Source organism: Meles meles, chromosome 10 (genome assembly GCF_922984935.1).
Source record: "Meles meles chromosome 10, mMelMel3.1 paternal haplotype, whole genome shotgun sequence".
NCBI classification, from domain to species: Eukaryota; Metazoa; Chordata; class Mammalia; order Carnivora; family Mustelidae; genus Meles; species Meles meles.
Genome location: NC_060075.1, coordinates 35,289,668 through 35,433,846, shown reverse-complemented (window position 1 = coordinate 35,433,846; position 144,179 = coordinate 35,289,668). Strand labels below are relative to the sequence as shown.

Here is a 144,179-nt window from a genome sequence, read left to right as displayed (position 1 = left end):
AATATTTCAAGGTGTCTGCAAACAGGGATTAATGGATATTATATTTCAGGAAACCAGAAAGGTATCAACCTGAAGAATTAAATAAAACACTCGTGTTTGATGCTCATATAAACTGTAACTTAAAATAAAATGTGTATAAACTTCCTTTTCCTTTTGTTTCATTTTCCTGTCAAAAGATAGTACAGAATAAAATGAAATAAGACCAAAATGAAAGGAGACCCAAAAAAAAATCTAAATTTGACCTTCACTCTGAAAAGTAATGCCTTTCCTCAGTCATCAGTGTTAATAGTCAGTGATGGGGCCTGCATGCAATTAAAACATCTGGATGAAAAATGCATGTTTTGAAGTCTAGGTGGTGTGTTTCACTGGTGCGCTGTAGATCGGGGCACTTGGAAGAATCTGGATGGGAGGGGACAAAACTTTGAAGTCTTTCAACTGAAATTTTGGGTGTAGTAGGTATTCAAACATTTAGTCATATTTAAACGATTGGATTCTGTGGAAAAACATTTTATTTGTGCCATGACTGGAAAACAGTTTGTACGTCTTAAATTGGATCTTCATTCAAGCCTTGTAGTTAATGGAATCATTGGTGATCTTTTTTTTTTTTATTTTTTAAAGATTTTATCCATTTGACAGAGAGAGTGATCACAAGTAGGCAGAGAGGCAGACAGAGAGAGAGGAGGAAGCAGGCTCCCTGCTGAGTGGAGAGCCCGATGTGGGGCTCGATCCCAGGACCCTGAGATCACGACCGGAGCTGAAGGCAGAGGCTTTAACCCACTGAGCCACCCAGGCGCCCATCATTGGTGATCTTAAATAGCTTTCTCATCTGCTGCAAAACTCCACAGAGCATAGCTGAATGCCCCATCCCCTTGTTTCTATCCCCCTGTTTGTGTTCCGGAAAATTCTGTAAATAGGGCAGCTACTACTGCCTAGAGCATTCTACAGTAGTTTAAGAGGTCTTTTCTCCTGATATTAACCACATTCATTTTTTAAAAATTTTTAGAGAACTAGCTCTCCTTCTTGAAGTGTAACCTAGATCTTCAACAGAGGGGAAAAATAAATGTATGACCTAGAATCTCCTCTAAGTGTTATTTTTATTGTTTTTCCTTCCTAGAAGAGTCGTGTTTTTTCAAATAATCCAAGTGACATTGTAAGCTAGGGTTAAGAGCTCCAGGGAGAACTTGATCCTGACTAATTCCTCTTTGTATTTATATTTTATTTTTCACCTCGAGGTGGGTTTTTTTTTAATTGAGATATAATCGACACAAATCAGTTCATTAGTTTTAAGTATACAACATAATGATTCAATATTTGTATATATTGCAAAAAGATCATCACAGTTAGTTTAGTCAACATTTATCCGATTGATTTTTTTTTTTTAAGAGTTTATTTATTTATTTGATAGAGAGCACAAGTAGTCAGGCAGGCATAGAGAGAGAGGAAGGGAAGCAGACTCCCCACCGAGCAGAAAACCCAATGTGGGGCTCAATCCCAGGACCCTGGGATCATGACCTGAGCCAAAGGCAGAGGCTTTAACCCACTGAGCCACCCAGGCGTCCCCCAATTGATTTTTATTCACGTTAGAGCTTTAGAAGCTAGAGAGGCCCAAACTTCCAACTAGGATCATGTGCAGAGGATCATGTGCCCTCCCCCACGGGTTCTGTCAGTTGGTCTGGGTGAGACTAGCAATGTTGTTTTAATTAGGTCCTCCAGGTGATTCTAAGGTGAGGGATCCCGAGTATATTTGTGAGAGTTGAGTCGAGGTTTTGTCCTCGGGCTCAGGTAACAGGGTGTGTTCTGCATGAGTTTGGTAAGGCGGGTCAGTGTAGCACGCGGTGTCTGTTCTATGGCAGAATTTTGTGGCATCTGTGGGAGGAGAGTGCTTTTGAAGACTAGGAAGGAGAAGTTTCAAGTTTGGTCTCCATGTAGGAGCTCTTTGCTTCTGAATCTCTCCTGAGACAAAGGACAGGAATGGGTAGACATTTCTGTAATTCATGTCTCTTCTGTCCTCGGGAATGGTGGTTGTAGGTGAAGGGTCCGTGCCGAAGCCTTTCAGGGTGTTTTTAAAGATGCATGTGTGACCTCTCCCATGGTCGCCCCTGAGGAAGAAACCCAGTGAAGATAGAGGAAGGTTCTCAGGTAAATGTCATGTTCTGTATCAGGGGCTGTGTCCTTTTTTTCTCCTGAAAGCCTGTGGTTTTAAAACGTATAAACCTTTCATTCTTTATCTTAACCAGTTTGATTTCAACTACGTTTTTTCCCCTTCTGTAACAGCCACTGTTAGCTCTTTAGGACATTCTCTCCTATATCCCCAGACCTTCTCCCCATTTCTCCATTCAGGCTTCCAATATGCCCTGAGCAATCCCCACTTTTAATTATGGACTTGAAACTACTGAAGTTGTTCCTTTGTGAGAGAGCAACTTGGGAAGGTGATGCTGTCCCAGATTCTTGTATGAGATGAGGTGGGTCCTGGAATATCAGTTAAAAAGGCAAATATGTCTGTCGTCTTCAGTCCCATCTGGGTGCTCCATCATCTCTCTGTAAGCCAGGCTTAAGAAAATGCGTATCTAAATAGGATGCCATTAATGGCTCAGAATGACTGAGAAATGTCTGAAAAAGAAGAGTAATTAGAAGGGACAGGCTCTCTAGGATGCCGAGCCAGGACTACTTAAATGCAGTAAAACTTACGGAATATGGGTGCTCCACGTGGCTTGACATTTGAATAAAACTGATGGTTTTCATGATTAGATTTAGGTCGTGATTTACTTGTTTTTCTGACCAATAATGCAGCAGCGACTCTGTGTCCTTTGAGAAACAGGAGGTGCCTGATGGCGGTTGGTACCGTTGCAGCTGATGCTAACTTCATTTGCTTGGCTCAGGTGCTCCAGCAGATTCTTCCACTACTCCTTTTTGTACTTAAAAGTATATTTGTGTATTTAAAAAATGTGTATTTAAACCAGACCAGGATCTCCCACACACACCTCCAGAGAGTCGAGGCAATACTTTTTACAGAGTCTATGGGAACTAACTTGGCACTGAAGTGACCGTGCCGGAAAAATACTTCACATTATTTGTCATTTTGGCAGGTTGGTAAGAAACAAGAAGACAAAGCGAGTAAGTTTGAATTTGGTAAAGAATTATAGTCACCTGGAATCTGATACTTTGCTTTCCATTTCCTATTCCTTGAAAGCAGAGTTGGTATTTTGGGGCTAATAGGTTCCATTTATAGTTCACACAGGAATATTTAGAATTATCACCCTGAAATAGTAGTGGTGAGAAAATCAGCAAGATTAACTTTCTCCATGCATATCCAGGGACTTGACTCCGAGTCTTTTTTTTTTTTTTTAAAGACTTTATTTATTTGACAGAGACCACAAGCAGGTAGAGAAGCGGTGGGGCGGGGGGTGGGGGGAAGCAGGCTCCCCACTGAGCAGAGAGTGGGATGCCATGACCTGAGGTGAAGGCAGAGGCCTTAACCCACTGAGCCACCCAGGCGCCCCTTGACTTGGAGTCTTACCAGTCCGTTTCTCCCACCAATTACAGCCTAACCTACTGCAGTAGAATTTTAACCTTCTGGGGAGGAAATTGTTATTTCTTGATAATCTTCTCCCCTTTTTCTATAGTGATAAAGTGTGTGTGTGTGTGTGTGTGTGTGTGTGTGTGTGTGTGTGTGTGTTAACTGGGCAGATGCCAGGAGTAATCTAGTCCATTTAAGTTCTGACAAGGGGAGTGAAAGGCAAAGTGGTAGGTACAATTTTTCTTATAGAGAGGGGGCTGTCTTCTGTCCTCTGGCTAGAGTATGTCCATGCCGACCAGAGCTGGCACAGTCACTTTGGACCTTGAGTTGATCTGGATAGTGTAGGTCATCATGAGCAACAAGGTAAAAGGAGTTAGGGTCCCTGCGATCCTGAAGTCCCATACTGAACCTGGGCCACTGACCTCTGAACTTACTTGAGCCTTCTGTGTGAATCCGGCTCCCCCTAGATGAGTGGTTCTCAACCCTGAGTGCACTTAGAACCACCTGGGAAACTTTTAAAATTAGAATTTCCACTTCAGACAGCATCTTTGAGAGTGGGATTTGCGTATTAGTATTTTTTTGAGATGTAATTGACCTTTTATTGTCAGGTATACAACAGAATGATTCAATATTTATATATATTGTGAAATGATCATCACAACAAGTCTAGTTAACCTCCATTACCACACATAGTTTCTTTGTGATAAGAACTTTTCAGATATACTGTCTTAATAACTTTCAAATATACGGAACTTATTGTTAACTGCAGTCACCATGCTGTACGTTATATCTCCATGACTTCTTTTATAATTTAAGTTTGAACCTTTTGATCCCATTACCTGGTCCCCACCCCCACCTCTGACAACCACGAGTCTGTTTTGTCTCTGTAAGTTTGGTTGGTTGGTTGTATAGATTCCACTTACATGTCAGATTATATGGTATTTGCCCTTTTTCTGTTTGGCTTACTTAGCATAATGCCCTCAGTGTCCATCCAAATTGTCACAGTGGGCAAGATCTCATTTTCTTTATGGTTGTATGATATTCCACTAATATATATGTCACTTTTTTTAACCCATTCATCCATCAGTGGACCCTTAGGTTGCTTCCGTATCTTGGTTATGGTAAATAATGCTTCAGTGAACATGGGGGTGCATATATCTTTTCAAGCGAATGTGTGTGTTTTCTTAGAATAAATACCCAGAAGTGGAATTGCTGGATCATATGGTAGTTCTATTTTTAATTCTTTAAGAAACCTCCATACTGTTTTCCATAATGGCTGTACTAATTTAGGTTTCCACCAACCATTGATGAGGATTCCCTTCTCTCCTTCACCAACACTTGTTACTTCTTGTCTTTTTGATAATAACCTTTATAACAGGAATGAAGTATTACCTAATTGTGGTTTTGGTTTGCATTTCCCTAATTAGTGATGATGAATACCGTTTCATGAATGTGTTAGCCTTCTGTATATCCTCTTCGGAGAAATACCTGTTAGACCATCTGCCCATTTTTTAATGCAATTGTTTGCTCTAGAGTTGTATGAATTCTTTATATTTTTGGATGTGAACCCCTTAACAGATACATGATTTGCAGGTATTTTCTCCTATTTGATGAGTTGCCTTTTCGTTTGTTGACAGAATCATTTTTAGGTACTACTTATCCAAGTGTTGGTAACTAACTATAATATATGCAATGGAAAAAAACAACATTTTTTTCCAGTTATTGAGGAATGAAATTCAATTTAACAAATTCTATTTAAACAGATATTAATAAAATGGAAAAATAGTTATTTCCATGTAGAAACATGGAATAGATAATTATATAAAGAAAGAAAATCAGACTCAGTCACTTCCTTCATGACCTTCTCAGTATTTCAAATTATTCTCAACATAGAATTCCAAACATCCCACTTCAGGGGCACCTGGTTGGCTCAGTGGGTTAAGCCTCTGCCTTCAGCTCAGGTCATGATCTCACGATCTTGGGATCGAGCCCTGAGTGGGGCTCTCTGCTCAGCAGGGAGCCTGCTTCCCTCTCTCTCTGCCTGCGTCTTTGCCTACTGGTGATCTCTCTTTCAAATAAATAAAATCTTAAAAAAAAAATCCCACTTAAGAACTTCTGTAAAAGACAACCACTTTCTCAAGTACATGAGTTATATTCTAAAAGTTCTTAGTCAGTCTAGAACTACTTTCAGCTATAATACGGAAAAGCAGTTGGAATTCTATCCCTTCTATTTTGTTTGTTAAGCTTCTTGGAATTTTTAGATTTAGCTAACATCATAATAGAATTCTCAAAAGTCTAATTTTCAAAGTTTTAGTTAAAAAAATTCCAACCTAAAAAAAAATTCCAACCTATATGTCTTAGTTATATTGTTTTTTGGAAGTTGGTACCACTGTTCTGGTTTTGAATTATAAATATATTTCAGTAAATTATTTGTATACCTTACCATTTTGAGGAATCAGATGTCTGAGTTTTGAAAATTGGTGCATTTCAACTTAAAAAAAAAATTAATCAGAGTGTTATTGTGACTACATACAAAAGACCTACATTTAAGAAAACAGACCAGAAGGATAGACTATAATGTTAATAGAACAAAAAAGCCCAGCTAAAATAACATATATGGAAGAGCTTTTAGTCAAACATAATGGTTACCAAACCTGTTCTTTAATTAGGATTACTGAAGAGTTTTGACTTTTTATCTCTTTAAAAGAATTTACTTATTTGAGAGAGAGAGAGAGAGAGAGAGAGAGAGAGAAAGCATGTGCTCAAGCAGGGGGAGGAACAGGGAGAAAATCTCAAGCAGATTCCATGGGGAGTGCAGTGCCCAATGCAGGGGTTGATCCCACAACCCCAAGATCATGACCTGACCCGAAATCAAGAGTTGAACACTTAACGGAGCCACCTAGGCACCCCTGAAGAGTTTTTAAAAACAGTTGCCTGATCTTCATCTCCTATCTATTGAATTAAAATTCCTCTTGGTAGTGCCTGGTAATCTGTCATTTTTTTGTTTTTTGTTTTTTGTTTTTTTAAGAAAGTTTTCAAGGGTCTTCTTATTCATGGTTTTGTGTTTGTGATTTGTTAATCTAACGAATACAGGGGTTTTTTTTGTTTGTTTGTTTGTTTTTGTTTTGAGAGAGAGCATGAGCTGGAGGAGAGGCAGAGGCAAAAGGAGAAGGTGAAGCAGGTTCACTGCTGAACAGGGAGCCTGATACGGGGCTTGATCCCAGAACCCTGAAATCAGGACCTGAGCTGAAGGTAGACACTTAACCAACTGAGCTCCCCAGGCAGTATCTATTCATTTCTCTAGAATACTCTGATTTGTAGAATTTCTTTAGTAGAGCCAAAACTTAACATTTTCTTTACTTTTATTGAGAATGGCTAAAAGAAGGCAACATTGGGAGCATTTCTGAGTATTTCACAAAACTGTGGAGACTATCAGTGGATGTGCATAGGCTTGATAAGTGGAGTGAGATTATGTGCTCCACACATTTTTGGGGGCCTAACTTGAAAGGTAAAGATCGACATGAATGAAGGTCATCAAACTTAGACTTTTGATACTTTTATTTCAACATATACATGTGGTTTATGTATGTGCTAAAAGGGTTAATTAGTTAGATATAAATATTTAAAATATGTCACAATTTTTGTAATCCAGATTTTCCCTTCCATTTTTGAAATCTATTAGGGACCTAAAAAAAAAAACAACAACAACAACAACAAAAAACCTGTTGTGACTGGATGTTTCTTAACTTTGAACGACCCTACCTAATACCTTTCATTCAAAAAGTCTCACGAAAAGAGTTTCAAATGAAAATCAGAGATAATGAAAAATCTGCCTATCTTGAAGAATTATGAGGTTGAGAGAGAACAAAAACTCTGATGCAAATTGTGAGATTGACAAGAATAACAGGGACTTGGATAGGATAAGGTTTCTTTCTCCTTGATTTCTGTCACTGATCCAGCAAACCAGCAGGGGAGGTATTCTAGGAGCTCAGGGAGCCATGGGAGTGGATCTACATCTCCTTGCTGCCTACCTGGCTCTCACAAAGACCTGCATGGCAGCGGTCACTTGTGCAGAGGGAGGGGTCAGGATCACAGGGCCAGGCATATTCGCCTTTTATATTCTGGCCTCAGTGAGGAGGCCGTTGGCATTCGGGGTCTCCCTGGAGTTCTCCTGACGCCACAGTCCAGGACTTTGGAACTCTGCCTTACTTCATAGCCAGGCCTAGAATGGGTCTGCGCAAACCTACCCCAAGGAGGTAACCCATCATGTCATTATGTTGCCCTTGTTCTTGGCTTCTGGGATCTTCAGTACTATTTTTGTGTTTAATCTCAGTGTGCATACTCCATGAAAGCAAAAACTTCGTTTTGTTCATCATTGAATCTCTAGTGCCTTCAACCATGCTCAGCCCAGATAAGTGTTCAATCATTATCTGTTAAATGAATGGATAAATTCAGGAGCTTTTCTCTCTCTCTCTTTTTGGTAGTTGAATATCTTACTGTGACTGTGTTTTTATTTTTTATTTAAATTCTAGTTAGTTGACAGAGTATATTAATTTCAGGTGTACAATTTAGTGATTCAACACTAACATACAACAACCAGTGCTCATCACTATAAGCACACACCTTATTAACCCTCATCAGGAGATTCTTAATCTTAAAAATTAACTTTTAAGATTCATAAGTTTTTTTAATTGTTCCTTTTCAAGATATTATTTATTTATTTATTTATTTATTTATTTATTTATTTGACAGGCATAGATCACAAGTAGGCAGGAGGCAGGCAGAGAGAGAGGAGGAAGCAGGCTCCCCACGGAGCAGAGAGCTCGATGTGGGGCTTGATCCCAGGACCCTGGGATCATGATCCAAATCGAAGGCAGAGGCTTTAACCCACTGAGCCACCCAGGCACCCCTAATTGTTCCTTTTAAAAAGCCTCCTCACATTTTTGTTTTCAGAACACAGTAGCCAATTTATTTTCAGAAAATTAAATTGTACCAAGACATGTACCATAGTTTAGTTACTTTTTACTTTCAATTTTTGCTAGTCAATCAATAGTCTTCTCTTTATATAGAACATAACTGGGGGAAAACAAAATATGTAGAAGACATAGCCTATAATGAAATTTTTTAAAACCATTTACTCATCTGCATATTTCTTGGAGAAACTAAACTTTATAAAATGTTAGAATCTTTTATAAAAATTTCCATACAATGATGTACTCATAGATAAATATATAAGGAGATAATTTTGTGGTTAAAGCTTGATAGTGACTAAAAGTTGCCATAATTACCTAAATCCTAAGAGAATAAAATTTTGATGTGAATTATATAATACAATGCAAAAACAAAAACTTCAGGGTAAGCTTTCTATCCCCAACTTCTATTTCTAATCATTTTCCCTGAGATAACCACAGAAACATGGGAGTATTTCATCCATCATATTTTCTTTGCACTTATATTTCCACATATGTGTGGTTTTCTACATCTTGCTCTCCTTCAGCAATTTGCCTTGGAGACCTTTCAAAGTTAGCAAAAAGATTTATCCCATTCTGACAAGGTTAAATTATTTGGCACTAACCATTTGTTTGACTTAACCTAGTTCCATATTTTGTAGGTAGGACTATATGTGCCATGTTTTATTTTCTTCTTTTTTTTTTAAGATTTTATTTATTTATTTGACAGGCAGAGATCACAAGCAGGCAGAGAGGCAGGCAGAAAGAGAGAGGAGGAAGCAGGCTCCCTGCTGAGCAGAGAGCCCGACGAGGGGCTCGATCCTAGGACCCTGGGATCATGACCTGAGTCGAAGGCAGAGGCTTCAACCCACTGAGCCACCCAGGCGCCCCATTCCATGTTTTATTTTCTAAGCCAAGTTATTTTTTGTTATTTTACCATATTTCACCTTATTGGCAAGGTACTGGAATGACCTCATTTGAGAATACTTAGCTCTTGAGATACTGGTTGCTGAGAAGTTTGCTTTATCTGTAGTATATGTCTCTAATAAAACAGCAAGTAACATTTTCAAAATGTCAGTTGTTTAAGTTTCAAAATGAATAATGGGTCCTGTTTTTCTAATTCTATGGCAGAGTCAGCCTTTCGTGACATGGTTCATGTCTTCTGGTACAACTCCACCACTCTGTGTCTTATGCTATTTGAAAATTGAATTTTTCTGGGCACGGTTAAAAAAGAAAGTAGTCCTTAGATGATCACTGCCCTCATAATGAAAACAAGAAAGATTACCAAGAATAATTGTTAGAAAAAGAACATTTCTGATTGTTGACTCCCATTCTTTCCTCTCACTTTATTTGGATGAGCTGCATCCAATCTAACTAGGTGTTGTTTTAACTGAAATTAAGCATTTAAAATTCAGACAGTGTATGGCTTTATATATATGCTCTTAGTACACAGGAATTTTTTTCATTTAAGAAGTACATTGCTATAATGTGTCCAGAAAGATCCATCAAAATTTGTAATTTCTTAATGTAACTAATGTCACAAGGAATAAGAAGCATACTTGAACTCTTAGATGGAATTTTTTATGCCAAAAGTACATAATCTGATTGCTAATGGCCAAAGAATAAAAATATACCAAACTGTAATGTTCAAGGAGATGGCTCAAGAAGGTCACCAGTCATAGAAATAAAAGGGAAAGGCACAACTAAATCTCATTTACAAAGTGCAAGCATAACATGCCCACCGATCTAGATTTGGATCCAGGCTAGAAAGTATTGTATGTGAAGAATTTATTAAATTTGCACATTAGCCTACTTTTGAGTCATTATGTTTCTTTAGCAAAAAAATGTCCTAAGAGTGAGAGAGGGATTCCTGCTTTGCCCCAGAGAGCAACGTAGCGATTAATTCCACCACCTGGAGCAAAAGAGCTCAGAGCAGATCTGCCTTCACAGTGACAATCCCGACTGAGAAAAATAGTTTCTCTAAGTGTTCTTTCATATATTTTTGTTTCTCATAGAAGATTTCTAATCTCCACGTTGTTGAAGCCTACATGTTAGAAGCGTTATCTGTTATATTTAGGGTACTTTTAATCCTAGCAAATATCCACTGAAGCTCTTTGATTCTCTATTTAATTCACTATTATTTGGTCTACTAAAGTAATTTTTTAAAAAATTTTATTTATTCTGTGCAGAAGTTACTCCTGGGCCATAAGTTTTTGTTTCTTCAGTTTCTTCTGGGATATCTTTTTCTTCTGAGCAACCTCCTCTTCTGGTTTAGGAATAATCTGCTCTTTTTCAGTAAGGATCATCTCAATGTGGCAGGGAGAGCTCATGTATGGGTTAATCCAACCATGAGCCCTGTAAGTTCTACGCCGCATCTTGGGAGTTTTGTTCAATAACCAGAGAATTGACATCTAAACCCTTAAGTTTAGCATTACTCTCTGCATTTTTAAGCATGTGCAGTAAAAATTCAGCACTCTTCTTGGGCCACCGACCCTGTGTCCAGCCCCACTATTTGGCCTGGGCACACCTACCAAATCTACTATGGAATGGCACACACTGCTTCTGCAAAGTGACATCTTACAGATACTTGGTGGCTCTTCGGATATGCATAGCTTTGGTAGCCTGGGCAGTTTCCCGTGTGTTCTTAAAGTGAACAAGAAGATTTGAATCTCTTGATTTGCATGATTTTGTAGGGTTTCCTGGGTCAAGCGAATAGTGAACCATTTTCAGAGGTCACCCCAGACCGCTGAGTGGAAGAGCTACTAAAGTAATTTTTAGAGATGTTGTGGGTTCCAAGAATGTATGTGTACCATATATAAGCTTTATATTGAGTACCTTACTTCTTAAGGAAAAATAGATGTTACTTTTTAAGTCAGAACTGCTTTTCTAGTTACAGAACTGAATAGTTAGGCTAAATTTCTTACGTAGCTCATACTTTCATTAACTTCAAATTAGATGGGTTATAATACTGGGAATTTAGGGGGTTTTTGTGAACAAAAGATAGCGAAATTCTGTTGAGGGGAATGATAAAAATAAAGTTTCTAAAAATTAATCTAGTTCTATAGGTTTAGTAAATCACCAGAAAACCAGATTTTATCTTCTTTAGTAAAATGAAATTACACTTGGAGAGATCACTGGTAAAGATGAAAGTCAAAAGACTGTCTTTTTTTTCAATCTCTTGACTTCTTTTTTGATTACCCTCACTTTACAATAAGATATGTAACACCTCTGGTGATTGTTTATTATATTAACCATGATGTTTGTCATAGGTGACCAAAAAAAAAAAACCCAACTCAAACTTGATTTAGCAAAAAGAATATATTGGCTCCTAGAACTACGAAGAACAAGAATGTGTCCATGATTGGTTTAAGCTGAATCCATAAACTAATAGAAATCTTGTCATCTCCCCATCTCTCCTATCAGCTTCTTTCTGTGTATCAAGCTTTTTCTCTCTTAGTAGAAAGGGATGCTCTCCATTTGGCAGGGAATATAGGTATTCACAGCCTGAGTCATACACTTAAATTAGTGAATCATAGGGAATTAGAATTTCTCCTTTCCAATAACTGCAAATCCTGGGAAGGATTCTCTTTGGGATCAGCTTTGGCACAGCATGACTGCCCAGGCCATGGCTCATATCCATCCCTGTGACCACAGGCAGTGTATAGTGATGGAAGTCCCAGCAGAACCATGTGGAGTTGGGGAGGGGGCTGTAAGGCCCCAAAGGATTTAGGGGAGAGAAAAAGGGAAGGGTCTAATTAAACATCTCATTGTTCCTAGTGGCCCTTTGATATTGCTGATTTTTTGCCCCCTACTAGTTTTGCCAACTACTATCTTGGATTTTCACCCTCTTCATACCTCCTATCTCTCATTTAGACATTGTCTAACATTCTATTCTTTTAGAACTATATATTCTGTCCCACAAATAACTCCTCTTAACACACATTTTCAACTAGTATGTCTATGCAGAAGCACTGTGAGTTTATACCTTTTTAAAAAAATTTTTATGCCATTTCTTCTTTTAAAAAAGACTATTTATTTTAGAGAGTGAGTGAGCAGAAGTGTCGGGAAGGGCAGAGAAAGAGAAGCAGACTCCCTGCTGAATAGGGAGCCCTACATGGGGCTTGATCCCAGGATCCCGGGATCATGACCTGAACTGACAGCAGATGCTTAACATTAACCAACTGAGCCACCAGGTGTCCCATGAGTTTATGTCTTTATACACCAGTACCATCACTTCCAATTTGTCATATAAGAGCATAGGTGTGAGTTATAGGTTTACCCATCATCAAAAAGTTTAGCTGCTATAGAAGAAATACGAACATGGAACACGGCTAATTTTTACTGATTTCTTAAATCTTAACAGAAAATTGTTATGAATCACATTTCACTCTTTCCCATCCCTGAGACTTAAATATGGAATTGACATTCTTATTAATAAAGTTAGCTAAGAACTATAATTAATAGGTGAAAAAATAGTTCTTTCTCTCCAAAACATTGAATGTATATACTTAACCCAGAAACAACTGGGAAAACCTTCAAATCTTTTGAAATAAAAGTTTTGAAATGAAAGTTTTGTAACATATGTGCTATGAGGAAATTATATGAACAGTATCATTCCAGGACTGCAGTGAATCCAGTGACTTGATTCCTTTGCACTGTCCACATGGGTCCCTTCTTCAGTTCCTTCATACAATAGAAATAGACAGAAAATTCTTTGTAACTTACCAGAGCAAAATGTAATCCTGAGAAGCCAGCCTGACTGCATTCTACAAGTATCACTCACCCCAGAGTCTGCTCAATGATGGCTCACCATGCGGGGAGGAAGACTGCATTCACTTAAGGCAGTCAACTCTACATTGGTCTGTGTCACCCACTACAGGACAACTAGAGGTATAATGTGGCAGTGCCAAAAACAAGGAAGGAAAAGTTATGGGAATAGAGAGGAAGTAGACAGATAAACCTGCTCTTATGGGAGGGGAGAGTAGACACATAAGGGAGAAAGTTAAGTTCAATTTTAAGTTTGAAAAACATCCATTCAGAAAATGAAAATTAGAATCTCTGGTTAAGGACAGATTTTTGCTGGAGGTTGGAATAGGGGAGCCATCCAGTTAACAGAATTCTACAAGTGTTAGGCTTTATTAACTAGTCATTGTTATCAGAGTTTTAACTGCCATTACAGTGCGCTTGGCTCTGTGGCATGCTGATGGGCTTAATGAAACCGTCAGGAAAGAATCTAATGGAAAGAACCATGATATTAGAGTCTTCTGATGACTACCTTACTCTGTCTTGACCTTCTTTTCACCTCCCAGGATGTTTCTTCTTTGTGATTCATTTTTTTTACTTTATATCCTGAATCATTTTACTCAGGATGCTGCGGAAGTATCCTATCACAGGTGATAGTTTTGTTGTATTACTAACAGTATTGTGTATAGCTTACATTTACTAAGTGTTGACTAAGGAATCCTTGTCACCACTCTGTGAGGAGAAAATTGAGCCAGATTCCTATGAAGTGACTGGCCCATGATGCAGAGCGTAAGTGACAGAGACAGAATTTGAAAGACATTCTGAGTTAGGACCCTCTGATTTTGCCACCTCCCCAGGCTGCCTCTATAAGAGAATGAGTTACACCCATGCCTTCTTAGTCAAATTCTGCCCATCTTATATTTACTTTCAGTCTCAAGTTTTTAGGAAAGCATTTCCTGAACACAATGGCCATTGATGGTTTTCTCAGTGTTCACATGCAGTATCTTTCTCAGGACTCTGATTCAGAAAATGGAAAGGTCTAGGTGAGACGCTGTAATGGGTGATAACAGTAGGGTAGTCAGAGTTTGGGAAGTAGAGGGAAGGAAACGCATCTGTTATGCAAGAGGTACAGCACAAGCCTGGGTACCACTCAGGAGAGAGAATGGAATGCCCGAGGAATGGTGAGGACCCTTCTGGGGTGGAGAAAGGCAAGATACAGGTAAACAAGGAGAGTGAGGTTGGAAACTTGAGCGATAGATTGAACTTTATCTTAAATGAAGTGGTTAAACAGAAAATTTTAGAAAAGAGACTAATAATTCAAGGTTTCAGGAAGATTGAATCCATGTTTGGTGTTCATGGTGGACTGGCACAGAGATCAACAGGGCCAGGAGAAGTAGCAGAGAGCTGTTGCAGCAAGCTGAGTAAGGAGTTTGAATGCTTGCAAGGGGTGGGAGTGGGGAGAATGAGAAGGAAGGTGTGTTGACTCACACAGTTCTTGGAGGAAGACACTAAGGTGCTTGAGGAGTCACAATTTAAAATTCAAGATGATTGGAAAATAGATTGATTCACATCTACTTAGGCTGGCCCAATCTGTGTGCTACTTTGAATTATTACTTTTTTTTTCTTTTAAGTGGGGAATCAACCACTAATGGACTTGTGTTATTATGTCCCTTTTGACTTTGCTTTTTACTCTGATATGTGGGTTTAGTCTAATAAGAATTGTGACTTTGTCATTTCTTGAAATGTCACCATCCTTGTCCAGCATACTTGTTGCCAGCTGCCTTACTATTAGAGGACCATGGAATTACTTTATTCTGAATTTTTCTAGCTGTCACTATTCCTCCTGGTTATTCAGTGAAGGTGAGGATGGGGTGCTCAGGGAAAGAGAATTATGGAGTTACAGAAATAAGTAATTGCATTTTTTTTCAGCTGTTGAGCTAGTAAGGCATACACTCTGTGTTCAAGATTCCTTCTCTCATGTGGGAGAACATGGGGTCTGCTTTGACTGGGGCCACCTCCCATGCCTCCATGTTTTGTGAATGAAATGTTACATGATATACACACATCCAGTTTATGCCTATCCAAAATTTTGTCTTTTTAAAATTTTCATTGTATTTTTTTTTAAAGATTTTATTTATTTATTTGACAGAGAGAGATCACAAGTAGGCAGAGAGGCAGGCAGAGAGAGAGAGAGGAGGAAGCAGGCTCCCTGCTGAGCAGAGAGCCTGATGCAGGGCTTGATCCCAGGACCCTGAGATCATGACCCGAGCTGAAGGCAGCGGTTTTAGGTGCCCCTAAAATTTTCATTGTATTTGATCAACACGGACGAATGGAGCACACTTGTCCAATACTGAGATAAGTTCTAGGAAATTTTTTTTTTTTTTAAATAAATGAAAGAAGGAAAACATGGTTCCGGCTCTCAGGGAACTAACTCCTGTTATGTAATGTCAACTCTTAATTTTTATTTGCCCAATGAGTTTCTATTTTCAAGGATCATTTGTCTATGTCGAGTTTTTCAGAATTTCATCATTTTCTATAAAGAGTGGAAACCTATTTTTGTAAGAAGTGAGATATTTGCCCCATCCTTTATTTGTACTTTTATCCTTTACTTCTTTTCCTTTCTATTTAAAAGAAAGATGAAGTTGAATGCTACCTTAAATATTAAGAGGACAAGTAAAATGATGGAAATTCAGAAGAAGCGATGGAGTATGTGACGGTCCATAGTACCTAGCTAAGGTGGGAATGTCTAAAAATATTTGTTTTATGGGTCTACATTGCCTCAGTACCTCAAAATTGTATAATGGCTTGAAAGAATAATTTAAGGTATCGACTTTGTCATCAATTAAGAAATACTCCATAACATTTGAGGTTATACTAGTCTATGAATTTTACTGCTGAGAAGAAAATAAGAGCTAACTGATTCTGGCCAGGTAGTTTTACAGATGAGGTTCCACTGATACAGGTCCTGAGGAGAAACTGGCTAGGTAAAAGTGAAACCTTGAATGACCCCCCAGTTCATGACTTTCATTTAATCTGGGGATCTTTGCTTTACATGATTTCTGAAAAATAACATACTATTTTACTATTCGATTTCATGTGCCACATATATCTTTATGAGCCAAACAATTCTAACAATTGGATATATAAGGCTTTGTCTACATGACACTAGAGGAGGTTATCAAAGGAAAGGACACTTTAAGGTATGCATTTCATTCATTCATGAATGTTCAGCATGTGGACACCAGCCAGGCATTTTGCAGGATCAAGCTATAGGATAGCTATAGGATAGACACAGCTGTGTTTCTACCCTCTGAGAGCTTTTGTACTCTTTGTCAGACTGCTGGTTTGTTTTTTTTTTTTTTTTTCAGTGTTCCAAGATTCATTGTTTATGCACGACACCCAGTGCTCCACACAATACCTGCCCTCCCTATTACCCACCACCAGGCTCACCCAACCCCCACAAAATGCTCAGTTTGTTTCTCAGAGTCCACAGTCTCTCATGCATTGTCTTCCCTTCCGTTTTACCCCAATTCACTTTTCCTTTCCTTCTCCTAATGTCCTCCATGTTATTCCTTATGCTTAAGCAGAGAAAGTCGATTATCAGACTGCTGCTTTAAACCCTCCAGCAAAGGGACGCCTGGGTGGCTCTGTCGATTAAGCATCTGCCTTCAGCTCAGGTTATGATTCCAGGGTCCTAGGATGCAACTCAGTATTAACTACAATCAACATGCTGTATATATTTCATCCTCCTTTATACTTTATAATCGGAAGTTTGTACCTTTTGACCCCCTTGGCCCATTTTGCCCACTCCGCACCTACCACCTCTGGGAACCACCAATCTGCTTTCTGTATCTATGAGTTTGATTTGTTTGGTTTTGATTTACAGATTCCATGTGTGAGATCATACGGTATTTATCTTTTCCTGTCTAACTTCTTTCATTTAGCATAATGCTCTGAAGTTCCATCCATATTGTCACAAATAGGATTTCCTCCCTTTATTTTTGTGGTTGAAAAATATTCCACTGTACATTCATATCCTGTTTTCTTTATGGATAATAAAATGGATACATTTATCCATTAATGGACACTTGCCTTGTGCCTACATCTTAGCTATTATTATTTAAATGCTGCAATGAATAGGAGAGTAGAGATTTGTTTTGAAGTTAGTGCCTCCCCCCCCCCCCCGCCTTTGGATAAATACCCCAAAGTGGAACTGCTGGATCCTATGGTAGTTCTATTTTAAATTTTTTGAGGAATTTCAAAACTTTGGTATAGTGGCTGAACCAGTTTACATTCCTATCAGTAGTGCACAAGGGTTTCCTTTACCCAATAAGCTCACCAACACTTATTTGTTTTTTTTTTTTTAAGATTTTATTTATTTATTTGACAGACAGAGATCACAAGTAGGCAGAGAGGCAGGCAGAGAGAGAGGAGGAAGCAGCCTTCCTGCTGAGCAGAGAGCCCGATCCCAAGACCCCAGGACCATGACCCAAGCCTAAGGCAGAGGCCCCAAACCAGTGAGCCACCCAGGCACCCCTGTCTTTTTGATAATAGCTATTCTAACAGGTGTGAGCTGATACTATGATTTTGATTTTTGCATTTCCTTGATGAGTAGTGACGTCATCTTTTCATGAATCTGTTGGTCATTTGTATGTCTTTATTTTTTTATATATTTTTTAAAGATTTTATATATTTGACAGCAAAAGAGAGCAGCACATGAGCAGGGGGAGTGGCAGAGAAACAGGGAGAAGCAGGCTCTTTGCTGAACAGGGAACCAGTCCCAGGACCCTGCGATCATGACCTGAGCCTAAGGCAGAAGCTTAACTGATTGAGCCACCCAAGAGCCCCTGTGTGTCTTCTTTAGAAACGTACCTATTTCAGGGGTGCCTGGATGGCTCAGTCAGTTAAGCATCTGCCTCTAACTCAGGTCATGATCCCAGGGTCCTAGAATTGAGCTCTGTGCCTGACTCCCGGCTCAGTGGGGAGCCTGCTTCTTCCTCTTTTTCTGCCTGCTGCCACCTCTGCTTGTACTTTCTCTCTCTGGCAAATAAATCTTAAAAAACGAAAACAAAAACAAACCAAAAAAAACTTTTCATATCCTTTGCCCATTTCTTAATTGTTTTTTGTTGTTGTTTGTTGAGGGTTTTTTGGTTTGTGGTTTTTCTATTGAGTTGTTAGTTCTTATGTATTTTGGATAGTAATCCCTTACCAGATACATGATTTGCAAATATTTTTCCCCATTTGGTATGTTGACCTTTAATTTTGTTGGTGATTTCCTTTGCTGTGCAGAAGCTTTTCAGGCTGATATAATCTCACTTACCTTTCCTCTTGTTGCCTTTGTTTCCGGTGTCAAACCCCAAAAATCATCACCAAGACTGATATCAAGGAGCTTACCCTGTATGTTTTTTTCTATGAGTTTTATGGTTTCAGACCTTACCTTGAAGTCTTTAATCCATTTTGTGTTAATTTTGTGTTAATTTTGCATGTGGTATAAAATAATAGTCCAGTTTTATTCTTTTGCATGTGGTTGGTTTTTCCAGCGCCATTTATTAGAGTCTCTCTTTTCCCTCTTGGCTCCTTTGCCATAAGTTAATTGATCAAACGTGCCTGAGTTTATTTCTGGGTTCTCTATTTTTTTCTGTTGATCGATGTATCTGTTTTTATGCCAGTATCATCCTGTTTTGATTACTATACCTTTGTAATTTAACTTGAATTCACAGAGCATGACACCTCCAGCTTTGTTCTTCAAGTTTGCTCTGGCTATTTAAGTCTTTGGTGGTTCCATACAAATTTTAGGATTGGTTGTTCTTTTTCTATTAAATAGGCTCTTGGCATTTTGATAGGGATTTTATTGAATGAGTAGACTGCTTTAGGTAATAGGGACATTTTAACAATATTTTTTCTTCCAATTTAAGAGCATGGCATATTTATTTATTTGGATCCTCTTTATTTTCTTTCATCAATGTCTTATAGTTATCAGTATATAGGTCTTTCACCTCCTTGGTGAAGTCTGTTCTTTGTTTTTTTTTTGTTTTTGTTTTTGTTTTTTTGGGATGCAATTGTAAATGGAATTGTTATCTTAATTTTTCTTTCTGCTACTTCACTATTAGTGTATAGAAACACAATGGATTTTTTATATATAGATTTTGTATCCTGCAACTTTACTGAATTCATTGATGAGTTCTAATGTTTTTTTGTTTTTTGTTTTGTTTTGTTTTTGCTGGAGTCTTTAGAGTTTTGTATATGTAAAATTGTTATCTGCAAATAGTGACAGTTTTACTTCTTCATTTCCAATTTGGACACCCTTTATTTCTTTTTCTCATCTAATTGCTGCGGCTAGGACTTCTAAGACTATGTTGAGTAAAAGTGGAGGAGTATGCATCCTTGTTTGTTCCTGTCCCTCTTTTCTTTTTTTTTCTAAAGATTTTTTTAAAAATTTATTTATTTGACAGAGCGAGAGATGGACCACAGGCAGGGAGAGTGGAGGAGGGAGAAGCAGGCTTCCCACTGAGCAGAGCCCAGTACAGGTCTTGATCCCAGGACCCGGGATCATACCTGAGCCAAAGGCAGATGCTTAATGACTGAGTCACCCAGGCACCCCTCCTTTCCCTCTTTTCAATACTCATTTCCATAGGTACTTTTGATACTTTTAATAATTTTAATAGTAATCTGATCATGTTTAAGAAAAAGCTACTTCGGGGTGCCTGGGTGGCTCAGTGGATTAAGCCGCTGCCTTTGGCTCAGGTCATGATCTCAGGGTCCTGAGATCGAGCCCCGCGTCGGGCTCTCTGCTCCGCAGGGAGCCTGCTTACTCCTCTCTCTCTGCCTGCCTCTCTGCCTACTTGTGGTCTCTCTCTGTCAAATAAATAAAATAAAATCTTAAAAAAAAAAAAAAAGCTACTTCTCTCAGAATGAAAATTTTTGCATTTAAGAGAGTGCTTTCTTGCAAAAAATGTGACAGTTTTATTTTATAGTTAATATGATATTAAATTTACTTACAGAATGAAACATAAGCTACTAGGTATTTTATATTAACCACATGAATACCTATTAGTGAACACAATGACTATTGGATGAAGCAACATCATCTAGATTATGAAGTAATTTTAGTACACTGTACACAACTGGAGTCTCCTGGCTAGATGTCTTTGATTTCATGCTCATGTTAACACACTTCCTGAATGCAGAGCACTGTCTCTTTTGTTTTGTACTATTGTGAAATTTGATTTCATTGTGCTAATGGGACATAAAACACCCTATTTTTCTAGAGAGCTCTTGGCATTTCTCAGCTACATAAAGTCATTCAGTTTATGGCCTTGTAACACTATCTGAGGTATTTAAAATCACACAACTCACCGATCTTACTGCCTTTATTTACTTGGTGACCAGCTGACCTTCAAAGATTCATCAGGAGGAAAGGACATGTGGCATTCACATTATGAGTTTAGGTCAGTTCTGGATTCTTGTAGTTGATGAAAAACCAGCCAGCTCTGATACTGTAGGATTTGTTAAATGTCCATAGATGAAATTTAATTTACATTTTGCCAATTTGGGGACTTTAGAAGTTTATCCAAACTTCTACATCTATTACAGAACCTTTAAAAATAACAGCTGGGGTGCCTGGGTGGCACAGTTGGTTAAATATCCGATCATGGTTTGGCTCAGGTCATAGTCTCATGGGGGGTGAGCTAGAGCCCCATGTTAGGCTCTACGCTCAGCAAGGGGTCTGCTTGAGATTCCTTATCCTCTCCCTCTGCCCTTCCTCCTACTTTATCTCTGTCTTTCTCTCTCTCTCAAATAAATCTTAAAAAAATAACAGCTATGCAATGAGCACAATGAGAATATATTCACTGCAACTAAAGTTGCTAATTCTTTTACCTATATTGACTGTATTCTGTTGAGGGTATCAGCAGGAATAAAAAAAAGTATTTTTTTATTTGATCATGTAACCTCCTGAAAACCTGGGTTTTCTATTAATTTCTACCACAAAATTTAGAAGTACCATTTCTTGAATGTAGAATAGTAAGTAATATGTTTAAGTAAATAGCTTTTGAATATTATAACTATATTTTTATAAAGATTTTGCTATGCATGCAATATGATGAACTTCTATTATGCAAATGTATTCTACTGTTAATATGCATTCACAGCATACCTGCATAATGGTTCCAAAGGAACTGTTACAGGATACACTCTGAATATATATGAAGAATAATAGACACATGTTATGGGTTCAATGTATAGTAAGGGTCCAAAAAGCAGAATACATGGTTTCATTAATACTCATTCACTGAAATGCTGATGAAACAAAAAGAGACATATTGTGGTGTAAGTTTGAATACATACTAAATATATACCACAAATTTAGCCAACCTTTATCAGCTCTTCGATAGTACACAGTAATGTGATGAATGGTATTTTGTTACAGAACTTTAGCTGATCTATAAACAGAGAATGATTTAGATTGGATAATATAGCTTACATCTGAATAAAATGAACCACTTAAAAATTTGGACCTGCGATCTATTGATCAAAGTATAGGTTTGGTGGGTCTGCTTCCCATAAGAGGGAATAAGCTTCTACTAGACTGGTTCTCTCACATATTACAATAATCCATTTTGGAGAAAATAATACAAAAACAAAACAAAAACCCCTACCTGAAGACCATGGATAAAGATAATGGACAAAAGCGGAGATATTTTGGAGCAAAGTTTGTACTTAAATGAATGAAAGAAATGGGATGGTTTGATTTCCTGGTTTATGCAAGCTTTGGACTAAAGACAAGTTGAAGTAGAAAAACCATGACCTTTCTGATGGTCTAAGGAAGGAATCAGAAGACAGCTCAAGATGGCCATTGTCATACAAAAATGACAAGTAATTCTGATCATTAAAGAGCTAGGGAAGAGGAAGCCCAGGTTCTGTGTATAAACTCTGCCCAAATGTCTAAATTATGCTTAAGAACTGAAAAATTGAACTGAGATTTGAGATACCATAGTTGAGGCAAAGTTTTCAATTTGAAAATCAAATCAAGATAATTACCTTCCAAGACCAAAAAAAAAAAAGCTCAAAACCAAACTAAACCAAGCAACAACAATAAAAAAACCAACACTCTTCAAAGGAATGTAAAGGAATCCAGAGTCCCTGCAATATAACAGTCAATATTTAGGGTATAATCTGCAATTACTTGACATACAAAGAAAGAGGATAATGTGATACATTTTCAAGAAAAAGAATCCATAGAGGCTGTAATCATTTTCATTGTTGCATAACAAATTGTCACAAATTTAACAGCATAAAAATACATGCACTTATTATTTCACAGTTGCCATGGGTCTGGAGTCCAAGCTCAGCTTAGCTGAAGCCTGTGCTGAGTTATAAGGTATTTGCTAGGCTGAGCTCTCATCTAGAAGTTATGGAAGAATCTCTGTCCCAGCTCATTCACGCTGTTGGCAGAATTCATCTCTTTGTATGGCTAAGGATCGTAGCTTTTTTGCTGATAGTTGATAGGAGGCCACCTTTGGATAATAGAGACTCCTTATACTTGTAGAGGCAATCTGCAGTTGTTTGAGTTGTGGGAGTTTCCTTAATAGCTTTTTAATTAAGAATTGATCAAATTAAAAAGAAGAAGTATATTAGATCTGGGATTTGAATTCTATCAATAATCTCATGAGTGAGCTGGGAAGCAGATCCTTCCTAGTGGAGCCATGAGATGCCTGCATCCTTTTGAGAGACCTCGAGCTGGAGGACCAAATTAAACAGTGCCCAATTTTCAAACTTAAAGAAACTATTAAATAGTAAATGTTACTGTTTTTAATCCACTAAATTTGGAAGTAATTTTCAGTAATGGAGAAGTAATACACCCAAATATAATAGATATATAATATAATATAATACACCTAAATATATAGCTACTGTTTGCTAGAAAGACAGGATAAAAGTAAGGATAAAAGCCAAAAGGAACATAGATTTTCAATTTTGAATATTCATGAGCAGAAGGGATAGACTTGGGAAATCTGAGAGATAGCAGTCTTAAAAATCACCTACTGAACCACTTTGTTTTTTATTCTTGTGCATAGTAAAGTTATGTAACTTGTCCAAAGACCTAACATCATGGTTTAATTTGGAATTCACTACCAAACTGTTTTTATTATCTAGTGATTTTCTCATGCTTCCTTCTACATACATGTGTTTCTTAGCCATTTCTCACTAGCAAAGTCTCCTAACTGACCCTAGCAATGTTGAATGCCTATGAGGAAAAGAATGAAGATGAACATTGATTAAAGATAATAGCAAACAGATGCTGTTCATCTGCTGTACTAAGCAATGATCAGTGTCCTCTATTGCAGGTCGGTGAATAAAAAATAAACAAAAGTGATAGATTTTAATGAAGTGTGGTTGGACAATTGAGAAATGCACTCATGAATTAAATTTACATAGCTAGTCAGGATTTATTCCACGAGCTAATGCTGATAAAGTGCTAAGCACAGTACTTGCTCTAAGTAAAAGTTCCTTAAATGTTAGATATTATTATTTTAGAAATAACTAGTTTCTGTCTTTGAATTTTTATTAACATGTATACAACACACAGATAGAAATTCATGTATAGGTGATATAAAATTATACATCTTGGCAGTGTATGTGTGTACATGTAGTGTTTTTTTTTTCCTTCTCCTTCTCTCAGTAAAGGACTTTGGTATCCTCCCCATGCCCAGAATAACCCATGATACCAAAGTTCATGCTTCTCTATTTATGTATATACCATCCTATTTAAATTTATATTATATCTACATCTACTATGTTTGTATCTGCCTCATAGCCACTATCCATAATGGGTCTATGTCAATAACCAAATACACAAAAATACACAGTGAACATATTACACAGCTTCACATACATGAATGGTACCCCTGGATTTGTTTAACAACAGCAGTTAGGTTATATGCTACATTTACACATAAGTGTATATCCATGTCTTTACCTGAGGGATTTTTTTTCTTTTTTGGTTTGTGTTTTACATAATAGTATATTAAACATATTTGTTTGCATTTTGTTTTTGTAGCTCAACATTTTGGGAATTATTTCAACTGAGCTTTGATCCTTTCTCTGTAATAATCTTCTACTAATCTGCAATATGGATCGTGGCATATACTCAATGACTCTTTTAATGATAATATTCACATTATTTCCAGTTCTTTTCCCTGAGCATTGCCATAAACAACATTGTACAGGTATCTTTACCTACTGGAAATTATATTTCTATGGGATAGGTTCCTAGGAGTTGCCACAGGTAGAGTGGTATATGTAATTTTTCATTTTAATTAAAGTTGTAGATTACTTTTTAGAGCAATCTTTTCTCCTATTCCCACCAGTATTGTAATTGGTAGTCTTGTCTAAAACAGTGGATATTGTTGTTTTCCATCACCATATCCTATATACATATTCTAGTTATTCTGTCTTGGTATGAAGTTTCCTTTATAGATACAGTTTCACCTGTATATTATATATGTAATTGCTTAGTTTCCTGCTAAGATTTATATTACTTTATTTTTTACCTTTAAATCCATTTGAAATTTTTTTGCCTTTGGTTTTAAAATTAAACTTAATTTTCCAGAAAGACAAATTATCATATCAGCATCATTTATTAACAATCTTTTCTTTTTTATACTGAAAAAGAATAACCGTGTTTGTCATATATTCAAGTTATTTCTGGATCTGTTCCACTAATATATTGGTTTCAATACCATCTTGATTTGATTACTTTGACCATGTAGAAATTTCTAATAACTGGTAAGGCAAGTTCCCCCTTAGTGTTCTTATTTATCATATATTCTTATTATTTTGGTTATTGTTATTTATCATATATAATATATTTTCATGTATTTATTTTTCCATATTAATTCTAAGATTACTTAAGCTAAGAATAAATCTAAGATTACTTAATTTTTTTAATTTAAAAAAAACCAAAAAACAAAAAAAATGCAACTGGAATGAATTCTAACTGGAATAACATTAAATGTATAAATTACATTTAAGAGGAATGTCATTTTATAATATTAAAACTTCTCATCTAAAACAACTCTTTCCATTTGTTCAGATTTTCTTTTTTTTTTTTTTTTAAGATTTTATTTATTTGACAGACAGAGATCACAAGTAGGCAGAAAGGCAGAGAAATAGGAGGAAGCAGGCTCCCTGCTGAGTAGAGAGCCCCATGTAGGGCTTGATCCCAGGACCCTGGGATCATGACCTGAGCCAAAGGCAGAGACTTTAACCCACTGAGCCACCCAGGCACCCCTGTTCAGATTTTCTTAAGCCTATTGGTAGGATTTTACACTTTTCTTCATATAGGTCATAGGTCTTTCTTAAATTTATTTTGTGATTCATGATTTTTATCACTATTGGGCAAGGAATAACAATCTCATTTCCATTTCTAGATTCTCATTGCCTAAGGAAAAGTTACTAGACTTGAAAAAATATACTTACTTTAGGGGCATCTGGGTGGCTCAGTCGGACTCTTGATTTTGACTCAGGTCATGATCTGAGGATCTTGACATCCAGGCCTGTATGGAGCTCAGTGCAGAGTCTGCTTGAGATCCTCTCCCTCTTTAACTGTCCCTCCCTGTGCTCATGTGCTCTCTGAAGTAAATAAAATCTCTCTTTTATATGCATCCATCCATTTTGGTAGTTCCTATTTTTACTGATCTCCTAATTCTAGGTATACAATTCAACTCTAGGAAAAAGAAAATTTACCACCATTCCCCATCATGTTTATACTGATTATTTAATTTTCTTCTGTGTTAAATTTGCTAGACTCTGAGGATAATATTAAATAATAACAGTATTTAATACCTTTTATTAAACTGGGTTTAGTGTTAGCTATTTAGAGTAATATTTGCTCGATTTTATTAAAGAGGCTATTGTATTTAAGTAGTTTTCTCAGTTCCTTCTACTTAATGTTTTTACAGGTAATGACTTGAATTTTATCAATTTCTTTTGGCATTTTTCTCTTTAAATTAGTTGACATATTTTATTAAGTTGACAGATTTCTCAATACAGAATCCTCCTTGCATTACTGGAATAAATATTGTTTTATCATGCATTATGCTTCTTTTACAATATAGTAGATTCTATTTGGTATGCCTTCATTTTAAATTTTAATGCATTATAAGTAAGATTTATCTGTACTATTATTTGTTATTTACAAAGTGTGGGAGTTAATGTTATTTTAGTTTTACATAAGGGATAGAAAACTTTTATACCTTCTTCAGTTTATAATTGTGTATTTGGCATTTAATTTGTCTATTCTTTGGAGGTTAAATGAAAGTGATGAAACTATGAGATCCTGGTGCCTTTTTGATAGTATCTCTAATCATTTTTCAAGTTTCTTCAATGGTAACAGGTTTTTTCCATTTTTCCACTTGTATTTATTTTGGTAGTTCATATTTTTCTACAAAATCATCATTTCCTCTAGATTTATAAACTTAAAGGAATTGCATACATGAAATTGTATATCCTGGTGTCTTTTAATTCCCAGTTGGTGGGGGAGCTAATTAGGGTGTTATTTTTTTTTAAATTTCAGCTTCATTGAGTATAATTGACATATAAAATTTTAAGATATTTGAAGTGTACATCATAGTGATTTGATATGTGTATGTCTTCACCACCCCTCATCTGTTAATTAATACCTTTTACCTTGAGTCTGTGTGTGTGTGTGTGTGTGTGTGTGTGTGTGTGTATTTTGTAGGAACATTTAAGTTATACTCTTAGCACATTTCAGTTATACAGTACAGTATTATCAGTAGTTCTCATATTTTGCATTGGATCCTCAGACTTTGTTTTTATACCTGGAAGTTTGTGTCTTTTTACCAACCTTTCCCTATTGCCCCCACTCCCCAACCCCTCGCAACCACTTTTCTACTGTTTCTATGAGTTCAACCTTTTTTTTTTTTTAATATTCCATTTATAAGTGATGCCATGCAGTATTTGTCTTTATCTGGTTTATTTCACTTAACATAATGTCCTCATGGTCCATCCAAGTTGTCACAAATGGCAGGATGACCTCCTTTGTTATAACCAAATAATATTCCACTGTATGTGGTATATGTATATGTGTGTATACCCGTATCACTTTTTCTTTATTCATCCATCAATGGACATATGTTGCTTCAATATTTTGGGTGATGGTTATATAGATATATATATATAATTGTCAAAGCTGTATTCTATGACCTATTACATCCTACATCTCAATTTTTAGAAAAAATTTTTAAAAAATCAGAATATCTGATGCTTTAGGGAGATAAAGGAATGTGTGCAACTATCTAAGTATGATGGGAAAAATTCAGACACTAAGAGTAAGCACACATTTACTTGGCTGAAGGATAACTCTGGTGTTTATTTGGATTGAGAAGCAAAGGTACAAGGAACCTTTGTTCCTGGAACATCAGCCTAAGTGCTAGGCATTAAGGCAACTGCTAAAGCTGAAGCTCTCCATAGTGAGAGCTGAATGGTGTTCTTTTTACTTTGTAGATGGAGAATAATAATTTAGCAAGTTTTTTTTTTTCTATCAGTTATGTATAAATGCCTTGCAAATGACCCCCAAACTTCATGGCTTAAAACAGCACCCATTTATTAACTTATGGGTTCTGTGGGTAATGCATCTAGGAAGGCTTACCTGGCTTCTCTGCTTCAGGGATCTCACAGGCGGAGATCAACGTGTCCGCAAGGGATATGGTTTCACCCCAGGGCACCACTGGGGAGGAACTGCTTCCAAGGTCCTCGTGGTTTTTGGTAAGGTTCGATTTTCTGAGGGCTGTTGACTGAAGGTCACCCTCAGTTCCTTATTATAGGACAATGAGAAAGCATGACTACCAGCAAGAGACAGAGAAAGTGCTGGAAGATGGAATTCTTAGGCTCTTCCATGACTTAATTGTGGAAGATAAATACCATCACTTTTGTCTTATTCAGCTCATTGCAAACAAGTCACTAGGTCAGGCCACACACAAGGAAAGGGACTGTGCAGGAAGTGAGGATCACTGAAGGTCAATTCAGAGTACTGCCTGCCCAGATCCTTACTAATGTGGCTAGCATAGGAAATACTGAGTGTATGTTTTTTGGCCTTCAGTATGCATGAGTTATTTTATTTAATAATATTGAAGAATTTACATGATGCTAAAGAGAAAAATATAACAGTTCTTAAATATATCTTCATAGTGTATAGTTATAAGTGCATAATATAAACATTGACAGGGGAATGAAGTAATTTTTTCATGTTATAGATGATTAAATTTGCTTTACAATTCAAAAAGTTAAATACTAAAGGAAACATGACTTAAGTAACTGTTTTAAGTCAATTTCCTTAGTCAACTGAATCATTTTCAGAAATATAAATTTGCATGGTACATTATAATAGTTTTTATAGTATAGTAGCTATAACTTGATTGTATGGACAATTGATTACTTATTGACTTGATAGTTCAGTAACAGAACTCCTCTTAAACCAATGAAAATAATTATTTACTTTTAAAGTTGGCTTCCTAAGAGAAAGGACCCAAATAGATAAAATCATGAATAATAGAGGAGAGATCACAACCAACACCACAGAAATGCAAACAAATATAAGAAAATACTATGAAAACTTATGTGCCAACAAACTGGACAACTGGGAAGAAATGGACAAATTCCTAGAAAATTACAAACTACCAAAACTAAAACAGGAAGAAATAGAAAATTCGAATATACCTTTAACCAGCAAAGAAATTGAACCAGTAATCAAAAATCTTTCCACAAACAACTTCTGGGCTGGATGGCTTCCTAGGGGAATTCTACTAGACATTTAAGAAGAGTTAATTCCTATTGTCTCAAACTGTTCCGAAAAATAAAAATAGAAGGAAAACTTTCGAATTCATCCTACAAAAGCAAAACTGAAGTATTAGGACTTCATTAAGATGTAAAGTTTCTGCACAGTGAAGAAAACAATCAACAAAACTAAAAGCAGCCTATTGGAGAAGATATTTGCAAATGACCTATCTGATGAAGAGTTAGTATCTAAAATCTATAAAGAACTTATCAAACTCAACACCCAGAAAACAAATAACCCAGTTAAGAAATGGGCAGAAGACAGGAGTCTATACTTTTTCAAAAAAGAGTCCAGATGATGGCTATCAGACAAGTGAAAAGATGCTCAACATTACTCATCAGGGAAATACAAACCAAAACCATGATGTGATCCATCTCACATTTGACAGGATGGCTAAAATTAACAAAAGAAACAACAGGTGTTGGTGAGGATGTAGAGAAGGGGGAACCCTTTTGTACCCTTGGTGAGAATCCAAACTGGGTCAGTCACTCTGGAGAACAGTATGAAGGTTCCTCAAAATGTTAAAAATAGAACTACCCTACGATCCTGCAATTGCGCTACTATGTATTTACCAAAAGGATACAAAAATACAAATTCAGAGGGGTATATGCACCCTGATGTTTATAGCAGCATTATCAACAATAGCCAAACTTTGGAGAGAGCCCAAATGTCCACAGACTGATGAAGATGCGGTGTGTGTATACAGACCCATTATATACATATTTTTTTTCATCCATAATTTGCAATGACTTAGATGGAGCTAGAGTGTATTATGCTAAGTGAAGTAATTCAGTCATAGAAAGACAAATACCCTATGAACATATAGGAAGGGAGAAAAGAAAAAGGAGAGGGGGAAAGAAGCTCTAAGTAACTCTTAACAATAAAGAACAAACTGAAGGGGGCGCCTGGGTGGCTCAGTGGATTAAGCCGCTGCCTTCGGCTCAGGTCATGATCTCAGGGTCCTGGGATCAAGCCCCGCATCGGGCTCTCTGCTCCGCAGGGAGCCTGCTTCCTCCTCTCTCTCTGCCTGCCTCTCTGCCTACTTGTGATCTCTCTCTCTCACTGTCAAATAAATAAAAATAAAATCTTTAAAAAAAAAAACAAACAAACTGAGGGATGATGGAGGGAGGTGAGTGGGGTTTGGGCTAGATGGGTGATGGGTATTAAGTAGGGCACTTGTTATGAAGAGCACTGAGTGTCGTATTTGAGTGATGAATCACTGAATTCTATTCCAGAAACCAATATTGCACTGTATGTTAACTATCTAAAATTTAAATAAAAAATACAATAATAATAGGGACACCTGGGTGGCTCAGTGGGTTAAGCCTCTGCCTTTGGCTCAGGTCATGTCTCAGGGTCCAGGATGGAACCCCGCATCAGGCTCTCTGCTCAGTGGGGAGCCTGCTTTCCCCTCTCTCTGCTTGTCTCTCTGCCTACTTGTGATCTCTCTGTCAAATAAACAAAATCTTTAAAATATAAATATAATAATAATAAACCAATATATTAAAAACATAATTTACTATGAACGAAAAAAGTTGGCTTTCTAAAGTGTTGATATTTTTAAAATTTATCAAGTACAACGCTATTGTTATACACTTAAAATAGCTAGGGAAACAAAATGGTTTAAAATTAGTTCTAATGTAAAAAGAAACTGTATCTTATTTATTTATTTATTTATTTATTTATTTGAGAGAGAGCGAGAGCATGAGGGGGAGAATGTCAGAGGGAGAAGCAGACACCCCGCAGAGCTGGGAGCCTGATGTGGGGCTCCATCCCAGGACTCCAGGATCATGACCCAAGCCGAAGGCAGTGGCTTAACCAACTGAGCCACCCAGGTGCCCGAAACTGTATCTTTTATTCAATATTTTGAAATTACCATTGGGCTTCTACTGAATACACTAAACTGCATGCACGAAGGTAAAAATTTGTCTTAAATATAGTTATGAGTATCACCCATAACCTAGAAGCCAGGTTCTTACAAGTATAGGTTATTACTTTTGGGGGGAATTTTAACAAACAAAATGATGCTTTGTGTTGTTAAATGATGTTAATGATTTTAAATCATTATGATGTTAAACTTACTAGAAAATTTAAAAAATGGTTTTCTTTTATTTCATCTCACTTAAAATTTTTTATGTATCTGTTTGCCCTGGGTCAAAGGCTACTAGGGAAATAGTTCAGACTGATGATTGTTTTATGATAGTTTTCATCTTTCTCTTGGATTAAGGTTTCAAATTCTCAGAAGTCCTCTTAGCCCCTTGGCCCATTGTCTACTCTAATGGGCTTGAGGGGCTAGGGGAGAGATGTGGCCCCTTAAGGGCCATTGAGTGTTGGAAAGCATGACTTTGGCAGAGCCAAAGAAAGGAGTGATTTGTGTTTGTTACGCTAAACTAAAAATTAGAATGACAATTTGAATTAAGAATCTTAAGTAGCCTTGCTTTTAAAGTAGTTAGGGTTACTTCCTGAGTTCTATTCATTTTAGAAATGATTTTTTCAAAAGATGCTAAGAAAATCCTCAACCCTCTCCAAAAATTGATTAGGAAAAAAAAAATCTAGGTGGTCCAAAGAAGTTACTTCCTTCTGGTTTTGAAGGTATTTGCATCCTATATGAAACAGGTATAGTGTCTGTAATGCTGAATGATCACAGACAATGTCTGTATGCTAGTTTCTGAAAAGAGAGTGCCCTAGGTCTCAGTATAGACCAAACAGAATTCCAAAAGTATTCTAGTAATTTTAAATGTCATGGTTTCATTTTGTAATGGTTTGTTTCAACATTGTCTTTCTTATCATCTTTGGCATTAATGATTGTTTTATGTGATTTAGAGATTTCTTTTTATTTTGAAATAACTTTGTAATCATACCTTTATAAGTATCATTCCTTGTTTAAAACATTACCTTTGTTAGTGGACTTTTTCAAATACCCCCTTCTTCATTACAGAGAGACCCAGGAGAGATTCTCTGTTCTTTGGAGTTTAAAAAGCAAAGACTATAGGATAAAGAGAAAAATGACTCAAGGAACTCTAACTGATGTCCTACTCCTGTAACATTACGGAGCAACACAATTCTCTGGGTTATACGGGTGGTACAGTTTATGGTGCAAATACAAATGAGCTTTTTCAAGCTTTTGTTTTGTGTTGTTTTCCCCCGCCTACTGCTATCAGGTAGATTTTTGCCAGCACCATTTAGCCAACAGCATTTTGGTTATACCTCAGATGGACTGATGTCTAATCACCTTGGAAAATTGAATATTCTCATTAATAGAGAGTTTAAAAAAAAAAACTTAGTCTAAAGCTAATCTAAAACTGTTAACTATACTGGAATTAAAATTTAAAAACTTAGTAAAATTTTAAAACACTTAGCCTAGAAATCCCTCCAATAGAATTCTAAGACAAAAGTTTTTGGAATGTATAAATATGGTCTTGTTTTGGATTAGGCATACGTGTCTTGCGAAATACAAAAGAACAGGTGAAGGGTTTGAAGTTCTCTGTATGCTCTCCCTTTCCCTTCCTCCCCCTATTCCTCTGGTTGAATCCTTCTCATCTAGGCTTCTCTCGAAATCCATATCATTCTGGAAATTCTCTCTGCACAGGGTTTGGTTCTACCTCTTGTGCCCTATCACAGGAGTCTGTTCCTATTTCCTACTTACTATGAATCACATAATCCAGGATGATCTTTTCATTTCAAATACTTATTTGTGTCTGCAAAGACCCTTTAACCAAATGATGTAACTTTCATAGGTTCTGGGGATTCAGATGTAGACCTTCCTTTTTAGAAGCCACCACTCTGCGGACAACAAAGTCTCTAAGAGAGTGAGAAAAGAAAATGTCTTTGTATAGGTTGGCTGTTGTAACCAAAATATTCTGGTGTTGCTGACCTTTAACACAGATAAATTAGGTAATCACATCCATAGTCATTTTAGTTATCCTCCCCCAATATATATGACACAGAATCTTCAGTTCTTCTGGTCCTCTGTGTGTGTGTGTGTGTGTGTGTGTGTGTGTGTGTGTTTAGATTACCTATTTATTTGAGAGAGAGCACAAGTGAGGAGGAGAGGGAGAAGCAGGCTCTCTGCTGAGTAGGGAGCCTGACCTGGAGCTCAATCCCAGGACCCTGGGATCATGACCTGAGCCAAAGGCAGATGCTTAACTGAATGAGCCACCCAGGAGCCCCTCCTCTGGTTGTATTATGGCATGACCTGATAATCTACCAAATACAAATTCGGGCAAGTCTATTATTACTATTACTGTTACTATTACTATTGGCAGTAGTACTTGTCACTGTTTTGAATCTCTGAAAGAAGGGTTAATCAGTACCTTGGTACAGGGCACCTTATCATCATGGGTCTGTGCAAGTCCCCTTTCTTGTACATACATTTATTTGCATGTGTATGTTCTCTTCGATTCCTGTCACTCATCCTTCCCTCCACAGATTACCATTGTAAGGTATTTATGTAAGTCCTTTTGCTTGTGCGTATTACAAATTGTGTTGGGATTTTTGTGCTTGTATTTTTAATCATTAATCGGTGCTATGCTGAAATTATACTGTTTCTTACTCTTTTCACCAAATGTTTTAAAGATCTTTTTTTTTTTTTTTTTTAAATTTTGGCTATCGTGTGCATATAATCTTTCTTCTGATAGTTACACAATACCCCCATGTCTCCATCCACTTCTTAACTTCCTGCTCTCCCAGGGGTGGCTATGTAGGTTGCTTCCAACTTGCTGCCACCAAAACAATGTGGCAATAAATAATCTATACCCCTTTGTGGGCCTGGGTATATTTGGGGGTACTATGAACTTAGGAACAGGACTGTTGCTCCTAGAATGAGGAGGGCTATGAGTTATTTATATCTTTGTGTTTAATACATTAAATTGAATTCATTCCTTTAAACTTTAGCACATTATTTGCCCAGAGACTAATGTTGGGAACCTGGGATAGTTGGAGAATAGAATGGGACTCCAAGTGCCTAGGGGGCAGGGGCTGCTCGAAAAGGAGAGAGAAAAACAACGGAAGGTGGGAGGGTAGTCAAGAAAACCCTGCATTTTTCCCACAGTTTAAAGATTTTATTTATTTATTTGACAGAGAGAGAGATCACAAGTAGGCAGAGAGGCAGGCAGAGAGAGAGGAGGAAGCAGGCTCCCTGCAGAGCAGAGAGCCCGATGCGGGGCTCGATCCCAGAACCCTGAGATCATGACCTGAGCCGAAGGCAGGGGTTTAATCCACTGAGCCACCCAGGCACCCCTTTCCCACAGTTTATTAGAGGTCTCTGGATTGAGTATCTTTTAAATGTCTTCGTCATGACCACCCTGCAGTTGCAGGTTTAGCAGGTCAGTGATGGTGTTCAGGGCCCTCCTGTATTCATTACTTTTCCACAATGCCTGGTACATCCGGGTTTGCTTTCTGTCTACCAAGAAAATGTATTCTTATTGTCCATTGTATACAATATCCCCATTTTCATTTCTGTCTTCACTCATGCTGTTCTTATCTGACATGTGCCACTGTGTGGCTTAATGTCTCCCTCCTTTCCTTCAAAACACAAGCAGAAAAGTACAGTGACAGCAAGAAAATACCCTGCAGGCCAGAGCCGCAGGCCAGAGCAGTCAGCCAACTGAAAGGACACTCACGGAGGGCTTGGTGGGGAAGGACAAGTCAGATTAATCCAGCAGCAGGAGATCCTGTGTCCAGTTCTCGGGCCACATATGCACAACAAAATCTCAGGAATTCCTAAATAGAGGATCAGGTATGGCCTTTCTTTGCCATCACTTAGAACAGATGAATTCACTGACATGACTCAGCTAGACAACTGGAACGGGAAGCCTGGATATCCAGAAACTTGGGCTCTAGGGCCAGCTTTGTAGTGAACCCACTCAACGACCTTTGCCAAGTCATTTAACTTCTGTGGGGCTTTCCCACTCCTGGACCTTTGCTTGTGTCACCCCTGCCTTCTGGAATTCCCTGAGCTCCTTGACAGGCAAACTTTTACTCATCAGCGATACTCAGCTTGGTATCATCTTCTCTCTGAAACATCCCGTGACTGTCCCCGCCTACGCCTGAGCAGTAAGGTGCTGGTTTCTTTGTGCCCTGTCCTATGGTTATATGGCTGTCCCTGTCCCACTCTGCTCCCTGCCCTACTCCTAGCATTCTACACCATGAGCTCCTACTATTTCCTCTGTTTTTGCATAGAGGAAGTATGTAGCATATGGCTTGATACTCACTGCATGTTTGTGGAGCGTAATGAACTTTGTCTTCACATTCTTTTGTGTGTTAAATGAGCGAGTTGGGCAAGATGGTGGTTTTCAAATGTTTAAAAAGTAGAGGGATGGGTTTTCTCATTTAAAAAATTTTAAGGGTAGGACTGATGTGTTATGGAGAAAAAGAGGAAAGCGCTCTATTTGAAGGAAGAATGGGATTCCAGAAACCGGTCCACTTGACCTCTTCTCTTCGAGAAAGCACTAGGAGGTGGAGAAATACAGTTAAGACAAATTGGCTTAGAATCACGGTTACTCATTTCCCTTGCAGCTATAAACATGTAATTCTGTGAAAGATACTCTTTCAAGTAGCAACAATTTTTTATGTGAACATTTTTTGGTGAAATTTTTCCTGAAATATAAAAATACTAACCTGCTTCCATAAGAAACAATGCAGAACTAATTTAACAGTATCTTCCTTAATGACCTAGACCCTCGTTAGAAACATTCACTTTCACTGGGCTGAATTCACAAAGGCACCAGTATGACGTGTTTATTTTCCTGTATCTTCCCTGTCTGTCATCTACCATTTCTTCTGCTGTCATTTTTTCTGACCTAATAGCTCCCTTAGCTAATGTCTTTTTCTCAAAGCCCCTGTGCCCTAAATTTTTTTGTGAGCTAAGACAATAGAAAATAAAGTTTGTTTAGAGGTCTGTGTTCATACACAAAAAAATGAGTAGGATTTTAGAAAATTGATGGCCATTGTGTTGGCACGATGTGAAGGCCATGAAGGTTATTTTTGGTATTTAGATCTTAGGTGATTTCTCAGTTGCTATGTCCCTGGGTTTTGGGTTTGCTAAAGTCACACTTCCACATGAATGAGTTAGGTATATACCTTTTCTAGAAAAACTATCAAAGACCTTGGTACAATCTGGGAATGACTGACCTTAAATGATTAAAGTATATAAGCCTTTTTTTCCCCCACAAAACAAATAATAAAATATTTTTTAGTATGAACCCCTAACATATATTTATAAATGACATGCAAGTGCTTTTTCACTAATGTTTTATATACACTATAAAACATACTCAAAAACAGAAATTACAAATAATAAAAATATAAATGCTCCAATTAAAATATTTTCTCATTATTCTTTCATATTCCAGAGACTTGTCTTGTGCACCCCCGGGATCCATGCACAATGACCTATCCTGCTTGCAGAACTCTGGTTAAGCTTACTATGTGAGGGTAGTTACTCTGACTTGAGCTACGCCAATCAGCCTCTGCCCAACTGAAAACTAATTTAGCTGCGTTTCAAGACCTCAAATAAAAATTTTTAGCAACCAAGCCTAACATGTGGCAATGTAGCATATAGTAGGTGCACAATAAATGTTTGAATGTTGAACGAATGGTGAAAGTTAAGTAGTCCGTAAGGATGCTTTATAAACTCATTTGATTAGTTCATTTTATCTGCTTAGGTCATGTCTGACTTCTTTGACAACATGTTCACATATTCTATCACTAGTGTGTCTATCACCAAGCAGAAATGGTTGCAATACACATTGGGATTTTAAAGGTAGAGGGCTTTGAGCCAGGGCTAGAGCACTTAATTGTAATGGGAGGCCAGACCCGGGACAGTTTCCACCCATCCAAGTCATTATAGTATGAGGCGTGGCAAAACCTGATTGAAGGAAGACCATGATGTGATGATACCCATGGGCATCTGGGAGAGTGGGTGTACACTAATCAGTAGTAACTAAATAATGGTAGTTCTCAAGCTAGAGAGAGAACAGTATGATGACCTTGGGAAACCTGTAGAGAAAGGGAGAGAGGCCAGTGAGGACACACTTGTATTGAGTATCAGGGCATAGCTGTGTCTTAGGCCTTCTGCCCTTACATGACATGTTCATCTTGGGCGCTCATAACTTCTAGCCAGTGAAGTACCATCTATGTACTTAGGTTCCCAGCACCTATCCAGCAACCTTCTGGATGCTTCCAGTTCGCTCTCTTGCAGGAACCTCAGATACCACATGATCTGCACGATTAATTCCCAGATTTTCTAGATGTTTTGATCTCTGTGGGTGGTATTGCCACTCTCCACCTAGATTCAGAAAGCTGGAAGTCACCTTTGATTCCTCTAGCTCCCTACCTTATATCTCTATTTGGTTTCACTGCCAGCATCATCCCTTGCCTCCTTATTGGACTCCCAAACTCTAGTCTCAGTGCCATTGGACTTACATTGACCGTCTTCAGTTCTCCACGGATGCTTGGCTGTCCTCCACTCTCTTGCCTGCCACCCTCATAGCTCCTTCTACCTGGGGCAGTCTGTTTCTCTTCTTTTTCACTTTCTCCTTCTGGTCTCAGCAGAGACATAATTTTTTCCAGGAACTTTCTCTTGGTTACTAGACCAGACTATATCTCCCTGCTAGGTTACTATCCTAGCACCCCAAAGCTTCCCTTGCCATGCCTCTTAGCAACTCTGTTGTTAAGGGGTTGTGTAACCATACTTCCTTCTAGGCTGTGAACTCCATGGGCAGTGGTCCCACTTATCATCTTCATTGCTATGTCCCCAGCACCCACCACAGTGCCTTCTGCCTCCATACACATTTATTGAATAGAAGAATGAGAGAATGAGGGCATGGAGTACTGCTCATCAGGAACCAAGTTATGTGATTAGTCAAACTGAACAGATACAGCAAGGGATGGGGTAATTGGGAAGCTTGGGGGACACTTAGGAGCCCACACTTAATTTCTGGTCTATCAGATGCCCCCTTTATACCTTCCAGAGGGAAGATTTGTGTCTGCCTAAACAAGTGAGATAATCTGCCTTATAGTCAGATAGGTCTGAGTTCTAAATTTTAGCAATGAAATCCTGGCAAGTTAGTGGTAGAGCCAATGTAAAAATTCATTGAGAAAGTTTGTGAAAAGTACATGCATGGTTACCTGATATGTTGATGTGGCCGTTGTGATCTTGCCGTCATGCCATGCTCCGTGTAACCTATCGAAATGCTTCTGCTGTCTAATAACAGTTAACACTTTTGAGCACTTGTCCTCCTGACATTCTTCCAAATGCTATAAGAGAATTATCTTTTTATAGTTTTAATTTCTATTTTAATTATTTTATAATTATTTTAGTCATTATCTCACTAGCCCTTCTGGGACTCTGTAAAGTTTCTCTTACCATCCTTATTTTATGAGGCAACCAAAGCAGAGAGAGAGTTTGACTAAGATGCCCAAAGTCACACAGCAGAACAAGATACAGCATTTGACCATCAAGGTGATTGTACAACACAGCTTCTCATTTATTCCTAATATTTTTATTTGAATTTTATTTCTTTCCCATTAAGAAGATGTTTAAATTCAAGGATTGACTCACATGTGTGCAACACTAAGTACTCTGCAAAATTATCAAATATTTATCACTGACTGTGACTTTCCAGAAGAGTGGTATAACTTCTTGATATTCATGGACTTACCATCTTTGTGAGGCTATCAGAAAAAAAAAAAAAAAAAGGCAAAGGAAATAGTAAGAAAGGGCTAAAACAGAATCTTTCAGAGTGGTTACCTTCTTCCTGTTTCTTTGATTGCAGATAACTGTGCACTACACAGTGATACTTTGTAAATGTTCATTCTTGAGTGGTAATGCAGTGATCCTCAGAACTGATCTGCTTCCGTCAAGTAGATTCCAGAGTCCAGGCCCCTGTACAAGTTTTCAGGAAAGTTAAGGCACTTCTATGCACACCATATCTGAAACTTCTTTACTGAAGAGAGAAGAAAAATGTGTTAGGCTAGGTCATTAGGGAACATGTCATTTGTTTTTTGGTGAGTATGGTCTGAATAACTGTTATCAGAAACTTGGAAGACTGTGTTTTTCAGATTTAATTGAATGTTTGGTTGCACTGACTCTAAAGAAACAGATCTTTTCAATTACTTGGACTCAATTCCAGTTGGTTTTTTTGAAGAAATGAGATTCCTGAGATATTATGAATGATATACCTAGAAAGATCTATCCAGTGCACATTTTCTTCCATTTTGGGTAACATGGCTATGATTCCTCTCTTGTCCTAGAGATTTGAAAAATGAGTTTGTTCTACCTTTTTACAAATGAATTCTGCATTTCACTTACAATGAATGAAAAAAGAGCACAGGTTATGTGAATGTATTATTAAAATACTTCATATCTGCAAATTACTTTGTACTTGTTATTCTAAGCTCTGTCAGATTAAGCTACAATCAGAACGTCTGAGAGTTCCTTGGCTTTTGACTTCCGACCACAAGTTTATCTCACCACAGAAGCCATTCAGGGTGTCATAGGCCTGGCTTGGGGCCCTGGGCTGCCGTGTCCTCTATGGTGTCAGTCTTGTCAGCCTGGATGCCTCTCCTGGCTTCAAGCAAGTGCAACTGGTTTTATGGAGCTAGGATCTATTTGCCCAGGATCAAGGCTTGAAAAAGAGAATAAAGGTAATTTAAGAGGAACAGAGTAAGAAATTAAACACTCTGCTAAGGGGCACAGTTTATTTTTTTTTTAAGATTTATTTTTTTTGACAGATAGAGATTACAAGTAGCAGAGAGGCAGGCAGAGTAAGGGGCACAGTTTAAAAACCACATTTCTGCTATCCCACATGTAAAGTTTGATAAATATTTGTACTCTTTTTGGTTTTGCATTGTCCACCCTAAAGGTTTCTCCTTCATTCAGATAGTTCCCAGAGCTTCAGTAGGTCTGGGAAGGACTGGCAAGAAAGGCTGGGAGAGAGGGATTGGGGTGAGTATGGCCAGGAAGATGCCAGGGCAGCCAGGGACCAGCCAACTCTCTCCTTTCTCCCAGCCCTTAGAAGAACCCCTTGCTCTGAGACAGCCCATTCAGGCTTTGGCCTCCTGACCCAGAGGGCTTGGGCGAGAGGGAGCCCACATTGTATCGCCCCCGGCTCGGGCCACCCGCCAAGAGTTCGAGGCCGCCTGATCCGGATATGATGAAAAAGAGCAACAGAGGGAGAAGTGTTTCAGGAGTGGAGGGGTGGAGGACGGGGAAAAGAGAGGCAGAAGGGGAACAGTCCCCCTCGGAGGGGAACGGGCCGGACTGCGCTGGCTGGAAAGAGGGGGCGGAGAGCTCAGAGTCAGAGGAGCGGCCGCTGGCGCAGTTGCCGCCACTGCAGTGTCTGGGCTGAGCCGGAGGGAGGCGGGGAGGGACTCGCTGGGGCAGACGCCAGTGCTGCCAGGCCGCTGGGGCAAGATGCCGCCGCTGCCAGAGTTTTGCTAACTTTCCGGGCGGAAGAGGAGGAGGAGGAGGAAGAAGGGGCTTTGAGAAAGTTGGGGGATGCTGAGGTAGGTGGTGGTCGGCCCGGCCAGGAGGAGGAAGAGGGGTTTGGTCCCCTTCCCCAAGCTTCCAAATCCAGTCTCCCTTCCCCGCCGGCCTTCAGCGCCTCCCTCCCCCCTCCCACCCCTACTGTCCTCGTGCGGGGTAGCAGTGTTCCTCCCGGGTTTCAAATCAAAACTTCTCTGGGGTGGGGTTTGGGGGAGGGAAGCGGAGGGGGAGGGAAGCGGAGGGGGAGGGAATGTCCCGTAGGGGTGGTGTGCTGGTCTCTAAAAACACTTTTTTTTTCCGCCAGAAGCAGTCAGTCCTCTGCACCCAACACCTAAGAGCCCTTCGGTCCGCCCCCGGGGCGGAGAGCTAGGCGGCAGCGCGGCGCTGGCTCCGTGGAGCGGCCCATGTCCGGTGCGGGTGAAGCCCTAGCTCCCGGGCCCCAGCGCGGGGCCGAGGCTGGCTGCGGCCGGCTGGGCGCCCCAGCCCAGGGTGAGTGCCTCCTTGCAAGTTGCAAGACGCTTTGTCATTGTCGCATTTTAAAAATTTGTTCACACGTTTACTGATCGGGGGGGCGGAGGGGTGGAGGTTGGTGCGCGGAGGACGGATTCTCACCTCGTAGTTGTGAACTTTTGCACAGTTACTGTTACTCAGACAAGTTCTCCAGGACTCCTGCCCCAGATCAACAACCGGATAAGAGGGCGGGATCCGCTGGTCCTTCCACTCCCCCTTCCTTTGGTTGCGGGGGGGAAAGGGGATGACATGACTGCGTCTTTCTTAAGCATATGCATTTTGGGGCCTGAGACTCAAATGTGTGTGATCCCTCCCTCCCCTTCTTCGCTTCGGTTCTAGTGTCTTCATCAGATCCCGGTGTGCTGCTGCTCTCTGACCAAGTATGCGCTCTCTGGTCATCTTTCTGTTCCTGTGGGCCACCCTGTGACTCCCTTGATGATCCAGGTTTCTGTGACCCACTGCTTGGGAATGACTCTCACATATGTTTCAGTAACTGTTTTGTTTTGAAATAAAGATGCTTTAAAAGAAACACTTTCCAAGAATGAATTAGCTCCTTTGTGTTCTTTCAAAGTGTAAACACAGGCAACCTATAAAGAAACTAATCTTGTTTCTGGGAAACTTCGCTAACAAGCTTATAAACAAGTCAGGCAGTATCTTTTTTCTCTTAAAGGTAACCTACTTCAGGTCTTCAATGGCGACGTGAACAAGGACCTTTCTCTTCAGATGCATTTTCCTCTAAGTGTGGCTCTGATTTAAAAAGTTCTGATACTGATAAAAGCTAAATGTTCCAGATCTCAGAAACCTACTTAGACTCTTGATTTTAAGCATATCTGATAGCTTTTCTTTTCCTTTGACCATAATGTGTAGCGAGTTTCTTGGGATTTTGTTTTTGTGTTTGTATTTGTGTTTGTTAAGGCAGCAGAAATGGAAAAGAAGAAGTTAATGTTGAACTCAGAAACGGTTTTGCAGAAAACATCCATGGCTAAATTAGAATGTTCTGGCATTCAGGGCTGTTAAATTGAATTATGTTTATCATTGCCTTTTGCCTCTAAACAGTGAGTCATTTTTTTCTGAAGAGAAAATAGAACGAATCAGAGAACTAGAATGATCAACATATTTTCCCAGAAGCAGCCCACGTTCTTCACTCTGTATTGCCAACGTAGTCATTTTCCTGTTAGGCATGCCCTTCATAGACTTATCGACTCATTGATGTTTATGTTCACACTTGAGCTGTTAATCAGTCTTGTTAAACGATGCTTATGTCAAAATCCACACCAGATATAGTATGAAAACAATTGATTTGACATAGTGATATCTACAGTGTCCAACTTTAATACTGCATCTTCAGAGTCAGAACTTGCAGTGGTACTTAATATACCTGTGCAAATGCAATGCTGTAGAATACCCCAGGATCTGACATTAAGAAGTGGTCATCTAGAATGGTCTGATGGGCAGCTGACTGCATACAACACCTACATTATCAGTGTGGAAAACTCTTGGACTTTGTTGTACCTGAAAATTGGCTTATCCTCCACAACATAGTTATATAGTGCTTTTTTACTAGTTTATCTTTGACTCACAACATCCTTTAAATAGGCATCAATTTAATTGTAACCATAATACAAAGTTGATCTTTTAAACAAAGATTTCTCAGAATCTTGTTATAATACTGTGTCTCAAACAAGCAGATTTCATAAAGTGTATTGAAAGAAAAAAAGAAAGATTGAGCCAGTAGGTAGAATAAGAGCTTCAAGATGCTGCCTTTCGTGGTTAGGTTGGTTTTACTGGTAAAGACATTAGTGAAGAGAGCAGCTTTGCTCTCACAGAGCACTTAACTCTCAAGCTCTTGCTTGAGTTGTTCTATCCTCTTCCTTCTGTCCTTGGATTCTTTTATCATACTTTCAGAAGAACAGTTTAATCATTCTCTGGTAAATTGTGGGTGCTTAGCTAATGGAAACTTAATTTAAAATTTTCATATATTGAAATCAGTGAGAAGAATGGAGTGTTGTAGGAAAATTAGCAGAAAATACCTTTTCATGAGCGGGACATAGAAGGTCAAGTCTTAACTTGTAAACAAAGATACATAGATGACAACATAAAACCTATACATTTATTACTGGATTATGAAGATATCCATACTGCTAACTGAGGACCTATAATGTTCAAGTTAAAAGACATTTTAGGGGGTCTATAGTGAACTCAACCATCAACTCTAGCTTTCCTTTCTCCATTCTTTCAGATGGTTAGTTAGACCCCAAAGTGTAGCTCATTTTACTCATCAGCATTCAGAGTTAGAATGGTTTTTCTTATTAAAAGCATAGTTCTCTTTCTTCAAAATTTCTACTCTTTTCCTGTGATTCTGGAAGGAAAATTCTATTACTTTGAAAGCATTAAAAGTATTTTCTGTGTATTTTGAAAATTGTTACAGAGCAAGGACATAAGCTCATATGCTCCAGGCTGTGAGAGGGAACCGGGACCCAGGATGGATGTCAGAAGAGAGGGAGCAGCAGGGATTGTGGGCCGTAGGATGGCTCATGGGCCAGGAGGCTCCAGCTCATTGTTGCCATTTGGGCTAATATCTTCCAGTATTTCAAGAGACACTGGAAATACAGGTCTTTATGTATCATCTCTCCCTGTTTAAAAGTTGGCTATTGATTAAATAAAATCTTTGTCCAGGCCAACAAACAACTACACTTTCAAGATGGAAATGGCCTCTAGGCAACTGATCTGTTATCTCTGTTACAGAAAATAGCACGTAAACATATATTTATAACTATGCAGAGAACCTGTATAAATGTCTTAGTAGGTGAAGGATGAGTAAAACGTAATATCGTTTTAAGAGAGAGTGGATCCTAATATGTTGTATGTTAATTAATTGAATTTAAATTTAAAAGATGTGGATGTGTATGTGGTTATCAAATTGTCATTTTTTTTTTCTTTTTCAGATTAGACATCTTAAAATTCATTGTGTTATCAACATAGAAAATATAAGTACTTACCTTTTGGTGCAGTAGTTACTAGAATCCATATAGCAGAAAGAGCTTTTTAATTAAGTACTTCACTCATACATTTGGGACTTGTGACCAGAAGGGTTTTTAGAAATAATTTTGTCCAACTTGCTCACTTTTTAGAAAGGTTTCCCAAAGAATTTAAGTGACTTGGCCAAGGTCTCATGCAGTCAGTAGAAATCAGGGTAGAACCACAAATTGTGGAATATATGTCACTGTGATAAATGTGGTTGAAGGAGAGAATCAATACAACTGTGTCCTATGGCTGGATGAATTAAAGATAATAGGCTGTGGATACTGTGAATCACTTGAGCCTGTTCCAGTCCCTGCATCACGCCCCCACCCCCCACACGCCCTATTGCATTTGCCAAGACTTAGGCTGTTGGACTGTGAGTGCTGGAATATACTTTAATGTGATAATGTGTGATTTAATGCTCTCTTTTCTCTTGGGAGAGTCCTCTGAGACTATTAGGCAGACATTTCATAGCAGGATGCAAAATGCCAGTGAAGTTAATTAAAAATAATTTAAAATAGAAGCTAGGGAGGAAATCTTTGAGTTGAAATTACATAAGAAGAGCTTCGACTTAGAAGATTAGCTGAGTTGTCAGGAGTTTATAGTGGCTAATCAGATTTCCTTTATGGGAAGCCTGTTTATTTCATTTTATGCAGCATATGCTTGTAATACCCATATTCTTCTATTTGTATCATATTGTTTTATCCTTCTGGTTAAGGATGGCATTTCTCAAAGTGTGTCATCTTTGGATAGCTTCTGTCTCTGGTTCCAGTCGCGGATGACTGTGTTTCCAAGAGATAGCTGGCAGCATCTGGAGGCCTGTTTAGTAGACATGCAAGGAGTGGAGTGGGTCCTCCTGGGATCTAGTGGGTAGAAGCGAGGGTTAATGCAAAATATCTTAGAATGCACAGGACAGAACAGCCCCTTACAACAAAGAATTATCTGGCCTTAGAATGTTAGTAGTGTTGAGATGCTATCCTGATCTCTCGAGGCAACAGACATTTTTGGTCCCCCTCTAGACTTAAAGAGTCCATTTCTGGGTGGAAGGCTCAAGAATCTTCACTTTTAACAGGCTCCAGGTGCTCTTTATTTCTGGTCGGAAATCATTGTTTTAGAGTCTTTTATCTGTAGGAAGACAAGTTATCGTAGATTTCTAGTAAGTCTCTCTCTTTTTTTTTTTAGTAGAAAGAATTCAGAAAGCTTTTAGAAAGTTTCTTTTTCAAGTTCCAAATTTTCAGTCCTATCACTCTGTGTATTACTGATTTTCAGCATTTTTATTACCTACCCAATTAACAAAAATAGTGTTGAGTATTCATCTTCAAAGAATTTTCTTAAATTTTGTTTACCACCATACAAATGTATTATGTGTGAACATTAGAAAAGAAATACATAAGAGTTGTAGGCAGATGAGATAAAAATAAGTGAAATAGATATTTTTATACTTTCTTCCACCAGTTCCGCAGATATACTTGTCCTACCGCCCTACACTTCTCTTTGGAGATCCCAGGATTATGGAATAATGAGGCAGAGATTGCAAAATTTGCACGTTAGTTGTGTTCCTTTGTGAGCTGGAGTTTTAGAATCTCAGTGATCCTTTCTTATAGAAACAGTGATCAATTGAACCTTGTTATGTGACAAGTACAGAGAGAAATGGACTGAACGAAATCAGGGTCTCGCAGAATGATGGGGAAATACATACATTCACCCATAACTATAATGCAAGGTAGACTGATAGGTGCTATAACAAATGTACGAAGGAAGTATAAAGGCAGAACATGGAAGTGAGAAAGTATCTCTAGCTGGGGCATTTGGAAAAACCTCAAGGAAAACTTGATTTGAGCTGGATGAAGAACCATGATCGCAGGACTCAGCTCTGTGAGATGGATGGTGGGAAGCAGAGCTTGGAGGGAATTACTACAGAATGCTAAGTACTTTGCTAAACCCATTGTATGGATTGTAGGAAGAAACCAAGAGTGAGATAAAGTTGAGAAGATAAACTGAGGTGATTTTGAGGATGGCCCTAATTCTCCATGGAAGTGTTTGAATATCCTTAACTGTGAACAGTGGTGAACCATTAAAAGTTCTTGAGAAAGGGAAGGATGGGTCCTGTTTTTAGGAAAATAAATCTGGTGGCAGTGCAGAGGATGGTGTTGGTGGGAGGGGCAAGAGTGAAGGTAGTGATTATCCAGGAAGCTATTATCACCTGACAAAAGAGGATATAGGGCAGCACGAGTAGGAGTAGAATTGAGAAAATGAGTTTATAGCAAAAGCAGGATAGAATTCTACCTAGATATGAGAGCCCCTGGAGGGATTTTTAGTCATCATCTGTGACTCTCCTAAAGCAGAGTCCAAATTTTGTTGAATTCAATTGATATAATTGGGCAACATATTTAATACAGGAGATGCTGGAAAGGTAAAAATTTAAGGTATTCCACAGGTTTGCCTTTTTAGCCTGAGTGACAACATAGGAGGAGCTGTTGAGTCATCTTTTGATCCCATTGGTCCCTGGAACTTACCCTTGACACAAGAGCCAATAAGCCATGGAAAAGTAGAACTTGTACCTAGGAGGGTGGTGAGGGTCAGGCCCCTAGGCTAAAAGCTCACCACCAGGTAACTGATGGATGGGCACAAGAATGAGAGAGAGGACTGAGGGGCAGACTTGGAGGTATGGGTACTCTTACGAAGGAGAAGGAAAAAAATGCAGAAAGAGAGACCATAAGGAGTGGTCACAGAAACATTAGAGGTTTAGTGGTCGTGGAAGATGAAAGAAATTGCAGTTTGGTAAGGGAGAAGTATGGTGTATAGAAGATTTCTGTTGGATGGGTAGATTTTGAGCATGCTCACCACATGCTAATGGAAAGAAATCTAGAGGATAGAGAGATTGAAGATGAAAGTGTATGGAGCATGGTGATGGTGTGATGGGTGTGTGTAATTGAAAGAGTAAAATTCTGGGACCGAATGGGACAGAGACCAGTCTTAGGAAAGTAGAGAATATTCCCTTTTCAGATGGGTATGGGAGAAAATGATGAATGATAATCTAGAGAAAGTTTGATAGGAAAAAGAGATCCTGGGAGGCCTTGATCTTCTCAGCAAAGTAGATGGTAACATTTCCTGGGAGCAAGACTGGGGGTGGTTTAAGAATGAGCTGAGAAATTTGAGATGAGTGGAAAAGATTTCAAAGAATGAAGTATTCAAGAGGGATTCAATCTGGGGCAAACAAAAGTCTGCTCAGTAACACTGAGGGCTTAACTAAGAATGAATGGCATGAATTTTTAGTGGACAAGGTCAGCATGGTTGATTGCCTTTCTCAGCAAGGAGCAGGAAGGAGCTTGAGAATAGAAGCTGATAGAATGAATTTTTGGAATTAGCAAAGGGTTGGAGGTTGGCAGGGTGGAAGCAGTGGGGGACAAGGGAGGAGGATTATACATGTGTGGGAAGAGTGTGTTTGTTCTAACTAATCTTGTGTTCTAGGGCACATGGGGAGCCTGAGAGACCAAAGCGCAACTGGCAGGGAAAGGTTTCGGGGCAGCAAGAACTGTGCCTGTTGGCCTTGTTTTGGTCAGTTAACATACAAGGATTTTTATTTAAAAAAATATCTATCTATCTATCTATATGTGTGTGTGTGTATAAAAATATATATATACATATAAAATATGAATAATATACAAATAGTAAATACAATACATATAAAAATATACATATATGTGTGTATATACATATATATAAATAAATTGAATGACCTTTATAGGGCTAGTGGGGAAATTGGAATTTTTGGGTGTGTAAGAGTCTTTCCTGTTTCTTTGAACCTTATTTCCTGGATCTTGTTGAGGTGATTTCATGGAAAGTTCTAATACCAGCATTATATTTTTATAATAATAAAAGATTTGGGGAAAATAAGGAAGCATAAATCGACACAATCTAAAGTTAAGCCATTTGCAAATGGAAAATTAGAGTGATACAATAAGCAACAACAGAGGATAACAATTCAACCAAATTGTCTTTCTGAGATAATGTAATTATTCTACTGTATGTAAAGGCAAGGGATGTGATTTTTATGTTTCTGTTTCTAAAGGTTTTTATAATCCGTTTTTGTTAAGGGAAGACAGATTCTGCACTGGCTAGATTCTGGATGTTTGGCTAATTGGATGTTGGTGAGTCAGTGGAGCAGGTGAAGGACACTTCAGTCCTTCCTGCTGACCTAATCTTTACATGTGTTTGTGCGCCAATTTTTTGGATGCTTTGCTTTTCTTTATCTTTTTGGCTCTGTCTCTTTTTCCAAACTTCCCTCCTCTCCTCCTTTCCTGAAGTTAAACTTTTCGTATCTTCTTTTCACGTCAGCACACATATTCTGAAGAAGGAAAGCTTTTAATTTTGTTTTTGAAATCGAGTTGTTTTTAAAAGATTCTAATTTAATCGGTTAGGGTTCACCAAGTAGGAGCTGTGAACAGAGTTATTTTAACATTAATTTCGTTTGTGGTTTCTACTTGCAGTCCACTTCTGTTTTCAGATTCACACCCATGTGATCTGAAGTGAGATGATTCATATGCATGTGCTTTTATGCCTGAATTTTTTAGTAGTTTCAGGAGTCAAGTCTGAAGTTAATTTTCATGCCAGCACATAGATTTCATTACTGACACATTTGAAGAGAAACCCTGTTAACAAACATTTTTTTGTGTGCCTACTATGTACAAAGTCCTGTGAAGATTAAAAATGTGTCATGCAGCGTTTGCCCACAAGGAATTTATAAAGTAGGCAAGAGAGAGGATGAGATATAAATGTGCCAAATTAAATTTTAATTCCTTGTCTAAATACCAGTTGCACATTCCAACAAGAACCGTGTGACAGATGAGTTGATGGCCAGTTGCCAACTGACGGGTGTAGTTCTCGAGCATACAAATTCAGAGGTTGAATGAGAAACTCAGAATGGCAACGAGTCAGTTTTGCTGGGTTGGACTGCTAGTGATCCCCTCTGAAGAACACGCAGTTTGTAGGTCTTTATGGTTTGGAGTATGCAGAGTTGAGCACTAAAAATAAAGCAATTTGTGGTTGAGTAGGTGACAGGCGCTCCGAAGGCAGCTGGCAGAGTACAAAGGAACTGGCTTCCCCTTCAAGATACAGTCCTCCTGCTCTTCCATGATGGACCAGCCCTTGATCTTTTGGGCTCTAGAAATGTGGACCTACTCTGTTCTTAGTTTTTCCATCATTTAAGCAACATGCATTTTCTGAGGGGTATTACTTTTTATTTCTCACCAAAATGCAAGATGAAATTAAAGAGTGTGGGGAAGGTGTAGGAGCTTACATTAAAATGTATACCACATGAGAATAAGTATACCGGGACGCCTGGGTGGCTCAGTGGGTTAAGCCTCTGCCTTCGGCTCAGGTCATGATCCCAGGGTCCTGGGTCCACATCAGGCTCTCTGCTCAGCAGAGAGTCTGCTTCCCTCTCTCTCTCTGCCTGCCTCTCTGCCTACTTGTGATCTGTCAACTAAATAAATAAAATCTTAAAAAAAAAAAAAAAACTATACCAATTTTTCATCAGTATGCGAAATGAATTTACTTTTTCTTGAGCTAAGGCATAGCATATTCAGTCTTTGTGTTAAAAATATTTCTGGTTGGAGGAGATAAGGGTTGGTGGCACTGGTAGTGGACACAGGAAAAAAAAAGTCTACATCTGAGAGAAATTGCGAAGTTGTAAGTAGCTGGGTCTTCTAATTGATTTTGTTGGGAAAGGAGAGAATTGAAAGAGGAGTCTGTGAATACCATTAGCCAAGATACAGACTACAGTTGGAGAAACAGGACAGAAGAGAAGTGATGACTTTTAAGAAATGTCCTGGAGTTGCTAAAGAGGTACTGATGGAGAGTTCACTTCAGATTTGTGGGTCAGGACATGGGAACAGGCCTAGAATAATGGATCTAGAAGTTTGTCTCCTAGAGGTGGTCATTATGGACCCTGTAGAAGTTAATGAGATTACAAAGATTATGGAGCCAGCATGGGTTGGTTGTCTTACAGGAGAATCCAAAGAAGGTAGTATCTCAACGAAAAGAAGCCAGGTTCGTGAATTCTATGAGAGGCTTCCAGTTTGGGCCTTTAGGAGAAGTACCAGAGTGCATAGATTCCATGATAGACTGTGTCTAGCATTCTGAAGTCCAAAAAATAAATTCCAGTACAGCTCTGATTCTCTTATCATTATCTTATTTATGGTTTCACTGCTCTGTGAAATGCTCTTCTCCATCCTCTCTCACTTAACCTATACCAGGATTGGACTCAAATCATAGCTGTGAAAAAGCCTTTGCAGAAGAAACAACCCCCTTTGGTGCACTTTTGATTTCCGTTGGCCTTCATTCTTATAACAGTACCAAGTTAAGGGTTCATCTCCACCTGATAGAACTGAGAGGTAACAGAAAAGTTTTAGAATTGTGTCAGTTAAAACAGTGATCATGAAAAGACTAAAGATGGGTGTGTGACCTCATTTTAAGAAAAGGGGAAGATGTCAGAGTCCTCAGTTCCTTTTTGTCATAGGCTTAGTCATTTAATAAGCAAGAGAACTGCTGTAGATACGGCTTCTCTGTGTTCTCGCAGTCAGTAAGACAAAACTCTTGCATAATAGCTTTCTAGACGAGATGAAGAAGACTGGCCTGTCCATAAAGGTGGGCAGAAGTTAAAAAAAAGGCCCTGAAAAGCCACTGAAGAAATTAAGGGTGTTTAGCACAGAGAAGATAAAGACACAAGAGCATGAGATATTTTCCAAGATGAGACTGTCACATGGAAGGAAGATTAGACTTAGATTGCAAAGAGCAAAATACGATGAATCAGTGAAAAAGACAGGAAAATAGATTTTAGCCAATTGTGAGGAAAGTCTTTGAATTGTCAAAACAGTCCCAGACTGGGGTGAGCGATGTGCTGAGGCTGTGTCCAGGTTCCTGCCTTCACTCCTTGGGTTGTTCTTGGGAATATTTGATGGTGGTAAGTATTCATCTGACTTCAGGTTATGGGGTTGGGTTGAGACCTCTAAAAGCCCATCTAACTCCAGATTCCATGAGCCGGTGAGTGTTTGGTGTTAGCATGAGTATACTTGGTTGAAAGAACACAATTGAACATCTATTTGAAGAGGCGGGAGTTCACTAGGCCTCAGGGTAGGTCATCCTGAAAATATATCTTTAGGACAAGGAACTGTAGTTTAGATGTCAAAGGGAGGAGATAAAACGTGACTGAAGTAATGTGTCCTGGTTGCCAGTAGGAGCTCGCTGTCACCTCACCTCTCCCTGCTCCTTCTGCTGTTTATTTAGAGCCCCAATTGAGATATTACTGGAACTACAGCGGCATTTTGTACCTATTCTTTTGCATAGTCATACTCAATTTTATGTTGATCTGATTGCGGAATTGTTTTCCACTGTGCTGTGTGTATCACCTGCTCTCCCTACCCCGACCCTGTGAACTAGTCCAGTCAGTGTCATTTGTATCACTTTTGCATGTAAATGCGCCCTAAGCCTCTGAATGCATAAGAAGCCCTTTGAAGGAGTGCATTTTAGATTTTGTTCTGAAGTCTTAATTTTTCAAAATATTGGTAACAGTGAATCCATTCAATTGATTGAGGCATTTATGTCTGTAAATTTCATAATGATCTGTGCTTATACAATAAATTTATTGTCTTTACAGAATTATGAAATTTTACTCATATGCTCATTCATCTGTTAAGAATGCTTTTTGTTGTTGTTGTTTTTGGACAATGAGATTTTGATCCATTTGAGAGCAATAGGCAAAGCAGGTTGGTTTTGCTGTGCTTCTTGAAGGTCATTAGGCTTGAGGGGTTTGTTTGTTAGTGTTTGTTTGATGAGTGAAGAAGTAAAATTCCAGAGCCTCAGGTCTTCCTGAAATCTGCCTTATCTTTGGTTTTTAAAGGTTACATTTGGGAAGCATTTGTAGATTTCCACATTGTTCTGAGCCTCTGGGACAAACAGACCCAGATATTTTACTTTTCCCAGTTATTTTAGTCTTGGATTACTTGAGGTTTCATAAACCGGAGCACACATAGATCACCTGAAATAATGCTGGCATTTTAATGGAAGAGTAAGAATTGTTTAAAGCAATTTTATTTTCAGAAAAAGGAGGCGTGACTATAGATTGCATAGCAGTAAGAATATATATCTTATGTAGATTATAAATGATCTGTCATAGATTATTACCAAATATTAAGTTGAATTGGATGAGACCTAACATGCAGAAACCCCCAAATTTAAGTATAAAGGAAACTACTTATATTCCTTTTCTATATGAATATATGTGTATTTTACACTAAGTTTTATGAGGTTTTATTAAGATTTCTGCCAAGCACCATTGTTTATATTAGTCTTTCATGAAGTAAGCGAATAAAGTCTGGATAACAAGTACAAAATGTATTTGATGGTTGGTTTGTGCATTTACATATACCTCTGCCTAGTTCAGCAGGATATTTAAGGCAGCTTATAATAGTACATTTTAAAAGAAGATTAAAACATAATAGAAAATACAGGTATCTAGGAGATCAAAACATGGGGGAAATTGAAATGTACAGAGAGACTGTAGGGTCATAGTAACTCAATTTTGTCTATAAATTTGGGTCAAAAAGAAGGCATTTTTTAAAAATTTGATGTTCACTGTGCATCAAGGGAAAAAATATAGCTTCTCAGAGACCACAATAGTTTTCCTTATACTCAGTCTAGAAACAGATTTCTTGCATGATTTTTCACATAGGGATTATTGAATAGATAACTGCCCTCAACAGCTCCCATATGATACTTTTTTTAAAAGATTCTTATTGGGGTACCTGGGTGGCTAAGTGGATTAAAGCCTCAGCCTTCGGCTCAGGTCATGATCCCAGAGTCCTGGGATGGAGGCCCGTGCCGAGCTCTCTGCTTGGCAGGGAGCCTTGCTTCCCCCCTCTCTCTCTGCCTGCCTCCCTATCTACTTGTGATCTTTCTCTCCCTGTCAAATAAATAAATAAAATCTTTTAAAAAAAAGATTCTTATTGTCCTAACAGTTAATGAAATACTAATAGCAAATATGGATGAGCCCTTATTCTGTACCAGAAACTCTGCTTCCCAGGCATGATTCTGTTTCTTTCCACATCCACCTTATGGGATAGATACTGTTGTTGGTCCTGTTTTGGCAAAAGTAGTTTGCCCAGGATCTATAGCATTAGTGGTGGACCCCAGGGCCTGATTTGAGACCCTCTGCTTTTAACCACTTCTGGTGGAAACTATGGTTTAGAGATGGTATTTCTGTCCCAGAGAAACTAATGAGAGTCTTTTCCTTTGTCAGGAAGGAATCAGATACATCTGGACTTTTACATGACAATATTGTCTCCATTTCTTGGAAACCCATGGCACATACAGAACTTTATGTTTAAAAGCTCATTAGTAGCTTTGACAAACTAATCATCCTTATGCAGCATGACTAGATTCTTTCACTATTACGTGCTAACAGCATTTAGCTATTGAGATTGTACATTTGCTTGATGACAGACTGCTGGAAAGAATATCCCTCTTCAGTAGCTGGAAGTGTTGTCGTTTAGGAAGGGTTACCTTTACCGTTTCTACCGACAGTGGGCAGATCTGGGACTAGTTATAAATTACCCGGGAGCAAATTTATGTTGAAAATAAAGTATAACTTGCTAATGAACCTAACTGACCGAGAATAGGATGTGTTTCTTTGTGAGAGGTCATTGCTTGGAATTTTGAAGGGCTGAGTGTTTCAGTGGGTCTTTCTGCCCTAGGTGTGGTATAAAATGAGCCGAGTTGCACGATGCTCTCTAGCTCTGACTTTGATCCTATTTTCAACTGCATATCTGTCTCTGAGACTCATTCTGTATTCTCATCAGTAAAATGGAGCTAATGTGTTCTTTAAAATATCGTTGATGATTCTGAAGATCAAATGAATATTATATATCAAATTCCTTTGAAAATTGCTAATGCTGTAATTGCAAAAATTCATTAATTTACTCTTTCCACAAAAGGAAGTGTTGTTTCATTTTCAGAAGTTGTTTAACAACCATATACTAGCTGAGTGGCTGTTGTGTGCATAGAACATAACATAATGTTGTACATACATTATTACTGAATTTGCTTATTTTTAATGCTCTTCGAGTTTTCTTTTGTTAATCACCATTCAAGTAGGTTATTTCCTAGCTCTCAGATAAGTAAAATTCTTACTCTCAAAGTTTTAAATTTATATAATGTCAACTAAGTAAAATATTAGAGAATTTTTAATTAAATGGAAATTCTTTTTACCTGGTTCTTTCTCCTTCTTCGTCAGTAGGAATGATTGAGATTAGAGAGAGATTGCGTCTCACCATCTGTACCTTTCTTTAGAAAAATAACAGAAAGTTAAGAGTATTAATCCTGTATGAAAGTCATTTCTGTGTAGGACATACTGTATTTAAATCGATCGCTTAGAATTCTTATTATTTTCCTCTGATTCTTTTGCTTAATTCATGCTTATTATTTTCTTGGAGAATTAACTTAAATCCAATGCCTTATGAAGGCTTTTTTCCGATTTCCTCCACTTCATTCTGAGTGCCCTTCATTGTGTACATGGATTTTTGGCTCTGCTGTTCGGCCCTTTTGCAGAGTTAGATTTACAGAATTTGGAGTAAAAAAAAAAAAAAAAAAGACCTCTGCAACCGTCCAGCTCAATGCCCTCATTTCCGGTTAAAGAAAATACGCCCCAGCCACACAGCTGGTCAGTTTCTGAGTCTCTGAGTCTGAGTGCATTTTTCATTACCCTCAGTTTTGTAGTTTCTTGTTTTCTGTGACCGCTAGGTCTGCCCAGCCAGAGGATATTTTTTTTGGTCAGGGACTGAGGTTTTTGGTTGTTGTTGGGGTTCCCCCCTGCCACCCCAGAGAAAGATTCGTCTGTACTTCGGTATTCAGAGTAACTAGAATTCTTTGGGAAGCCAGCATTTTGGAAGTGGCTGCCAGAAGTAGGCAGCTATTTTCTGGTCTAGTGTTATCTTTAAGGTATCTTCAGTTTTTATTTTAGTCTCGAAAACACGCTTCTGTAGTCTTCTGTTAGTAGAACTGATGAGTGTTCACTGTGATTCAGGTTTTCTATTCTCATAGTTGTTCCAGCACCGAGACACAACTGAATACCTCTGTATTGGTGATGAGGTCAACTTGAATTTTCTGAGTACTTGGAATCTTTTGATGATTCCAAGGGAACCAAGGTCTGTATCTCAGTGTTGAATAGGCTCTTCCAAATTTCCTCTAAGTTGTGTGGAACAGAAGAACTTAGAGAAGTTTCCCTCACACCTGGCTATCTATGATGATGACAGAACTTCTCCTGTACCACCTGAATTGGGACCTCGGAGGTTGGGACCTGTGCATCTTGATGGTTAAGGAGCTCTGCAAAGAACGGCCTTATTGAGCTGATGAAGGTCTCTTTTCAAGAAAAGATTGTTAAGTTAGGGAGGAGTGCTGCTTGGCTACGCGTACAGAATTCTTGCAGAAAGATACAGACTGATCTCATGCATCATGAAGTTACTTGATTACCTATGGGATATGCGGGACATGTCTTTGGGGACCACATACTAGATGAATAGCCACTACAGACCTTCATGAACCCAAAATGATTAAACCAGGACCCGGCCCTGCTTCTGCAGTTCAGAAGTAACACCATAAACCTATACTGATCCTAGAAATCTGCTCTTTGAAACTGCCTGTTGGTCTTCTTAATGAGTAGTGGCTGACCCAAGGCATTGAAAGTTGTAGTAAAGTGGGTTTTGTGGCTGGACATCGTGGTGCTCATCTTATAATTGTCTATCAATTAATTCTTCCTTTGCCTCAGTGCATTTCTTCAGTGTTAGATGGAACTGTGCACCATTTCTGAGGCTGCTCAATAGGTATTCCATTAAGTATTACACATATGTTAATAAAATAATATACATATGTAAGAAAGCTGTACAACACTCAAGTGGTCACAGAAGTTTAGTTTATAGATGTGGAGAATTGGCAAAAGTCGACTTAATTTTTATACTTAAGACCTTTTCTGAGCCTTGCTTTGGGCTGGGTGCTGTGGGTCATAGGAAAAAGCTAAGGCCAACTTTTGGGTCAAGACATTTGCTTTTCAAAGAAGGTGAAGTTGGATAGACTGATGATTGTGATTTGAGAGTAATTACATTTTAGTGATTTTTTTTTTGTGATTATTTCTTGAACATAATGGGACAGAGAGTGATAGTTTTTCTTTCTTAACTTGAGGGGAACTCTAACTCTAGAATTTCACAGATCAGGAAACTTAAAAAAAAAAAAAAGTGAAACTGTTCCTTAATAAATATTTAAAGCAGAAGGAACTTTATGTTCCTCTTATGAGTGGGTCACTACTAGACCCGTGTGTGTATGGACCACATGACATTTTCATTTATTCAATGGAGAGTCTAGAGGGCCTGTGTTGAGCACTTGAATATTGGACATGATTCAAATGTGAGTCAAGTGTGTCTAGAGGCTTTATTCATACCTATTTTCTTTTAGTCAGCAATGCTTCATAATGCCCTGGTTTCATGAATTAATTTTAATGGAATTAAACTTGAACAGCTCAAAATTATATAATTAATTTCATTCAGCTTCAATTAAAGTTACTAATTGAATCAAGCCTACTAGCATGACACCTGGCGGCAGTTAGCTACATAACAGTAGCTGCAAGTATGAAGGACTGTGCTGATGAGCCAGTGTATGTAAACTAGTGAGTTTTTATAAAAAAGCTCTTCTGTTGATAATCTCAGAAAGGCCTTGAGTTGACTGTAACAGTGGAAAGACTTCTGGAGTTGTTTAAAAAAGTCAAGATTTTAATTGAAACGAACACCTCTCAGGAAGATTACATTTTCTCTCGGATAATGCTGAGTAAATGTTACATAAATCTTCTAGAACATATTGGTTTAGCATGCTTCTGATTTATATTTTACTACTATCTGAATATGGTTTTGCTTTCTGAAACTACTTAGCATTGAAGACCCTGCTTTTTTTCAGAGACTTTAGCCTCTGGATTTAGTCCTAAGAGGGTGTCCATCTATTTTCATGTGTTGAAATGTGTTTCATGGCAGAACTTTTCAATTTTTGTGAAATCCCCATGGTACATGAGAAACTTTTGCATGTGCAGAAATTTTTTCCTTCCACTGGAAATGTTAACACAGTTGACTAACAACTTCTGTTTGAATCTCTTTCCTTTCCTTGCTTCCATGGCTTGACATCATCCAGCTTCTCGTCCTTCTCTGACTCCTTTCTAATTGTACGGACCTGTCTTGGTACTCTTAATGTATTAATTCTTCTGATGGGCCCATTCATTTAACTGGATTTAAGCAGTCAAGTTGAGGAAGATCACTGTTTCCAGCTACAACTTGATTAATTTATGATTTGCAAATCCAAATGTGCAACTGGATGAGTGTAAACTCATCCACTAAACCATTAAGTCCATGAAGGACCGATTTGAATCTCACAATTCACTGTATCATTGCCTAGCACAAAGCCTAAACACCTACTGTGTACAAATACATATTTTTAAATTAATAAATTATTCTTCTGGCCTCCAGGTTTTCCCAGTCAAATCCTTGACCAAGAGGGCTCCCTCATCTCCAGTCCCATCTGTGCAGAGCTCTAGTTTTAGATAGCTAGACAGATAGATAGAGAAATAGATCTAATTATGTTTCACATCCCCCTTTCCCATCTTATCGTTCAGTATATTCAACTCTGATCAAACTGGACTCTTCTAAGTCTCTCTTTTAGTTTCCCTTCCTCTCTTCTCCCTCTTAGGTACATCCATATTCTAGTGATTCTCAGGGATGTTAAGTGCAATAAAATTACCTAAGTGCCCCACACTCAAATTGAAATAGAGTCTTTGGTGATGGGGCCCAGGAATCTGTTTTTTTTAAAAGAGTGCCCCCAACTGAGTTAAAGCGCAGTCAGGATTGAGACACTGCTGTGCACAAATGTATTAATCTTCCTAATGCATGGCTCTGATAAGACATTTCATAAAGCTTCAGTGGCTACTTTGACTTACTTATCTTGCCTTAAATTTGGTCCAGATTTCTCACCTTTGCGTGCAAATATCCATGCTGTGTCCCAATCAGACCTTTACAGTCTTATCTCCTAATGTCCCTCTTACAGTATTTCACACTCCAGAGTGTTGGAACCTTTTTGTTTGTGGAGATTGCCCTTGCTGTTCTTCTACCAGGCATGGCCTTTCTCCCATCCCTGCTTTTAGAATTTCAACGAATGTTTTGAAGACCATCCCACATGCACATTTTTCTCTAGTGCTTTTCTTGAGCTCTGAATTGGGATGAGTTTCTTTTTCTTCCTTCAAACTTCTTCAGTGCTCTGGAACTTTTATAACATGGATTTCACCTTGTGTTACAGTTAGCTTTTTGTTTGAGTTCTTATGTCCCAATAAGGTGTTGCGTTTCCTTACTGTTTTTCCCCCCGGGGAGCCATAAACCCATGTATAAATCTTCCATCTTCAATAACCTCCCTTTCTGAGAATGCGTAACACAGTCGTTGCCTCTTTCCCAAGCTTCCACAGAGAGAACTTTACGCTTGGTTTCTACACCTTCTCACTTCTCAGTCTCTCCTCATTCAACTGCAGTCTTTTAGCCCAGTCGTTCAGTGGGATCTCTTCTCCTTTGGTGCTTTCCCTTCTATGCCTGCCCCTACATGTACAGACTCACTTTCATTTTGTACGTGACCTTTGCACGTGATTCTGTCATGGCAGACCACTTGTGTTATGATGACTTATTTACAATAATCTTTTTTTTAAAAGACTTTTTAAAAGATTATTTATTTGAAAGGGAGCATGAGCAGGGGGAGAGGCAGAGGGAGAGGGAGAAGCAGACTCCCCACTGAGCTGGGAGCCCAATGCAGGGCTTAATCCCAGGATCCTGGAATCATGACCCAAGCCGAAGGCAGACACTCAACCATCTGAGCCACCCAGGGGGCTCTACTTACAATAATCTTAATAGGTTATTTTTGCTGTACACATGTCTGTTTCTTTGATGCTGGTCACATAGTAGGTGCTCAATAAATCTGTTACTACTTCAACAACCTATGCAACAGTCAATAGACATACGGCTCCCATTTGCTTAAATGATGGCAGACTTGGAAGCATTTGGGGAAAAAAATACCTTAAAATAAAAAAAATAGAGAAAAATATGTAACATTTAATAATAATATATCTTGTGTTTTATCTAGAAAAATGTGATAAAGAAAATACTGAGAGAACTGTAACTCAGGCTACCGATAGCTGCTTCACACATGGAGAGATGCAAGACCAGTCCATTTGGGAAAACTGTTCAGATGATGAACTCATCCAAAGTAAGTATTTGTAGAGAAAATCGGAGTGATTTGGGTATATATGCTTTCAGTTAATTGTTCCTTGTAGTTCTCCCAGAAATCTATAAATCAGCAGAGTTTATCTGAAAGTATATTCATGAGTATTTTTAAGATGTAGAGCTAAAACTAGGGTATAAGTAATACTGTCTGTCCATTTTCATCCTTTTATTTTATTTTTATTTTTTCTAAAGGAAGAATTGACCTGTAAATTTTGGACTTTATTCTCCTAGAGATATAGTTAAACTTAATTCCTTCTTGAGCAGTGATGAAGTCGAAGTCGACAATTCTGAGTGGACTGTGAAACTAAAAAGATAAAGACAGAGCAAAAGGACAGTAAACAGCACTTTGGTGATTGGTACCATTCTGGTCCCTGTTCTTGTGCCAAATGATTCCAAACTGGTTTTCTGTTGTCGTTGGTGTTTTGGTTTTTTGTTTTTTTTTTTGCAATTAACATTTTTAGCACTACTTGGTTTCTTTTTACTCTCTTCCTCTTCCTGAACGTAGTCTGTAGAATACATACAAAAGCTTTGGTGTATTTTCATCTGACTGTGGGAATGTCTGGCAACAGCATTATCATGGGGGTGCTGTTCAGAAATCGGGTTCTGCGTCATGTTCTCTAGACCTGGAACTTCCCCTCTCTAGGTTCAAAGAATGAATTATTCTTTCTAGTAAACAAGTAAGTATAAAGATTTTTGTTATAGTGTTTGGTGAAGCTCCATCTTAGTTACAGAATTCATACCATTAAAGGGAAAGGATTGAAAATAAATTCTTCACCCTATCGTCTATACTGGTTAGGTGGGCAGTGATTTAAAAAATAAATGTAAATTGCATTAGTTTCTTTGGAGATAATGATGGTTTAGCTTGTAGCAAGGGACAGTGGGGCATCTGGGAGACACTGTCTAGTTTTATGGCCCCCTCTGAGACGGCTGTTGGGGAAACAGACAGTCAAATGGATATCCAGAAGAAAAAGCCAAGGGCAGCAATGCCACCCCCGGCCCAAAACATAGCTGGCAAGACTCTCTGAATATTTACGGGTGACCTCGGACTCTGAATTCTGATAACAGATTTCAGAAACTATATTTTTGTCCTCTTCCTGGTCACACATTTCCTAGGCAAAGGCAACTTTGTTGGGTCTCCAGAAAAATCTGATATCTGGATTTGCCAAAGCGGAACGATTTATGTCATCTTTAGACTCGACTCAAGGCTGGCTAGCACTTCAAAGGTTGACACTGTGATAGGTTCTGCTGTTCCAACTCCCTGACACTGGCCTCCACAGAGCTGTCTGGATTTTCTTTGGCCTTCCCCACAGAGTAGGTGGTCGTCTGCATAATTCACTGCCTGTCTCTCTTAACTCCAAGGTGAGAGAGGTGTGTGTTTTCCTCTTCCGCATCTAGCACATTTGAGGGGGCCCAGTAAAATCTTTTGTAATAACAATAGGCCCTGGAAAGAAGGCCCTGGCTCTGAGTTGCATGGGGGAGGAGGGGAACATCTGTGGTGAGTCAGGCCAGGGCTGGCTCCCATTCCAGGAGTCCGTGTGGCTCCCTGAGCACTGTGGAAGAGGCGGGCAGCTGGCTCTCATGGAATTGATTTTAATGTTCCCACTGTAGTGCGAGGTTGGCTGGACGCAGGGATCATCAGAAAAATGAGGCTGGCTGGGGTGTGGGAACGTTTTCAAATGCACAGCCCACTCTTTTTCCAAGCTTCCATGGGACGCTCAGCTGCATAAGCAAGAAGTGGACGAGAGTGAGTCGGTTTAATAGGACTTCTCTTTCTCTCTCTGCTCCTCAGAGTGGTTAGAAGGCTGGCAGCTAACATCTACATTGTCCCGGATGCCTGCTGCTTTCTTTGTTGGACATTTAAGGCGTAATTTATAGAGGACTGTTAGCTGTCAGTGTGATGAGGCTGTTTTTACTTTCCTGAGAATAACTGAGCTCTGGAAAGTCAAGGGAGTGGTTGCTTTGGAAATTGTATTCTAATTAAAGGGTGTATTCTAAGGCTTATAAACGAGATCCAAGCGGAGAATAATTTCCAAATTATTCTGTGAACTTTAACCCTGACCTCAGTGGACCACCCACTTGTGACTTACACTTGGTTCATGCTCCACACAGAAGTTTGAGCTTTGTGGGCCTTCCCTGGTCCTTCTAGAAAACCTTGCAGGTGGCAGACCTCAGGTACAGTGCTCTCAGGGCCTGGATTTTAAATCGGTTGCCCTTGAGTTGCTAACTTATTACAGAGAATCCTTTCTGGAAGTTATAAATAAAAGAGAAGAAATCCATATGGAATCGAACATTTCGAATAAATAGGCCACACACAATCTGGTCAGGGAATGTGCATTGTGATTCTCTTTCTTATGAAATTTAAATTAAAAAGACAATTCCAACTACTCAAGTTGGTTTAAAAATAAAAAAAAAAAAGAAAAGACCTAAATCAGTAAAGAATTAAAAGCATAATGGAGGTTTTTGAGGAAATTTTATGATTGGGACATTTTATTTTTTCATCTTACGAATTTTCTTTTTATAATTTAAAAGGGGGTCCATATTCTGAGGAAACGTTTTGGCCTATAATTTCTGGAATGAGGCTTAAATTTTAGTTTATAAAAGTATCTTTTTATGGGAATACTAGTTAAGACTTTGGCTTTTCCCCTCGGATTAGCGTATATGATTCAGTATATAATTTGGACCTCTGCCTTGTTTTTATAATCACTATTCCTCTGAATTGGTAAAATAAATGTGGCAGAGAAGTGACACCCTCGATTAATATTAATTTTTCTATTTAACCCATAATATGCATAAACTGATAACAGGCAATAGGCAACATTTCATGTTTTAATTAGACTAGAAAAGGAACAGAAGTAACATTTTGATCTTAGTCTTTGGGGGGATTTCTAAGGTAGGAAAGAGAGAAAGAGAGAGAGAGAGAGAGTGTGTGTGTGTGTGTGTGTGTATCCTGTGTTTATTTTCAGATATTTGTAGTATTTTCCTTTAATTTAGGTCAAGTTCTATTCTAATAATTTCCTATAGAGAGAGAGCTTACATTTTTCTTTGTTCTTCTTTCCAAAGTGCCTCAGGTCTCTATAGCAGATTTTTCTAGGTCTTTCTGAAAATTCTTATTACTTAACTTTATCCTTGGACATTGCTTTTACATAAACGTCTCCTAATTCTACATGTCATTACTTAACTCCAGAAATTTTCCTTCGCTCCTCTTCTGAAATAAATTTCCCATTAAATTAAACTATTTTGTACAGCTAATTCTCTCCTTTGTGATTTTGTAGAATTCCCATGATCTGAAGCAAAGTTAGAATGCTCCACTTAAATGGTAATCCTCATTCTATTTAACCCATTTATTCATTCTGAAGAGTTTTTAGCTCTCCTAATAGTAAGCACTTAATTGGTAGAAGAATGCAAGCCTCTTCTCTAATTCACACTTGTCTCCTCTTCATGGAACTAATGCTTCCTGCTGTTTCACTCTTCCTGCTGCTGGAAACCTTCCTCTTGGCATCCTTGGAGTTTCCTCTCAACATCGCCAGGCTCAGTTCTGAGGAGCTCTATTCCTTCTCTTCCACGACTTTGCCAACTTACCTCTGATCACTCTTCAGTGAATATTACTTGATCACTTGGGGAAATGCCTTCTTTATGTCAAATGCTGAAAAAGGCTGAGACTCAGGTGTGCTGTTTACATACTGAGAACATTTCTTACTTGATGATATGGGAAGAGCTTGAGAGATTTGGATTTAAATTTTGTCAGCAGTTCTCATGTTTGAATGCACATTCTAGTTAATATTATTACTATTATTCCTTTAGAATTCACTTTATATAAAAGAGGGCATAAACAAGCCCCTGAAATAAGTATCATCCAGTAAGACTGCAGGGGAAGGGGGCAAATGTAGTTTTGTGTTATGTTTCTTAGGTGATGTGGAATTCTCTCTTAATAGTGACTGCTCATTCATTCTGGGATCCCATATTGGGAGTAAGCTTTTGTGACTTCATCTGGCTCAGTATCTTTTCCTCCATTTGTCTCCCAGAAAAATTCTCTTTTTTAAAAAAAGTACGCTGACCAAATGGTAATGTGGCTACAGTTGAGATGCTTTGGTTATTGCTGTAGAGAAGAATCGTTAATCACCAGTTATTCCAAAATCCAACTCATGATTTGGTTTCAGGGTTGAGTGGACAATCAGAAGCTCTTTTTGATGGTTACTTATATTTATCTCATTGGCCAATGACCATGATGAGACTGCATTTTAGAATAGAACTCAAATTTATTGACATACTTCTTCCTTAGGGTGCACCCTTCCAAGCTTATTTGGGTTTTGGTCAAGATGCTAGGGAGAACCATTGCCCATTGTTTCTGCGTTGGGCATCCTAGGCTCAGAGTCTTGGAAGCTGACTGCCAGGTTCGGATACTGACATCATTATTGCTGATGTTGAACATGTTACTTAAACTCTGTGATCAGATTTCTCATTTTTAAAATGAAGGCTAGTTCTGTATACCTCATTGTGTTATTTTAAGGATTATTTATTTATTTTAAAGATTTTATTTATTTATTTGACAGAGAGCACAAGCAGGGGGAATAGCAGAGGGAGAGGGAGAAGAAGCTGGCTCCCTGATCAATAGGGAGCCAGATGTAGGGCTCGATCCCAGGATCCCAGGATTATGACCTGAGCCGAAGGCAGCTGCTTAACTGACTGACCCACCCAAGCATCCCTATTTTAAGGATTATATGAGAAAACATATTTTGTACGCTTAGTTACCACAGAGCTGTATGTGTAAACATTGAATAAATTTATTGATTTTCATTATTATTATCCCTGGGTACAGGTATCAGTTATGAAGCTTTGTTTTTTGGTTTTGGTTTTGCTTTTTTTTTGATCCATGATTCTAGTGGGTTACATGTGCAGACATGCTGGGTACGTAGACCATGTCTTCCCAAGTCTGTGGATATTTATGTCACAATGTCAGCCAGCACATTGGATGCTATGTGGTTTAAGCTTAATAAATGCGTAGGAAGCACATAGAATTAATGCGATTCTTTACGCATCTTGCTTATATTATTTCCGACTTTAAGGTCCTCTCATGAACATGCTAAATCAATACATTCTTCCTTTTATTCCTTCTAACTCCCTTCTTACTCCCAAGCTATACATGATTCATTCATGTCAAGTTCCAAATATTTATAGATGACTCTAAGGGTAGTAAAGCAGTCAAGTCATAGGTTTGACTGCTTTTTGCTGGTAAGTTCTTCGGAAGAGTTCTCAGTGAACTGTGGCCATGATCTCAATAACATTCATTGTCCATGGGGGTGGGTAGAAATGGCACTTTATGTAGGCCCTTTTTTAGTTCCCCGTTTCTTACTCTTCTTGCCTAACCAAAAAGAAAAGAGTCTGAGACGAATTTAGTTTCTTTCCTTCCTTCCTTCATCCCTCCTTCCCTTGTTTATGCCCAGCCTCCCACTCTCCCTCCTCCTCTGCCTCCTTTCTTCTTCCTTTTTCTCTCTCCTCTGCCTTTCCAAATAACTTTTTAAATGCTTTGTGTTCTGTAAAGTGCAGTGTATGTTGTTGCTGTTGTAGTTCTTACTATTCCTATGAATAGTCTCATTTATTACTTTACCTTTCACCCCTACCCTCTACCATGACTGGTTTCATTTCCAGTCTATCTCCTGCTGCCCTTTTGTCAAAGATTTTCAGTCTCTTTCTGATATCCTTAACATCTTCTGGTCTTTACTGGGGAGAGATGAAATAGTATTGAAGTGTAAGTGGTGGGTAGGATCCAGTGAGAGAATCAGATTTATTCCTTTCCCATTTGGGAGTTTCTTTGAGCCTCAGGGAGGTGCTGAGGCCTGGGAACTGCCTCAGAGATCATCCTGAAAATGCTAACCACTGAAGGAATAACTAACACGTAAAGATCAAGACCATAAATGCTGTGGTCTAGATAATTTTAGTTCTCAAACCTCCCAACTTCCTGGAGCTGAACACTATGTGAATTTACACATAAATTATTTTTTGTAGAGTATGTTATTCATACATAACTTTCAGGATTAGCAGTCAAAATATAACTTCCAAAGCTGAATAAGAAATCGGCTACATTAAGATGGAGTGTTATACTGGGCTGACTGTGTTATGTTGGTGATACAGTGAGGAACAGTGCAGGTGTGGTCTGTGTGTTCAGAATTGATGGTCTTGAAATGTGTATTATGAGTGCTATGATGGGAAAGGGCAGGCTGTTATATTTTCACATTTGAGAAGCACGAAGTCTCACATTGGGGAGAGGTCAAAGAGGGTGTTCAAGAGGGACTGATGTCTACAGGAAAGCCTAAAGGAGTTAGCCAACTCAGGCAGAGCATGGGAGTGGATGGTGCCATAGTAAGCCAAAAAAACCCCAGCATACTTACAGGTCTAGAGGTAATAGGTCAGCTTGAGGAGAGTTACAGAAGTTTTATATAAGCTGAGTTATAAAATGTTCAACTAGAGGTAGAGAGAGGTGAGAGGCAAAGAATCTGTTAACAGAGGGTTAAGGGAAGATGGAAGGTATTGCAGGGAGTACCAACTTGGGTAGGTTTATGTTTTTATTTGCCTATATTTTAGGATGATTATTGTTGCAGTAGTTGGAATATAAATAAGAATGGGAAACTGAAAGTATCAGGAGACCAACCGGGAGACTGTTGTATTAATCCAGCTGAGAAAGCTACATCTTGGTTAGGGTCATGGCATGTGGGATCCAGCTTTCTGTGGCATACAGTGGTGAGAGAAAGGCAGGTGCTGGGAATGAGGCCAAGGGTTTTAGTTTGGACAAATGATAGTTGTTTCCAAAGGACGGCATGGCAGAGGTTTTAAGGACTTTTTCCGAAGAAGGTTTGAAATGCTGGGCTGTGGCTGTCTGATAGGTTGAGAAGGAAGTAAAAACAAGAAAGGTCTAACAAATAAGAAAAATAGCCAGAGAGGCTGACAATCCATAAAGGTTTCTATTCCTGGAGAAACAGAACAGGTATCAATGGAGTAAGTGAACAGGGAAAGTGGAAAGAGAAGATGAATTATGAAAACAGGAAGTAAGAATTTTAAATTTTGAAGTGGAATGGTCCCTGGTGAGGACAGGGTATGAGGTGCGGTTGCAAGGATGGCTGACTTAAATAGTTTCTCCCAACCCCAGATTGTTAGATTTGGAAGAAATTTTGGAAGCTTCATAAAAATTGCCCTGTTCAGTAGGTGGGGAAACAAATCCAGAGGCCAAATTTATGGCCGTTAAAAGGCAAAGCTGGGGCTTATCTATGTTTGACTCTCAATCTTCTGAATTCCTCATCGAAACTTAATAGTTGAGGAGAAGCCAGCAAGTTGGTTATCTCTGGTTCCTTCTGCTTTGCCCTAAGATTAGTTACCTGTTGTGGAGGAATGGAAGAGTCACTTGATATTCTCTAAGCTGAGGACTCTGAAATGAAGGAAAAACAGTGCATATTGTTTGGAACTGCTGGTTTGCCTCATTGTAAGATTTAGAAAGGTCTTCTCCATCTAGTCCAGTAACATACAAGATTGCGGTTATTTTAAAAAGAAAATTCTCCTACATAGCTAACAATACCAGGGTAAGGGTCCACCTTCCCAAAGTTACATTAGAGCCCAGTCCCCTGTAGGAACTGTTTTAAGTAACAGATAAGCCAGGAGATTCAGATTCCTTCAGGTTCTGCAGGAGACAGGACCAGCTAAATAAATTGGTGGATGGAGTATGTGTGGAATGTAGTGCAAAATGAGAATTCCGGTCCCCTTATTCAAAAAGTGTGAATTTCAAGATGGCAGCGGTAGAGCATTGAACCCACTCAGGGTCTTTCTGAGCATGGGGTTCGTGCCATTGCACACACAGATCCCATGGCTACAAAGCCAGGTCTGGCTGGAGGCATCAAGGGAATGGGAATTCAGTTCTGGTAAGCAAAAATGAATATTGTACATCCATTTTAGAATTTTTTTTTTTCAGTAAGGCTCTGAAATTCTAGAATGAGGAAGTTTTTCTGGACTGGGCAGATCCTGCCTTTGTCACAAGTATGAGTAGCTTGTACAGGTATGTGGGACAGTTGCTATGTAACAGATTCTTGAAGGCAGTGGTTGCCAGGTTTTATCCAGGCACAGAAGGACTGAGACCTGCTTCCGGCTTTAGTTTTATCCATGACTTGGTAGAGGATGAGGTGTATGAGAATGAGAAGGGACATTGGAAATCCCTCTCCACTCCTTCCAGGAGCTCCATTCCCCTCCATTTTAGCACACTTGGGAGTCAATACAGTGACTTGTCCTGTGTTTCCTTCACTGAGTCTTTCAGGACTGACAGTAAATCCTGATCCACGGTTTTCCATCAGAAGCTGGAGTCTTCCTAAATCCTTGGGTTCCACAGTAAGACACCCAGAAGTCAGGGAAATTTTTTTAAAAACAACCTTCCGATGCTGGTATTAGAGGGTAAAATTGCATTAAGTGAGCTAGAGAAGAGAGTGGGTGGAGTGATTTGTTCTGCATTGGAACATAATCTCATTAAATACATTTTCTATGGTTCTTGAGAATTTGGACTGGGAAATTTAAGAAAAAAAAAAGATTCCTACCATCTCAAATTGTCATAAATAATTGATTCATGCCAGCGTGATCTTTAAGATTTTATTTATTTAGTTTTAGAGAGCAAACACAAGCCACGTGGAGGAGTAGAGGGGGAAGGAGAGGAAGGGGAAAGAATCTCAAGCAGACTCTGCACTGAGGGCAGAGCTGACGTGGGGCTCGATCTCACAACCCTGGGGTCATTGCCTGAGCTGAAACCAGGAGCCGTAGGCCTAACAAACTGAACCAGCCAGGTGCCCCCATGCCAATGTGGTCTAATGAGACTATATATGCCATCTTTGAATGTTGCCCATCGTTCCTTGTCTTAATAAAAAAAAAAAAAACAAAAAAAAACAACCATACTGTATCATCAATATAGAGGCCCATCTTTGCAGGGTACATTCTCCATGTTTGTTGAGCATTGCCAAGGTGCTATCATAATCACAAAGGTGAGTGAAATCTAGGCAGCAGCAGTGAAAACAACACATCCAAAGAATGGCGTGATCATGTGCAGTTAGCATTTTCCTACTCTTCCTCGTGAGTTAGGTTCTTATTGCACTTCTCTCATATCCAGTAAATTTTTGAAAGAGATTTATTTATTTACCAGAGAGCATGTGAGCAGGGGTGGAGGCAGAGGGAGAGGGACAGAGAGAATCTCAAGCAGATTCCCCGCTGAGCATGGAGCCCTACCAGAAGTTGGGGATGGGGGCTCAGTCTCACAACCCTGAGATCATGACCTGAGCCAAAAATCAAGAGTTGGGCCACTCAACCCACTGAGCCACCCAGACGCCCCTCCAGTAGATTTTTTAAAGTCTTGACAGATAACTCTGAATATGAATATGTACCACCGGAAATGTAAAATTAAACCCATGTTCTCTTCTCTAGCTCACTTAATGCAATTTTACCCTCTAATACCAGTATCGGAGGGTTTTTAATATTTTCCATTTTAGCCAGTTTCAGGTGGTTGATTTTTTTATCTGGCTTTACACTGTTCAGAGCAACAGAGCCAATACCCTTCAGTGTTTTCCAGGTAGATATATCTCATTTGCCTTTTTAACTTCTTAAAGATTATACCCCAGTGAAATATATGTGTATAATATTTAGAACATACTTTATATATCAGAAGATCTTTTTTATAGAAAATTGAATAATACTGACTTCTTCTATAAAGTCCAAGTTTGTTTGGACTGATTCACATCAGGCTCAAAAAATTTCAGTTGATGTAGACATTAGATTTGAGCCTCACTGCTCCTCCGAGGCCTGGAAGGTCAGTGTGAAGGGGTGTTGGCAGTCGCCCACACACAGTCAAATGGCAGAGTCTTCAGTGAGTCCCTGTGTGGAGCGGTGTTGGGTGTGATGGTGCTGCGCCTGCCCTTGCATCTGGCTCCGCCTTCCAGCATGACCTCTTCAATCCCCACTAGTATCCCATTTGTCCTCTGAGTCAAGGCTGCTTTTAATTTCCTTGAACTGTAGAGCTGCTTTTCCTTTCTTTGAAATCACACTGATGCTTGACTACTTTCATTCAAAGAACCTCAAATCTGTTTCACTGGAGCCACCTTACAAAAAACATGGACACACTTTGGACCTTGTTGCCGCCAAGGTCTCTTGTCTAAGATCTTGAAATCAGAAACTCACGTTCTCATTTCTGCCCGTTCTTTAATTATGCCTAATGTGTTAACTGTGTTCTTTTCCCCGCCTTGAATCTCATCTTCTTAACTTCACATGTCTTTTTGTTTTGTTTTGTTTTGTTTTCATGTCTTGCTGGCACCTGCAAATGATCTTTCATTATCTCCCCCAATTCTGTGACCTTGTGTACAGTTGGCCGTGATAACAGGGGAACAGCCAACACGGTCCATCTTCTCCGTTCAGATTCCAAGGCCTGGGGACTCATAAATAAAAGATGTTCTAGGCAGTGCAATTAGCTTTAGGATGACTACATATTCTCTGATCTCAGTTGAGACCTCTCTGCTTCTCACCTGTATTTTAATTTCTAGTTGATCTTTGCTTTTGGTCCATTCTTGCCTTTTGATTTTATGACACTATTTTCTAAAGACTCCTCTTAGGGGCACCTGGGTGGCTCAGTTGGTTAAGCGGCTGTCTTTGGCTCAGGTCATGATCCCAGAGTCCTGGGATTGAGCCCCACATCGGGCTCCCTGCTCAGTGGAGAGCCTGCTTCTCCCTCTTCCTCTGCCTGCTGCTCTGCCTACTTGTGGTCTCTCTCTGTCTCTCTAATAAGTAAATAAAATCTTAAAAAAAAAAAAAAAAGACTCCTCTTATATTCTAATGTATCTGTCTCTATCACTGAGACATTTTAGGCTATATTTTAGGATGAGCTCCTGGTATTCAAACCCACTTCTGGTCTACACGGCTGGCACTTTGTCTACCTTGATAGATGTCCTAGATCTAAAATGATCTAATACTGATAGGGCATTGCCCAGCGGCCTCCTCTCAGTCCTCTTGTGGTGTTTGACAGGACAGGTTTCCTGCTGGAAATTCCTCCCTCTGCCTCCCAGGCTATCCTGGCTTTCTTTCTGTCCTCCAGATGCCCTGAGTTCCTTTCTGTCTCCGAGCTTTCCCACTCTGGGTCATCGTGTCCCCACCCACCCCCCAAACTCCCTGAGCTCCAGACTTAATTGTCAGTTCCGAAGAGAGAATACTGTCTCCTCCCTGTTTCTCCAAGCACCCTTTCCTTTCAGTTGTTGTCACAATTTGTAACCCAGTTCTGCTACACCGTGGCTACGATCTGCTGGATTTCCGTTGCAACCCCAGCAATGAGCCCTGGTTCAAGGCCACTGTGGACTTTCCCAAAGCTGTTTTGGATGACTATGGGAAGAAAAGAAATTTGGCTTTTTCCTCCACGACTTCCTTTCGTGTAGTTTTACTGTAGCCAAAATAGATTCCTTGTTCTTCCCTCTACATGCGCAATCCTTCCTCCTCTTCTGCTTCAGTCAGGTTACCTGTCTCCATGCATCTCCAGCTGCACGAGCAAGGCCTGCTGTGATTTCTCCCTCTTCTCGACTCGCAGACTGGGTTCGTCTTCATCTCTCCTAAAGGACTTGTTAATTTTGAAATTGTCCTGCCGTGTGGATGGCCCTCTTCCTTGTCACTGAACTGAAGCTCCTTAAAGGCAGAATTGGCGGCTCTTTCAGCTTTGTAGCCCTCCCAGCATCTAGCCTAGGGCCATGCACAGAGTTTGCTCCCAATACTGTCACGTTAATTGTTGCATAAATGAAAATCTGTACCTTTTGACTACATTTAGCTTCTCTGTAGGAGACTGACAGCTTTGAATTGGTTAAGCTGTAGTAATTTGTCTTAAAATGTGGATTGACTATCTTTGCCTCTCTTAAGGAGCTAATTTTCTCAGTCTACAGTTCATGCATATCAAAGGATGCTTTTTATTAGTAATATTAACAATGTTATTACTTAGAGCTTTTTACAGTTAATGAAATTTTTCATATTGATGATCTCACTTGGCCTATCAGCAACTTTATCAGACAGGTGGAATAATAAGTATTATTGTCTCTAGATGAGGCTGGGCTCAGAAAAGTCAAGCAGTGTATCTAAGGCCCCACAGCTCATCTCCTGATCATCTAGCCTTGAGTCTCAGATGGGGGATGGAGTAGGGAAAGGGTTGAGACATTATGGTGTTCATGGTCCCCTAGAGATTACATTTAAGTCACAGGGGAGGTGATAGTTTTCTCAAATTATAAGTTTATCCCAAGCTGAAAATTCTAATCCTTTTTCCTACTTGGCAATTATTGCCATTCTGTCACTATCATGATGTGACTATATCCTGCCTTTGTGTTGGAACATAAAAAAGTTAGGAAAATTTTAATGTACTATAGTCCTTTGGAATTTTATCTTTGTTGTGATGAATTCAAGACAGTTCCGGGCTAACGGTATACTTGACATCTTAGTAAAAAGGCTTGTTTAATTTTGAGAACTATTTCCTCATTGCCTCCATGAGAACTTGCCTGTTCTGATTCCAAGAGATGGGCAGAGAATCTTGACACCTGCTGTTCACTCATTTCCTTCTGCACCAAGAAGAAATCAGAATAATTGAAGCCAAAGTTACAGAGGCAGGAATCTGATGCTATAGTCCTATCCCTTTGTTCAAAGCAAAGGTTCTCAGCTCTTCACATGAGCTTAAAAACATACTGATGCCCAGGCCCCACTCTATACTAAGGAACCTAGAATCAGATGTGAGTAGGTCCCGGACAACCTTAATTTCTGAGAGCTTTGCCGTTAATTTTTTTTTTTTTTTTAAGATTTCATTTATTTATTTGACAGAAAGAGAGATCACAAGTAGGCAGGACAGCAGGCAGAGAAAGAGGGGGAAGCAGGCTCCGTGCTGAGCAGAGAGCCCGATGCAGGGCTTGATCCCAGGACACTGAGATCACGACCCGAGCAGAAGGTAGAGGCTTAACCCACTGAGCCACCCAGGCGCCCTCTTTGCAGTTAATTTTGAGGTATGGCTCAGACTTAGAACTGGTAAGATTTTTAATTGAATATATTGCCCTAGAACAAAAAGAAAAAGCTTGCACATTGAACAGTTTTTTGAATATTTAAAAACTTTTCTTTTTTTTCTTTTTTTGGGAGGGTGGTGATTTCTTATAATTGTGATTGATGATTGATGAGCCGTAGGGACTGAGAGCTGTGGCTGCCTGTTTGGGGAGAACCCAGATCCTGGCCTCTTGTTTTTGCCCTTAGTCCTTCTGGAAAGTTGTTTTCTGGAGGATGTTTACGTGGTTGAGAAAGCCTTTTATGCTTTTAGTTTCACTCTGCAGCACTTTAAGCTTTATGATATTGGAAAAGAACTATCGTAATTTGCACTGTGGCCTCGCGAGGTGGCATGATGGGATGGGTAGCGCATGGAAAGGACTTTATGATCGAAAACTTGATGCCACCATAAGGGATTATTTGATTATCTTTGGAATCTTATTGTATTAACCCAAGATCAAGGTTTATGTTATTGAAGAGTTGGATTTCTTAAGGTTGAAAACACTTTTGCCTGTTTTTCTGAGGAATTACAAATGCCTGCTTTCATCTTCTCTTGACACTCTGTCCCAAATGGGAATAAGCTATTGCTTTCAGTTAAAAATCTCTGCAATAAGCAGCCTCCCAATCAAGTGTTTGTAGATAGAGTAGAAAGAGTATCTCCTTAACTATTATAGCTAGAGTTTGTTCTCGGAGTAAAGCAAAGTCCCTTATAATAGAGATACAGTTTACCTAAGCGTCATATTCATAAGTTAAAAAAAAGATCAGCTTTTTGAATAATATATGAATTCATATGATATCAGTGGTATCTGGGCATTTGGGACAATACATAATTAGTTTCAGTTCCTTTAGAGAGGGAGATGTGGATGTTAAAATAAATTGCTGATGAAGCACATACTTTGGAGAACAGTGTATTTCAAAACTTTGTGCAATATCAGCTATTTCTTTCAATGGTATGGAAATATAGCATAAGACGGAGAAGATTTATTAGGGGCAGTTTTACACCATTCTTACTGTCTAGAAGTTCATAGTTTGCTCATTTGGAACTAGTAACTAAAAGAAGAATAATAGCAAATATTTATAGACCTGCTGGGAACACATTAGTTCTGTGCAACTTTGGCACCATTGTTTGTCGCGGGTAAACCAGTCATAATCATTTGCTCGTGTAAGAATAATCAGTATCACAATATTTCAGCATTTACAGGAGCTTGGTCATTTTGTTATTAGGAGTTACCCTTTTGCAAAATTCCGAATAATGGACCTACCCCAGAAAATTGAGCACCCACAGAGTAAGAAGACTTGGAATTGTGGAATAAATACATTCTGAGGGAAGAAGGGAGGGAGGGAGTTTGGAATAAATGGTTTCTATTAAGTAAAAGTGCAGAAACTGACTCTGCGGAAGGAGCTGTTTTGCTACAAGGAGTAAATACTCCGACCAGAACTGTTCCTGGGCAGTCCTGCCTCCTCATTCTCGCCTTGAGGGAGTCCCTTCAAAGGTTTCGGTTTTACCATGGAAGCTAATTAATGAGGCTCCAACACGTACAGTGTAGGTAGGATAAGGCCCTCCACAAGCACGGTTCACCATCTTGAGAGACAGAGACCAAATACTGTGTCTTTTGCACAACTCTTCAAAGTGCGTACTCTGATTTCAGGACAGATGTTGTCCTTATCTTAAATATGTCCGGAAGTTTTCTTCCTGAGAAACGGGGCCCATTACTTAGCCAAGGATTCATCCCCTTGCTCATCACCTTTCTCGGGTTTGCTTCTTTTGAGAAACATTGCTTTCATGAGCGATTCCTCGTCTCCGTTGAGGCTAAAGAAAGTGAGGGGTTTGTTAGAACGCTCACTGAGGAGAAGTCTTTAGTTTGTTTTTCTGATGACATCTATGTTGTTAAAGTAAAAATATTTAAGTGGAACAGTTCACCGAGTGCATACTTAATGTTCAAAAAGCACGAATGTGAGGGAGTGTTCATTTTCTGCATTTAATATTCTTTTTTCTTTCTTTCTTTCTTCTTCTTCTTCTTCTTTTTTTTTTTTTTTACTAAAAACAAACAAAAGCCCAACCACTACTTCTTTGACAAAAAACTAAAATGGGATAACTAAGCCCACAGAGTCAGAATCTAGGGCTCTGGCAGCCCAAGTAGGTGCGATTATAGTTTGGTCAGTAATAATGACAGATTTTAGTGTCCATTTTAGTGTATGAAACACTAAATTACAATGAATTGAAAAGATGGCTGTTTATGGTCCTAGAATAGCATTTCTGGGAGGTAAGGAAGACGTGAAATCATTTCGGGGATGGTTTCAGTCGCTTCTCTTGTAATTGCAGGGACAGTGTTGTTTTCACTTCTCTGCGGGTTAATACAAATGGGAAAATGTTTGCGGATGGTCTGTTTGGGAGAGAGACTCATTATTATGTCTATCTCTACATTTAACCGATCCCTACTTTTTTGTTGTTTGTTTTCGGCACAGTATCAGTACTCAGCCCCTTCGAAAAGTGTCATAAAGAAGTTTCATTATTCAGATAACTTAATTCTTTTTCGCAAGTCTGCATGCAGGCTACTTCATTCAGCTAGAGAGTTGCCAGTCAGTCGGGCCTGATGGAATCCACTCTAGCCCGCCTTGCAGACTCAGTGCTGGGGTATCTCATGCTGTTAAGGATAAGTATGAAGACTTGGGAAGAACCGGAGGTGTCACCGACGACAGATACAAACATAGCATGGTGCTTTTTTCAGGTAGCGAAAGGTACACATGTGGCAAGCCAATTATTGACTTCCGTATTCCAAATAGACAACGGATTTGGAGCAAAAGTGAAAATGAAACAGTGGCCCAAAGCTTGACTTGTTGGCTAGCTCTGTGTTTGGCGGGAGTGAGGCTCCAGGTCAGACATGGTGAAGGGGCCAGCATGCAGCCCCCCCGTGCTTAGAGAGAGACCAGGTGTAGGTTCGAGAAGGTAAGCTAGGCATCAGATTCTAATCCTGCCTGAAACTCATTGGCTTTGTGGCGTTATGCCAGATCACTTCATGTTCTGCATCTTCAGAAGATGGGTGGCGGGGGAAGTACCATCTTCCTTCAGTACCTCATGAGGTCAGTGAGGAGGCAAGTGGGAAAACCTAGGTGGAAATACTTCAATAACTCTTAAGTTTCTATGTGTATGATAAGAATAATTAGTACCTGGGTTAGAGGAAGAAGTGCTGAGCCATTCTGAGTTATTCTTTGGAAAGAATGGAGCCTCTTCCTTAGTCCCATTTTCGGGTGGATCCAGAGATATTAAGCAAAGAACCAGGAAAGAAAGTAGAGTGTGATTCTCTGGGTTCTCTCCTCGGTTGTCCAGGAGTTAGCCGGGGAGAGTCAGGTGCACACAGCATGGCCTCTTTTTATGATCCTAAAATAAATACAACCTAAAACACATCATCAGAGTTGCCTACAAAAATGTAAGGACATGAGCCACTGCACTGAAGATGCCCCTCTTGACCTTAAAATGCATTTTCAGTTTTAAATGTAGTGAAATACCTCAGTCAAAACAAAGGATTATTTTTTAAGAAAAAGGTGGTACTGTTTTGTCCTTGATTCCTGGTAATATCCCACTGTATTAGTGTTATCAGGATAAAACGATGCTTCTACCTAAGTTACCAATCAGTAGCAATTCATTGGTTTGTGGCCTTAGGTGCTTAATAAATAGAATTCTGATTTTTCTTAGCATTTCATTAGCTCCTTTAAAAATAAGAGTTAAGGGCGCCTGGGTGGCTCAGTGGGTTAAAGCCTCTGCCTTCAGCTCGGGTCATGATCCCAGGGTCCTGGGATCGAGCCCCACATCGGGCTCTCTGCTTGGCAGGGAGCCTGCTTCTCCCTCTCTCTCTACCTGCCTCTCTGCCTACTTGTGATCTCTGTCTGTCAAATAAATAAATAAAATATTTTAAAAAAAAAATAAAAATAAGAGTTAAAAAGGAATACCAAAAACACCCATGTACCAGCCGAGCTCAGACTTAACAGGTGTTAACATTTTGCCACATTTTCTTGAGATTTTTTTTTTTTGTGATGGTTTTTGAAACTATTTGCTTCAACATGGCAGATTGAACATACATATTCCATTCTCTTTGGAAATCCCACTGAAATGATAGTAAATTAATGATAATTTTAACAAAGGCATAAATTTAAGGAAAGCAAAAACAGACAAGGAAATGAGAGATCAGAGATGTTAAACATTTTCTGAAAGACAGAAAATAGATAGAAAAATTAGAACTGGCTTTGTAGCATGGACTAGCCAAAACCTGAGTGTTAGCATGCCACGATATGGCACTACCCTGAAAAGGTTCAAGATCGGAGGCACAAAGGCTTTGGAATCGGGGATGAAATTGGGGATGCACAAGTGTGCTGCTCAGAAGTTTGCTTACAGATGACTTAGACCATCTGGTCTCTTCACCCCTTGAGTCTGAGTAACCATATCATTCCCACTCTGACCTTCACAAGACACAAGAGAGGGATGCTCTGAAGAATTTAAACCAGGGAGGCTCCAGACCTGAGCGCCGGGCACAGGAGTGAGGGGTCTCCTGACCAGGGGTATCTCAGTGTAAATCAGCTGCCATCTCACCCTCCTTTCCCCTTAAGATTGATGGTCACAGGGGTACCTGGGTGGCTCAGTGGGTTGAGCCTCTGCCTTCGGCTCAGGTCGTGATCTCAGGGTCCTGGGATCAAGCTCCGCATCAAGCTCTCTGCTCAGCAGGGAGCCTGCTTCCCCCTCTCTCTGCCTGCCTCCCTGCCTACTTGTGATCTCTCCCTCTGTCAAATAAATAAATAAAATCTTTAAAAAAAAAAAAGATTGATGGTCATAAACCAGATATCACACAACATATAGAAAGACTGAGTTTCATATTCTCTTTTGGTCTCTGGTTTTCCATGTTAGACCAAAAAAAAATGGAAGACGTTTAATTTTACCCCCTCCTCCTTACTGTTGTCACTAGTAGCAGGCCTGAGCTCCTGACACCTGGCGAGGTGAACTTTGTTAAATTCGTAATTGGTTGAAGGTGGAGAGCAAAGGACTTAGTCACAACTGTCACTCCCTCTGGTTAAGCTTGCTCCCACTGAATGGTTCTATTTACATGTCATAACCTTCCACTCTCTCATACATCTTTCTCTAAAAAAGAAAGACATTTGAATAATTATATTAATAGGTTTTCTCGAGATGACTTAGATTCTGAATATTAAGGCCCTAACAATGTGGGTGCTTACATTCATATTTTCTGGTCTGTTTTCTACATACCATATGCTACACTTACATTGTTTTTCTACATGTTGAAAATGAGTCATGGGCCTATATATTCTTATACTATTAAAGTTAGGGAACATCCCTAGAGATCAGTGTGTTCAACCTTTGTGGGTTTCTGTTTTGCTTTGTTTCATCTGGCAAATTGAGCATGAAGAGGTAAACAAGTCATCTAAAATGGCCCAAGAAGTTAGTGGCAGAAGCAGGGCTAAAATTATTGAGAATGGTCTTTGATTATCCATGAGAATATATAGTTGCCACGTGGAGTTTGTAAACTACAATGTGGGATTTGAAAGGTGAGATATATATATATCTCCTTTCAAAAACTTCTGTATAGATACATATCTAGATATATATCTATATAGAAGTTTTTATTTAAATTCGAGTTAATTAACATACAGTGTAATACTAGTTTCAGGTGTGCAATATAGTGAATCACTGCTTCCATACAACACCCAACGTTCGTCACAAGTGCCCTCCTTCTTCCCCATCATCTTTTTAACCCATCCCCCCATCTCCTCTGTGGTAGCCATCACTTTGTTCTCTGTAGTGAAGAGTCTATTTCTTGGTTTGCCTTCAGGTCTGTCTTTTTTTCTCTTTACTCATTTGCTGTGTTTCTTAAATTCCATGTATGGGTGAAATCATATGGCATTTGTCTTTGAAAGACTAATAGAAAATAAGTGCTAGAAAATGAGGGGAATTTTTAAGACCTCAGGTAGATAAACTTAATCTACTGACTGTCCAGTTGCTCATTGTGTTTTGTTTTGTTTTGTTTTTTTAAAGATTTTATTTATTTATTTGACAGACAGAGATCACAAGTAGGCAGAGAGACAAGCAGAGAGAGAGGAAGGGAAACAGGCTCCCCACTGAGCAGAGAGCCTGATGAGGGGCTTGATCCCAGGACCCCGGGATCATGACCTGAGCCAAAGGCAGAGGCTTTAACCCACTGAGCTACCCAGGTGTCCCTAGTTGCCCATTTTGTTTGCCTTCATGATAAAAATTTGCTCTTGGTCCGCATTCTACCTATCTGTTGCTCCTGTATTAGAATTAGGATTCTCTGGTGCTGCACGCAAACCAAAGAGATAGGAGAGTCGTTGGAGAAGTTTGTTTTTTGAAACCACATAAGATACTATTAAAGGATGTGTGTTGCTCAAATAAGCCTTATGGAGTTAGAAAAAGATTGAGAGCTACTGTTAAAGAATTGTATTTTTAGTAAAGGAATTGGATTTGGGAAATTGGAATAGAGTAGAAAGGTAAGTATAAATCACAGTGATAGTCTCTTATCTAAAATCTGAGCAGATTCATAAGAATAGTAGCAAGATTCTTGCACAACCATTCACTTTTCTATTAAAGAACATCGAATAAGTCCTGCTAGTCTCTCTAGCCCTGGAACAATTTCAATATAAATAGATTTGTACATTTCTAAGAAATGGATGTATGTGTTTCTTTCTTGGAAAGTAATTAAAGGATAAGATTTCTATAAATGTTTCCTAATATTCCAAATTGTGGTTGTATTTTACATACACGGTTGATGGCCCCTTTTTGTAATTTCCTAAGAAGTCTTTTACTGGGAGTCTCTTGATCCACAGTAAAGCATGTAAGTCAACTTCTGGTCCATTTTACTGAGAGTGGTCTTATAAGTGAATAATTTATTATAGTAATGGCTTATAGGGTGAAGAAGCATAATATCTGGAAGAATATTGCCAGGAATTGTTGATGGAAGCACATTCTGTGATTTTTCTAACGTATTTGTTAATGTTTATCATTTGAATTAGGCCATAAGTATGTGGTCCAAAGGACCATGGGAGTATCATCTAGGCACACTGGCTCAGCGTCGGGTCAGGAAATGCTCCGAGCCCTGTTCTGCTTCGGAACTTTGCACGTGCTGTTAGGCTGGCCTGAAACCCTATTATCCTCTTGGATAATCCTCTTGGCCTGAAATCCTCTTGGTGAGGCTTCTTCCCTTTCAAGAAATGAAGGATATTTGTGGAAATGCCATTTAAGTATTTGGTAAAAGAAAGCATAACACATAAAGAAAACATAATTTTATATGTGATGGGCACTTCCCACTCTTTGTCTTCAAGTGTTAACATCTGTTGTTGGTGGTTTTTACCAACTCCAATAATTATTTATGGGTTTTTATCTACTGTTGGAAGACAGAGCAACATTCTTCTAAATGTTAATGAGATTAATATGAGGTCTGTGGTGATGAGTACATTAGACGTTCTCATTTTTCCCATTTCATATGAACTACTATTAATGTCCGGCATATTATAAATAACACCGTGCATGTGGGCTAGTTGTTACAGGGCCAGAGTATTGGTGTCTGGGTTAAGTAGAAGTCAAATTATATCAGGGAGGTATGGGAAAAGGCAACTGTTGTGCTTACGTTTTCCTTATTTACTTTTCTAGGTAAGAAATATGTACTTATTAAGGTTTTACTTGAATAATTGAAATTAGGAGCTATAGAATGAACGTTGTTGTTTCTGTCATTCCTTCATTTGTTTTTCTAAGTGAACCCTGTTCCAGGTGCTGGAGCACGTTGTCAGAAGGACTTGGCACGTGAATGCAACGCTTAGTAAATGCTCATTAAATGACTATATGAAGGAATGAACAAATGAATGACAGGTTTCTTTCTATAGAGAAGCATTCATACAGTTTGGTAGAGGGGGCAAACCTTTCAGGAAGTGTTGATCTGTGGGGAGAGAAGAAGGAAGCTTTCATTTTAGTTTGGTGGACCCAGTGTGCACCAACAAAACCTGAGGAACATCTCCTGAAGGAAAGGATTTTCTTCTCTATATTCTTAAAGGGACAGTAAGAAAGAGCATGTCTTTTTTTCAAGGGCTGTCATCATCTCTGGATGTAATGGCTGGAGGTGTTTCAGAGAGTCTTGTGACTGTGAGGCAAGAGTCAGATGGGAAAGTTGACATGCCGAGGATGGTGGTGAAAATACAGAACCTGGGAAATTAATATTAGTAGAGCTGCCCTATCTTTGGATTTCTTGTCATGCAAGATAATAAATATTTGTAAGCTTCGTGAGGGCAAGGTATTTGTAAATTTTGTTATCTCTCCTATGCCTGGAACAGTGCCTGGCACTATAGTATACTTAACAAGTATTTTATAATACATTTAAGTTAATTTTGTCACCAGAGGCACTTTGATGGATTTAGTGGGTTTAAATGGCAAAATCAGAGGAAGAAAACTTTTTATAAATGGTCTCCATTGTGTTCATCTTTAAATGTAGTTAATAAATTTCTTCCTCTGTATGGAAGCCATTTCTTGGGGCTTATGTTTGGGTAACAATTTTATTCCCATAGAGGTCAAAAATCACCTTGATACATTGATAAAGACAAGAAACTAAAATCGACATTCTCCAAATGACTCTTCAAAAATGTAAAGTAGCCCTGTAAGAGGGTGGGGAGTGGGGCTGAGATTTCATCCTCAGAGAAGACAAAATGAGAATGAGAAAATCATGTTATTTTTGCTCATGCATTTACATATGGAAACCTTTCCATTGTGTTTATGTTATCCTTTCCATTGTGTTAAACCTTTCCATTGTGTTATGTGATCTGTGGTTCACAAGTAAGAAAGAATTTAAAATTATGTATACTTTATTGCCCCCCCCCTTTTTTTTGAAGGTTGTTTTCAGTTATGTGGGGTAAGCAGCTTGTTCACTACTTCCTTAGGGAGGAAGCTCTCCAGGATCTCCTTTGGGGTTTGGACATGATCACTGGGACCTTAGAGTCAATTCCGGGAACTTGGCTTTGAGTCCTAAATCTTTAAATTATGTCAGAGCATCATCTATAATGGGATGTTCTTAGAACTAAAACACAAAGGTTTCCTCTTCTCGAACCATATCTTAAAGGAATTTATTGAAGAGTGAAAAGCTATCCCAATAACAAATACTCACCAGTGAACTTTGAGGGTTATGACCTATATTAAAGCTCGGGGGAATAACAGTGGAATTTACTTTTTTTCTGATTTACCTCGTATAAGCTACCAGAAATAAATTTCTTTTTAAACGTTCAGTTAGCAGTGCATCGTTTCCTCCACCAGATTCCCTGTCTTCGAACTGGAACTTCATTTGCATTTCTACTGCTCTAACCTCAAAGAGATACCAGTTTTACTTATACATTAGGTTGGATTTACTTTTTTCAAAGGGTGGGGGGGAACTTTTAGTCAGATAATTTTTACTGAGTTTTTAATGCTGTTTTCAAGAAGGTCACCTAACTAGTATTTTTGATACATTTCCCTACACATTGTATGATATCTGTAACTGAATCTTTAATTCCCTTGTTATAGCAGAGAGAATTTCTCGAATCCTTGCTGTAGCTCCACCATCTTCATATTATGCTTTTACAGCAATTCCCTAGACTCGTGAAGGTGAAGGATGAAGTTTATAATGGTATTGAATACCAAACTGTTGCTTGATTTATTCAGAAAGGTTGTTATATACTGGGATCAAGTGACAGCTTAAAAGCTAGTATAATTCATCATCATCAGTTAATTTTCACTGGGTGTCCACTGGGTGCTGAACATTGTACAAGGTTCTTTGTCAGCAGGTAGTGCCTGATAAGGTTGATGGAACTCGAAGAAGACGGAATCTTGTCTTTAAGGCACTTGCTGTATAATCAAAGGCAAGTCAGTAAATGCCCGGTGTTAAGCTCTGTGTACAAAACATAGGAAACTAAAAGTGCTTTATTTTTTGAAGGGTTCTTATTAGTAAATTGAGGTCCTCCTCTCACGAACAGCTATGCTGACACCAGAAGAAAGTGGGTGATATGGGATGGATCAAGGTTAAGTGTCTGCTATGGTCCAGTCCTTGCTTGACCCCCACACATTTACTTGTGTGTGGACACACAGGTGCTTCTTGTTTCCGTGCATATGATTTCACAATATTCTTAATGAGACCCAGTTATCCTTTGAACAAACATGTGTACTCTGCCCCTCCCTAATGAGAGACAAATCAAAGTCACGTTCAGATGATGCATCTAGAGCTGGTGTCATGTCGTTGTTCTGAAGACCTCTGGGTGATGTTTATGCCTCCATTGAGATGGTTCAGAAATGTGACCTCAGTCGAATTTGGAGTTAGCTCCTCGTGATCTTGCAACTTATGTTTTGTCATACTCCTGGCTGTATGATGGTGAAGGGAATATGGGATAGCTGCATTGTCAACTCTCAAGTACAGTACTGGTCTGGGGACTATCCGTATGCCTCGGGTTAGGGATAGTACAGAAGCATCTCTTCATTGAGCTTCTCCCTTGACCTTGGCCTGGGTTCTCCTGCCAGCGGATGTACTTACTCCAGGATTCTCGGCTAAGATTGCTCTTGTTGGGTGTCCTCCGTGCCCGGAACCGAGAAGGGCTTCAGGGGAGGACTCCCTTATAGGGGCCTTAGCAGTTCTCTTCTTGATGTTAACCAGGACTTAGATTCAGGGATTGCCAGGTGGAACTGTCACAAGCCTTAATTTGCTAAGCTAGAGATTTATTCTAAAATATAATTTCTTTAACATCTTCGTTCGTTGCTTATCAGTACCCTTTCTTGGGAGATTGGTGGGGGGAAGACTTGGTGTTCCAGTAACTGGCATCAGAAGTGCTGAATAATGATCTCTGACTCTGGTCCCTTGACTTGCCACTTCCATTTTTGAGCTCTGGTCTCCCTCTGTCTCCATGTAGTAGCTTGCTGTCACGAGCATTACTTCTTTGGGTGGTGAGGCTTGGCCCAGCGGCTGCTCCTTCCACAGCCTGTATCCCCTGTGACCGAGTTGTGTGAATGACTGATGGGCAGCAAGTGCAGGAGGCACCCGACAGAGTCTGAAGTTTCAGGCTTCCCAGTTCTCGCTCTTCTCCCTGTTCCGTTGTTCAGCGCTTTGAGTTTACCTGATCGGCGTGCTGAATTTTGACGGAACCCGTAATTGGACTGCTGAAATTCAGTTACCATATCTGACCCTCTGAACGTCAGTGGTCTCACCTCCCTGGCCACTAGGGCTGCTGCTTGGGGTTGTATGCCTCTGAATTGCACAGAGGCAAGTGGAGCTCTGATCACCGGGACTTGCGCTCAGGCAAGGAAGGCTTGTGGAATTGGTCTATGCAGAGGGGAGCACCTCTTTGGATTCACACACTAGCCAAGTTTATTTGTGTGTTGCTAGCTTTGTGTTGCTTGCAGGTGAGGGTAGCTCTCTCTCTATTTTTTCCCCCCATTTGGCTTTTACCATCACCATTTAGAATGGAGTTTGTTATTTTCTTGTAGCAGCTGCTACAAGAGCCCTCAGATGTCCAGTATACCAGTATATAAATAGTTCTCTGCAGAGTACCCCAAAGCTCCAGCCTCAGTACCCACGTGATCCGTGTTCCAGGAACTGGTGGCTGCTGCTTTTAACTAACTCCTCTGCCACCTGATTTTCTGTGGTAGAATGTATTGCTCCTCATCTTCTCCATTCTTGGCTTTACTTAGGTGTTTGTACATTTTAACAGCCTACTTTCTATGCAGGTTTTTCTATTGGATCAGAGCTCTTGGTTTCAAGTTGTTTTTTTTTTTGTTTTTTTTTTTTTTTTTTTTTAACTTGTATCCTTGCTTGACTGGAGAACCCTTATCCCATGGGGGAAGGCTAAAGGAACTCTTTTAGCAGGGACGGGTCTAGGACCTATGTCAGAAAGCAGTTCTCCGTCTGTCCAAGTGTGTCAGTGTGTATCTTAAGTTGAAACTTTTAGAGTGCTGCATGCTTCTTCATGGGGGGTCTTCCATGCTTTGTGGTCCTTGTAAAGTTCCAGGATGAATTCGGAAGTTTCAGATACTTGGGGGTTTTGGTGTTTACGTTCCTTAATTGTTACCAGCACTAATTTTACTGCAGTATATGTTGTTTGATGTTGTTAAATAAAATACTTCTGACTTCGGGCGCCTGGTGGTTCAGTGGATTAAGCCTCTGCCTTCCGCTCAGGTCATGATCTCAGGGTCCTGGGATGGAGCCTCACATCCGGCTCTCTGCTCAGCAGAGAGACTGCCTCCTCTTCTCTCTCTCTCTCTCTCTGTGCCTGCCTCTCTGCCTACTTGTGATCTCTGTCTGTCAAATAAATAAATGAAATCTTTAAAAAAAATATTTCTGACCTGTTAAAGATGTGTGAATGTGTCCTATCCCACTGTGATAGTCAGATGGTTTTAAAGTGATTGCTTACAAGGTATTAATAAATTTTTTTTAAAGATTTTATTTATTTATTTGACAGAGAGAGAGATCACAAGTAGGCAGAGAGGCAGGCAGAGAGAGAGGAGGAAGCAGGCTCCCTGCCGAGCAGAGAGCCGGATGTGAGGCTCCATCCCAGGACCCTGAGATCATGACCTGAGCCGAAGGCAGCGGCTTAATCCACTGAGCCACCCAGGCGCCCCGTGGGTATTAATAATTTTTAAAATCTTTTCCTATAAACCCAGGGTGAAACGCCAGGAAGGTCAAAGAAATATTTAACTTATGGTCTAAAGATTGAAATATAAGTTGTTGCTATCTGATGCTTCTCTTTCCTATTCTAAGAATCTTGAGGAAAGCTTTTTGTTAAAACTTAACATAGAATAATAGTAGTACTTTTCAGGCTTCTGCTTGCCTGCCCACTAATTGCTTTTTTTTTTTTTTTTTTTAAAAAAACCTAAGAAATGTCTTTGATAACTAAAAACAAAACAAAACTTAAAATTTCAGTATATAAAATAGACTTTTGGAAGATTGTGACTTTGTGCTATCTTTTTTTTTTTTTTTTTAAGATTTTATTTATTTATTTGACAGAGATCACAAGCAGGCAGAGAGAGAGAGAGAGGAGGAAACAGGCTTCCCGCTGAGCAGAGAGCCCGATGTGGGGCTCGATCCCAGGACCCTGGGATCATGACCTGAGCCGAAGGCAGCGGCTTAACCCACTGAGCCACCCAGGTGCCCCTTGTGCTATCTTTTTATTCATATGTTTTCCTGTCATCCAAAAAACACTGCTTAGGCTATTTATTTTCTATAAAATATAAGTACATATGCATTTATCTAGATAATTTTGATACATATAAGCAGATGTCACTTTATCAGTTGAATCAAACGATGGAAATACCTATTGAGTCTGAGAACAAAGGGATACCATAGCAGAGATCCCATCTTCACTATGGGATTATGTTGGAAGACAATATGATCTTTTAATATATATAAATCAAGCTTGTAGATAACAATCCATAAAGAAGCCTGCTAACTTAAACTGAAACGTACTCTGTTCTCAAACGCAGGAGTGGTGGGCTCATATTATCCGTGTAAGTTAACTGGAAACTGATGTGCAAGAGTGGGCATAAAGTCAGGCCAAGTGTGTCATTCGTTTGTGGTTAGAAACAAGCATTCAAGAAAAGCTACACTTGGAATATAAAAAATGTTTTGTTGTTCTTTGGTTCACAGCTGGGGACTTTTCAGTAAAACGTGCAAATCTTAAAATGCTGATTATTTTCCTTCATAATCCTTATGTTTTAGTATATTGTTCAATCAAGTCGTTATTTTTCTGAAAAATGAACGATAACGTTTGTGTATTTTTTTCAGACCTGTTTATTTCTAAAAAGGTTTTGTTTTGATTTATGGGGGGAACAAAAACCCCTAGTAATGGAAAAAAAAATAAAAGCCTAATAGTAAATCAGAAAGAAATGACAGGAAAATTTCATAGGGAAGAGAAAAACAATGGTATGAAACTGGGAAGTGTTAAACCTGTCCAGAGGGACCTGTCACTTTTTCTCATTTTGCCAGTGAAGGTCGTAATGCCCAGGGGAATGGAGCAACTTTCTCAAGCTCCCAGAACTGGGAAATACTGACTCTAGATTTCAAACCCTAGTGGGTCTCCCTCAAAGCCTGTGCCCATCCCTCCATCTCCTGATGCTGGTGTCTTTTGAAGGAAAACAGTAGCAATTGTGCACAAATTGCCCCCGATACAGAGGAGACCAAGTCCTGATTCACCTAGAAATGTCCTGGTTTTAAAACTAAAAGTTCTGCATCCCAACACTTCCCTCAGTCCTGACCAAACCAGATGGTTGGTCACTCTACTAGATTTCCCACAAGCCGTGGTGAAGATACAAATTGTCTTCGAACGGCAGAGAAACCCTGGGGTCCTTTCCCTACAGAACTGCGTGATATGTGCTTATCCTTCGGTAATAATCAGCTTCTGCATTGTAAGGCTCATCTACTGTCTTCTGAGATTCACCACAGGCTGTGGATTTGGCAGTGGTCTTTCTGCTGCTAATAATGTACTGTTGCTTTCTAGTGAAATGTGGTATCTTTTGGGTCCTTTGGGCAAGGGGCAGTTCATGTGTAAGTATATATAATGTGCATCATTGTTCATAGGACTTGATAAAAGCTGTACTAGTGTTTTATAACAGTGAGTCCTGGCATTAATCCCATGGCTAAATAAAAGTTTATATCTTAGGGAACAGTATAGGATGAGCATTCCAGGTCAGTGAGAGGCTCTCCTCCCTGCTGTCCTGTACATTTCTTCCATTTGGTTCCTCTAGCCTAAGATCTTCCCTCTGCTGTGGTCAAAGCTGGGTTGTTGGCAAATGCAAAAAAGAAAGTATAGAGGACACACCCCAGGCTGAGGCCTAGGCCTGGAAGTGGCAGAAATAATTTCTGCTCTCATTCTTTTAGAGTGAACATGGATACGTGGCTGAACTGAACCACCAGGAAGACTGGGGAAGTGGGTTAGCCAGGAGCCCAGGACAATGGGGAGTGTGAATCTGGGGAAAAGCTAGGAGTCCTTCCTCTTTCAGGTTCTGCTGAAAGATGTTTAAGTACTCTCTTAATGTTGTTTACCAAATGAAGAAAAGGATGGATTCTCCAGACAACTTTGAAAGTTTTATCTTTTTGTTTGGGAAGAAGTCTTTGCAACCCGTCACTGATTACTGATGAATTACTGTTAAAAATGCTTTCATAATAAGACAGTTTCCTTCCCTCTGTGCATTCCAAGTTATGTGGGTAGATGGAATTCGATTGGGATTCTCAAAGTGATCAGTGTTCCCAAATAACATTTCACCATGTTGATACATACATTAAATAAAATGAAAATGTACTAAGTGATGAAAAAGTTCAGAGGCTCAAGAGAGAAGTAGTAATTTTCAGATATGCCATTGGAGGGGAATTGAGGAAACAGGTAGAAAACACCAGGTGCTCCCAGATTGTGGGAGTATTAGGGTACAGGGTCTCTCTAGGGTATACCAAGGAAGGCTTGCATCAAGCTGAGGAACAGAGTTGGCCATTAGCGCATTTATTTTGCTTGATGTTAGTCTAAATTTACATTATGACAGGTAAATAGTTTTATCACGAGTGCATCTTGAAGTGATTTTTAAAGCTATTACTCTATCTAGATGCATGTTATACATATTTATAATAAAACCCTGGTTACTCATATATATAATCTCTACCATTTGAGTGTGTATGTGCACACACGTGCATGTTTATCTCAGAATGACCATGGGGAAGCATAAGACCACTCACCCAGTAAAAGCATCATCGACTATCTCTGGGAAGAGTAAGTTCTGTTCATACCAAGTCATCCCCAGGCAGTATTCTATTTTGATAATTTTGTTATAATTGTGAATTCTAAGCATTTACATTTTCTTTGTATGTGTACAACCAGCATTTAAACTGGGTGCGTGGTATGAGAATTCTTTTGTAATTTTATTAAATCTGATTTGTGAAAAAGACCAGGGACTGAAGATGACTTGCCCATGCTAATAGATTATAGGCTGTAACAAAATGTTGCTTTATATTGCCACTCCTGCAGCTGCAGTTTTGAGTGTAGTTATTATTGGCTACAATATCACCCAGGTTTTTGTTTTTTTTTTTAATCAAAAGAAGTTCATGCTATTGACTCATTACTCCCATATTTATTATTCTTATTGAAAATCACTAGATTTAATTCTATTGGTTTCCCTCCTGATTGAAAACATTTGAACCCGAAAAGCACAGTATTTCTTAAAACGTTTGTAACAATTCATCACGGATATGAAAATTACAATCATGGGGCATTGTGTGAGCAATGATTTAAAAAAAAAAATTCTTTACACATATGGTAAGCGGGTGACCAATGCTATCCAGGTTTGAAGATGCTGAATGTTCATATAACTGGTATTTGAAATTTTTATGTGTATTGCATTCGTTACTGAATATCAAGAATCCATTTTTTTTGCTCATAGAGAGTAAGTTTAAAATGGGGTCTTTTGTAGAAGCACCTATCCTGTTTAGAATGATATAACAGATGCTGAATGTTCACATATCAAACAAAATGCCAGCTTTCTGTAGAAAAGAGGTGTCAAAAAGTTTCTTTGTACCTTTAACGCATGTGATTATGTAGTACAAAATGCAGAGTTTGTAAAATTTCTTGAATATACAGGCAAAAAAATGAATAATTCAAAACAACTCTTAAGTTCTACATTCTATTGTCCCTTTATAACGCAGGCAGAAGATAGCAGTGCGCTCCCAATAGAGCTGAATTTGCACAAGTTACACCTCTGAAAATGCCAGATGGTCTATGGTCTACTTTTGAGAGCTGTCACATATGTAAAGATTTGAAAAAAGAAAGACAGCTGAATGAGAGCAGTGGATCATTAAAGGGAGAGTGAGGGTCCCTAGGCATCACTTGTGTTTTAAGAAGCATTGTGTCGTTCCCATATTAGTGTGCTTTTTTTTTTTTTTAAAGCCATACACAACTTTTACACAATGAGGAGAAGAAATCTGTTTAAAGCCAGGGAGTTGGGGTTTAATCAGTGAGATGTTTTTGTTCTTTATTTGAGAATAAAACCCTGTTTCTGTCTTGGTTTTACTTATAATTTTACCATAAGATTCAAGTCACACCCATGAAAAATTAGCAGTGAAGTTAAAATAAATGTTAAGATAGCTAATCTATCTAGGGTTTATCCAGTTTTGATTTGACTTACACACTGCATGTATCTGAACAAATCATAAAATTACGAAATTGTGTTAATGTTAAAAATCTGGCGTAAAGAGATAATACTCGGTTGTTACCTGACCGTAATACAAACTATAGGAAAAATAATTAGGTGACAGTGAAACAAAAACGAATGTACTATCATTTATCTGCCAACAGAAATAGATATCATTTTGAAGACTGAAATGTAGATAAATCATTAAGGATATGTTTGAATACCACGCCAGCCATACCCGGTAATTTGCAAATAGTCAATTTTGATAGTAGAAAAAGGTCAGATCTGTCAGTTTGAGAATTTGGTGGCAAGACATAGTTGTCTTTTACCACCTTTATTTTTATTTATTGAGAATGTTTAACTATGACATGGTAATTTTAAGTTTATCTCGGATTATGGACTATGACAGGACATTTTTGATTGATAAGAAGGATCCTTAGCATGGGTCAGTTGGACATTTCAATTTAACCAGGCTCTCAGATTGCTTGAAATATTCTTTTCAGAGAAAAAGTGGCCCAAAACATTCCATTTATTTGGCGAGATTACTGGTAAGTGCTCTGAAAAGAGCACCAAATGGAGGTTTAACTGTCTTCTTTGGCATCCCTTTAAATACATATGCATAAGTATCCATGTTCAATAGCAGTCATTAGGATGTCATTCTAGTTGATACAAGAAGCTAGGGGAGCAGCAGATTAATGTCTAGATCAAATGATTGCACACCCATAAGAAATAGATCTCCTCTTGCAGATGCCTTGTCCAATTTTGTTATGAGAAGGTCACATAAAGCTGCTGAACAGAGAAGTAACCTTTTTTTTTTTTCATCAAGAGTAAGGAGAAAACCAAAATATTTTGATATATTTTCACACCATTACTTTGTGGTTTTCCCAAATATTTAATTTTTAGATAATCATTCTCCAGTATCTCTGAAGAACCGAAAAACTGCACTGTATGAGGAGTTCATAAGTTTAATAAGTCAGGTATTAATGGTAACAGATTTGATAGGAAAGAATGCTTTTGTTTGTTAAATAAAGAAATGAATGTCTTTAAAATTGAAATAGGCACAATCCTGAGTAGAATGTTTTGATATGTTAAAGATGTTTTTCTTCAAGAGACATAGGATATGTGAACAAGAATGGAAGTAAACAATGTGTGCTAAAGACCTACTCAAATGCAAACTATCTTCTTTGTCAAAAATATATACCATTTTGGCTAATCCCCAGATCACAGATAATTAGGTCCTTTTAGACATTGTCAATGCCATGTATAATTCTTAAGCTTTGCATGCAGTCCTTTTTCTAAATTGAGTTCTTAGTATTCAGATTTAATTTACATTTCATAACTGCTCATAATCATAAGTGGAAAAAAAGACTAATTAAAATAGGTTTTGGTTTTGAAATTACAGGAAATTGTAAAATAGTAAAATTTTGGTAACAAATGGAATGAATGGTTTTTGTTCTTTCTGTTGTTTTTGCTGAAGCACTATGATTGATAGCTTTGCTTAGGGGCTACTCAATCAATGTAAATGTTGATTTTAATGACCTCATTACTTAACCAATGTAAACAAATAACATTTGGGGGAGAGAGGAGTCAGGGCTCTTTAGCTGCAAAAACTCGAATTCACTGTGGCTAATTGAAATAGAAAAAAACTTACTAGCGATGTAGTTTTTGGAATATTGGTGAGGTTTGGTGGGGTGGGGTGCAGAGCCAATGGCCCAGAATGAATTCTTGAGACCTCTGTGGTGCAAAAACGTGGTTTTTTTTTTTTTTTTTTAAGATTTTTATTTATTTGACAGACAGAGATCACAAGTAGGCAGAGAGGCAGGCAGAGAGAGAGAGAGGAGGAAGCAGGCTCCCTGCCGAGCAGAGAGCCCGATGTGGGACTCGATCCCAGGACCCTGAGATCATGACCTGAGCCGAAGGCAGCGGCTTATCCCACTGAGCCACCCAGGCGCCCAAAACGTGGTTTTATTAAAGCACAGGGACAGGACCTGAGGGCCGAAAGAGCTGCAGCACAGGGTGGGACTGGGGGGTTGTTGTGAGGAGTATCTGGTTACATACTTGGAAGTTGGGGGTAGGGGAAAAGGGAGGTTTTCAAAAGAACTTTCAAATGCTAAAGAGGGCCTACAAGATACTGGAGGCCTTGCATTGTCAAGTTAAGGTTGATTTTCCCCTCCAGTAAGGCATTAATATTAAGACAGTTGAGAGCTTCCTGGAGGGATGGGGACACCCAGCAGTGGGTGGAAATGTTGCAGGCTGTTGGCTTGTGCTTTGTCCTCAGCTTGCCTTCTGCTGCTTCATCATTAGCACACAGACCCTCCCAGGAGTTCCAAAGCCAAGATCATTCCCATCCATTCTGTGGGGCTTCTCTGTTGACAACCCCACTGCTGCACCATCAGCCCATGGTCCGACAACCCCACTGCTGCACCATCAGCCCATGGTCCGCTAGGGAGTGAATATCAGACACTGCACCCCACTGCCAATACCAACAAATGCCTTGTTGATTTTAATGTGGTTGATCTTGTATATATCTTGTTAAATTCTTAGTGTTTCAGGGTTTGTAGTCTCCTGAAACTTCCCCTAGAACATTCAAATTAGGGATGCATCTCAAGAATATTTTTTCCAGACCTGTTATTTCTTTTTCATGTTATATTGCTTTCACCAGTGCCTCCAGTGTAATATCGAATAAGAGGGGTGAAGCTGAGCCACTTTTTCTTGGTCCTGACCTAAATGGGAGCATTAAAGTGCTGACATTTAATTTCGGCAGATGTGTTTTATCAGATTCTACGTCCAACTTTTAATAAATGGTTTATTTTTTATTTCTTTATTTGACAGAGAAAGATCACAAGTAGACGGGGGGGGGGGGGGGGGGGCAGGCTCCCTGCTGAGCAGAGAGCCCGCTGCGGGTCTCGATCCCAGGACCCTGAGATCTTGTCCTGAGCTGAAGCAGAGGTTTAACCCACTGAGCCACCCAGGTGCCCCTAAATGGTTTATTTTTTATACCAAATTAAAAAATAAATAAGGGAATGTTTTCCCCAGGATTCAAAATGAGATAGAAACAGTGCCTGGCTGGCTCAGTTAGAAGAACATGCAATTCCTGATCTTGGGGTCATGAGTTGGAGCCCCACACTGGGTGTAGAGATTACTTCAATAAATAAAACTTTTAAAAAATTAAAGTAAAATGAAATTGAAAAGAAAACTATTTCTTCCTATATTGTCTAGCTATGATACTTGGATTCACTGCTTTTTTCCTTTTATCTCAAAAGATGATTAAATATTTTATCCCAGTATCAGGGTTATTGAGATAATATTGCCATGTTTTTAGCACCAAAAGAGGGACCTGGTACATAGAAAAACAAACACTTGCTGTCTAATGAGTGTGTAATAACTTTTTCAGATTTCCAGCTTAAATTTTATTTTTTTTAATTATTTTTATTAACATATAATGTATTATTTGCCCCAGGGGTACCGGTCTGTGAATCCCAATTTAAATTTTCTTAAAAAAAACAAAGCAGTCTTTCCCACTATTTTCATATGCCTTGTATGAAGTCACTTTTGACGACCCTGCCCCACTAACCTTTTTTACTAATTATGTTTCCTCAATGTCCATGTTTATTAGTATTTTTCCTTTTTTTTCTCTCCATTTTGTAGAACCATGGGTAAAGCCCCAGGGTGGCGGGGTTGGGGAGGGGGGAGAAGAAAAGTCGGTTCCTGAATATATTTTGATGATTTTCAGATATTTCTTTTTTAACTGGACCAACTTTTCCTGTTGTTTAGCCCAACCCCAGCGCTTGCCTCAGCTTCCAACGTGCTCACAGGAACCAACTGAGGAAGAAACCAGCAAGATAAAGAACGGCCACACAAGTCTGAGCAATGGAAATGGAATTCACCACGGGGCCAAACATGGATCTGCAGAGAATCGAAGACTTTCAGCACCTGTTTCTCACAAAATGCATAGAAAAATTCAGTCCAGCTTGTCTGTAAACAGCGATATCAGTAAGAAGAGTAAAGTAAATGCTGTCTTCTCCCAAAAGACAGGCTCTTCACCTGAAGGTAAGTTGGAGATATATGCTTATTTTATTTGACCAGATGAAAATCATATTCACCAATAACTACTTGATCAAGCAAACATGAACCAAGACTCTTGCTTATCTTTCAGACAAACTGGAATTTTGGTAAAATGCAACCACTCCAAAGGGAAACAGGCTAGGAAAGGAAGTGCCAGCAGCTGACATCCTGCTTTAAAGATTATTGTCTTCTAGAGTGAGGAGTCATTACTTTAAATAGAACTGATATACTTACTGTTTTTCATACCATGTTTAAAAATACGAAGGCAACATACTGGTGGTGGATGCATGTGTTTTCTCTGTCTCTGGTTCATTTTATTATTCTGTGGTTCAGAGAGATTACCTGCTGGTATGTTCGTCTTGCAAATGAGTTATTGTATTGTATTGTGTTCCGTGTTCCAAAATTCATTGTTTATGCACCACACCCAGTGCTCCATACAGTATGTGCAAATGAGTTCTTAAATATGCAGCACTAAAATGAGAAAAAGATTTGGTGATTGTCATGTTCTTGCCAGAGAGTGGGCCAGGCTAGTATCTTCCAGCCATCAGGGCTTCCACAACCAATCCCCCCACCATTCCCCACTCACTCTGCTCTGACCTTTAGTTCCTCCCATGGAGGTACAGGGGTATTCTCGGACCTCTCAGGAGCTAATTATTGTGTCTTCAGTTCTGCTCCATCCTGCCCTTGGCCAGGTCAAAATCAGGCTAAATACTATGAACCTGAGAAAGATTTTCTCTATTATGACACAACCCATCTGATGACAGTGGGTTTATAACCCACAGACTTCTTTTATAAAACTAGCTTGCCATATTATATATGGATATTTTGTAAAAAGAATAGTCTCCCTACCATGTATAAGGTCCCAGATTTCTGCCAGCCTATCCATGTTCCTCTCTTTTTCCTCTTTCCTCTCCTTTAGCAGTTCTTGGGATCCAAAAACTCAAATCTGTTTTCTAAATATAGATGTAGATGTATCTTTCCTCCCACTGGTTGAGGTATATCTGATTTTTTTCTTACTCCCCTTACCTTTCAATTTTAATTACCATGAAATCTTAAGTAAGGCAAATTCTGTCAATGCTTCTGTGAAGTTGGCCATGCTTATTCATAGAGGTAAATTGAGTTGTAAATAGGAAATTGTATCGAGAGTTACCAGTAGTGAGTGAGTGGGAGAAAGGATATTACATTTTGGCTACAGGTGTCTCAAACTCAACTGAGGTAAAGTGTTAGGTTGATCAAATGATATGATAATAAATGGTCTGCATAGTTCTAGGTCAGTGACACTACTTTCCAAACTAATTAGATTGAAAGGGACATGATTGACACTTTAAAATGAGTTTGACATGTAAGCTGTATGGTCATCTCTGAAGCAGAGAGAGGCTGTTAACTAAACTGGCTCTCCAAGGAGTTGGGAAGGCAATGCAATTTTCTTTAGAGTATCTTTGCTTCTAGGTGATTGGGTGAAATAATTGAAATCTACTTGTTTTATACATTTGAATTTACTTATTACAGCCTTAACCTCTTATTTGCCATTTAATATTTACTTATTTTAAAGAATGCTCTCTCAGTCCAACCTGAACAGTGCATATCAATCCAACTTGAAATAGCTTGCGGAATTTTTAGAAAATTTTTTATTATTTTCTTATTTTTAATACCACATCTGAAGTTATTTCTGATGGAAGAATGCAGCTTCTTTTTTTTTAAAGATTATTATTTATTTGAGAGAGTGTGAGTAGGGGGAGGGGCAGAGGGAGAAGGGAGCGTCTTAAGCAGGCTCAATGGGGACTCAATCCCAGGACCCCAAGATCATGGCCTGAGCTGAAATCAGGAGTCAGACGTTTAACCAACAGAGCCACCCAGGTGCCCCAGGAATACAGCTTCCTAAGTAACATACAAAGGAAGAGGAAAATCAAGAGTGTTGAAGAGAGTTATGCTCTCCCTGTTTGTCTCCCTCTCTCTTTCAGTTCTGTGAATGTGCGAGGGGGATAAGGATTAAGGGTAATCCTGCTCTTTATCGCGAAATGTTTTGCAGATTGGAGTGGGGGTACGAGTCTTATGAAACACAAATGAAGAGGTCTAAATATATCGTAAAGTGTCCTATCCAGAACTTGGCCGGGAGGCTATAGAACTTAGCTGATCCTATGTTCCTGGTGTGGGGATTGCTCAAATCCAGATGAAAATTTCCTTGTCCCAGTTCATGTATATTCTCCAAATTAGGTATCCTCATGCCTTTTTTTTTTTTTTTTTAATATTTTTTATTTATTTGACAGAGAGAAATCACAACTAGGCAGAGAGGCAGGCAGAGAGAGAGGAGGAAGCAGGCTCCCTGCAGAGCAGAGAGCCTGATGCGGGGCTCGATCCCAGGACTCTGGGATCATGACCTGAGCCGAAGGCAGAGGCTTTAACCCACTGAGCCACCCAGGCGCCCCTGTCCTCATGCTTTTTGATGCTATTTAAAGTTGAGCACTGACTTTCAGTTTTGAAGTTACGTTTCTTCTCTGGTAAACGTGCTGTAGCTAAACAAAAAAGGACAGAACAGGCAGATGGCACTGTGAGTGTGGCCACCAGCCCTCTGGGCAACTCGGGTTTCTCTGGGGCTGCTTTCTCTAGAAATTGGTTTGGAGGAGAAATCTTCCAAGTTAGCTTGGGTTCCAAGATTCTGTGATGCTGTCCTCCCAGCAGGACTGCTCCATTGCAGGGCAAGTTTCTTGCTCAACAGAATATGGGATTCCAGGTTGAGCAGAAATGTAATACTTGCTGAATGGGACGAGGCAAGGGCAGGGATAGATTTGACGCACAGGGATGGCATCTGGATTTCAGGAGCTCTGTATGTCGGAACGGTAGGTCTTGAACGCTCGATTTAGGACACGAATAAAAATGGATAAAAATTATTCAAAAAATGAGGGGCTTAATATAGTTTTCTCAGTTTTGTTTTTCTTTGTTTTACATTTTCTTCGATCTTTATTGTCTATGCCTGTTGCTCTCACAGTAAAATGAGCAAATGAATAGCAGAGTCTTACTCACCATAAACCTCAAATCAGCTAACCACAGTTTGACAATGTGTGTTTTTTCTGGACAAACGTCCCTTGTGGTTATTTTTGTGTTGCACATGAATGATAGTGACAAGCAGAGGGGCATTTTTCTGACTCAGATGATGGAGTTAGATATTTAACTATTTCATTTTGCTTCATTAAGACTTTGCTGACAGGTTTGGGAAAACTCTGAAATGGGGGCTCCTCGCTGCCACAGAGCTAAAGACTCACCCAGCCTTGGAATTGAGTCCGTGCGTTGGCAAGATCTTGTGAGCTTTAACCATGGGTTAGCTATGGCGGGAGTGCAAGTAGAAATGCACGCCATGGATTCTCTTGCTAAGCTGTGTTGATTCATCAGTTACTTCATTCTGTGTGCCTGCTGCACTCATGTGATCTCCTTGTACCCTCCCCATAGCACTGTAAGTCCATCCACTCTATGAGATTTTCTCATTGTAAATGAGGACACTGAGGCACAGATGGGTCAAGTGAACCCACTGACAGCGATTGGTTTGTGGGGGAAATGAGATTCAACCTAAGCACTGGTATTTTGCCTTCCTAGAGTTCGTTGAGATAAAGGTAATTTCTGGTCATTCCAACACTGCACCCAGTGTTGACCTGGTTACCTGTGGGTTAGGCAGGGATTTTGTATACATGTGCTTTCTCGAAGCCTTTCTGACTAAAGGGAATCTGCATACTTTTGCCCTACGCTTGTTTTCCTTTCCCAGAGGCTGGACTCAGATGAGTCCGTTTTGTTTTCTAATTTATCGTGGTGCCTAGCACAGTGGCTTCCTGGAGTTGCCTGCCAGTTAGTGAGTGAGGCAGTGTTTTATCTCACACACCTTTATCCTACTCTTCCTTCAAACTGGCCCTGGAAAATAAATGTGTACTCGTATTCATGAAAAAAATGTCATTTTAAAAAATGCCTTTTATGCAGTAGAGGAAAAAAAATACCCATGTTGGAGAACATTGTACTTTTTATTTAAAGGTTATTAAATAGGTAGATTCCTACTTGTTTTGTATAATTAAATATTTTCATACTACTTTAGTTTTCTGAGTGCATCACCCAGGTGGAGAGTTTTAAGACTAAATGTTTAAGATTCTTGACCTTTGCAATAATTATAATATGATTTAGTATCCTATAATATTCAAATTGCCAAGGGTTTTCATTAGACTCTCAGACACTTTTTTTGTCCTAGGAATGGTGAATCCTAACATTTCAGATGTGCCAATTAGAGCCCTGTATTTGTGTAAAAATTAAGAAGTTTCAACAAAGAGGTTTTTAGAACAGACTATATGCCTTTTGGGTTAAGGTGCCATTGTGTATGTACCTCCAGCTCCAGGAGCTCATTGAATAGAAATGTTGACTAAGACTATCTAGAACCTTGTAGATATGGTAGTACCTAGGATCTTTTTGTTTTGTTTTGTTAAGATTTTATTTCTTTGAGAGCGAGCATAAGCAAGGCAAGGTTACAGAGAGAGGAGCAGGGAGGCCAGCATAGGGCTGGATCCCAGGTCCCTGGATCATGATCTGACTCGAAGTCAGACGCTTTACTGAGCGAGCCACCCAGGCAGCCCAGATCCATCTCATTTTTTATCACACAGACACTGTGTGGCCTACTTTTCTTTTTTGTGGCCTACAGATTAGAGAGCACAGATGCTGGAACCATTCTGCTTGGGTTCAGATATTGGCTTTACCATTGTCTGGTGTATCTTTGGGTAGGCTTTATGCCTCAGTGTCTTAAATGTAAAATGGGGAGGTTATTGGTCCCTACTTAATAGAATTGTTGTGAAGCGGAGTTGCTGTCCAATTCCTTGGAGTTAGAATAGCAGTCTGGCCCAGATGGAAGTGTTTGGTAATGACAGTGACAGCAGTGACACTTAAGGAACTCACGGGGGTTAAGAATGTTAACTTCCGGGGCGCCTGGGTGGCTCAGCGGGTTAAAGCCTCTGCCTTCAGCTCAGGTCATGATCCCAGGGTCCTGGGATCGAGCCCCGCATCGGGCTCTCTGCTTAGCGGGGAGCCTGCTTCCTCCTCTCTCTCTCTCTCTCTCTCTCTCTCTGCCTGCCTCTCTGCCTACTTGTAATCTCTGTCAAATAAATAAATCTTTAAAAAAAAAAAAATGTTAACTTCCTTGAGAAGGCAGTGGAGACTCAGTACATAGGGTAGAAGGAGAGACATTCCAGGCTGAAGGGGTGTTATGATTTACTCTGTTTTTTCCAGAAAAGCATCAGCATCTCACTGTTAAAGTGGGATTAGGAGCAGTAAGACTGGAAATGTGACAAATGGCGAGTCCACACCACCCCTAGGATGTCCTGTTCCTCTGAAGCTTTCACACAGCTTCTCAGAAGGACATCATTTTATATCCAATGTGCATCTCTTTGAAAAAAATTCTTCTCTCCATAATGCAGAAATTCCATGGTTTAAAATTCAATTTTTAAAAACCAGATGCCTTAATATTTGTTCAGTATGGCTACCTAGTAAGCACCCCCACAGAGACTGCCTTTACCATCCTTTCATGTGTTAGAAATAACTACTACTTTAGACTTGTTGATGGGATGTTACCAAACTCTGTGAAGCCTTTGGATAGACCTAAACTCAGTCTTCAAATTTTACTGGTTCTCTCTGTTTCCCTCTCTTCTAACTATTCTGTTGGCTTCCTACCTTGTTAGACTCTGCCTCCTCCCCCTTTTCTGTATATTTCCCCTTGTATTCATAGTGCAGTAGTTTTTCATGGTCTGTAGGAGAGGGACAGGGCATGGTAGTCAGGAGGACGACAATAGGCCTGCCTGGGAGACAGGTTGGGTGGGGCACACAGCCTTCAAAGGGGATTTAGCAGAACTACCAGGACAGTTTGAAAAGGGCACAAGGTGATCCAGATAGGTCCTGCTGCCCACCCCCACCCCCAACTTCCCCTACCCTCCTCTCTCCATCTGCAAAAGACTCGGTGTGTTTGAAAGTATGCTTCTACAGCAATCCTTAGAGGTCTCTGTGTGTGTGGTTAGTGGCACAACTAAATGCCCTTGTTGCTTCTCCCCCACCCCCCCCAGCCTGGAATGTTCTCATAATTTTCTTTCGCCTTTTTGACCTGTGCACATTTTGTTCAGAACTCAATTTGGGCAGCATCTCCTGATGCAGTTGTGAGCTAATTGCCCCTCTTTTGTGTTCCCGCAGCACCTTCCCATACGCAAGGATACTCAAGCTTATCTGTCTTCCCACACTAAAACCTAATCTCACTGAAGGCAAAGCTTCTGTGTTCTAATTTCCAGCAGAGCCTAGAGTCTGGCTTGTAGTCAGTGTTCAGTGGATGTTGAAGCAAGTAAGGAGTATAAATCTGAGAACACAAGTACCTGTTCCTTAACATTTTAAGACATACTTGAAACCTCAGAGTGGCTGAAATTATCAAGGTCAAAAATGTGGAGCCATAGGAGTGCAAATATCTGAGGTCGGAGTGAGGTGAGAAAAACTCCACTGAGGCAGGACTGGAACTCAGAACTTCTGCCTCTCGCCCCCATCGTTTCCTCATCGTTCCTTGAGGTTTTAAGTCCACAACATGTTCTCAACTCCTAAAGCCAGAAAGAAAGGTAAAATTCAAATTGAATTGTTCATTTTCAGTTACATAATATTATAAATCTTATATTCATTCCCCCCCATAAAAATGTCAGTTTTGCCTGTAATTATAGAAGTATAAGTATTTTAGTGGACAAATAATAGGATTTTATGATATGACCATAGTGTTATAATCTGAGCTTCCAGAAACAAACTTTCTGTGGCTTTGGCAAAATATGTCCCTGCATTCCTCAAAATACTTAATTTGCTTGGATGGTGTTTTGTTTTGTGCTGTTTTCTCAGGCACAGTGCCTTCCATTCCATGTCAAAATGATGGTGTGGGAGAAAGGTTTAGAATTCTGCTTTCTGAGGCAGTATTTGCCAGTCCAGTGGAAAACAGGCTTTTAGTAAATTTTACTGCTCAACTAACAAACTAAACGGAATAACAGTAATACAATGAGAGGGGTGTGTGAGCCAGGAAGGCCTGATCAAAGTTGACAGTGTCAAAGTATAAATCATTCTGCATATATAAATCATTTTGCTCACTTGAGATATTTAATCAGCTGTGTTTTTTTTTTAATTGAACAAATTATCTATCCAAAGTATTTATAAATGGTAAGTGTGTCTTTAGGGCTAAATGCAAATATTTGAACACACATCCTTTAGAGTTGAGAAAAATAGGTTAACTCTGTAATTTATGTTCTAGAGTAAATTATTCCCATACTCATCAGTTTGATGAGGAGCACAGGAAAGATTTTATAAGGTCCTGAAATACATATAACTTAACACTTGAAACACCTTAGATTGCTTCTTTAAAAGAGCTGAACATGGGGCAGGCGCCTGGGCGGCTCAGTGGGTTAAAGCCTCTGCCTTCGACTCAGGCCCTGATCCCAGGGTCCCGGGATTGAGCCCGGCATCGGGCTCTCTGCTTCCTGGAAAGCCTGCTTCCTCCTCTCTCTCTGCCTGCCTCCCTGCATACTTGTAATCTCTGTCTGTCAAATAAATAAAAATAATTTAAAAAAAATAATAAAAGAGCTGAGCCAATTGCAGGCCCTTGAAAGAAAAGAGAGAGGCCATCATCTAGGTATGCATTTCACCTCCTTTACCTTTGGCTTTTGGGTTTTGTAGACAAGTTGCTTAGACCACTGCTCTAACAATTTAAATGAACTTAGCATTCACTCAGGAGGTGGGTGGGGAGGAAATTAAACAATGGAGATACAGATAGATTGGCCAGGAAGCTCTGGGGTGTGGGGTGGCAGAGTGAAGAGACTGTTCAGAAACCCAGCTTCAGAATAATAGGTTTAATGGAAAAATTGAATAAATCTTACAACCCTATTAATAAACCATCATTTTAATTTTTGCTTTCATAGTGAAAAGTTTCAGTGGTGTTTTTAATAGGTCAGACAGCACTGGGCAGGTACAGCAGCGAGGCTGTTCTGGGATAAATATTTGTAACCCTGTGAATTGTGCTGAAGGTGAGCACCGAGAACCAGGGGTTTTCTTCAGGGTGTCAGGATTAAGTGCTGGGTCCCAGCGTTAAAAGTGGGTGGAGCTGAACAGCAGTCAGACATCCATCCTAATGGGGACTGACCTTAGTTTTCCATTTCAATTAGTTGGGAAAATGAACAGAAATTAGGAAATCATGTGCAGCTCAGTGTAGTTTGAGGATGACCACAAGTTGAGTTTTAGACATGTTGAATTTCAAATGATAATATATAATCCAAGAGCATTTGGAAATACATGCTTGGAGTTTGGGAGGAGTTAGAACCAAGTATGCTAACTTATATTCTCACAGAATACTTGACATTGTGAATTTGGATGAGTTTTCTTAAGAGATTGAAGAGAAAAGATCAGATGGCTGAAAGCTAAGTGATTCAGGGATCACTGGAGGCCAGCCAGTTTGGTGGGCTGGGAATGGGAGTTCAGCTTGTGTGCTTGGGAGGAATCCCATGGAAAGTTCAGACTTTTCTCCATAGGTGATGTCAAATAGAGAAAGTCAGAATGAGGCCAAGACAGGGAGAAGATAACCTACAGGAGAGGTCAAAGGCAAAGATAGGATAATCATCCGATTATCTTGCTGGGGGGAAAACAAAAAAAAAGGGAAAGGGTAGTGTCATGGAAAGAATGTTTTAGGAAAAGGCTTCACTGGATAATTGACAGGTTCAGCAGGATGAATACTGAAATAATTCTGTTGGATTTCATTGTGGACGTCATTGGGTGACCTAATTTAGAGCCATTTCACAGAGCAGCCAGAATGATGTGGGCAGTGGAATGCTGAGGAAACACACTGATAACAATAGTTCTAGAAAGGCTATAGTCCAGAATGGAAGTGTGGGTCCAGGGAGGTTGTTTTAAGAGGGGAAAGCTCTGAATGTGTTTACATTTCAGTGGAAAGGATCTAGGAGAGAGGCAAAGTTTGACTATATAAAAAGGTAGTAACATTAATTTCTTGACAAGCTGGCATATAGGTTCTTCAGAATTCAGCTCTTGAGTTCAATTACCAAAGTCAGACAACTGAGCGACCCAAGAAGCATTTACTGAATTGTTAACCTAGATAACTCTACTCTATTGTGTGGTTGGTTAATCTTAGAAGGCTTTTGAGTAACTTCTGTGGAATGGCTGGGTATGAGGAAATGTGACTTCAAGTGATTAAAAGTCTATCTCAAGCCTTCACTCCTACCTCATTCCAGAAACACTAACTGGCATTTGAATGGAAGGCATGGACAGGGTGGGCAGTTAGGATTCTGTGTTCCAAATTTCTCGGGTTTTTTTTTTGTTTTTGTTTTTTAAATATATTTTATTTATTTGACAGAGATCACAAGTAGGCAGGCAGAGAGAGAGGTGGGGGGGTAGGCAGGCTCCCTGCTGAACAGAGAGTCTGATGTGGGGCTCTATCCCAGGACCCTGAGATCATGACCTGAGCTGAAGGCAGAGGCTTTAACCCACTGAGCCACCCAGGTGCCCCCAAATTTCTCACTGTTATATTTTGGACCACAAGTTAATGGAAATTTAGAATTCAATTTTTTTTTTTTTTAAAGATTTTATTTATTTATTTGACAGAGATCACAAGTAGGCAGAGAGAGACAGAGACAGAGGAGGAAGCAGGCTCCCCGCCGAGCAGAGAGCCCAATGTGGGGCTTGATCCCAGGACCCTGGGATCAATGACCTGAGCTGAAGGCGGAGGCTTTAGCCCACCGAGCCACCCAGGTGCCCCTAGAATTCAATTTAAATCATAGCTTATATATAAGTATATAAGTAGTATAAATATATATATATATAGTATAAGAAAGGAAATACAGCATCAACAAGAAAAAAGCATTTAAACAGTTACAAGAAAAGTATAGGAAAGATTAGTAAGGAAACTACTGCATAATCCAGAAAAATATAAGACAGGTTAATTTTAAAATGTATGTAAAGTAAATTCATCTTTTAATGTGGCCTACTCTTAACTGAATTACTATTACAGGCAAAAGGTTGAAAAGGTTAAGACCTAACCTGTAATAAATTGGAATATTGATTATGATAGTCTCTTACACAGTGATTCATTTTTCATTCATGGGCTTCTTTGAGAATCTGACAAAAGTTGTGATTCTTTTCCTCAAGTTTTTAAGAAAGATGATAATGGAATCCTGTTATCTCTTTTGTTGTTCCCAGAAGTAAAGACGTTGGACACCTTCAGACATCTTACTCTAAAGTCAAATGTCTCTAAGACATTTGAATAGCGAAGGGAGAGCAGATAACGGGGATGCTGATGAGCTATTGTTAGGGTTTTGAACAGATGAAGGACATGATCTAGCTTACCATTTTTAAGCATTACCTGCCTCTGGTGCTGAGAGTCCACTATAGGCCCATGAGGGCTGAAGGTGGAAGCCTGCCTTGTGCCTCCCACAGTAATTCGGATGGGAGATGGCTGAGTTGGACCAGGGCGGCAGTGGTGGAGGTGGTGAGATGTTGCACAGGAAAGTATTTTGAAGGCAGACTAAGAGTTACCGAATGCTAAGATTTCAGTGTGAGAAACAAAGTTAAGGATGACTCCCATGTTTTTTTGGCCTAAGCAGTCTCGAGTAAAGAGTTCTTATTAATGGAGATGAGAAGGCTACCGGACGAACAGGGTTTTATTGGTGGAGGAAGATAAGGATTTTAGTCACGGACATGGATCTGAGATACCCTTTATTTAAGTGGTGATGTGAAAGGAGGAGTTGAATTCAGAGGAATGGTCTGCAGCCCCAGACATATATTTTATGAGCCATCATTGACTCATATAAGGTATAGAATGTTCAGTGGATGGCATCCCCTAGGGCTGGGGTTCTCAGCCCTGGCACCTATGTATCTGGAGTAAGAGATTCTGGGCAAAAAAAAATAGGAACTAAATTACCCACTCTCTGGGTTTGCCCCAAGAAATTCTAATTCATCTGGAATGCGGTAGGAGTGGCTAAGGTATCAGTATCCTTTAGAAGCTCCCCACAGGATTTCACTATGTATACAGAGTTAAGAACCACTGCGCAGGATGCAGGAGCCCTGGACTACTCTCCTACAGAGAGGTCAGAAAAGGAAGAGGAACCATTTAAAAAAAAAAAAAAGGGATGAGTAACTGGTGATGGAGAAGGCACCATGAAAGAGGGACAACTTGGAAACCAAATGACCCTTGACATTGTCCTGTGAGGGTCATTGGTGACCTTCATGCTTTTGGTGTTGTGATGGGGACAAAAGTCAGATTGAAGTTCGTTCTAAAGAGAATGAAAAGAGAGGAATTAAAGATGGCAAGTGTAGCCTACTCTGGTTCAAGAAATTTTACTGAAGGGGAATGTTTTTAGAAATGAGGGCTATTGGTGCCTGTTACTGATAATTAGCTACTTACAGAGAGAGAAAGATGTCCTGGAGTAGGAGAGAGGGGAGGAGATCTGTTACAAAGTGCCTTAGGTTGTAGTTAATGATATATGTATGTATATTACATTCTTCACAGGTTCTATTTGTTTTTTTAAAGATTTTATTTATTTATTTGACACAGAGAGAGATCACAAGTAGGCAGAGAGGTAGGCAGAGAGAGAGGGGGAAGCAGGTTCCCTGCTGAGTAGAGAGCCCAGTGCGGAGCACGATCCCAGTGCCCTGAGATCATGACCTGGGCCGAAGGCAGAGGCTTAACCCACTGAGTCACCCAGGCGCCCCCTTCACAAGTTTTAGAGTGTTAAAAGAAAGCAGCCAGGTGCTATATGGTGATCTTACCAAGTGCCTCCTACAAATAAGCACTGTACTACTGCAGGCCCTATACACTGAGCCGGGTATCTCTCAGGTGACCAGTAGGATGTGGCATGGATTTGCAGTTTTGGAAACCTTCCATTTTAAGAAAATATTTTATCATTTGGAATGATGCGAATTATGATAAAAGTTTCCATTCATTTTAGAGGGATTTCAAAGAATTATTTCATAGTTACAATAATAGCACTAGACACTGCGTAATACTCCAATTCTCAAAGGGGGAAGTTTTTGGGAAAAGATACAGAATGTGCAGGATGTTTTGAATCTTCTGACAAAAACTGGCTGATGACTCATGAGTCTCTTGCAATTTGTTAAGTATACAGAGGGAAAATAGTATCAAAGTATTGCTCATTGGATATAATTTTTGTCTTCAAATATCAGAGGTGACAACTCACAGCAAAACTTTATCTCAGATGCTCACGATAAATCAAGACATTTTTATTTCACTTTAGCCTAAAATTTACTTTAGCTATAATATTAGCGTTGTAAAAAAAAAAAAAGTTTCTGAAGGTTTGAAGAATAAAAATATTTAAATAAGCTAAGGAACTGAAGATAATACTGATGTGTAATCCATACTTTATGTCCAAATGTCCTGTGGTCTCTCCACTGACAATCTGGAAGAAAGAAAAAATTCAAAATGTTAAGTTTAACTGGGTTATATTCTTTTTCCTTTGACTTCAACTAAAACCATTTTTGATGAATACTATATTGTGTATTTTTTGTCTTGGTGCCTTCATAGATTTCCTGGGGTCTTTTTGCCCCATGTTGTATTATTTGAATTCTTTCCTTTGTTTGCCCACGCTGTCATCTCGATCTACTTAAAAAAAAAAAAAAAAAAAAAAATCGTTTCACTGTCTAAATACACACTAAAATGTTTAAGAATAGAGAACTGCAGTTTTGGGGGGAAATTAAAAAAAGGTGGTGCCAAAGGAACAGGAACAAAAGGGTGTCCTTCATCTCTAGGAATAGGTCTGTTTTGTCCCTGGAGATCTGGCCTGCAAGCCAAGTTTTGTCTCAGTTGGGTTGTTACTCCAAAGTACACCTTCCATAGCTCTCTCCATCTGCCGGTCTTTCTCATCGCCCATCCCCCTCATCTGTCTTTCCCCTCATTTTTCTGTCTTTCTCCCCCACTCAGAAGTTTTTGCATGATTTCATTGAAGAATTTATTGCTATTTATTTTTAATATTTTATTTATTTGACAGAAATCACAACTAGGTAGAGAGGCAGGCAGAGAGAGAGAAGGAAGCAGGCTCCCCGCGGAGCAGAGAGCCCAATGTGGGGCTCGATCGACCATGACCTGAGCTGAAGGCAGAGGCTTTAACCCACTGAGCCACCCAGGCACCCCGAATTTATTGCTATTTAGAAGAACCCAAATGGCAGTGTCTTCAAAGTGATGTTTTAATAGTATTTTCTAATAAGTTTATTCTTAGCTTGTATATTTGTGAGTTTGGGTACATGGAGATTTTCAGAGCTATTTCTTTTAAGCTGAGACCCACGTTTTTTTAAAAAAAAAAAACGATTTAGGGCGCCTGGGTGGCTCAGTGGTTTAAGCCGCTGCCTTCGGCTCAGGTCATGATCTCAGGGTCCTGGGATTGAGTCCCACATCTGGCTCTCTGCTCGGCAGGGAGCCTGCTTCCCTCTCACTCTCTCTGCCTGCCTCTCTGCCTACTTATGATCTCTCTCTGTCAAATAAATACATAAAATCTTTTAAAAAAAAATAACGATTTATTTTTCTAGATTGAAATAAACTGGTGATATTTGAGTTGTCTTTCAGGATACATAGTTGCTTCACTGGAGTTACACAGGGACATTTGAGAAAGTAATTTTAAAAGATCAGTTGAAGTAACACAGAAATATATCAATTGAAGTAACACAGAAATATGTATATATTTCTTTTCACTAATATGTTTTCACTAATACCAATATAGTGTTAAACTAGTACAGTTTTTGAGGACCTTTTGTAATTAATTTGTATAATTCTCAATTAGTATAGTATAAAATAGGGTAGAGGAGGAGCTGATATATAAATTTGCCTTATTTCTGAACAAAGTCTTGCAAGGCATTAATTTTTTCTTATATAGAAGATTTAAGTTGAATACACTAGGAGGCTTTTTGAAAGATTCACTTAGGATCCTCCAGTTGTGGGGTTTCTAGTTTTGGGAGAGGTCTGTGACTTTCACTTAACTTTTATACTTGAAATCTAGCATTTCCTTCATTTATAAATGGAAGTAATAAACTTCAGTAGCATTAATAGTACCTCCGACTTTGTCACTGATATTTTCATATCCTATTACGATTGTTGCAGAAATCCTGAAATATTGTTTATGCTAATCACTACTGTAAAATTATAGTAGTTATCAGATGACCGCAGAATCTTGTTATTGATGTGAGAAAAAACACATACTTAACAATACTTTTATTCTACTTTTAATAACTTTCAACATAATTGGTTTCCTATGAAATCATTTCTGCTTTACAATTTAAAAATCCTTTGTCCATGGCATGCAAAAAACCAAAACGTGCTCTACCCTGCTTTGCTACATCCTAAGCATTCTTTGTAGCATAATTTCCTTTGTAATCTTGCATTTCTGTGTGTAGTTTTCATAATGCAGAGAATGCAGATTTTTTTAGTAGTTTTTACCTCACATGAAATTGGAATAAGTGTAAAAGACATATCCAAATTTCCACCTTGAAAAACTGTTAAATAGTAAGTAGCCGCTGTTCTCACGTTTACCTTTTTATGCATACTTTTGTAAAATTATTTGTTTTTTAACCAGAGCAGTCAACAATATTGGGATACAGAGGCATGGAGAAAATTATTTCTGTGGTTTTGCGTGCCACAATTTGGGTAATGTTAACTCTCCTTAAAAAATACAGGAGAAAACAGAGGAAACATATAAAAAGTCAACAGCCTGGTGAGAATTTTGTTTCCGGGGTCTCAGAGAAATCTTCCCAAGAGATTTTAATTGATATGTAATACAGTGTGGCTTCAGGCCCTCTTCCCAGCACAGGACCCTGGTAGTTTGTACTGGCTTCCCTATTTCTTGTATATTTGACCGAAGCAAAAATGTCAGGGGGTGGACGTTGGCTCAGGAGGTAGAGGAGGCAATTAGAAGAAAATACAGAATAATTAGAAAACAGTTTGCTCAGGTAAGTTAATGATATTCCTTCCTTTGACAGGGAAAATATTCATACAAATAAATAGTTGTCTCCTCAAAGATTGAAAAATCCAGGAATTGGGGGGGAAATGTGAAGATAATTGAAAGAAAAGAGCAAAATGGATTAATACACTAGTTTCCCAAAGACATATTAAACCTGCCTAAATTTCTACTCTGAATTCTCTTGGGAAATCAAAGTGGAAGAACTGGACCTCTTGGGGAATAATATCCTCATAACATAACAATTTAAAGTTGACACTAGACGCTGAAGTTTGTTTTTTTTTCCTAATAATTATGCTCAGTGAGGGATGCAGAAATTGCATTTTGGAATGACAGAAGAACAGTTCTTTTAGAAAGAACTTTTCAATGTCTGTGGTAGCTCTCTCCTGGAAAACATGTTCTGTGGAGTGACAGGAGAAGATGAAGTAAAACCAAAAGTCATCTCTGCCTCAGGCCATACAAATGAATTTCATAAAGTCAACAGGTATTTAAGGATTTGCCCTGTGCCCAGGCTTGGGTACGAGAGTTGTAGAGCAGTGCCATTTTATTCCTTTATCTGGTGCTTTTGGTTATTTGGTCACTTATTTCTGACTAAAAGTACAATTTTTTATAAAGTGTGAACATACTAGCTCTTGAACCCCAGTGGACCCCATTATATATATATGTGCGCACGTGTGCGTGTATGTATGTAAATAAAATCAGGCCTCCCAATATCATCTTCCTAACTGATGCTAAACCTCTTTACTTGCTTAAGACACTGGCCTTCTGGCATACCTGCCTTTCAGAACCAAAATCTAGACTTTTTCAACTTCTCTCCATACCAGGGAGCTGAGCACTACTGAGGAAACCCAGACCTCCATAAAAATCAGCATCATGACCCATGTGTGATCTTGGGTCTCAACTGGCTTTTCTGAATCCCTCAGCAAACCTTTGCTGTGCCCCTCCTTCATTCAACATCACCAAGCTTGCTCGGGTGCAGGCACAGTGCTGGGGACTGGGACACCACAGTGAACTATGCAGACAAGCAGACCTGCTCTCTCTATTTTCCACAACGACTTCTATTCTGTTGCCACTCTCTTTAAATGAAATTCTCGGAAGCTTTCCCTCACTCTCCAGGGGCAGAAGACGCTTTCTCTGCATAGATTTCTTGAAAGGATATCTGCATTTGCTGTCTCTACTTCCTCATTTTTCAATTACTCCTCTTCCCACTGCTCTTCAGTTTCCCTGTCACATCACTGAAATTTGTCTGGCTAAGCACCGTATTTAACACAATCTCGTTGAAATCTTTTCCTTTCTTGCTTCCATGTCCCCTCCATTCCCTGAAGTTTCTACATCCTTAGTCCTCAGTTTTTCTCAAATGAGGTCATTCTCCCTGGACAACTTAATAATTTCATTCATTATAAGAATTTCAGCCACAAGTGGCTTCCTACCCAGGATCTGTCTCTTACACTCTAGGCCAGGGTCTCCACTCTTGTCCAAATGTCCACCTCTTGGACATTTCCATTTGAGTTTCTTCAGACTACCATGTCTATTATTATTTTTTAAGTAGGTTCCTTTAAGTAGTTTCCATGGCCAGTGTGGAGCCCAGTGTGGGACTTGAACTCACAACCCTGAGATAAAGATCAGAGCTGAGATCAAAAGTCAGACCTTAACTGAGTTACCCTGGTGCCTCCCCAAAGTATTTTAAACCACACTATTTTTCTTTCCATGTTTCTTTCTTGGTAAATGGCCCCAGAAACCAGGGAGTCATACTTCACTATTTTCTAACCATCACTGCCTCATCTGTTGTCTTATCAACTCCTACGAATCCGAGGACCCCCATTATATTCCTTAAAGTCACCTTACCTGACCCTCCTGACACCGTATTATTATCATTGATGTTGCTCCTGCCTCCTCCTTTCCAAAATGGAAAATTGAGGGTTTTCTCTGCCCCAGCAATGTTGAGCCACTTGCATTTCTAAAACTATCTTGTTCTTCGTGTGCCTTTGAATAACCTCCAGACTACCTGGAGCCACTTTTACCTTCTCTTCACCCAACACATGCCCTGGGCTCACCTGCTTCTGGGGCTTAGCCAGCTTGGGACCCACACATATTCAGCATTCATTACCTTTCCACTGTACTTAGACAAGGCCAAGGAAAGACCCTGAGCTAGACTTTCACAGACATCTTGTGCCTGGAAAGAATCTGGAGATCATTTTCTTCTGCATTATATGCATATAGACACTGAGTGAAATGATTTGTTCAAGGTCATTTAGCCAGGTAGTGACAGAGTCAAGACAAGTCAAGACTTAGAAAATAGAATGTCATTTCCTGGTTGCTAGAAGCCTCACCGAACCCAAACAGACAGACAAACACCACAGACACTTGTGGCATTCCTTCCAGTCGTTATGGCATTTGCTGGCCTGAATGGGCAGCCTAGGTAATGAACTGTGACTCAGGGAAACCTCAGCAGGGTTGGGGGGTGTGGGAGGGTGAAGTGCAGAGCAGTTAGAGGCAGTACAATAAGAGGGTTTTTTTTTTTTTTTTTAAATCATCTTTTCTATGATTTAAAATAACAAGGCTACAGAATTTTTTTTTGGATGAGAAAACCAGGTTTGTCAGTATTAGGGTCCTTGCAAACAACATGTTCATGGATTTTCTTGGCTCTGAAATTGTTTGTACACTAAATTAAGGTGGAGGTATTTATACCTTATAATTTCAGTGTCATGCTGCCCTGTTCATCTGAGGCTTAAAAAAAAAAAAAACAAATCCAAATGGTATTAATAGATAACATGGGTGGAGAGGGAGGGATGTGGAAAGAGTAACAATGCCATCATTGATTCACAAATTAATTCCATAAATAACAGGATTTACCTCCTGTGCACTGCTTTGAAATGTGCTTTGGTGTCTCATTTCACTAGGCTTTTGCTCTTCATCCTGCCTGGACTGTCTGTCAGACTGCTGTGTCTCTTTGGTTGGGGCCTGGCTCTTCTATCAGGAGCGGGGAGCACATCCTGAGCCTTCTCAAGGCAAGGCTGTAGGAGGTCCCTCCCCCTGCCAGAGCTGCAGTCCTGCCTCCCTAGGAGCTTGCAGGAACAGGAACTGCCAGGGCCTTTGGATCACAGAGGTGCAGGGGCCTGATCCCAGCCCTGTGAACTGTCAGCGTGTGCGTGTGTGTGTGTGTGTGTGTCTGAACCCACAGGATCTTATGTCATGAGTAACATGGCTCATTCTGGGGGGTTCAGTAATAGGCTAATAATGGGTGACTAAGCATCTCCAGATGGCAGTGTCAGATTCTGAACTCACCTTCTCCCATGGACACCCCAAATCTACAGCTACATTTGGAACCATTTCTTCTGAAAAGGACCTGCAAACTAGCTGTGTATCCTTCCCATCTGGCAAGGAAAAAACCCACATCCAAAGCAAGCAGGAGAGGCTGAGGCAATCCTGCGGTAAAGCTCACTCCAGCGCAGTGATACACACTTAAGAGGGAACTCAAAACCTGGAGCTTCTCCCATATTCAGCACCCTAACCTTTAAGACTGCATCAGATGGATGAGCCCCCAAACATCTAGCTTTGTAAATCAACGGTGCTTGCATCCCTAAGACCCAAAAGAAGACAGTGCTGAACTGAGGAAAGGCTATTAATGGGTGCTCTTGGACCCAGTATAGAGGCAGCTGATTGACAGGTTAGACCTAAACCTTAAGATAGGCAAATACTCTTAACATAAACAAGTGTCAGTAAGGGGGCAGGCATCTATTTTGACATAGCTCTAGGTGTTGTTGAGGGTACTCTGAGAGCTGAAGCTGGCAGGTACTACCTTAGGGAGGTTGTTTCCCTCTGCCTCCCGCCAACTAAACTACTGTAATCTTCTCCAGAAACCTCACAGTGGGGTCACTATCTTTGTCATCTAGACTGCCATTGAACTTATACATGTGTCTGATGCCCAAGGACACCACTAGATTGTCTAGCTCTGGTGGACAGCAGGGACTGTGTTCCTGGGTCCCACAGACTAACACAGGAGAGACTGTTCTTGGCCAGCTGCCACTCCTAGGGCACTGTACAGATAACAGACTGACACACAGCCCTAGTGTTTCTGCAAGAGGGGCCTATTTGCTTAACATGAGCTTAGACTTTGGGCAGGCTTCAGGTGGGGCATATATCTAGGGGCCTGTTGATATGGACTCCACAGGCCTGTGCATTCTTTCTTTAAGCTCCCCTTCTGCCATGTTCCAGATCACCAGTATCCTTCCAAAAGGACTTGCATACCCACCTGCTATCCTGATTTTTGTAACTTCCACCCAGTGGACGCCTCCAGATTGCCTAGCTGTGGAAGGCAGTCGGAGTCATACTTGTAGTCCTACAGGATTATAGATGTTCGTATACTTTAAAAGCTGCTGTTGTGTGTGTTGGGGGGAGGGCGAGTCTGTCTTCGAAATAGTTTGAGTCTAGGTGCTGACTGAGATCCTTTCTTTTGGAACATGGATAACTTTCCATATATCCATAACATGGATAACACTCTTAACCACTGGGAGCCACTAAAAATGAAGTAGGCTGTTGGATAATACAAAGGTTTGAGGGACAACCAAGAGCTAGGATAGGGTTGAACAGTAAGATTTACCTGCTACACAAAGCCACTCTACTTCTTCATACTGGGCAAGGGGGCTGTGTGATCTAATGCATAGAAGCCAACATAGAGTGTCAAGAAAAATGAATAAAGAGAAGAGTATGTTTTAAAAGAATGAACAAGACAAAACCTAAGAAAAAATTCTTAAGCAGTTTACCTCACAGAGAGTTCAAAATAATAGTAATAGTTTTAAAGATGTTCACCACACTTGGGAGAAGAAAGAAATACACAAAATTACCAAATGGAAGTCACAGAGCTGAAGAATACCAAACCAAACTGAAAAATATGCTTAGAGGGGTTCAGCAGCAGACTATCTGAAGCAGAAGAAAAGATCAGTGAACTCAAAACAGGGCAGTGGAACTCACCTCATCAGAGCAGTAGAAAGAAAAAAAAGTGGGTAAGATAGCTTATGGGAGTTAGGTGACATCGAGTAGGCCAATATTCACATCGAAGGGATCACAGAAGGAAAAGAGAGAAAGGGGCAAAAAAGTTATTTGAAAAAGTGATGGCTGAGAATTTTCCTAACCCCGTGAAGAAAACAGACATCCAGATATAGGATGCTGAGAAATTTCCAAATATAATGAACCCAAGGAGACTCACACCAAGATACATTATAATTAATATGTCAAAAGTTAAAGAGGAGAGAATCTTAAAAGCAGGAAGAGAAAAACAACATACATACAAGGGAACCCCTATAGACTATACTTGAATTTTTCAGCAGAACCTGTGCAGGACAGAAGGGAATGGCATGATATATTTCAAGTGCTGAAAGAAGAAAAACTCACAACCAAGAACACTCTCCAGCAAAGTTGTCATTCTCAATTTTAAGAGAGAGCATTTTCCAGACAGACAAAAGCTAAGCCTGCCTTACAGTAAATGTTAAAGGGACTTCATTAAGCTGAGGTAAAAGGGCACAAGTGAGCAACAGAAACACATATGAAAGTACAGATCTCAGTGGTAAAGATAAATATATAGTAAAATTCAGAATAATGTAAACATGGCAGATTAATCACTTATAAAGGTAGTATGAAGGTTAGAAAAATAGTAAAACTACAATAAGATAAAAATGTAAAATGTGACATCAAGGAAGAGGAGGAAAGTAAAAATATAGAGCTTTAGAATGCATTAAAACAAGTTATAAACTTAAAATAGACTGTGAGAAATGTCATTATATATAAGCCTCTTCCTAACCACAAAGCAAAAACCTATGGCAGATACAGACACAAAATACGGAAAAGAGATTAATCTTAGCATACCACTATAGAAAATCTTAAGTTACAAAGGAAGAGAGCAAGTTAAAGGAAGAAACAGAAGGGCTACAAAACAGCCACAAAAAAAAAAAAAAAAAAAAAAAAAAAAATTTTTTTTTTTTTTTTTTTACAAATGGCAGTCAGTATATGCTTATCAGTAATTAACTTTAAATGTAAACGGACTAAATTCTTCTATTAAAAGGGTTGAATGAAAACACAAGATTCATCTATGTGCTCCCTACAATAGACCCACTTCAGATGTAAAGTCACACAGACTGAAAAAGAAGGGATGGTAAAGGATCTTCCATGCAAATTGAAACCAAAAGAAAGCCTGAGTAAGTGTATTTAGATCAAGCAAAATAGTCTAAAATAAGGACTGTAAAAAGAGACAACAGAAGCACATACTGATAAAGGGGGCAATACAACAAAAGGATATAACATTTTAAATAATTTAAGTACCCACATAGGAACACCTGAATACGTAAAGCAAATATTTACAGACCCAAAAGAAGAAATAGCAATACACTAATAGTACAGGACTTTAATATCCCCCTTTCATCAACAGATCACCCAGACAGAAAATCAATAAGGACACATTGTCTTCAAGCAGATCATTAGACCAGATGGACTTAATATACATAGAACATTACACCCAAAAGTAACATGGAATATTCTCCAGGATAGAGCATGTTAGGCCACAAAATAAGTCTAAATCAATTCAAAAAGACTGAAGTCGTATTCAGCATCTTTTCTAACCATAGTTGTCTTTAATTAGAAATCAATTACAAGAAAAATGGAAAATTTACAAATATGTGGGAATTAAATAACAGTCTACTGAACAACCACTGGGTCAAAGGAGAAATCAAAAAATGCCCTGAGAATATGAAAACAGAAGTACAATGTAACAAAAATAATGGATACAGCAAAAGCAGTCTACCAGGGAAGTTCATAATGATAAATACCTATCTCAAGAAACAAGAAAAAATCTAAAACAACCTAACTCTATACCTTAAGGCATTAGAAAAACAAATGAAGACCATAGTTGGTAGAGTGGAAGTATATGAAGTAGACGCTTAGAAGACAAAAGAAATGATGAATGAAACCAAGAGCTGTTTCTTTGAAAAGATAAGCAAAATTGGTGAACCTTTAAATTCACAAAAAAAGCAGACTCAAAAATCATAAATGCGAGAGGAGACATTACAACTGATATCACAGAAAAACAAAAGATTTAAGACACTACTATGAACAATTACATTCCAACCAATTTCACAACTAAGAAGAAATAAATAAATTCCCAGAAACATAACCAAGAAACACTACCAAGAGTGAATCATAATAAAATAGAAAATATATGGGGCACCTGGTGGCTCAGTGGGTTAAGCCTCTGCCTTCGGCTCAGGTCATGATCTCAGGGTCCTTGGATCCAGCCCCGCATTGGGCTCTCTGCTTCACAGGGAGCCTGCTTCCTCCTCTCTCTCTGCCTGCCTCTCTGCCTACTTGTGATCTGTCTCTCTGTCAAATAAATAAATAAAATCTTTAAAAAAAAAAAAAAAGAAAATATAAAGAGACTGGTTACTAGTAAGGAGTTTGAATCAGTAAGAAAAGATCTCCCAAAAAACCAGTCAGGACCAGATGGCTTCACTGGTGAATTGTAAAACCCATCCATCCTTCTCAAACTCATCCAAAAATAATAGAAGAGGAGGAAACACTTTCAAACTCATTTTATAAGACCAGCATTACCCTGATACAAAAACAACACAAGGATGCTACAAGAAAGAAAATTACAAGGCAGTATCCCTCATGAACGTACATGCCAATAGCCTCAACAAAATATTAGCAAACCAAATTCAACAATTCATTTAAAAGACCATACATTGTGATCAACTAAGATTTATTCCAGGGATGCAAGGATGGTTCAGTATCTGCAAATCGATGTATATACCATTTTAATAAAATGAAATATAAAAATTATATGATCATCAATAGATGCAGAAAAACTATGACAAAATTCAACATAAATTTATGATTAAAAATCTGAACAATTGTGTATGGAGGGAATATATCTCAATGTAACAAAAGCTGTATATGACCAGCCTACAGTTAACACCATACTTAATGGTGAAAAGCTTGAAAGCTTTTCCTCTAAGATCAGGAGTAAGACAAGGATGCCCACTCTTACCACTGTTATTCAATATAGTATTAGAAATTCTGACCTGAGCAATTAGTCAGGAAAAAGAAACGGAAGACATACAAATTGGAAAGGAAGAAATAAAACTATCAGTATTTGCAGATGACATAATATGTATAGAAAACCCTAAAGATTCTTATAAAAACTGTTAGACCCAATTCTGTGAAGGCGCAGGATCCAAAAATCGGTATGAAAAATCTGTAGCATTTTATATATATGTATATAATCAGAGAAATTAAGAAAATAATACTATTTACATTTGCATCAAAGAATAAAATACCCAGGAATATATTTAACCAAGGAAGTAAAGACTTGTACTCTGAGTACCAACAGACATTCGTGCAAGAAACTGAAGACAACATAAATATGAAAATATTCAGTGCTCATGGACTGGAAGAATATTGTTAAAATGTCCATACTACCTAAAGCAGTCGACAGGTTCAATGAAATCCCTAGCAAAACGGCAAGGGCATTAACAGAAATAATAGAACGATCCTAAAGTTTGGAATTACAGAAGACCCTGAATAGCCAAGCAATCTTGAGAAAGAACGACAAAGCTAGAAGCATCACACTGTCTGATTTCATCTATATTACAAAGCTGTAATAGTCAAAGCATGATGGTATTGGCATAAAAACAAACACATGGATCAATGGAACAGAATAGAGAGCCCAGAAATAAACCCATGCATGCATAGTGAGCCAAGAATATGCAGAGTAAAAGTCTCTTCAGTAAATGACACCAGGAAACCTCGACAACCACATGCAAAAGAATGCAACTGGACCACTACTGTATACCATACACAAAAGTTAACTCAAAATAGAATAAAGACTGCAAGACCTGAAACCATAAAATTCAGAAGAAAATACAGGCAGTATGCTACTCCTTGATTTCTACTCTGGTGGCAGTTTTTTTAGATTTGGTACCAAAAGTAAACCTAGAATAAACAAGTAGGACTACATCAAACTAAAAGCCTTCTGCACAGCAAAGGAATCCATCAACAAAACAAAACCACAAGCTATCGAATGGGAGAAAATATTTGTAAATACTGAATGAGGGGTTAGTATCCAAAATATAGAGAGAATTCATACAACTCAACAGCAAACCCCCCCCCCAAAGAATCTGATTTAAAATGGGCAGAAGATTTCAATAGATATTTTTCCAGAGATGATATACAGATGGCCAACATGTCCCATGAAAAGGTGCTTAACATCACTAATCATCAGGGAAATTAAAATCAACACCACAATGAAATACCACCTCACACGTGTCAGATTGGCCAGTATCAACAAGACAGAAATACCAAGTATTGAGGTTGTGGAGAAGAGAGACTCCTTGTGCACTGTTGGTGTGAATGTTAATTGGTTTAGCTACTATTGAAAACAGTATGGAAGTTGTTCAAAAATTAAAAATGGAACTGTCAGGGTGCCTGGGCGGTTCAGTCATGATATTTGCCTTCAGCTTAGGTCATGATCCTGGTGTCCTGGGATCAAGCCCCGGCATCAGATTGGACTCCCTGCTCAGTGGAGAGTCTGCTTCTCCCTCTCCCTCCCTCATAAATAAATCTAAAAAAAAAAATTTTTTTTTTAATGGATAAATAAGGAAGTACCATATGACTCAGTAATTCTAATGCTGGGTATTTATCCAGAAGAAATGAAAAAGCTAGTTCAAAAAGGCAAATCCACCCTCATGTTCACTGGAGATTTATAATAGCCAAGATATGGAAATAATGTTTCTTAATGGATGATTGGATAAAGAGAATATGATCAATACATATAATTGTGTGTGTGTGTGTGTGTGTGTGTATACACACAAATTAACATTATCCAACCATAAAAAAAGGGAAATCTTGCCTTTGCAACAACATGGATGACCTTGAGGGCATTATGCTAAGTGTGTGAGTTAGATAAAGACAAATACTGTAGGATCGCACTTATATGTGACATCTAAAAACAAAAAAAAAATTAGTTCATAGGTATAAGGAACAGATTAGATTGGTGGTGGCCTGAGGCAGCAGGTGGGGATGGGTAAAATGGATGAAGGAGTCCAAAAGCGACAAACTTCCACTTATAAAATAAAGAAGTCATGGGGATGTAACGTACAGCATGGTGACTATAGTTAACATATTACCTATATGAAAGTTGCCAAGAGAGTAGATCTCAGAAGTTCTCCTGAGAAAACTATGGTGACAGACAGTAACTAGACATATTGTGGTGATGATTTCACAGAGCAATTACAATAAATCATGTTGTAAACCTGAATCTAATATGTTACATGTTAATTATACCTCAATAAATACATTAATATTAAATAAATTTATTTAAATAAAAACTTCTGCACTTTCCCACCCCACTGGGCACTATTTTGCCAAAAAAAAAATTTTTTTTTCTTAATTTACTTTGCACAGTATTTAGACAAGCACCGGTAAGAAGAGAAACTGAAATGTGAATTGTGAAAGAGACACAATTGGGGAAAATGGGAAGAACGTTAAGGTTTGAGGAGAGATTTCTGAGATCGTTTCCTTACAGTTTTAAGAATGTAAGTCCTACCTCGCACCAGACAGAATGGATAAAATTAACAAGTCAGGAAACAACAGATGTTGGCGAGGATGCAGATAAAGAGGAAATGTCCTACACTGTTGGTGGGAATGCAAGCTGGTGCAGACACTCTGGAAAACAGAAAGGAGGGTCCTCAAAAAGTTGAAAATACAGCTACCCTATGACCCAGCAATCGCAGTACTGGGTATTTACCCTAAAGATACAAGCATAGTGATCTGAAGGGGCAAGTGCACCTGAATGTTTATAGCAGCAATGTCCACAACACCCAAACTATGAAAAGAACCTAGATGTCCATCAACAGATGAATAGATAAAGGGGTGTGTGTGTGTGTGTGTGTGTGTGTGTGTGTGTGTAATGGAATACTATGCAGCCATCAAAAGAAATGAAATCTTGCCATTTGCAATGACATGGATGGACCTAGAGGGTATTATACTGAGTGAAATAAGTCAACCAGAGAAAGACAATTATTGTATGATCTCTCTGATATGAGGAATTTGAGAGGCAGAGTGAGGGGTTTGGGGGGTTAGGGAGGGAAAAAATGAAACAAGATGGGATTGGGAGGGAGACTCTTAATCTCACAAAACAGGGTTGCTGGGAGGTGTTGGGGGGTAAGGTCAGGGTGGTTGGGTTATGGACATTGGGGAGGGTATATACTGTGGTGAGTGCTATGAAATATGTGAGCCTGGCGATTCACAGACCTGTACCCCTGGGGCAAATAATACACTATATGTTAATAAAAATAACTAAAAAAAGAAAGAAAATTCCCAAATACACAAACTATCTTTACACCTCAAAGAACTAGACAATCGACAAATTAAGCCAAACCCATGGATGGGAAGGGAAATAATTACAATTAGAACAGAAATCAATGAATTAGAAACCAGAAATATAGTAGAACACATCAACAAAATTAGAAGCTTGTTCTTTAAAAGATTATAAACCACTGGCCAGATGGACCCAATTTAATAAAACTATGAATGAAAGGAGAGAGATCATGACTAACACCAAGGAAACAGAAACAATCACTGTAAATTATTATCAACAAATATATGTCAATAAATTTAGCACCCTGTTAGAAATGGATGCATTCTTGGAACCTATAAACTACCAAGACTGAAACACAAAGAAATTGGCAGCCTGAATAGACCAATAACCAGTAATGAGATTGAAGCAGTGATCAGAAACCTCCCCAAAAACAAGAGTCCAGGATCTGGTGGATACTCTGGGGAATTCTACAAAACATTCAAAGAAGAAATAATACCTTTTCTACTGAAGCTCTTTCAGAAAATAGAAACGAAGGAGAACTTCCAAACTCATTCTATGAGGCCAGGCAAAGACCCCGTCACAAAGGAGAATTTCTGACCAATATCCTTGATGAACACGGATGCAAAAATTCTCACCAAAATACTAGCCAGTAGGATCCAACAGTACATTAAAAGGATTATTCACCACGACCAAGTGGGATTTATTCCTGGGCTGCAAGGTTGATTCAACGTCCACAAATCAACCAGTGTGATACAATACATTAATAAAAGAAAGAACAAGTTTAAAAAAAAAAAAAGTAAATCTTAGTTTTAATGAAAAAATTTATTTTTTCCTGGCCATAGATGGCTTTATGACCAATTTCAGCAGACCGTTAGACATACTCTTTCTAGGAAACTGCTTCTAAGATCTAAAGTGGATTTTGTTATCCAAAAGTTACATTCAACTTTATTAATTAAACCTTTTGGATTAGGGGTTTTCCAACTGGCCAACTGAATAAAGTCAACACCGACTAGGTTCAGGTAAAGTATAGTGTTTCTCTGTTTAAGCCTTCCAGCTTCCAGAGAAAAGTAAATGGACATAATTTAAATATGGAAACAGATGATTATTTTAAGTCTTCCGCTGCAGCCAAACATAAAATTTCCTAATTTTTCCTGGGAAGATTTCTGCCTGCTTCACTGTTCTGCAGATTCCCTTACTTGCCTTTTTGGGTCTCTCTTTTCAAAGTGTTTCAACTATAAACCGAGCCTTTTATAACCCTCCTTCGGTTAAAATGGAATGGCCTGATTTTAGTGTGGTGATCAGAGTAATGAAATATTGGTAGGTAAAGAGGGGTGGGCTCCCTAGAAGAAATCTTGCATTATTTCCATCACTGTGTAACAATATTTAGTAAGTACTTCATGAGAAATCCCTTCTTGAGCACTTATAGGCAGGGTCATCCTCTTCGTAACCCTTTGAGGACAGTGCTGTTATTATCAGCTAGCCAGCTTGTCTGGTTAAAGTAATGTAAATGTTATTTGCACCATCTGTTGTTGTAGTTTTTTTTTTTTTTTTAGCTTTTCTTTACGTTCTTCTCTGCTCAGTTACTAACTGTACATGTAAAATGTTTTAAATAAACACCTCTACTAACTGAGCGTTTACTCCTCTTCAGGTTTCTTTGTACAGCTCCTGAGGGGGGGCAGAGGGGCAGGGGGTGTTCTGTTATGTAGGCTGTGTTCCTAGACTTAGTAGATGCTACTCTTCAGAAAGGACTCCTTGACTCAGTGCTACAGTTAAGTCATGACTAACAATTACTGGATCAAATCTCTCAGAGTTTGGAATATTTAATGAATCGACCACGGAACAGGCAGCAAGATAAATGAGTAAGAGAAGCAAAAAAAAAAAATCTGTGCTATTCACTTAACTGTAATTTAAAATGCAAATGCACTTCCCATAGGTGCAGGATGGAATCCAGAATTTGGACATGTGGGAGGTAAATCAAGGAGTCCCTTTGTGGGAGGTGGTAGAACGGTTTTATTTTTTTTCCAAGGTTCTTTTGAGTTTGCTGAGAGGAAAGATAATAGTAAAGATAATTGTTCAGTTTTCCTAAGTGCGGTCTTCTCCGTACTGCAGTGGAAAATACAGCTCTTCTCTTCTTTTACCTCCTGACCTAACTCACTTTCTTCCCTACTAGGAAAATGTTGACTGTGTTCTGGCTGAGAAGCATGGCCTCACGGGGACAGCAGTGTGCCAGAGAGTTCTGGGTAGGAGGGACACTTTGGGCCAATTTATGCAGGCGGCAGGTCATCCTAGGGCTGTAGGCCAGATGCTGTGTGTCCTCTGGCTTAGAGACACAAGGCTCTTTGGAGCTGAGCTACCGTGCTGTATTAGTAAATATTTCCTGCCCCTGCATACACTTGAGGAGCAGAACTCCCTGGAGATGTCTGTGTCTCATCCCTCACAGCTGGCTTTTCACAGAGGCCACATACTTAGCTCTCCTGGCTGCGATTCAGGATTACTAAAACCCACTTCTAGCCTGCTTTTTGATTTTGCATTGAGAAACAACGGTCACAGTGAAGCTGCATGTGGGGACAAGCATGCCTCCACCCAATTAGCCATCTCCTGTACAATGAGCCCCTTTGTACCCCCACCGGGCAGATGTGAGCCTTAGCAGCTAAAGACGTGGCGACACCTGTGGGTTCTCTGTAACTTTGGTCATAAAGTCAGGTTTGATCTCTGTGCAGTTTCCTAAATTACTAATTACGCATAATTGACTGCTCATATTTTTATCTGCAGTTGCTTTTTGGCACACTGTCAGTCTGTTACAAATGGTAACCTCTTTTTCTCCGTGTACAGTTTGCTTATTGGGGACCTGATTAAGAAAGTCATTTCAAGCGTGTAAATCATAGGAAATGATATTAGAGATGAGATAAAACACATACAAATCTGCGTGCACTCAGAAATGGTTTGTGGGTTATTCTCAGAATTCATTGCTTTGTGCTTCCCAGTACTCTGCTGTTTGGGGTCTCTGTTCCAAGAAATTCAGAGCACCTGGCATACCACATCTTAAAAAAAAGAAAATGAAAGAAATTTAAGAGCCTCCCTTAGAACAGAGCAGAGTTTAGGGTGCACATGGTTTTCTGATGGCTCTTAAGTCAGTAGTCTGTTCACTGTAACTGCTTCCCTCATATTTTCTTAGCACTTTGGGTCACATAGGACTGAGTCGATCAATTTGGGATCATTTCTTTATTAAACTAATGTGTTCTTCTAAAAATGAGCCTCCAGTCTCATCTTAAACAGAACCAAGGCCGTTGGACCAGCCACAGAGGTTTCCACCAGTCATCTAAGGATGCTGGTTATCTAGGTTTCCGGTGTTACCTTCATGGCATGGGACAGCTCGATGCTTTCCAGATAGATGACCTTTCACAGGACTCAAAAGATTTTGTTTGGGTTTGTTGTCTGCAGTCATTCGTCACAGTTTTGGTTTCTTTTAGTCAAACGTTGTGCTAAAGCTTTCTTTTTACGGCTTCTTGCGGCTGCTGGTGTGTTCCTTTGTTTTCCTCAGTTTACAGTAGCTGTCAGTCTTGCGCTGAGCTCCCCTCTCAGTAGTACACCGAATTGTGCAATTCTTGCTTGGCCCAGTCGGAGACAGGCATCCTTCCCAGAACCTAGTTGGCTTCTCAGAGGTTAAATACTTTTGGCAAAAACTGCAAATATGACTGAATAAAACCAGAAAAATGAAAAACCTCAAGAACAGGGGGAAAAATAATTCTTTCTGACTGTGAACTACATCAGTGCAGAGGACTCATCTTTCGTCTTCTTAGTTGGCTAATACTTCTAATCCTCTCTTTGCTTCAAATAAAACCAACATGGTAATGCAGTTTGTGATTGTTGATTCCTCTGAAGGGGGTGGGGTGACCGTGGCAGAAACTCTCAGCTCTTTGGCCTTACTTTAACCTCTCCATTACCTCAGGTCACCAGGTGATCCAACTGCCCTTTCTAGTGCACAACTAAAAAGAAAAATAAATTGATCGGAGAGCATTTAGGGATCTTCTTGTTGTCGTCATGCCTGGGTAGTTCTTTACTTCTAAAGGACAGATAATGACTGTGTGTGTGGTCCCTGTCTGTACAGATGCACCTTGGTTAGTATCACTGTTCTCTCTGAACTGTATTTTGGTTTATGGCTTTTTTTTAGGTGTCCTTGAATTGATTGGTTTTTCAGAGTAGCCCAGAGTGGTTTCCAAGTAAATGATGTAGAACCTGTGTTTTAAGATGATGTCTTTTTTTTTTTTAAAGATTTATTTATTTGACAGATAGAGATCACAAGTAGGCAGAGAGGCAGGCAGAGAGAAAGAGAGGAGGAAGCAGGCTGCCAGCTAAGCAGAGACCCCAATGCGGGGCTCCATCCCAGGACCCCGGGATCATGACCTGAGCTGAAGGCAGAGGCTTTAACCCGCTGAGCCACCCAGGTGCCCCTAAGATGATGTCTTTTTTGTGTCTATGTAAGTTTTAGTATTCACATAAAGAACTTCTTCTTTTGAGACCTATGTCATGACCATGTATGACCAGAATTCCTGTGTCATCCGTTCACTGCTTTTGTGCAGGTAAGGATGGACCTGAACTTTTATCCTTTAAATTGACAGATTTGTTTCTTCTGAGACAGTCTGTCTTGGCTGCCTACCGTCTCCCGTCTATCTCCACAGCGTGACCCGCTGCTTATCAGGTCTCCTACTCATCAACTTTGCTCTCTTTGAGGGTTATAGCCTTTACTACCAACTCTTCATTAAAAGTGAGATTCAGACTCATCTTTAGAAAGGAAAGGAACATGAATCAAGGCTAAAAACAGATCAAGACAAATCAGAAAGTTTTGGATTTATAACTGATCTTCCCCCAAGGAAGATGAACCGAGTGCTCCACCCCCGTGGTCAGCCCAGCATGCTGAACTCGAGGCTGGCCCATTCTGGCGAGGCGCGTGGCTTCTCACTCTGACTCTGCAGCTGGCCTCTAGGACTCGGGCGAATTTTCTAAAATTCCTCTAAGTCTATATTGGTAAAACGGGGATCATACCAGTACTGCTTCTTGAAAATATTATTAGAATTAAGGGAATTCATATTTGGAAAGAGCCTTACACAGAGTTTAGTACAAAGTATCTATCTAAAATAGTTTTTAAAAAAAATGAAATGGTGTGGGTGCCTGGCTGGCTCAGATGGTTAAGCATCTGCCTTCAGCTCAGGTCATGGTCCTGGAATCGAGTCCCCCATTGGGCTCCCTGCTCAGTGGGGGAGTCTGCTTCTCCCTCTACCCCCTCACCCCTGCTTGTGCATGCTTTCTCTTAAAAATAAATCATTTAAAAAAATGAAATAGTAATGAAAACATCTCTCTTCTAAGAAACGTATTTCTTAATTCTGAAAACAGCAAATAAAAATTTTCCTTCATTAACACTACGCTTCCCATTCTATGAAAAACAACCAGTCATACCTATTAGTTATAGAAACCACATTTTGGTGGGGGAAAAGTCACATTTTGTTATAGAAGATAGGCTAGAAAGGAGTGTTTGATCTCTTGGCAGCTAAGAACTTTTTCATTTTGTTTACTAAAAATAGTTTAATAGACTTTAATTTGTGAATCTTGTTGGCTTAAAGTAGGAGTTTGGACAGATCCTACTCTGGGTGTAGGGCTTCTCATTTCTTTTTTTTTTTTTTTTAAAGATTTTATTTATTTATTTGACAGAGAGAGATCACAAGTAGGCAGAGAGGCAGGCAGAGAGAGAGAGAGAGAGGGAAGCAGGCTCCCCGCTGAGCAGAGAGCCCGATGCAGGACTCGATCCCAGGACCCTGAGATCATGACCTGAGCCGAAGGCAGCGGCTTAACCCACTGAGCCACCCAGGTGCCCTGGGCTTCTCATTTCTGTATGACAACGGTCATTGTCTAAAATCTGGAAGAGCTTTTAATTTCCAGTGAATAGATAGGTCCTCTGAGTGGTGATTAACTGTTTAGTTTGGAATGTCACTCCTGTCCCTTTTTATCCTGCAGGCTCTTGATTTCTTAACAATTACATTCAGTCTCTCCCCTCCTGATTATTGGTTTCTTCCTCTTTTCTCTGTGTAGGCATGGCTGGGCTCCCTTCTTTTGAATCAGGCGTAAAAATTTTTTATTTCATTCTGCTACCAAATCTTATTAATGCCTCCTCAGCCATGCAATCAATCCCATACCTCTAGCTAACTATAAGATTTGATTCAGATTTCTCTTTATTACTTTAAAATCTCAAGGTCTAAAAATTAACTCATCTGTCTCTTGTTATTTTATTTTTACCTTAAAAAAGCCCCATACTGAGAGCAAATAGTCATTTTTGAGAAAGGACTGGTATCTTAAATATCTGCAAATCAGTAAGAAAAAAAAAACATGTAACTTAATTAGAAAAATGAGGGGGAACATGAATGGCCTGAACACTTATTTCAAAGAAGAGGAAACACAAAAAGATGTCTAGACTTACTAGTGAAGATATAAATGCAAAGTAAAACCACCATGAGATGCCCTTTCACACTCAACTACCTGGCATTAATGAAGGTAGGACAGTCTCCAAGATTGATAAGGATGTAGATACTGAGCATTCTTAAGCTTGGTTTGGGGGAGTAAATTTTGGAGCAAGCAGTGTTTTTGGAAACACGTTTGCATATCCTGTGAGCCCACAGTTCTACCAGTGACCTAGCATGGGAGCTCTAAGACACTTGCACAAAACTATTCCAAACAGTAATGTCTGCAATAGCAAAAACATTGGATATGACAAATATATTCACAAATGGTATGGATAAATTAATTATGGTATATTTAATCAATTGGGATACTCTACACATGGAAAATAAGTGAACTTAGCAACATGATCCTGGAGGGGAAATACACAGTACTGAGCAAAAAATGCTACTCACAGGAATCCAGAAGGTACCTTTATCCTTTCTGAGAGCTTACTGAGGGACGTTTCCACATTCACTGTTGTGAAAAGTATAGTGCAAAGTAAGGGAAAGATTCAGTCAAGATTCAAGACATTGATTATATTGTGGAAGAGAGAGCTTTACATAGGAAGGGACCAAAGGAGCCTTCAGAGATGTAAGCCTCTCCTTCTCGGGCTAGGTGGAATGGCCATTCTTTCCTCCTCTTGAAACTGATAGATCCTATACGGATAGTTCTGTGTGTGACGTATTCTGTGATTAATATATAAAGAATCTTATGTTCAAGAAGATTCTTAGGGCTTTAAGAATACTCGGTTAAAGGTTCTTCAACGTCAAGTGAGTTTTTGTAGATTCCCCTTTCAGCCTTGAAATGGCAGCGTTCCCTAGTGAAGTAGAAAGTTAAGGTCACAAGTGTTAGAACTAGTTAGTACTCATATCTCTGTGAAGGCATATTGAACAGAACTGGCTTTCGGAAAGGTAACTCTATTTTCTTCATAGGATAATAAATCTAGCTCTTTATAACAGTTATCTTACAAACCATGATGACAGTATAATCCTGGAAAAGCTCAGTAATCTACTGAATGTATCGTACTGAATATTTTTTCCTCCAGTTTGGGAGCAGGCGGGTGGGGCAGTCAAATGTCTATTTCTAAAGGACTGCGAGGTCACAGAAGTGTTTAGCCTGTGTGATGGAGAGCAATAGGTGTAAGGAAGATGGGTGAGAGTCACAGAGCAGTAGAACCTACGACTAAGACCACTGCACGGTGTGTGAGAATAACAAAATCTCACCCACATGCACACATCTGTGCCCACACCCCACCACCACCTTTTCGGTTGGTTGGTTGTCTTCTGAATGCAATATCGACTTCTAAAGACGGCTCTTCTAAAATGTAAGCTTCTTTGTGAGCTTCCAGCCCACGGGAAGTCTTCTGAGACTGCATGTCATGGGGTTTGGGATTATTTTGATCAATTCTTATCATTCAGTCCATTGATGATTTCTCTATTTGTGTTCATTTTTTTTTTTCCCTCACTACATGGTCTCTTCCCAACTGAAAATGAAGATTGCTGTGTCCACTGTATCCTGGCCTGCTTGTTCTGTGAATTCCTCACCCTCTGCAATATTGTCCTGGGCCAGGCTTCCTGTGGCATCTGCACCTCAGAAGCCTGCTGCTGTTGCTGTGGAGACGAGATGGGGGACGACTGTAACTGCCCTTGTGACATGGACTGTGGCATCATGGATGCCTGTTGTGAATCATCGGACTGCTTGGAAATCTGTATGGAATGCTGTGGAATTTGTTTTCCTTCATAGGTATTTATCTTCTGTTTGTGTTAAAACTGGAGGTTTTACAATTTTTCTTTGAAGGGGCAGAAAATCACATGGTGAGAGTCTCATGAAGCAACCCAGTATTTGCACTGTTAACTCATTATTTTAAGTAATCTCTGAAAGCCTTTTCTCTCTAACCGAATCTACGTGTTTTAATATGTGAAATTTTAACTACTTCTAAACTAAATAAGTTACAATGACTGAGGGACATTTTGACCAAAAAAAAAAAAAAAAGCTAAATGTCTCCTGTTTATGCATGTTTCTGTTGCTTTTAACCATTCTTAAGAGCCTCTTGCTCCAAGTGTTATTATTTCTCTGTATTTAAACCAGACAGTTTATATTTTTGATGTTTATCTGTTCATGGTTCCAAGTAAGCATCCCTTCTTTTAAAGTGAAATTTGGGAGACAGACCCACACCTAGTTGGGCACCCAGTGTTCAGCTCTGTGCTGGGTTCTCCCTTTCTCCCCTCGTTCATCAGACACTAAGCGCCTACTGTGTGTAATGGCCTGCTCAGATGCAAAGACAAATGCCACTGAACTCCCATCCATAGGACTATACAGTTTCGTAGAGGAAAGACACCTGTCAAGTACACAACCCGTCCTCAAGGCATACTGAAGTGCGGATGATGCGAGAGAGAGAGGCTAAAAAGGCTCTAGGAATACACAGAAGAGACTAACTCTTGTCTACCGGCATAGGCACACAGCTTCAAGGAAAAGGGGGCATTTGAGGAGGACTTTTAGGATGAGTGATCCATCCATGGCTTGGATGAATTAGATTTAGTAAGATCAAGTTTTAGGTGGGGAGCCTGAACTGTGTGTGCCCTTAAGCTGTTAAAAGAAAAATGCCCGTATGTATTTTCTTTAGTTGTAGGAGTACAGCTTTTTATTAAAGGCTATAAAATTTAAATTAACAAAAAATATGCAATTTTTTACACATCATTTAAATGTTATGATAAAGTTTTTATAAGAATATAATGCTTTATTAAAATAGCTCTATTTTATTAAGAATGTGGAATACTTTTGACAAAATACATTTAAATTAGGTGATTTTTAAAAAAATATTAAAATCTCAGTATTCTGATTTTGATTTAATCAAAAGTTGTTTTTTTGTTTTGTTTTGTTTTGTTTTTTGCGGGGAGGGTTTGAGAGCTTTCAGTCTTTTGCAGGAGGGGGAGGTTGTATTTCTTTGTACACAATGTTTATAAATAAGGCTCACCTTAAATGTAAACCCTTCCTTCCAGTACAGTGGGAAACTGGATATCTGCTACTGTGACCAAATTTTAGCATTGCAATTTTATGTGAAACAAAACCAACACTGCAGGTTATCAAGATGCTGTAGTGTAAAGAAATAGTCTTATAATCGACTGAAGTATGTAGTTAGTAAGACACACTGTGTAGCCCAGATGAAGGTGGGGGTAATTTCCATACTATGTGCTCTCCTACTAAGTCTGATCTTCCCAGAACTGTAGTTTGGTTTGACTTAATGTAATTCCTTCTAGAAATTCTGGAAGGATGCTTTTGGATTAATAGTTATTTTTTAATTCTTCCAGCTGAAATTCAACTTGCTAGTGAAAACAAATGCATAGCAAGGCTAGCCCTTTAAGAAAGGTTTTAAACTAAAGCGCAGGAATGTCACCTCTGGTTTTTCCTTTGAGATAAAACCTAGCTTCTACTTCTGTCATTACTTAAAGGACTTAAAGGAAAAAGAAAAGCAAACTTCTGAATCCCCTTTTCACTGCTACGTGTGTGTGTATACACACACATAGCCTTTAAGTTGTCAGGTTTAAATAGAATTATAGAAAACCGCTATCTTTCTCTTGTCTAAAGACTGTTTTTGTTACAGTAAATATAAGAACACCTTTGTACTATTTCATAGTAGCCAGAATCTGAATATTTACGTATATTCAAAGTTATGCGTATCTATTAGGCTAGAGGCATATCATCTGTGTATTGACGTATAAATTAGCCTTTTAATGACCTGGACTTGTTAAGATGTGTCACTTTTTATCTTGCAAGATTTTTCAACCAAGTGGGTTATCTTAATATTTAAATATATTCTGCCACTATTTGCAAGGAAAATATTAGCACTTTTGAAGGAATGTTTCTCCGTAACAGAACATTAATTGATAGCAGAATTTTTTTCATATTTATATTCACAGTACTTTTCCTCTATTGTCTAGTCATTCCATAAAGTATTTGTATGATTTTTAAAAATGAGGAAAAAAAAAAAGAAACCAAAGTAGGAAAATGTGAAAGTAGTTTCAGTATACGTTAGGACTTCTGTATGTAAAATGTTTTGTTGAACATATATGGCCGTCATGACTAAGTGCTAGAGTTTACAGTTACAGATTTGGTCTCTTTTTAAATGTGGAAACTTAACCTTTAATATTTTTAAACTGGACCTGTATTATCCTGAATACATTATTTTGAAATAAAAAAAAAAGTTCTCTCTTGTGCTTTAGCATATTTTCTACCTGATACGTTGATATTTGAATGAATTTGGCTATCATTTAAAACTTGATATCTTGTTACTTCCCTTTCTGAAGATTTCCTAATTTCCTTATGTAAATCACATGACTCATGCGCCTAAATAAACTATGAAAGATTCAGATCCTTTTATACTGCAGATCATAGTTAACATATGATTAAAACAGGTCTTAAATAAATGGTTTTTAGAAGTTGGGACATAATTCCAAAAGAAGTAAATGGAAACAAAGTTCATTTTAATATGTATACTGAGATTAAATGCAAAAAAAAAGAACTATGAAATCGGGTATTAAGAGTTAATGAATTTCATCCAAAAGTTAAATCATCAGAAGTATTTTCATCTAGGGTTTTGAGTAGTGCCATTTTGAAACAGGAACACTGAGTCATCCCATCTTTTTTTTTTTTTTTTAATATTTTTTATTTATTTATTTGACAGAGAGAGATCACAAGTAGGCAGAGAGGCAGGCAGAGAGAGACGAGGAAGCAGGCTCCCTGCGGAGCAGAGAGCCCGATGCGGGGCTCGATCCCAGGACCCTGAGATCATGACCTGAGCCGAAGGCAGTGGCTTAATCCACTGAGCCACCCAGGTGCCCTGAGTAGTGCCATTTTTAAGTAGGAGGTAGTATTTTATCGTTACTATTTAACCACCCCCCAATCACTTTAGCTAGAAGGCTTTTTATTTAGGAATAGAATTGGATTTTTGCATTCTTATAGTCTATCAACTATATCCTTTTTCCTAACCTAAAGTAGTCAGGGTTTCTCTGAACAGTTCAAGGAGTAACCCAGGCAACCTTATGTAATAACTTTTCATTCTTTATCCATACAACCTCTATCAGTGCCCTAGATTTCTAATGGTATAAATGTCAAAGTCACTGCCTAACATAAATAAGACTGGAATCCTGAGTCTGTGGCTTGCCTTCTGGAATTCTGGATTAAATGCTTAGATTTACCCAACCACCTAATGAATAAGTTTATTTATTAATGAGGTTATTTTTCAAATTATTCAAGACCTTTATGCCCTTTCCAATTACTTGTGATTTGTAAGCCCGTAGGTTTATTACATCTAATCTGACAGGCAAGATAAAATTTCATCAAATAATACACTATCCATTTTTCTTTTCCTTTTACACTAACGTAGTAAAGCATACCATTTTTTTAAAAGATTTTATTTATTTATATGACAGAGTACGCACACCAGCAGGGGGAGGGGCAAAGGGAGAGGGAGAAGGAGGCTCCCCACTGATCAGGGAGCCTGATGCAATGGGGAGCTTGATCCCAGGATCCTGATCATGACCTGAGCCAAAGACAGACACTTAACGAACTGAGCCACCCAGGCACCCCTAAAGCATACCATTTTTGTTTTAAAGACTGGTTAACATATTGATAGGGTTTATTGCACACTTAGTGTTTACACTTTTTGATCAAGCTTTTTTTTTTTTTTTTTTTTTTTACACAAAGGAGTCTCTGTAACCCTACTTCTCCATGCCCCACTGTCACCAGTAAAGTTTCAGTGTCTGTTTTCTCAAGGTACCTCAGTAAGGAGTCAGGACCCTCACGTAGTTTCAACCTAGGTAAGGAGTTTGGCACCTCTCGTGAGAAAACTGCCAGGATTTACTTGCTTATTTAATATTAGAGATTTTGCAGAAGTGGGTGTGGAGCGGGGAGAACACTGCGAAGACGCAGCCCTCCAGTGGAGGGTGGTTTTGGCAAAAATGATCAGTAGTGACGAAATCCAGCACAAATTTTTGCATCTCAAAATTCCCAACAATGATTGCCTCCCCGACCGTGAAAGGGCTGCAAATCAAAATATCATATAAATATTCAAATTTTAATGGTGTCACTAGGCACTCTGGAGTGAAAAGGATTATGAGCACAGCCGTGCCTCACCTAGGAAGCAGGATCTCTGGGCAAGCAGAAACCTGCACCAGCCCCTTCTTCATCAAAAGGGGACAATGGTGGGACAATGGCCACGGGGGCTACACCGATACTCCCAACCTGCCAAATGTCAACATGAGCGGTTTCCTGCCTTCCTACTGAACTCGGGCCCTCACCTGGGTGCTTGCTGAAACCGAGTGCTGCTTTCAGTTGCGAGGGGACCGCGAAGAAATCACTGGTACATAACCATCCTTTGACACGTTACCGACATGGGGTATAGATAACATGTGTTAAAGACAAAGTGTAGCTTTGCAATTAAGTGCTCACTTCCAGGCAGGTCTTTGTGTGAGGTTCGGTTGAGAATATAATTATTAGGAAAATAGTAAAAAGCAAATTCAAACAAATTCTAAGTTTAGCTTGAAAAACTGAAAAGGTTCTTAAGTTCTGTCTGATGCATAAAGGGGTAGAAGCAAAAGAATTACGTTCCAAAGCCAAGAAAGAGGGTGTACAAAAGCAGCTGATCCACTTGACATAGTTCATAGCCTTTTGCAAAGGAATAAAAGCCTGTTGAGCAGGGAACCAAAAGATCTCATTATAGGATGAAGCCAAGCCATATTAAAGCTTGTGCACTAGTAACTATGTCTAAAAACAGCCTGCTGTTTTATATTGAACCAATACATTTCTTAACTTGGTAGGTTGCAGTGTAAAAGATGTACAGAGCCTGTCTGCTGGATGCAATGCCAATTACAGATGTGGCCGAGTGGTGTCAAACACCTACAAATAGTTAGGATCTCAAGCAATCTTAGAGTGAAACAAAAGAAGTTTTAAAATGTCATCTCAAAACCTAGAAAGCGCAGTTCGTCATGTGTGTCTGACTCTTAGAGTCTGGAGATCACCTTTATTATATAATTTGATGTGGACGTCATATGATCCCTCCATCGGAATGCTTAGTTCTTTCAAGGACATGAATAGTGCCTGAGAGATAAGGAGAGTATCTTTTAGAAGTAACACCTTCAGATGACAAGGCATCTGTGATCAGCTCTGCAGGAGGGGCGTTTTCTTCGTGTTAAGGCGGAGGAGGAGAGAAATACTCATGAATGCATATTCTATTAGATTTTCTTAGATCATCAGAAAGAATAATTGGGCATATTTACACAATTACATTTTAGTAAACTATTATCCTGGTTTAACGAGAATACATATCCTGGTAAAAGTACATTAAATAGCAATCCAAAAGCAATTTGGCTGCTGAGGACATTATTTTTTTTATCTAATTATTCACAAATTAATGAATAAAATTAAATTCCAATCACTGAAGAAAATGAAGCAATGGTGAGAATCAGAACTACAGATTAGTTAAAGCAAAGATATGCAATGCATAACAGAATTAAAGCATTTCTTTTACTCAAACTCGGTGCTTAAAAAAGAACAAATCCATCATCTTGAAATTTGACTTGTAGCTTGACATTAAAAATAATATGAGTAGAATTTTCAGTGGGGTAAGCACAAAACTAGTTCAAGTTGTGTCACTCTCAATTACTGTACTCAGGTGGTGTGCCCATTAAAATTCCCACTTGTGGGTTCCGCTCACTATGCAAATGGGGTCATTACCTGGAGAATTTAATTGGTTATGACACTGGGAGTAGGACTTTTCCTTTCAAAATAAACCCACTTACACACATTTTCACTAGAAATATGATTGTTATATATACTTTGGATTGTTTTGCTCTATCAATATTTACTAAAATTAGACTCCCTTTGCTTACTTATTTCTTACGAATAATTCACAGTGGATCCAAATTACTTTGTGGATATGGTCTTATTTGTCCGTAAGACTACTTAGAACGACTCTTCTCATAAATCAAATTGCTTCTCACAATATCACATAAGTCTTGGTATCTGTCACCCCACCCCTCATGCGGGTACATTTCCAGTAAAGGTTTTCATCTTTTCAGAGAACACATCTCTTTCATCCGCGTTCTCAATATTTGATTTGAGGGGATTCTTCCACTTTTGTCCCTCCTTTGTCACTTTAAAGAACTGTACAGGTAAAGACTTAACCTGCCCTCTTGGCTGTCTAACACACATACCGTTTGTATAGTACAGAATGTATAATAATCTATATGGCCAAGGAGTCCTATCTGTACCACTTCCAAGGCCCTCACGTTCACTAAAGAGTCTGGGCGAGGACAGAAGTCATTCTCAGAATGAGTTCCAGAGACATCTCCACCAAGAACCATTAGACGACTGAATTTACTTATTTTTGTCTAAGATTTTTATTTGTAAGTAATCTCTACACCTACCACGAGGCTCGAACTCACAACCCGGAGGTCAGGGGTTGCACACTCCACCAACTGAGCCAGCCAGGCGCACCTAGACCACTGAATTTAACGAACAAACAGCAAGTAGGTGTGAAAAGTGCAGCTCTTCATACACACCTAGACCACCTGTTCTCACTGACTGTGGCAATTTCAACTGGAGAAAACCTGAGTTTACAGCTACCTACTAAGAATATTAATAATGGCCTAAATTTACAACAAATCCTGAAATTTTAGCATAGTTTAGGGGATCTAATATTAAACTGGGCATCCAGGAATTTAGTTCCCAGACACTGACCCAACCAACAGTTCCCAGAGTGAACTTGAAGTAGGAACAGGACTGCTGTTAAGTATTAATGATAGACTCTCGGGGAAGCACTAACGGTTCCCCGAAAGAGCAGGGCCATGCAGTCCAAGTTTTTATCACCATACCAAGTTGTATAAGCCAAGATTTTATCACGGACTGATCTGGACCTAAAGAGAACAGTTTTTCCTTTAATATAAAAAAGAATATATTCTAAAACGAGAGTAAAAATAATTCCAGAGATGATAGAAGCAGAAATAGTACACATTCATAACTGGACCATTGGGCAGGATTTTTAACATCTGTAACTATGGGAAATTTCCCATAGAATATCAAATATGGATCCAAGTCTCTAACATTCATTTTTCTATGATATTTCTAATTGTGCCCAGAGGATAAGAAGGAGTTGGCGCATCCAATAAATATAATCATTTACATGCACGGAGCTCCCTTTGAAGTTAATAGGACCTATGGAAAGGAGAGTTATGCACCACGAAAACGGAGTTCAATGTGAACCTAGTTCTTTCTTGTTAACATGCAGCGATATTGCCAACACATTTGGATTTTCATACTGCTTATCTTTTCTTTGTATGTGCTGTTTAAGTTGGAGTCGAGTGAAGTGCTCCATGTGTAGAGGCAAGATAGTCAAGAGCGCGGATATGATGATTGCAAGCATATACTCGGGGAGCAGCTTTGTAAGATAGTATCCAAAAGTGGTAGGGCCTGACATTTGTAGCTCTTGTTTAGCTTTTCAGAAGGAAGCCATTTCTACTTTCCATTTGAACTTCGCAACCCTGTGATTCATCTAGGATATGCATTTTTTCCTTCCATTTTGCAGATGAAACAATGGATTGCTTAAGCTCATTTTCTAAAGTAGTTCCTTAGACCCAGGAAACCTGATCTCCCAGATCTTGCTATTACAACCGTATTTTGCTTAAGAAATTTTACATGTAATTTAATATAATAGACTCAATCACAACTGCTCTGCTTGAAGCTGGCTTGAGGACATGGGGATCTAAAGTCTCACCAGCCTTACTTCTGTCCCCCATCTTTGTCGCCTTGAGTGGTGTCCTAGCATGGGCTCTCCTAGAGACTGAAAATCACAGCCACTGTACTACTTAACTCTCATTACATGCATTGACCCAAAGTCTGTCAATCCACAATATTCTGCTATCTTGTGCTTACTCATCAATTTTTTTTTTTTCCTAGATGGATAAGGAATCAGGAGTTAGATGTTCTTCATGAATCGTTTGCTGGTCATTCTCCATTTATCTCTGTAGGTCCGTCTCTGTCTCTGCCTTTGTGCCAGGCTCCCTCGCTTTCTGGTTTCTAGTTGGCTTTGGTGGATGGCAAGCACTGATGGGCAATCAGAAGGTGGGAGGAGAGAGAGGTCAAGGTATTAATTCCTATCCCACTCCCTGGGCCCCTTTCTGCCAGGTAATGACCTTTACAACTCCATTCCTGGACATAAAGTGCTTCTATGTAGTCATCCTTCTCCCTGCTTCTGCCCCTTCAGGCATGGAGAAGTAACGTCTCCCACGGTGGCTAGTTCCTGGCACTTCAAATTCCTCTGTTAGTTACCTTACAACTGATTCTTCCTCTGTGAACAGTCCCTTTTATTAAGTGCTCTTTAGTTAAGGCCTTTGAGAGAGCCATCTGTTTTCTACGAGTCCTCTGATGAAGTAGCAAGTCTGTGTGTGTGCAAATGCACATGTTGTCTGAATCCAATCTTGTTATCATGTATTTCTCAGATTTATCAAAATAATATAAACCCTGGTGGTTTCTTAGATGTTTGTCTCTTTAGCATGGACAGTCAAATCTAGTATTGCAAGAACTACACCAGACACTCCACAAATTAACTTAGCAATTTCAGGTTTGATGATTACACACCTTCATGCTAACATCTGATACTATAACAAGCTGGCAGGGGAACAGCGAAATAAAGAGGGAATCTTTACCGTGAATGATCCAAAATCTATGATTGAGTTTTTAGAGCTCTAGGATCCCAACAGATGATGAGGTTTAACTTTGTTCCATACATCCTGGAATGACTCAACATCATGATCAACGTAAACAGACTCTCTGCTCTGCGGGGAGCCTGCTTCCTCCTCTCTCTCTCTCTGCCTGCCTCTCTGCCTACTTGTGATCTCTCTCTGTGTGTCAAATAAATAAATAAAATCTTTAAAAAAAAAAAAAAAAAGAAATCTTAGCCTGGAAATCAGTCCCTCCAGAAAGGTCTTAGAGACGCCATAAGAATGTCAACAAAGATAATGATACAACTTAATTTGAAATCTGTATGCCTTCAGAGTTGGATACTTTTAAGTTAAAGTAGGTCCAACATCAGCCTTAATTGTCTAGTTCAACACTAGATTGGTAAATGGCAACATTTTAATTGGTACTTCAGATATTCACCCAATCAGTCAAGGAGCATTTACTGGTCACCTATGTGTGCCAGACTCAGGACTGTGAGTAGGGACAGCAAGGTGTCCATTAATGAGTTCTCAGAGAACGCACATTAAATTGATAGAATTCAAGAGTTAAGAGACAGAATTGCTGCAGGAGTAGAGAGTAGGAGTGACTAAGGGTCTCTGCTAGAGCCAGGAAGGTTTCCCAACGGAGGGATTATTAAAACCAGGACTGGAGAAAGAGTAAATAGGTATCTGTTCATTCTCAAGCTGCAATAATATTATAAGGACAGAGTAGAGGTGAGGGCAAGAACAACTGAGCCCAACAGGTAGCACCATAAAAGCTTTGCTGAAGGTTTCTGAACTGAAAGCTGTAGGCAACGTGAAGCTTTCTGAGGACTGTCATCCAGGAAACAGGATCAAATTTGTAGCTTAATTTTGTTGGGGCGGCAGTAGGAATGACAGATTAGAGGGGACTGAAGATGAACTTAGGTAGACACACAGAAGATGGTGAGGGCCTGAACTAAGGCACTAACTGTAGGAACAGATGGGGTAGAGGAGGGACTGAGGAAGGACATTTCTGGAAGAGAACTCAAAGACTATCCTCGGAGAATGGACATGTTACATGTGCCCAGTGCTTGCATACAAAACCAACTGCATGAATGTACAAAAGTCAAGTTCACAGAAGTTTTAAAGTCCATTCATGTTTAAGGTCACAAATGTCATGTTTTCACTCAGTGAGAACTGGGTCTGAAAAGTGCTTATCAACAGCGTCACCAGTATTAGAAATCCATTTAGGGTTTACATGGTAGGAATGGTAGCATACCTATCTGTGTTCTGGTGGTGAACCAGTGAGAAAAATACCATATGGATGTTAATGCGTGTAGCCGGCGGGGGGTGCAGGGAGAAAGTACAAGGAAAACAGGAATAAGGAGACATGGACAAAGATCTCCAGTGTTCCTGGCAGGTATGAGGTGTTCATTTACATACCTGTTAAATTAATACATGAATGAATAAATGAATGCTGTGTGTGTGTGTGTGTGTGTGTGTGTGTGCAGCATGAATAACAATGATCAGAATCACACGTGTATTTCCACAACACACTGGATGATGATTATAAGCATAACAACTTGAAAGAGAGGACAATTTCCACTTGACTACACACACAACGGTTTGATCATTTTTAGCTAAACTGATCACTACCCAGTTACTGATTACTAACGGTTAGTTAAATGAGTCATTCTTTAATTGCCCTAATGAGTAAGTCCACTTCCCATCATAAGTCTTAGGTAATGCATGACCCAAATCTCTTTGGTGGGCCTCCAGCAGCTCTAAAATTAGCGAGTAAATCTTCCAAAGTTATATTCTTGCCGGCCTTTGTCTTTTGGCACAACCTGATTCAAATTTTCAATTGGGCAGCTTCCAAGTTTTGTGTTAGTCTGGGAGGGTGTTTACTGGCCCCCAGAGGTTGCCTAATTTGTCTTAAGTTCTGAGCATCACACATTATGTTTCCCTCACTCTAAAAAAAAAAAAAAAAAAAAAAAAACCAAAATACAAAAATACCCCAAACCTTTAACTATTTTATTCTTCACAAAAAACCCACAAAAAATAGAAAAAGGATCATAGAATTAGACTGTTTTCTTAAAAAGTAATCACATCAAAATATGAATATTTAAATTCACGTTGCAAATACTAATTTCAAGGAGATCTTTAAAATATAGGTGCTTACTAATAATAATCAGGGAGGAGGGAGCCACCAGGGCAAAAGGAAGCCACTTGGGTTCAAGCTGATACTTTAAGGGAAGGACAATGAAGTTGCCCAGACACTACTGTGATTTGTATCCGGCCACTATATCCTAAAAAACGAACCAAGGGCTTTTATCTGTTCATCAGAATATTTATTAATTATTGAAAGCATGGAGGACAAGGCAATGGGAATCCAAACCATAATATAAGAACTTAGATTTGCCAGATTCTTAAAATGTTGTCTATTCCAATTCCTGGGGTGGGGGGTTGTTTTCAGAGATCGTGTCATAGAAAAGGAGTCAGGTGCTAGGATTTCCATGCATCATCAAAGTCAGAGTTGCCATTCATTTGGATTACATTTTCCCTTAAACAAAACTTTAGGTTCTTTGACTTAGAATAGGATATATTATACAGCAGGGTACGTGTGATACATATAATCAAGCAGCAGCTATCCCAAACATCTATTTTTAAACTATTTTGATACCTAACATTGGCATTGCAATCCTTTCTTCTTTAAAGAAGAGCATCTGCCTTGAACAACCGACCATTTCCATGGGGAGCAAAGTTAATATTTAAGAAGAGTAAACACTTTACTTGTATGCTTTCTTGAATTTCAACAAGTATATGATTTTACATCCCATCAAAGCATCAAAATGCCGCACATCTTTGTGATGAAAAAGTTCCATTCTTTCTACAGGCACTAAAATATCCCCATTATTTGGAAGTTGGCAGACCGTCTTCAAAAGTTTTTCTGAATGAAAAAACACGGCGGGATAATACATTGCATAATTACATCCCAAGTTTGCATGAATAAAATACTCCACGTGTAAGTTTTACAACCAGAAGTAGCACTGCGGTTGTCATAGATCACAGTACGCACAATTCGATTGTTACAGAGTAGACATCTGCCAGAAACATTTCAGTTTAGCATGATGAATTTACCTTAGCCCTGTCAAGAATCGCATTACAATGCCAAAGTATTGCTTTGAATGTATGTTGAAAAACAGAAAAAAATTTATTGAGGTAGGGTTTCAAATCCTCTCAGAATCCTGTTATTACTGGTACTGTGGCGAGGCCCCTGTGAGCTCAGGTTACTCCGTGGGGGATTTGCCAAGAGTGAACGTCACTCTCTTCGTGGGAACAGCTCAAGAAAAGGTACTGTTGACTGTGAGTGACACAAGGAGTTTATCAGCATCACAGCAAGGATTCCAGCACGCTCCATTTATTAAGAAGTATGAGGAGATTTAAAACATAATCCCTTTCTAAGCCATTTAAACATACTCATATGGAAAGTTGTTTATCTGCGGTCCCTTCTCTGGTAAACTTCTCTGCAAGACTGAACTAAACTCTAATAGAAACCATATTTGCCTCAAAATGCTTAATATTAGCCACCATACATTTAAATTGTGGGATCTGTGCTTTCCTTGTGTGTGAAGTACAAATAGGTAGATAGCAGAGGATGCCAACAAGTGGTGGATTATTCCAGAACCGTTCAAGAACTATCGTTCAGTTCACGTCCAGTATCTTTGGGAGCCAAGGTAGACCACAGTTTCCCCTGCTGCCTGCTTCGCAAACACTAGGCAGAATTTTGCTCTGATTTCTTGAAAGGCTTATGAATTCTACCAAGAATTTGCTGCGCACCCTGGAAAGATTTTACAGTGTAGACATGACCACATGATGGGCTTCTTATGTCGTAGCAACTTTTAAAGTCTAAGATCCAGAATAAAGACTACGACCTTAATAACACCAAAGGGCCACATCCACATAGGCAAGATTTTGTGCAAGGGTCACAGTTTAACTACCATAAAATTTAGCTGCCGCTTTCATTTGAGAAATGTGGCAGATAAAAGCAGTTTCAATATTGCACCACTGCATTAATGTAGATGTAGCACAGATATATTAAATTTTTTCCTCTCAACACCATGCTCTAAGAAAGTAGTTAAAGTATTATGTTTGCATGATACTGATTTGACATGTAGTCTGAGAAATATATGAAATCTTGTATTTTTAAAGGACTTGGCTTATGAGAAGTCATATTTGAGGGAATGTAAAATCAATTTGCAGAGATAGTTTATGGTCTAGGAACTTTTACCAGCTAATGGGAGAAACTGGTTGTGTGTGTGTGTGTATGTGCACACAAACACATGCATGTGTATACACACAAAACACAGACACACACACACACACTATATAAATATATATATATGTATATATATATATATGTATATGTATATACACAGCCTCACAGAAAAATAACTTATATTGAACTTCATCAAGAGAGAATAAAAATCATATAATCTCTAGGTTTATAGCTGCAATGTGTCAATAGTATTTACTTAGCCCGGAAAGTGTGTTTAGATCATTTTCCACTTTTCCTTTTCTATCTTCTGATTGCTTTCAGTTCCGCTAGAAATACAAATTTCTATCACATTCAGGTCAGCCACGTATTAAAAAAATAAGATCTAAGTTAAAAAGATCCCAGAAAAGAATGAATTTCTAGTGTGTGTGTTGTGTTTGTCTGTGTACCCTTGTTTGATGTATGACTTACGGATCCTGGAAGAATGTCCAGAACAACTGACTTGAAGAATGTTTACCGATACTTCTCTAGTAAAATCTGACAATAATATAGACACGAAAAGAGAGGAGAAATGTCTAAGAGGAGGGGCGCCTGGGTGGCTCAGTGGGTTAAGCCTCTGCCTTCAGCTCAGGTCATGATCTCAGGGCCTGGGATCGAGTCCCGCATCGGGCTTTCTGCTCAGTGGGGAGCCTGTTTCCCCCTCTCTCTCTGCCTGTCTGCTTCTCTGCTACTTGTGATGTCTGTCAGATAAATAAATAAAATCTTTAAAAGAAAAAAAAAAGTCTAAGAGGAGAAACCCCTGGCAAAATAGCCCAGATAAATGGAAGACTGATAGAGAACAAATACATGCAATTATACTCTACGAAGAAAACATGACGAAACTATTGTCAAAGTATCAGGAAAAAAAAAAAAAAAGAGGATTCATAAGACTACCAGATTGTGGCACAACAGAATATTACATCTCTATGTCTACAGGACAGTGGAAAATAACACTGCACTCATAGGGGAAACTTGCTTTTATTGGAACTATGGGAAATCCTTTTTCGTAGGAATTCAGAAACTTCAGACAGCATAATAGGTCTGGTATCTCTCCAGTGTATCTTCTATATTAAAATCAAAAAAAGTTTTCTCATCTTTTCTACTTGTCTGCCATAGTTTAGCAAGGGAAATTAACACTATAAATCAAATCTATTTCCTCAGAAGTTATTTAGATGATGAAGCATGTCCAGTTTTTTTTATTTTTGTTCCAACTTTTTGGCAGGCAGATACCACTGCTCCTGGGGCTCCCTCTCTGGCTTTGAGATCGGGGAAAATAGCAAACACTCAGAAACCGATGCCCCACAGTCTTTCTGAGATAGAGGCTTAGAGCCTCAACATTCTCAAAAGGCAAATTTCAACTGGCAAAATATTTTCAAAATAGAAATTACCATTTAAATCGCTTCACATTACTTTTTACATTATGGTGCCTTTATGTACACAATAACTTAAAGAATAATTTGCAACATTAAATTAATCCGGAGAGTACAGCTGTTGGTATAAATAACAGTACTTAGGAAGCTGAGCACTAATAACCTGTAGGATTTTTTTGTAAACCAGAGTAACATCCCTGAACCTGAACATTTGTCTCTCTCATTGGCAGTTCTCTCCCTGCCACTATCTGCACACCTTTTTCTTCTTACAAGTCTGATCTTCCTTTTACATTCCAGCTCTATTTTCATTCATCACTCTTCACCTTCTTCTCCCCGAGTGCCTGTTGATAGACGTCCCTTCCTAAGTCCATCATCCTCTCTTCCCTGTGCTTTTTTTTTTTTTAAGATTTTATTTATTTATTTGACAGAGAGCGAGGGAAAGAGGGAACACGAGCAGGGGGAGTGGGAGAGAGAGAAGAAGCCTTCCCACTTAGCAAGGAGCCTGATGTGGGGATCGATCCCAGGACTCTGGGATCATGACCTGAGTCAAAGGCCGACGTTTAATGACTGAGCCACCCCTTCCCTGTGCTTTTCCTCAATGTCTAATTTTCTCTTGATGTTCTCGGTACTATTCAGTTAAGTTTGGTGCACCTAAGTGGCCACTTTTTCTGGGCACTGGGAAGACAAGATAAATCAGAGTTGGCTCCCGCATTTCTGGAGCACAGGGCAGACTGAGGGAAAGAAAGATGGGAACATATTATGAAAGTGCATGGTCAGGAGACAGAGAAATGTGAACCGGGTGCGGGACTGCACAAGACTGAGGCTTGGCAGGAACAAGAATTCTGTGGAGGTATTATTTTAAGCCAATTCTTGAAAGGTGATTTCAAGTTTCGCGGGCTGACAAAGAGGGGGAAAGGGCAGTCAAGCAAAAGGAGAAGCACCCACGATCACTGACGCTGTGAAGAGCGTGGAGTGTCCCAACACCCGAGCCTGCTCAACGTGGCTACACAATGACTTCAACAGGAGAGACAGAGCATCAGATGAGACCGAAAATAGCTGTGGTCAAGAGGAGTTTTTATGCCAGGCCACGTAATTTGAATTTTATTCTATGTGCTGTAACTTAAAGCAAGAAGATCATTTCAGATTTGTATTTGAGAGAGGTCATTTGGACCAAGAGAATGGAAGACACTGGAAAGGAGACAGGAAGGGGAAAGTGAAA

The 144,179-nt window shown here is 39.2% G+C and overlaps 1 protein-coding gene and 1 pseudogene across 2 annotated transcripts; one reads left to right on the top strand and one right to left on the bottom strand.

Annotated features, from left to right (window-relative positions):
• Nucleotides 1-10,658: 10,658 nt before the first annotated feature.
• Nucleotides 10,659-11,197, bottom strand: LOC123952018 (annotated as a pseudogene).
• A 29,085-nt stretch (nucleotides 11,198-40,282) lies between these two features.
• MDFIC (MyoD family inhibitor domain containing) lies at nucleotides 40,283-130,803 on the top strand. 2 transcript variants are annotated; one of them, XM_046021562.1, is made up of 5 exons: nucleotides 40,283-40,573; nucleotides 40,861-41,042; nucleotides 59,292-59,414; nucleotides 93,447-93,722; nucleotides 128,077-130,803. In XM_046021562.1, the coding sequence occupies exons 2-5, from the start codon at nucleotides 40,958-40,960 to the stop codon at nucleotides 128,322-128,324; spliced, it is 732 nt and encodes a 243-aa protein (XP_045877518.1). In that variant the 5' UTR covers nucleotides 40,283-40,573; nucleotides 40,861-40,957; the 3' UTR covers nucleotides 128,325-130,803. The 2 variants fall into 2 exon arrangements, with proteins under 2 accessions (XP_045877518.1, XP_045877517.1); XM_046021561.1 differs by having other exon boundaries at nucleotides 40,858-41,042.
• Nucleotides 130,804-144,179: the final 13,376 nt, after the last annotated feature.

Excerpts from the sequence above, each read along its gene's own strand:
- MDFIC (XM_046021562.1), top strand. The coding sequence starts at position 40,958 with ATGTCCGGTGCGGGTGAAGCCCTAGCTCCCGGGCCCCAGCGCGGGGCC. Across the intron at positions 59,415-93,446 it reads AGATGATGAACTCATCCAAA|CCCAACCCCAGCGCTTGCCT; the intron begins GTAAGTATTTGT and ends CCTGTTGTTTAG. Across the intron at positions 93,723-128,076 it reads GACAGGCTCTTCACCTGAAG|ATTGCTGTGTCCACTGTATC; the intron begins GTAAGTTGGAGA and ends CTGAAAATGAAG.